The sequence below is a fragment of the Poecilia mexicana genome, unplaced genomic scaffold (assembly GCF_051168715.1).
Source record: "Poecilia mexicana isolate PSO_F unplaced genomic scaffold, ASM5116871v1 scaffold_17, whole genome shotgun sequence".
NCBI lineage: Eukaryota > Metazoa > Chordata > Actinopteri > Cyprinodontiformes > Poeciliidae > Poecilia > Poecilia mexicana.
The window spans coordinates 26,473,124-26,612,896 of record NW_028263386.1 but is presented as its reverse complement, the minus strand read 5'-3'; the positions used below and the strand labels follow the sequence as shown (position 1 = coordinate 26,612,896).

At 40.4% G+C, this 139,773-nt stretch overlaps 11 protein-coding genes and 1 long non-coding RNA gene across 17 annotated transcripts in view; 5 read left to right on the top strand and 7 right to left on the bottom strand.

Annotated features, from left to right (window-relative positions):
• cmpk1 (cytidine/uridine monophosphate kinase 1) overlaps positions 1 to 3,039 on the bottom strand; it is a 6,871-nt gene extending 3,832 nt beyond the window's left edge. Inside the window, exons 1-2 of the mRNA XM_015007020.2 lie at positions 2,796 to 3,039; positions 813 to 959 (exon numbers count right to left, since the gene is read on the bottom strand). Of these exons, the coding sequence (XP_014862506.1) occupies positions 813 to 959; positions 2,796 to 2,930 (282 nt within the window). The 5' untranslated portion in view covers positions 2,931 to 3,039. The remainder of the gene's footprint in view (positions 1 to 812; positions 960 to 2,795) is intronic.
• Positions 3,040 to 3,482: 443 nt separating this feature from the next.
• fam78ba (family with sequence similarity 78 member Ba) lies at positions 3,483 to 6,966 on the top strand. Its single transcript, XM_015007009.2, has 3 exons — positions 3,483 to 4,367; positions 4,456 to 4,735; positions 5,412 to 6,966. Exons 1-3 carry the CDS (start codon positions 4,033 to 4,035, stop codon positions 5,652 to 5,654), a joined length of 858 nt encoding a protein of 285 aa, XP_014862495.1. The 5' UTR covers positions 3,483 to 4,032; the 3' UTR covers positions 5,655 to 6,966.
• A 2,198-nt stretch (positions 6,967 to 9,164) lies between these two features.
• slc35a3b (solute carrier family 35 member A3b) lies at positions 9,165 to 17,196 on the bottom strand. 3 transcript variants are annotated; one of them, XM_088014679.1, is made up of 9 exons: positions 17,091 to 17,144; positions 15,907 to 17,012; positions 14,886 to 15,132; positions 14,168 to 14,322; positions 13,430 to 13,552; positions 12,191 to 12,359; positions 11,093 to 11,211; positions 10,037 to 10,170; positions 9,165 to 9,887 (listed from the first exon to the last, which is right to left on the bottom strand). In XM_088014679.1, the coding sequence occupies exons 2-9, from the start codon at positions 15,967 to 15,969 to the stop codon at positions 9,797 to 9,799; spliced, it is 1,101 nt and encodes a 366-aa protein (XP_087870805.1). In that variant the 5' UTR covers positions 15,970 to 17,012; positions 17,091 to 17,144; the 3' UTR covers positions 9,165 to 9,796. The 3 variants fall into 3 exon arrangements, with proteins under 3 accessions (XP_087870805.1, XP_014862442.1, XP_014862440.1); XM_015006956.2 differs by lacking the exon at positions 15,907 to 17,012 and having other exon boundaries at positions 17,091 to 17,196; XM_015006954.2 differs by lacking the exon at positions 17,091 to 17,144 and having other exon boundaries at positions 15,907 to 17,066.
• Positions 17,197 to 21,708: 4,512 nt separating this feature from the next.
• On the top strand, positions 21,709 to 27,915 carry imp3 (IMP U3 small nucleolar ribonucleoprotein 3). The gene is made up of 7 exons (XM_015006992.2): positions 21,709 to 21,941; positions 23,103 to 23,210; positions 24,885 to 24,959; positions 25,033 to 25,112; positions 25,224 to 25,275; positions 25,375 to 25,447; positions 27,094 to 27,915. Exons 1-7 carry the CDS (start codon positions 21,805 to 21,807, stop codon positions 27,118 to 27,120), a joined length of 552 nt encoding a protein of 183 aa, XP_014862478.1. The 5' UTR covers positions 21,709 to 21,804; the 3' UTR covers positions 27,121 to 27,915.
• Positions 27,916 to 28,350: 435 nt separating this feature from the next.
• sec22ba (SEC22 homolog B, vesicle trafficking protein a) lies at positions 28,351 to 31,517 on the bottom strand. Of its 4 annotated transcripts, none has more exons than XM_088014443.1 (6): positions 31,421 to 31,517; positions 30,626 to 30,735; positions 30,382 to 30,542; positions 28,921 to 29,067; positions 28,707 to 28,840; positions 28,351 to 28,497 (listed from the first exon to the last, which is right to left on the bottom strand). In XM_088014443.1, the coding sequence occupies exons 1-6, from the start codon at positions 31,433 to 31,435 to the stop codon at positions 28,462 to 28,464; spliced, it is 603 nt and encodes a 200-aa protein (XP_087870569.1). In that variant the 5' UTR covers positions 31,436 to 31,517; the 3' UTR covers positions 28,351 to 28,461. The 4 variants fall into 4 exon arrangements, with proteins under 4 accessions (XP_087870569.1, XP_087870567.1, XP_087870568.1 ...); XM_088014441.1 differs by having other exon boundaries at positions 31,361 to 31,502; XM_088014442.1 differs by having other exon boundaries at positions 28,719 to 28,840; positions 31,361 to 31,502.
• Positions 31,481 to 39,336, top strand: zgc:55943 (uncharacterized protein C1orf21). The gene is made up of 7 exons (XM_015006997.2): positions 31,481 to 31,603; positions 31,721 to 31,854; positions 33,416 to 33,554; positions 36,319 to 36,398; positions 37,147 to 37,211; positions 37,308 to 37,371; positions 38,620 to 39,336. Exons 3-7 carry the CDS (start codon positions 33,464 to 33,466, stop codon positions 38,656 to 38,658), a joined length of 339 nt encoding a protein of 112 aa, XP_014862483.1. The 5' UTR covers positions 31,481 to 31,603; positions 31,721 to 31,854; positions 33,416 to 33,463; the 3' UTR covers positions 38,659 to 39,336.
• A 944-nt stretch (positions 39,337 to 40,280) lies between these two features.
• On the bottom strand, positions 40,281 to 42,261 carry tsen15 (TSEN15 tRNA splicing endonuclease subunit). The gene is made up of 4 exons (XM_015006764.2): positions 41,951 to 42,261; positions 41,784 to 41,865; positions 40,917 to 41,052; positions 40,281 to 40,837 (listed from the first exon to the last, which is right to left on the bottom strand). The coding sequence occupies exons 1-4, from the start codon at positions 42,002 to 42,004 to the stop codon at positions 40,660 to 40,662; spliced, it is 450 nt and encodes a 149-aa protein (XP_014862250.2). The 5' UTR covers positions 42,005 to 42,261; the 3' UTR covers positions 40,281 to 40,659.
• A 3,100-nt stretch (positions 42,262 to 45,361) lies between these two features.
• LOC106929806 (Krueppel-like factor 13) lies at positions 45,362 to 54,336 on the bottom strand. The gene is made up of 2 exons (XM_015006949.2): positions 53,466 to 54,336; positions 45,362 to 50,175 (listed from the first exon to the last, which is right to left on the bottom strand). Exons 1-2 carry the CDS (start codon positions 53,980 to 53,982, stop codon positions 49,946 to 49,948), a joined length of 747 nt encoding a protein of 248 aa, XP_014862435.1. The 5' UTR covers positions 53,983 to 54,336; the 3' UTR covers positions 45,362 to 49,945.
• Positions 54,337 to 60,601: 6,265 nt separating this feature from the next.
• apoltp (apolipoprotein lipid transfer particle homolog) lies at positions 60,602 to 125,692 on the top strand. The gene is made up of 73 exons (XM_088014665.1): positions 60,602 to 60,755; positions 60,933 to 60,983; positions 61,774 to 61,940; positions 62,023 to 62,093; positions 62,326 to 62,491; positions 62,872 to 63,009; positions 63,582 to 63,759; positions 65,005 to 65,132; positions 65,445 to 65,548; positions 66,666 to 66,831; positions 66,911 to 67,096; positions 67,209 to 67,361; positions 68,749 to 68,902; positions 69,116 to 69,274; positions 70,515 to 70,633; positions 70,723 to 70,914; positions 73,043 to 73,201; positions 74,311 to 74,495; positions 74,575 to 74,757; positions 78,860 to 78,951; positions 79,539 to 79,708; positions 80,116 to 80,269; positions 80,356 to 80,432; positions 80,510 to 80,690; positions 80,774 to 80,935; positions 81,995 to 82,128; positions 82,804 to 82,962; positions 83,043 to 83,226; positions 83,316 to 83,527; positions 84,338 to 84,526; positions 84,650 to 84,792; positions 86,010 to 86,169; positions 86,256 to 86,339; positions 93,338 to 93,475; positions 94,495 to 94,611; positions 94,692 to 94,784; positions 94,867 to 95,084; positions 95,172 to 95,365; positions 96,345 to 96,593; positions 97,455 to 97,675; positions 97,797 to 97,961; positions 99,101 to 99,178; positions 101,110 to 101,484; positions 102,263 to 102,616; positions 103,525 to 103,851; positions 103,940 to 104,071; positions 104,158 to 104,310; positions 104,418 to 104,534; positions 104,624 to 104,797; positions 104,897 to 105,101; positions 105,872 to 106,026; positions 106,104 to 106,216; positions 107,694 to 107,775; positions 107,876 to 108,013; positions 108,174 to 108,342; positions 109,709 to 109,824; positions 110,103 to 110,249; positions 110,662 to 110,766; positions 110,853 to 110,969; positions 111,057 to 111,215; positions 111,331 to 111,492; positions 112,666 to 112,828; positions 112,915 to 113,102; positions 113,178 to 113,270; positions 114,461 to 114,665; positions 114,746 to 114,933; positions 115,809 to 115,906; positions 116,115 to 116,299; positions 118,298 to 118,497; positions 119,137 to 119,305; positions 120,426 to 120,535; positions 120,670 to 120,783; positions 124,800 to 125,692. Exons 1-73 carry the CDS (start codon positions 60,692 to 60,694, stop codon positions 124,989 to 124,991), a joined length of 11,502 nt encoding a protein of 3,833 aa, XP_087870791.1. The 5' UTR covers positions 60,602 to 60,691; the 3' UTR covers positions 124,992 to 125,692.
• LOC148154839 (uncharacterized) lies at positions 84,087 to 88,421 on the bottom strand. Its single transcript, XR_015765819.1, has 2 exons — positions 87,625 to 88,421; positions 84,087 to 84,742 (listed from the first exon to the last, which is right to left on the bottom strand). It is a non-coding gene; the product is annotated as an uncharacterized LOC148154839 (long non-coding RNA).
• Positions 88,790 to 91,477, top strand: LOC148154838 (uncharacterized). Its single transcript, XM_088014762.1, has one exon. The coding sequence runs from the start codon at positions 88,790 to 88,792 to the stop codon at positions 91,412 to 91,414; it is 2,625 nt and encodes an 874-aa protein (XP_087870888.1). The 3' UTR covers positions 91,415 to 91,477.
• Positions 125,693 to 132,946: 7,254 nt separating the features above from the next.
• Positions 132,947 to 139,300, bottom strand: asip2b (agouti signaling protein, nonagouti homolog (mouse) 2b). The gene is made up of 4 exons (XM_014991707.2): positions 139,027 to 139,300; positions 138,809 to 138,928; positions 134,668 to 134,738; positions 132,947 to 133,876 (listed from the first exon to the last, which is right to left on the bottom strand). The coding sequence occupies exons 2-4, from the start codon at positions 138,915 to 138,917 to the stop codon at positions 133,709 to 133,711; spliced, it is 348 nt and encodes a 115-aa protein (XP_014847193.2). The 5' UTR covers positions 138,918 to 138,928; positions 139,027 to 139,300; the 3' UTR covers positions 132,947 to 133,708.
• Between the last annotated feature and the right edge of the window lie 473 nt (positions 139,301 to 139,773).

The window sequence follows — 139,773 nt, the reverse complement described above, 5'->3', positions numbered from 1 at the left end:
CTAAGCATGAAATAATCATTTAGATTTTTGGAGTCTTTTTTTCACTGATGACTGAAAGCCATATGTAGTTATCTAGTTTTTGAAATGTAATTTTGTTTAAATTTGCTTTGTGTTTTTCTATAATTTGAAGCACTTTGGGATTTCTATCTTGAAAGGTGATACATCAATAAAGTTTTATGTCAATAAAGTTTTACTCCATTGACCAACCAGACACATTTGTCTGTGGTCTGATGTATAACTATACAGTACAAAAGAAAAATAATAATAAAAAAATGTGACTGAAAAAAGAAAATTAATTTTCATTTGAAAACCACTGAAAAAAAGAAATGGGTCTCTGTGTCACAACGGATTTGTACACCAGAGAAAAGGTTATGGATTACTAGTCCGAAGTTCTTAGGAACTCTAATCAGCTCAAAAAATTTAAAAATAAAATTTTAAAAAAGTCTTCAGTCATATTTATTAAAAAAAAAAAAACTCAAAGGGAGTCCCACTAATTTAGCCACCACATTTCGAGATTAATCTAAAAAAAAAAAATTACAGAAATGTTAAGCTTCAAAAGTTTAAAATTTTCAACTTTTGAAACTCAGGAGTTTTTTGGTGGGAATGTACCTCTTTTGTTTTGCTATCTGCAATGGCCCTAATATTCTGTCATAGTTCTATCAGTCACACTAAATTAAGAAAAAAAAAAAGAAAAGAAAAGTATTTGTTCCTGCATTAATAAAACTGATTGACTAAAGATAAGCCTGGCCCTGACGAAGCGTTTATAGCCAGCTAAGCTGAAGTTGAATGCAGAACCTGGACCTGATGCGTACCTGTCTGAGTAAGCTGATGGTGATCTCCACCGGGACGATTTTGCCTTCTTTGATATAGTTATCGATGAGCTGTCCAAACTCAGACCCTTCTCTACCTCGCTCTGCCCTCAGCAAATCTCCAGCTGACAAATGAGTATAGTTGAAGGCCTGAAACACACACAGACAAACACACACACATAGAGAAAACATTAGAATTTTCATATGATCAACTGATCTTCAGTGTTAAAACATGATGAATGCATCCATTTCTTCCTCTGTCTTTATCCAAACAAACGATGACTGCATTATCAGACTGTAAGCGTGCAGCTTGGAAAAAGTTGGCTGTTTGTGCCCTGAATGAAAGGAGCTTCTGTCATTCAGATCTGACTGCTGCTCTGGCAACGTGGCAGCCAACACCCAATCACGCTGGTTCAAAGTCTCCATCATAAACCCTCGCTACCAAACGTCTAGCATGTATGCCACTTGGGAATGCTTTTAGAAAGAAACCAGTTTTACAGTTAAACACAAACAGTCGGAGGACAGGAAGAAAGATACTATGCTAACAGATGGAAACTGGTTTTTCTTCAATAACCGGTTTGTAAACAAAGTCCTCTTGAAGGTGATATGCTCGCGTTATTGAAAATAGCATAAGATATGATTCTATTGAATATCTGGCTGCTTTTTAATTCATTTTACATTCCATTTTGGGGTTATTTTGGAGCAGAACAAAATTAGAATCTAATGAGTTAGGATCTAATAAATCCCAGCAATATAACACCTGATTGGAGTACTGAACTGAATGGTTGTAAAAAAAAAGAGTGTGAAGGGGCTTGTGAGCAAAAGCCAGAGCAAAGCAAAAAGTGACGGTGCTGTCCAGTAGACACTGCTATGGATGGAATACTGTCTCTGCTTCCCGGATACTGAGCCGTTAGCATGTCAGGACAGCCGTCATACAGCAACAGTCAGAGGACTCAACAGCTTTGTTGCTATACTGACTGCTACAGGAAATCCTTACACACCATCACCAGTACTTCCATGAAACGAGTTGCGACCTTTGGGACAGATAAAGTGTTTTTTTTAACTGAATTGGGATTTCTGAGACATAAATCGATTGGCATCAATAATCTGTGAAACACGGTGGAGGCCGTATCATGAAAGTTTGAATTCACTTTCTATTAACATCTAACAGGTGCCTGGTTAGCTTTTTTTTATTATTATTCCTTCTGGATAATAACCACACAGTAGCAGCAGAGTCTCCTCTCTGGATATCATGAAGCAAAAAACGTAAAAATAGCCACAGAGAAATATTTTAAAAAGGACTACCAAAGACAATTTTGACACTAAAGCTCGCTAGTAGCTAGCCAGCCAATAAGGTAACCCCTTTACCTAGTGTATTGATTTATTTTTGCATATTTCGACAACTTAATGGTCATGTTTCACATTTTCATGAGACAACTGAGAAGAGGCTAAAGCTTTAAGCTCGGTACAGTGAACTCCATCTTGTCAGTAAATCAATAGATGTTTGCTCAAACATGTATTCCTGTTTGATGAAGGGGGTCCCGGTGCCCTCCAGACTGGCTCTGGTTGTTACATAACTGCAGCTGTACCAACCAGGCAGTGGGAATGATCCAACATCCTGCCGGCTCTGTTTGCTCTACGTCATGTTCGCTTCGCTCATTCATTCAGTCGTTTGCTCTGGATAAAACTAGCTCTGTATAGAAAGCTCGTGTTGGTCTCATTGGCATCATTAAACTTGTCTTTCCTGCTTCCGGTGTGCCAGGTTCTGCTTGTTTATAAGCGCCATAGCATCAGAGCAAAAACGAAGCTAACTAGCTAGCTAACATTTATTTTTAGAGGACAAGCGGAAGTCGATAAAGAAGACATGGCTACTACATCGTTAATAAAAACGTAATAATGAGTCAAAGCACTCAAAGCTTCTTGTGTCACCTAGCTACACCTTCGCAACGGAAGACGCCAGATTTCATTGTCTTTCCTCCATCATACCTCCACTATTTTGGAGCACTGCGTCCCTTTGCCGGCGCCGGGCCCGCCCAGGACGAAGATAACCTGCGGCTTCATGATGTGCGAGACCCGCTTCAAAAAGCTCTGCGACGCGTTACCAAGCAAGCGGCCCAACATAAACCAGCACCGAGCGAGCAGGGAAGAGGCGCCGTGGTGACCGGTGAGTGCGTGTCAATTGTGTCGGTCGGTGGAAGAACAGGACGGCTTCCACTTCCGCTGTTGACTTCATCCACCAATGGGGTTTCCCCACACGGTGCGTGATGCAGAGCCGTGACCACGCCCTCCCAGTGCACTTGTTATTTTTTTCAATGCAGAGGTCGGGTGACGCCCCTCCCTCCCTCCATCCCTTTATCTCACTCTCGCCCTCTCTCTCTCTTCCTCCCTCCGCTGCCTCTACAGCATCAGCACCTCCAAACCGTACAAGGCGACCCGCCGCTGGGAAGAGGATGCTCTTCACTCCGTTATGATCCACAGCCTAGCGATGAGGCGGCTAACCAAGGGGCTGATGGTATGCTTTTATCACGTCCATTCCGCCTCACTGCCTCCATTCATGATACACCATTCATGGGTCTCCGCGGATGGAAGCACACTGCGAGGAAAGCATTAAAACATCCCCCGCTGGCTCCGCCTTTACGAGCTCGCCTTTTCGCATCTTCTGTTTCCATGTAGGTCAGAGCGATGAAGACACCGATTCTGGCTTCCGAGGGCGCCGCGTGAATTTCGGGCAAATCCGAGGAAAGCCGAGCGAACAAAAGGCATCCCAGCCCTCATCCTCCTCCTCCTCTGACGCACCTGGCTGCCCTGTCGCCACTTGACATGACAGCTCAGAGCCGGCAGCAGGGCAGCAGGATCAAGGGGCACCGACGTGCAGCCGGACGTGCGGACTCGACCAGGAGCGGGGGACGCTCGGCGGAGCGGAAGCAGCAGCCCAGGGGAGGCCGGATTGCAGTTTCTGGGGACGAGCGCCAAGGGCAGTGCGGCAGTCAGCAGACAGACCGGGGGGAGGAGGCTGCGGAGATCTGTGATATACTCTCCCCCGAAACCACTCTCCACACCATCCTGGAGATATGATGGTGGATGTTTGTGTGCTTGATCTGTGGTGACTGTGGCACTCCCCATTCATCCTCTCCACTCTTCCTTCCCAACCAATCACTGGTGATGTGCAATTAAAAGCTTAGGTCTGCTCTCCAGGCACGGGTGGAGCCCTGAGGGGGGACTGATGAGCATACTGGCCAGGCATCACTTGGTCCCTCCTTCTCTGTTTTTACTCCTTCTGCTTGTCGCCTGCACTATGGGCTGCCTTCAAAGCATCGCCTGCAAGCCCCGCATCAGACGGGAGAACATCGTGGTGTACGAGGTGTCTGCCTCTATTGACCAGTGTCCTACAATCATAGAGGAGAACTCACCGATTGTGCTCCGTTATAAGACACCCTACTTCAGGGCCTCAGCAGGAGTTGTGATGCCACCGGTGCCCCGCAATGAGACCTGGGTGGTGGGCTGGATCCAGGCCTGTACCCAGATGGAGTTCTACAACACCTATGGTGATATTGGCATGTGAGGAGAAGACGCCACCTGTCTTTTTATGTTGCCTCTTCACTCAGGCAAAGTAAGTTTCACCTTTCAGTTTCCTGTCCTGGCGCAGGTCTAGCTGGGAGCTACCAGAGCTGCGAGAGGGTCGGGTGAAGGCCATCAGCGACTCGGATGGCGTCAGCTACCCTTGGTATGGCAACACCACGGAGACGGTGACCCTGACCGGCCCCACGTCCAAACCATCTCGGCTGACGGTCAGCATGAATGACAACTTCTACCCCAGCGTGACCTGGGCAGTCCCCATCAGCAACAGCAACACCCCGATGCTGACCCACATCACCCGGGACCAGAGCTTCATCACCTGGCTGGTGGCCATGAACTCTGTCACCAAGGTAGGAGTAGAGCGCAGAGAGCATGCCGGCTGTCTGTTCTCACATAATTTTGCTTCGGTTTCACGTGTGTCCATCAACATTTTTATCCGAGCTGTTAATGCAGAACACTGGCTGTACATCCAGACTCTGTATTTCACACAGACAGGCTGTGATGGTATCAGCTCCTCTTGCATTTTTCTCTTTTTTTGTAAAGTTACAAATGACTGAATTATGGCCAATGGAAAGCCCCTGCAGTGGTCACTAAAACTCAGTCAGACTGCAGCCGAAGATTTTAGTCAGGCCTGTTTTCTGTTGAGTTACAAGCTTGTTCAGCTTCTCTCTGGACAGATTAGCATAGTTTAAGTCCAGTGGTGCTCAACTCCACTACTCAAGAGCCACCATCCTGCAACTTTTAGATGCACCCTGCTCCCAGCCTTTTAGTCAATGGCTGAATTCTTTCACCAGCTCAGCTCTGCAAAGACCTGGTAACGGTGAGTTCATTTGATCCAGCTGTGTTAGAGAAGGCATCCGTCTAGAAGTTGAAGGGTGGTAGCTCTCCAGGAGTGGACTTGGACACCCTTGTTCAAGACAAACAATGATGTATTAGATAACATAATGCAATTTCAAGACCATCATGATTCCCATTGTTGAAGGAGTATTCCTGCCATACTGAGTACATCCTTCTTGTCTTCTCTAGGAGCGCATTGTGTTGCAGACGGTGCGGTGGAGGATGCGGGTTGACATCGCTGTGGATCCGGACATGCCACTTGGCTCCCGAGCCTCGCTTGTCGGTCGACCGTACCAGGAGCAGCCGCACATCCTCAACTACCAGGAGCCCATCCCTCCCAACGCTCTGGGAAGGCCAAATGCCAACGATGCCCAAGTGCTGATGTGGAGGCCGCGTAGAGGGGCACCGCTTGTGGTCATACCGCCAAAATAGGAGGGGGTGAAATCTCTGCACAGACAAAAGCATAGGTGCTCCCTTTAAGGAAAAAGGGAGGACGAAGTGGTCACAGTGCCCGCTGGTGTCCTTGCAGCTCCTAATCTCTAAAGGACTGAAGTGGACTGTTACCTTAAGCCAAAGCGAAGGTTGAATCTTGAATCTGACACAGCAGTCAGAAGAAAACACCACAGTTTGTCCTCCAGGACCTTGAGCGACATCAAGGCTTGTCTAAACCCCACCGGCCCCCGATAATTTTTGAACTGCATATTTATCTCTGCCTGCATTTTTAGCAAAGTACAAACCCAGTTTTTAGACGTACCACAGAGGTATTAGTCAACAACAAGAACTGCATCCCGCATCCTTATGTAGACCTTATTGCATGAGAGTGAGGAGACTGAAAGAAAAAGAAGAAGAAAAAAACTGTTCTTATAGAAGTTTAAGAGCAGCAGTTTGTTTTGTATAACTTGATACCTGAAGACATTTTGATTGACAAGTCAGCCAAAATACGATGTGGGCTGGTTTGACCTCATCGGTGCCAACAAAGGCCTTCAGCACACCCAGTACTGCTATTAAAGGATGTACTCAGATCAGTTCATGGAATCTTAAGTATTGTATGAGTATTTTTAGGTTTAAGATTAAAACCCTTGCATCCATCAGATTGTATTGAGAGCAGCCACGTGGAAGGGGAACACTACTGCTACCGTTTTCACAGGAGTCCTCTATCTCTTCTGGCATATTTTCGCCTCTTTTGTGCAGCTGATATACTGTATTTCAATGGGTGTCGGATGGCTTTAAAGATGAGCTGGATCTCTTCATGCATTAAATAAGAAAAGAAAAAAAACAATAAAAACAATGCCAGACAAGTTTATAAGTACAGTGTAAATAATTTGGAATACTGCCATAAGGCACACTGACACTTACTGTAGCTGGAGGTGTCCACCAATCAAAGTGGCACTAATAAAGTTATGTCACAGATAAAGTTACTCCAGTAATGGATTGTATATGTATTCTTAACAGTTTTCTTGGTCTGGAATTAAACCAAGACTACTTCTAAGAAGTCACTCTTCTGCCCCCACCCTCCCTTGCAGTCCTGTACGCGTAATATTTTTATGAACATGAATTTAAGAAAAGAACATGCTTCAGAGACTTGCGACATTTATTTACTACACATAAATGCTTGTGTCATTATTTTTCTCTCCTCACTTCTCCACCTACAGAGGGCAAACTGTATCAGATTTTGAGAAACAAATAAATGATTAAATGATTATTTATATATGTGACAATTTAAATAAAACTGGAAATGAATACATCCATGCATTTTTACTCAAGTGGGTCAATAATTTAAATGTCAAAATTAAATTTGTATTAGTTTAATGTTTCAATCTTATGCAAACATATGCAAGTCATGCTTTCTTTAATTATGTCAGCAGCAGAGCAGCGTTAAATAATTAAAACTGTCACTGAATTGTTAAATAGACACTGGCCTTTGATTGGTTGACTGGAGAGCAGCATAAGCCCCGCCCACTGACTTTGATTGGCAATTCATGACGTGCTGCTGCATTAAACTGCATTTATCGAATATTAATTCAACTTTTGGCCTTCCATAATTTATCCTCCTGTAATCCACAGACTAAAATATGACATGATATTTTAGTTGGTAATCACAGTAAGATTATGCTTTACTGTTTTATGTCAGAGCCAGTTACATATTGCAAAAAAAAAAAGTTTAAATTGTACTTCCAGATAATTCCAGAATCATGCACCTGGGTAAAAATGTAGCTACAGTACTTTAAAGCTATGTGCACATATTATTAAATGGGCTACAAAAATCATATATTAATACTGAATATGGTGATTTAATACTTTCAAAAGATATCAACACAGATGCCATAATTTAAGAAATTCAAGTCAAAAAATTTTTCTAAGCGTTTAGTTCTCTTCATTTTTATGGATTACAGCTACTGAAACCCTTCCGTTTCTCATTTTACATGAGGTCAAAATGTTTTATTTTGAACATATTACAGCCTTCACGAATGAGAAAACCTGCTGACTAAAGGCAGCTGTCCAGCAAGAGGTCACTGAACAAGCTGACTGTTCACATGGTACTTTATACTGAGGCATGTGTAATGTTTTCTGAACACCTCAGCAGAACCACAGTCTGATCGCCTCCCCTCACTCTACTGATGTACTAGTTTGATAATTAGTAGAATCTATTGTTATATCTTGTCTTATGTAACAACTGATTTTTGTAGTTTTTGTTATAAGGCTGTAAGCCATCATCATCAAAATGAACTGAAGTTAAAGTTTAAAATTAACGGTGCACTGATAAATCAGCTGGACGATGAATCGGCCCGATTTCTTTAATTTTGAGAGATCGCAATATAATATTTACATAAGTAATGGATCTTATCTAAGTCCGCAAAAGTCTGAAAGTCAACTTCTGTCTTCTTTTGCCCTGACATGAGAGAGGACTGACTGACAGATGACCACTTGGTTACATTTCCGCATGTGTGGTTAATAATAATCATCCCACTGTTGCCAGCAACCTTTTTGCTACATTTAGCAACTTTTCAGACAAATCTGTATTGACAAAAATCGGAATGAGCAGGTCAGGCTTTTTAAGTATCTGTGATTGGCCACAGACCTGTAACTGGTGCACCCTAGATACTGAAATATAAGAAGAAAGTTTGTTTTTCTTGTGAACACTCTATAAGCAGGGAAACACATCAATATTTGGTTATCTTTTCAGGCAAAAGAAAATCGGTGATTGGCCAGAAAACTGCAATCAATTCACCCCCACTAGAAACATATCAATCTGAGAGGAATCTGTACAGAAATTGAACTTTTTTTTTCTGAATAAGTTACAGAACAGGAAGATTGAGTGTTTGTTTACTTGTTTTATTTTTTGTTATTAAAATGCTTTAAATTGGCGTTCCAACCCCAGATTACTAGCAGCCGCCCTTTACCCAACATTCTGTTGACGGCCCTGCCACCTTCACCTCCTCCTTGTTTTCCTGGTCGTGGTCCGTCCATCGGCTCGTTCTGACAGCTTTCCAAGGTCCTGCCTGCCACTCCACACACGTTGTCACATGACTCATCCTCCATCTGTGCTTCTCTCCAGGTTCACGCCTCACCTTCCTCTCCCACTGCACTTTTTCCACTCCTCCTCGCCTTTTCTTTCCATCACCAAACGCACAACGCAGAACACAATGAGTCCGGTGAAAACAGTCCGAGGTCAAACCGGGCACGGTAATTTGGTGTCTCTGCTTTTGTCACAGCACCTCGGCTTACTCAGCCATCTGTTGCTATAGAGACAGGTTTGGTTTTCCAGAGTGAGGCGCAACTGGAAGGGAAGGGGAAAGAGAAAAAAAAAATGTTCAAAATGTTCATTGGTGTGCCTTGCTCCTCTTCTCTTTTGTGAACATATCAGTGTGAGAGTGGACACAGGAACACACACACAGACCCCAACTCCCTCTGAAGTGAGTGAAAAATCAATTAGAAGCATACTTTAATTCATTCATCCATAAAGTCTTTATTTTGCATTTATAGAACGACAGAAAAAAATCTTTTTCAAATAGATACCGAGACGGTGACCAGCAATGTCAGGGCAGTCATGTTGCTTTCATTACATTTATCTCATCTTGTATGGAAAAAAAAAGAACATCCAGCATCTCTTGGCGGAGGTAAACCCCTCCTCTTTGCAGCAAGGTTCCTCCTCCTCATCCCGCCACTAGAGGGAGCCTGCGCGCTCCCCATCTGACTCGAATGCTGTCAGATCTGATGCTCTGGTTTAGGAAGACGCTGTTTCCCATCACCGAGTCACTAAAGTTAAAAAATTCATTAAACAAAAACAGCCCAAGTTCCCGTGACTGCAGACTGAACTGCTCTCCTCGTCTTCACAGTGTCACAGTGTGATTGACCTTATGTTTTCTGCAAAGAAATTGGACCCTCCATGATTTCAGCTGAAGTGGCTCCACGGTAACCAGATCCGCTGCTCCTACTCTTCCTGCATCTTAAGCACGGGAGCACCAGAGCGGTGGTTACAGTTCACAGTCCATCGATGCGGGAGGAGGAGGGAGGTGTGGAGGGTTGGAGGTCTGCCATCCCATCCCATCCATCAGCTCGCTGGAGCTCCCTGACTACACTTTGACGGTGCCGTTAGCGGGCTTGCCCTGGTAGCCGTAAAGAAATGTGGCAGCAATCACCAGCATCGCTCCCAGGAAAAACACCCTGCAGGAGCAGAGAGGCAGAGAGAGAGAGAGATAGAGAGAGAGAGAGAGAGAGAGATGGAGAGAGAGGGAGAGAGAGAGAGAGAGATTTATACCAATCCAATACACAAACGACGGGTTGCAAGGCTCTGTTAATGTCACCACGGTTACCCTGTGGGGTGGAAGTCGTTCAGGAGGAAATACGAGATGAGGGTGGACATGATGATGGACACGGAGGTAGCGAATCCTTTGAGGATGTTGTCGGCATACTTAATCACCACGGCGACGACCAGTCCGCCCACAGCCTGCAACGCAAAGTTTGAAAGTCTGAAAGTTTTTCATGTGATCCCAACAAACCAGTTAAACCACAACTACTTTCACTTTGTAAATAACCCCGAATAGTAATAGTAATAAAAAATTATTTTAAATGATTTGATGTCAAAACACTGGTCCTGTAGTAGTAAGAAGTGGAAACATAAATTATTTTTGCTTACTCTTACCTTTCATTTCACCAGACACTACTGACCATATATTCTGTTGTGTGATGTTTTCATGTTTTCTGAACAATTCATTGTTAAAAATGTGAACTTCTTATCAATGAACTTACCTAGTTAAATAAAGGTGAAATGAAATAAACAAAATAAAAATGCAGCATAAATATTCACACCCTGTTTGTCCAGTGACAACCATAATTTTTATTTTATTTTATAAGACAGATTCAAATGAAAGGTTGCCAAGTTTGAAGCTTAAAAAAGGCAATCTGAAAAGAGCAGCAGTATGTCCAGCCCTCCTTATTTTGATACTCTTAAATGATCTCAGTACAAATCCAAAAGTGAAGGCCTCAGAGGTTCAGTAGCGAACATTAGGAGAGGGGTTAAGTAAAAAATGGAAGCTCAGGCTTTTTATTTTTTAAAGAGCTTTATTATATTAGCTTTATTATTTATTATATTCATATTTCTACTTCCTTTGACCATGTGTTGGTCTGAGATAAAATCCAATTAAAATACAGTGGTCTGTGACCATAACGTGATAAAATGTGAAAAAAGTTTGAGGGGTGTGAATACTACCTGCATGGTGCAGTGTATATTTCCTACGAACTATTTAGAATGAAATAAAAGTCAAAGTCAAGTTAAGGACTGTATTCTTTTTCTTACAGTTTCAACCAGTTTTCTTCTGGAAATAAAATGGTAAACTCTGAGACACTGAAGGGATTCAAAGCGAGCCAACCTGCAGTACAACAACTGTCCAGGTGATGGCGTTGTAGCCCTGAAACATCCCGGACTGTCTCACGCTCTGGCCGTCATACACCATCATTCCCAAAAAGCCCAACAGGAAGCTAAACAAACCTGGAAAAATAAAATAGCTTGATGATTCTCCACAGCAGGAAATATACAAGTAAACGTCCACCTTTTGCTTTAACACATTCCGCCATTACCTTTGTTATTCACTGTAGACTTTGTTAGGTTCAGAATGTTTCACTAAAGAGAAAGAAAGAAATACTGCTCTTCTCACGTGTGAGGTTTTAAATATACCCATTATCAGCTGAAAAGGAGAACATTAGGAACATTAGGAAGGTGAAGGCGATGACAGCTGCTGGGCATGAAAAACCTGTTTCTGAGGCACACCTAACACTGGTACCGACTGCCGGGGGGCGAAAGAGGAGCAGCTGTACAAAGGCTTTCTCAGGAAACCTGAGCGCAAGCAGACAATCTAAAAATGCTACCAATGAAAAGCAACTGGAGGGAAACTGGGGCATGCAGAACAACAGCCTTTACAGGATCATCAAGAAATAGTGCCTTGGTGTCGTTAAAGGTGCAGTAAAATGTTTTTCAGCAACATGGTACCATTTTATAGTACAATTAAACAACTACATTACCTTCAGTTACTGTACATGACTTAAAAGACATTTGACTTTGTACTTCATTGTCATGCCACCATTAGCTTGTTTTTGGAACAAAATTCAGACTCTGGTCCCAGGTTTAGAAAGTTAATACAGAAATAAAAATAAATAAAGTAATTTATGTCATATATAGATATGTATATCAAAAGACTGTGTGCGTGTGTGCGTGTGTGCACGTGCGTGTGTGTGTTTCATCACAAAGGCGGAGTTAAGTCCAACCTGGCGTTTTGCACAGCTGAATGGTTCCCACAGGAGACTAAATGATTTCTCAAACATGAAGGAAAATGTCAATGCAACACTTCCGCTATGTTTTTGATGGTGAAATTCTATTATAACATGATGTAAAGCTTAAAAAAAAGTCGATTTTACATAATACTGTCCCTTTGTGGCCAGTCATAACCATGATGTTAGGTTCAGAATCGTACCCAGCTGTATGTTGCGGACCCACACACTCTGCTTGGTCTCCTTTAGGATCTTCTCGAAGTAAACTCCAGCAAAACCGCTGGACACGCAGGCCATCAGCACCGCCACCACTCCAACCACCTGGGAGCCCACAGTCAGAACCTTCTGCTCTCCTGTAGAGTTGGTGGGCCACTGGGGAGGACGAACATGGGTTAGATCAGATTATCAGGACACGTTGTGATCAGACTGATAGAAAACAGGACAGTTTAGTGAAAAGAGACAGTTGAGTGTGCATTGTTGGGATCAGCTGATGCCAGCTTATGGTTTTATTTTTCTATCCTATAGAAAGTACACCTGGCACAGTGCTTCTGTGTGTACCTATGTCTATTAAGGCACTGGTGAAGCTATTTCGTTTGCATACTCTGCTCTTTTCTTTCCCTCAGAACGTTCAGAAGACTCAGTACTTCATCTGTTTCTTGAACTTTGACATTGGTGGAGCTATTGCTGCCCATAACTTGTGTATTATCGCTTTTTCACTCCCAAAAGAGAGTACCTCTGTCACAGAATGTCTACAGCTCAATTGACCATAAAATTGGAAAATAAATATTATTAATAGAAGCATGCCAATTGCAAAAAAAAAAAAAAAAAAAGCAATAGAATGAGTTGGCTTTTCTCCCCTATTGAAATTGGTGTATTGTGCAAAAACGCAATGGAAAAACTTTTTATTTGTTTGTTGGCGTTGGCTTTCATCGACAAAGCTCAGCTGGCTCCACCAGAGCTCATCGAAATCATAAAACGTTGAGTTTATTATTCGAATGTGTTGAATCTATCATCTGTAAAATCATAGACTACAATTTCCCCAAAACGTTGCTTACAGAGCCACTCCCAAGAAGGCGGGGCTTGTCGCTCCAACTCTAAATAAGATACCGACGTCTCCCCTGATTGACTGATAGATGATGAGCACTGAATTGTAAATATATCTCATGTAACTGTTTACATCCATCGCTAACATGATTTGTAATGACTTATCGCATGAACAAACTTATTCACATGTGATTTTTATTTTATTTCTTGTGCAACGGAAACACCACAATTGTGAAATTGTGTTTTCTAGACCTCAGGTTGAGGGCGTCAGATGCCAAACTTTGACTGAACTAAATTCTGGACCCATTAGTCTCGCTCGCAGTGTACAGTGAGAGCATGCCGGTTGTGAACGTTCGCCATGGAAACCAACTTGGCAGAATTCAATGGACCTGACTCACCTGCACCAGCGTGACTCCAGCCATGAGGCTCAGTAAGGAGAGCCACTGGTACAGACCCAGCCTCTTCCCCAGCATGGAGATGGAGAACAGAGCCGTAGTGAGGATCTTCAGCTGGTAGGTGACCTGCGTCCATCACAGATAAACAATATAAATGTATGTTTGTTTTTCCCCCTTTTCAGAGCACTTGTTTTAGTCCTAACAGAATTATTTTTGATAAAGAAAAGAATGATAAGTGCATATTGTTTTTGGATGGATGTTAGTTTCATTTGTTAGAGTTAGCACAAATTGTAAAAAACAAATGCAATTAAAAGTTTGTGCAGCCTTTCAGCATGAAAATGTTCTGTGCAACTTAAAGTGCTTACTTACATTGATGTTTCATTACATCGACCTCTTACTTACATATTTGCAGACCTTCTAGCATAATAAAACCAGAGGACGCTTCACTAAACTACCTTATCACTGAGTTGCAGGACAGCAATGACCTAGTGACACAGTGCTGCTGATGGCTGTTGCTGCTTTGAACTACAAGTAATTATTGCTGGCAACATTTAAAAGTTCCACTAAAGACTAATATAAACTAAATACCACTCCCATCAGGCATCGTAATGAGGCCCTTTGAAACTGGAAGGTATTTGCAATTTTCCCGGAAGGAATGAGTCAGAGAGCCACGGAACTCCTTAACTTCTGAGAAAAACTGCTAACCCACAGTCAGCCTGACCAATCACATCCATGTGTAACCTGATAGGTGGCTGCATCCAGGTTGGACAGGGCGACATAGAGCAGATTGTTCTGTAGCGTGTAGATCCCTGCAGGCACGGCCAGCTTCATGGTCTCCACAGGCTTCTTCACAATCTCCTCTTTCAGCAGCAGGTTCATCGCCCGCAAACTGTATTCTGACAGAAACAGAGAGAGAGTTGTTGGGTCCGCCCATACAGTATAAGTATGATGGTGTATTAGGGCCACTGTAGATATATTAAAAAAAATGGAGGAGTAAATATTGGCCAAAAAACCTTTTGGAATTTTAATATTAATATTGATATTTTGTGTGAATATTTTGCTAATAAAAGCATACAAATTTCAAAAGTTGAAAATCTGCTAGAAAAAACAAAGACGTTTTGAGATTAGGCTCAGAATTGTTCTAGAAACATGGACATTTCAGAGTTTCAAAAGTTGAAAACTTTCTAGAAAAAAACTACCTTTTGAGATTAATCTCTGCAATGTTGAAAACAATAAAATTTTTGCAAACTTGATATCTGAATTGAAAACATCGAACATTTTCAACTTTTGAAACTCTGAAATCTCCAAGTTATTTTCTAAAAAAATTCTGACAATTTTTGGCGGAATTTTCTCCTCCTTTTGTTCTATCCCTTAATGGTCCTAGTACACCGTCATAGATAAGGGACAGGGGAGCATTTGTGTATTACTGCAGGAGCCATAGGAGAAAGAACCCACTCACTGTTTTCCATGAAGACGAGGAAGGTACATGTAAAGATTTTAAGGACCTCAGCAGTCACTACAGCAGAGGAGGCCAGGTAGCGGGGGCCGTCCTCCTTCAGGGTCCGGGAATAGCGCATGGTGAGAACCAGTGATGTGGTCTGCAGCACCAGGACCCCCAGGGACAGATACTTTAACCGTGAGGGGTGGGGTGTGGACGAAACCATCGTGGAGGACTCTTTGTCCGAGCTCTCAGCTGGTATTGGAGCCTTTAGGATGTTCAAAAACTAAAGTAAGATTATTTCAACAGAAACAAATGTCTAGGCTAAGCTAATATTGCCAACTGAAGAAATATGACATCTTTTTGTGTGCAAAAAGATGTGTTTTAAAGGGGCAGTATTACCTTCAGTTCTTATAGAAATTCTACATACATAGCAAATATAACTTAAAAGAGATTTGACTGTGTAATTTAATGGCTTAAAATTGGGTCTCTGTCTCTTTAAATACTCCAGCTCTTTCTGAAAGGCCACCTTCAAGAAGCCATCATAACATGGCTCCTCTGTTAACCCTTTAATAACGTTTTTACCAGCATTTTACTGAGACGTAGCTGACATAATGAGCTCAGCAGATGCTCAGTTCCACCAGGTGTTTGCTAATTGCTGCTGGCTAGTTTGAAGGAGCTTATGAGAAGCTTCATCTCCAAGGCAGAGCTAGGTCCACCCAGGCGTTTTGCACAGCTGAATGGTTGCCATGAGAAAGTAAAGGATTTCTCAAGTACACATGGAAAAATCAAAGCAACACTCCAGGTATGTTTCGATAAAGGAAGAATATTATAACATGAAATAAAGCTCAAAAAAGTCAATTTTACATCACACTGTCCCTTTGAATACAAGGCCCCAGATGTTCAATCGCAATCACTCATGCTATGTTAGCTAGCAACACGCGTACATTTGTTGGCAAACTTTGGACAACTGCACAAACAGTAATGTGTGTGTCTCACACTGGAGACACAATGGCAAAGTCACAGAGTAAAAATGTATTACCAGCTTCACATCTGCTATATCCCGGATGTCTGAGGACAAATATTCTTCACTCTTCGGCGTCATATTTCCTGAAGTTCCTCAATGGTTTTAGCTGAACTTCCTCCTTCCCTCGTCATGTCATTGTCGTGACCCCAGATGTAGAGCTTCCCATGCATAGAGGGGCAGAGGAAGGCGACAGAGGCAGACCATCCACACCAAACCTGAGCAAGAATCTCACTTCTAACCACAAGCAGTGTCCAACGCTACTCTGCTGGTGGTGGGAGGAGCAGCGGTATGCCTCCTCTCTGAGGTTACTACCTCACTCAAACTACTGTCACTGCTACTATACACCATCACTCCTACAGACTCCTCAAACAGAACTGACTTCCTGCTTTCCTCTAAAGCGTTTAAAAGACAAAAAGACAAAGTCCACTCATCTGTTTTCTGAAACTACGGGGTAATGTTTTACTGTTTCAGGTCTACGCTAAAATGAGGATGTAAAACAAGTCAAGCGGAGCAAAGCCGTTCTCCAAAAACAGGAGGTGGGGGGCGTGTTCAACACACCAGCACACTGACGCTCTTATGTGTCAGCCGTGCAAAGCAGAGGGGAGCGCGGCGGCACAGTCTTCCTCTGTATGTCTCTGCCAGAGCGTGTGTGAGTGTGTGTATCCTTCCTCAAACCTAACACACCGTATACAGTCTTTCTGAGAATGTTTCAGACACACCCTCGGCGTTCGCTGCCGTCTCGATTCATAGAACTGGAGTTTGTGGAAGAAGAACAAACTGGAACACTAAACCAGGGTGGAAGGTTAGGCTTTAACACAGAATGCTGCACTGAGATGCAATGGTAATAAAAATTATTTCCCTACAACTTAAATCGGTCTGTTTTTCAAGCTCACCCTATCCTTTTCTTGCACCACCACAAGGTGAAAGTTTCCTTTGTTCTCTTGAATTCATTACAGGTAAACTTGTAGCACATTGGAAGACGATCTAAATGTAACCCAAATCAATGAGTTTTATTCAATTTCAGCCACAGGAAAACTCTATCCGCCCATCTGGAGAAACATCCATCCACCCAGTCGTTTGTTGGTCAATGACAAGCGGCCGGCAGTTCTTCAAACAGATCCCTAACAAGATAATGCAGCAAGCAGCTACAAGAGTATTCTGGAAAACCTGACAAAAATGCAAAAATGTCCCGTACTAACCTGTGTGGACATATCCTGCGTCTGTGTTCACACACTCAGTACAAGGCTCAACTGACACCACCGGTTCCCTCGGAGCCCAAAGCTGACTGAGCAGGTTGGATGACGACAACCCATTAGCACAAAATACCTGACTGAAACGGCCTCTGAAACTGGTTTGGAAATGTCTATAGATAGTAAGAAAAACATACTTAGCACATTGCTAAAGTATGATACAATACACAGATCCAAATAAACAGATCCACAGATCTGTTTATTGGATCAGTAACGCAAAGCAGAGCTAAACGATAAAGAGGAAGGAAATGATACATGCTTTTTACACAAGCTTAGTCAGACTGGATGGAGATCAAGTATTTCCAAATCTTGAAACAGATCCTCAACTAAATTTAAGTCTGGACTTGGATTAGGCCTCTCTAACTAATGAATTAGCTTTGACATAAACCATGGCGTTGTAGCTGTGATCTTTTATTGCCTCTAACAGATATTCTTTCATAATTGCTACTTTTAGCTCCTTCCATCTGCCCTCCAAGTTTCTTTTTCCTGCTGAAGAAAAGCATCCACCTAGCCTAATGCAGCCACCATCGTGTTTCACAATGGTATTGGTGTATTCAGGGTGGCATTCAACGTTAGTTCTCCTATAAACAGTATTTTACATTAAGGAAAAAGTCAAATTTTGGTCTCATCTGACCAGGGTACATTTTTTTAACTTGTTTACTACATCTCCAGGGAATCTTAGCCCACTCTTCCTTACAGAATTCATTTCATTTAACCAGAGAGATTTTTAGCATAAAAGGCCTATTTAAAGTCATACCACAGAAATACATCCCTTTGAGTGGCTGTGTAATAATTTCTAGTGAACCCTTAACACTAACTTTAGTGTCATGGACTTCCAAAGTCTAAGAAAATAAGTATTTTCTAGAAACATGGTCTCTCCTCTGTTCTTAAATTTATTTAGATCAGAATACAAAGAGTTGCTCTTCAGATCTTTCGGCCTACTTCATGTTGTCAGACAGGTTCTGCTACAGTGATTTCTTGACTCTATAGTTCTGGCAGTAATCAGACCTCTGGGTGTGGCCTCTGAATTTGAACCCAAAAAGTTTGGTTATTCCACATTAACTCATGAATTGTCAAAATGGACAACTGAATGTTTATTACACCTGCATAGAGCCTGGTTGGTTTAGAAAGCTTTATTTCCTTTAATAAATGAAGCCATTACTTGAAAACTATTTTTTTTTTATTTACTCAAGAGTTATATAACTTTATTTGTTTGATGATCTGAAACAAATTGATTTGCAGTTATACTTCCCATGGAATATGTGTCCAACAAGCAAAAGCAGCAAAAACAACCAACAAATGATAAAAGAGTACATGGAAGTGGGAACTTATCGTAACATATATCGACTATCATGAGAACTTTCTTATCGCAATAAGAATTGTGATTTGTTATTGTCTCAATAAATTCCAATTAAAGATGCTAAAAAAAAATCAAATTGACAGTATGATCAGTAAGTTTAAAAACATGATTAAAGGCACTTACTGTGCGCATTTTAGTGAGTTAAAAGTTCAAACACCAAAGATATCCTGACGTATTAATACAGACAATGGAAACCACCTTATTACAACGGAACATCCACGGTCTTCCTTATCTCTTCCTTATCTTGGATACAGACAATCAGAACAAATAAATGTCGCTGCTTTGCAAATGGCGGCCAGAAGTGTGACGCACTGCAGGTACTGAACTTCATTTAAAAAGGGACAAGTACAACTCAAACATCCCCTGCCAGCATGCTTAGGTGGGCCCCATGTGGGGAAAAGGAGGGCAGGCCATATGGGTCCCATATGGGTTTGTCCCCGGGTTCCACGATGGCCCCACATGGGTTTGTCCATGTAGGGCCACAGCCTGCATGGGCCCTACATGGGCCCTATATGGTGGTGGCCCACATGGGTTTGTCCATTTAGGGCCCATGTAGGGCCCATGTAGGCTGTGGCCCTACATGGGCAAACCCATGTGGGGCTATCGTGGAACCCGCGGACAAACCCATATGGGACCCATATATCAGCCCTCCTTTCCCCCACAAATGGGCACACCTAGGCATGCTGGCTGGGATCATAGCAAAAGCTAATGCTAATGCTATTCTATAATATCTTGACAGATCTGCATTTTCTTTTGAGTATTTCAGATTTGCTCTAACGGGAAATCCACAGCAGGATTTCCCGCAAATAATTTGGAGTTAACGTTTTACAGAAAAATTAACCGTAAATAGTCGGTGGCCCGCCGCTACAGTTCACAAAAATCATTTTAAAAAATCTAGATTTGAAATTAATTTGCATGTCATGCATTTTGAAAGCATATGTAAAGTTAGATTCAGTCTTTGTAAACATAACACGCAGGGCTCTCGTAACATATTAGTTTGCTTTTGCCTTTGACGGCCAAACAGGTCTCTCTGTAAAGATGAATCAGAAAATTATCAAACTTTCCTTTGCTGTGTGATAAATAAATTTGAGCTCTTGTTTTGGGTCAACTGGTGCCATGGTGACGTGGATGTGTGTAGTGAAAGCAATGTCGTTAGTAGAAGCAGGGTAGCAACCGGAGATGACTTAACCAAACATTGTATTTCCTCATCGGGATGCGGATCTGCTACTGCGAGCCAAGACAGGGAGTTCCCTTCCGCTGGGACGCACGTGCGTTTAAGAGGCTGTTGTGTCGCATCAGAGTTGCGACACAAGTTTTGAATCTAGTTATTGATTCAAAACTAGATGGACACTAACAGTGAGATAGTAACGTACCAACATAAAAAGTGTAATAAAAAGTGTCGAGAGTCTCGGCAGACTCTGCAGGCATTTCTCCCTCCGTGCTGTGAAAGGAGTCCTTCAACCAGAAACTTACCCCGGGGGACAGCTGCTCATCCGCGGCCGTGGATGGATTGATTCATTCGTTGCTGCTGCTGCTTTTCCAACTTTAAACACTCCCAGTCAGGGAGAAGCTCCATATAGAAATCCGGAGAGCAATTCGCTCCTCCTCTGCAACTCAGTGACTTTAGGCATCAGATGAATTCAGCCTTTAGTCGTGCAGGTTTGATAGGTTGACCAAACTTCTGCCCATGCATGGAGTCCGGGGGGCACGACACCAGATAGATTAAAATTAGTTACATACGACCCCCACCTCCCTCCCCCCCCAAAAATGGTTTGATTGCCTTTTTCTTTCTGCTTAACAATCGCAAAATGTTACACTAAAATGGCAAGGCAAGTTTATTTGTATAACACATTTTCACCAACAAGGCAATTCAAAGTGCTTTAGTTAAATGAACAAAAAAGTTAGATTTTTTTTTACGGTAGAAACATATTTATAAGTCATTATTGTGCCAGAACAGAAATGCATACAATGTCCTCCTACAGTTATTTGGTCAAGTGTTTTCTGTTTTCCCCGTCTAGAAATTTTCTATACGAAAGACTATTACCACTGAAAAAAAGAAATCTGACGTGAATTTTGAGAAAAACGTTAGAAAAGAAGAAGAAGTTACAATTCAGACTTTTTTCCTCCCTCAAAATAAAATGAGTCTGAATTTGATGGAATAAATCCTTTTCTTGTCTTTTAGCTAAGTTTGTTAACAGCACACTTTTAGCCAAAGTGTGCTTCTAAGTGTCAAATGAAACTTTGTTTTGTGGCAAACATTTTATATTTTAAGAACATTCTAATTTGTGTATATAGTTTCTAAATGGTCTGACAAGAAAGAAAATTTGTAGTGGGGCCAAACTAAGTTATTCAGAGGGCCTTGTATGACCCACTGGTCACAGGTTGGAACCCCCTGTTTTAAACGTCTGGTTCGACACAGCTGATTTAATTGAATGGCTTGTTATCCACAAAGGACAAAAGATGTTTGATACATAAAAATATTGTTACATAAATATTTGAAGACATTAAAATGAAGTGATTACTACATAAAAATATATTTGTTTTGATGTCGCAGTCATTTCGTAAATATCTAAATCATTAAATGTCAAAACAATTGATCAAGAAATAACTATTTCAATTTAATGTTAAAAGGGTAATACATAAATTATAAGTTTGTCATCATTTTATTAAATAAATTGTTTAATAATAAAATGTGTAAATTATTTAAAATCACAGTTGTACAATTTATTCAGGTCATTATTGATTTATCTTCCTACTACAGTCGATCATGAAAAAGCATAAGTCATCATAGGGTGATCCTGGAAAAGAACACTAAATAAATGAATAATTAAGAAATTAATAATTTAATAAATGCTAAAAATACATATATACCGTAACTTTATAACAAATTCACAAGCTGATTAATGTTTTCATTAAATAATTTTATTAAAAAAAAATATTGAAACATTTAGATAAACAGACGTAAGCAATTATGTCCAACTTATGATTATCTAAATGCTTCAGTAATTTCTAAAATACATCACATATATAATAATCTATGTATTTATTAAAATTCTGACCTTTGGGTAAATGCGGTTTCTTTTACAAAGAAAGGCTCGCGCTTTAATTTAATATTTCTGGAGGGTGTGATCCGACGGAGCACATCATGATAAAACCAGTCACGTCTAATCCTCGCTAGGTGGTGCTGTAACGTGAGATTTGATCCTCAAATTTCTCCGAAGGTTCCGAAGAAGAAGAAGAAGAAGAGCACGTGTTTCCGGTTTTCCTCTGAGGGAAGTATTTGTGAGGTAACAGAGAAATAAAATGGTTCGTAAATTAAAATATCACGAGCAGAAGCTGTTGAAGAAGGTAGACTTCATCAACTGGGAGGTGGACAACAACCTGCACGAGGTGAAGGTGTTACGGAAGTATCACATCGAGAAGCGCGAGGACTATACAAAGTGAGTAAAATGTGTGATGAGATGTTTGGGGGTCTGACTGGACGCTGCGGCGTTCAGATTAGTCAGACAGGAAGGATAATGGAGAAGGTCGAAAAAGTTCAAATGTGGAAAAACGAGTTGTTCATGAAGATGGAAGCAAACGAAGATCAAAGTTGCTATTTATAAGTCTGCTCATTAGCCAAAAATAATAATAATAATAATAATCACAATGTGAGTTAAATTCACTACCAAGATAGAATACTACCGATAAATTCAGTAAAAGTAGTTTTCCGGGTTGAATACACTATATATAACCTTCCAATTAGATTCTAGTTTTACCACAGTGCAGTAAAATTCAGTTTATTATAGCAAATTAATCGTCTAGAATTTTCTTTATACTGAGAAGGCATGCGGCGACAGTAGAAAGAAATGTTTCCTTTTTAACAAGAAGAAACCAACTTGCTGGTTAAAAACACAGAACAGAGGCACAAAATTCACAGGAGTACTTTCAGGGTAACTAATGTTGACATAATTAATTGGAGCAGTAATTGTTATCATCTACTAAATAGACAAACTACAAATAAGTAATAAGTAGTTAGGGGCAGAAGTATCTTCTTCTTCAATTTAAACACCAAAAGACAGGGGCGAGTGTATCATCCTGGAAAATGTCACAAAGCAGAGAAAACATAAAGGTAATAGCATCCATAACTGATGATGACACATAACTGGAGAGTAGTAGGAGAAAGTAACAGAGTGAGAAGTGGTCAGAATGTCCAAGCTAAGTGCATAAATGTTCTACAGACACACAAACACAGTTTGTGATCTTTAAAGCATCAGGATGGCGGTTTCAGGGTTCTTCTCAGCCTTAGACTGGGTCAAGTGTCTTAATGTGAAACATTTGAGTTTTTGAAACTCAATGTGTTTTTTTCTTTGCCGTCTTAATTATAATACATGTTTACCAAGTGAGAGTATTTTATATGTTCAACTAGAGCTGATGGACGTTGTTCAGATTCCCAAAAAGCAGAATCAAATCAGACTCACTAAGTCTTTACCTCATCATGATATAGGACTTTAAAGTGTTAGTAAGGTGTAATGTGTATTCCACCTGAATTAGGTGTGTTAGAACAGCATATAGAAAGGAAATGGTTGGTTTTATTGTAGGTTGTCTTTTTTATCTTTCAGGTACAACAAGCTCAGTCGGAACATCAGAGAGCTGGCGCAGAAGATCAGAGACCTGAATGAGAAGGACGGCTTCAGAGCTCAGAGCACACACCGCTTCCTGGAAAAGCTGTGAGTCACCAGAGGCCATTGGGTCGGTTTGGGTCGGAACTGAAACAACCCAAACAGAACCAGTAAAAGACTGAAGAGTCACAAACGAATCCAAAAGAAAGGACATTTATCAGTAAATGTAACAAAAACACAAAGAACTAAAAAAATTTTCATTTATATTCACATTAGTGTAGATATATTTATACATGTACAGTTGAAATCAGATGTTTACATATACATTATAAAGAGAGAGATCTTTTTTCTTCACCATCCTGACAAGTAAGGCTAAATCTTTCCTGTTTCACGGCTGTTAGAATGACTAAAATTACCTCTGGTTGGTAAATATAATTTGTCATTTGGAAAACCCTTTTTGACCCATATTATGATCACTTTAATTTCAGATTAAAAGTTCCTGAGTGCTTTGGATAACCTTAATCAGTAATGGCTTCTTTGTTCCTGAACGCCATTGCAGCTCAGGTCTTGTTTCGTTGTTGACGATGAAACTTTCTTACAGAATTTTCACAAAGTCTTTTGCTTTTACTTTTGGGTTTAACACATTTCTCAACAGAATTGTGTCTGGGACACAGAACCCATTTACTTCCTGACAAGCTGGACGTTCACTGAGTTTATGTCTGGGTTTTAGGTTTCAGGTGTCTGGAAATTGTGAAAAACAGAAAAAACTTTAGTCTGAGTCAATTATGGTGAGCAAAACGTGTTTTATTTTTATGCAGTGCATGTAAATATCTGGTTTCAGATTTAATAGTTCCTCATTACAGGTAAAATAATGTCTTAGTGCTTCTGCTGTAAAATAGGTATTTCTTTTCGACGTCAAGGGAAGTCCATCGTTATTTTACTACACATGGTATGATGACTATAAACATTACTTTGATCTACAGGTGCAGCCATTGGAGTTTTCTACTCGATTCCCAATCTTTGCAAAGCCTAATCTGCTGATTAGGCATTTTGTCTGATACCTACTTTTTATGTTTTATCTAAAAGTTGCTAAATATAACATTAAAGTTGCTATGTTGGCAGCAGTGGAGCAAATATTGGCTGCGTTTCCATTACAAATGTGCGCAAAATTTTGTCGCTAATTTTAAAACCCCCACAATTTATCAAATACCGTATTTCCATGAAATGAAAATCGCAATTAAAATCACACTTTAATAAGCTTGTTCAATAAGTTATCAAAAAGAATCATCCTCCTACCACTTCCTGTCGTCTTCTTTGTCGTTTCTGCCAGTAGTAACATCTGGTCGTTGATCATGTGACTCGTGTGATGTGAAAGTGTTTCTATTGCAGTTTTGCAAAATAAACCACTTTCTATATGGATAATAAAAAAAACCCACCTCATCCTAGCATAACATTTTAATCAAAAAAATGTTTTGTTTTTTTCCCCGAAATTTCCATAAGCAATTATTCTTTAAATGTCAAATTGCGCACTTATATGGTCGGTGGAAATGTAGCTAATGTTAAGTAGAAGGAAACAATGTCTGTGTTTTAGACCATTGTGGAAGAAGACTGGTTTCACGTGTCAGCCAATCGCCCAAAATTAAGGAAATCGTGGCTGATTGATTGGTGCGGTCCTACTTTGATCACATCTGTTGTTGCCCTCTGACCTTTCCACATGAAGCCTCAGTGGATTGTCACTTGTGTTAACCTGATGCGACACTGTCTGCTCCTCTGGTTGATCAGGTACAGCATCGGCCTGATCCCCACCAGACAGAACCTGTCGCTAACAGAGAAGGTCACAGCCTCGTCCTTCTGCAGGTAAAATCTTCACAAACACAAACTGACGCATAGTTGCAGCTCTGTTTTATCCTGCCTGTTCGTTCACCTGCAGGAGGCGGCTGCCCAGCATCATGCTGAACCTCCGCATGGCTCAGAATCTGAAGACGGCCATTACCTTCATCCAACAAGGACGTATCCTTCAGCCCATGTGTCCATCTGGTGTTTGTTATCCCAGAGAGAATGTAGGTTTGTTTCCATCCAACAATAGAGGTTGATTGGTAGTTTTCCTAAACACGCTGACAGATGTTCGTGTCGGCCCGGACATCGTCACAGATCCAGCGTTTCTCGTCACAAGGTCGGTCTCCAGCTTGGTTTATAACGTCTGACATCCTCCACAAGATATTTTTGTGTATAAAAATCAGCAGCACTGTCTGAAATTATGTCTTTGTTTTAGAAATATGGAAGATTTTGTCACCTGGGTGGACTCATCGAAGATCAAGCAGCACGTCCTGAATTATAATGACGAGGTGAGACTTTCATTCATCCATGAATAAATGGAGGAGCTTCACTATAGCTGCGTTTCCACTAACCATATCTGACCATAACATTCGCTTAATGAAAACATGGTAATTCCGAAAAAACATGTTTTGCTATAAAAATATTTCTACGTTAAGATGAGGTGGTTTTTTGGCCATATTGAAATAGATTAATTTTTGGAAAATTGCGATGGAGACACTTTTTTTGTTTTTACATTTCAAGAGTCACATGATCAACAACCAGATGTTGCTACTGGTGGAAATGACAAAGATGATGACAGGAAGTAGTTGTAGGATGATGGCGAGGCCTGATTTCTTAATGACTTATCAAATGAACAAACTAGGGCTGAAACGATTCCTCGAATGATTCAAGTACCTCGATTACTAAAATTCCTCGAGGAAAATTTACCTGCCTCGAAGCTTCGTTAATTTATGTTTTATTAGTTAGCGCACCGTATTCCGGCCGGGACTTCATTTGCGTTGCGCGGAGCTCTCACTTCCGCCTCTGAGTTGTTGACAAAAGCCAAGTCTCGGCGGCATAAAGTCCAATCTTCAAGATTTTTTTATCGTTTTTGGGGAACCAATAAGCATCCTTAAAATGACTGGGGGAATGCCTGGAGTACGGCAGCATTTCTCCTCCGGGGCTGCTGGTTGAAAGCGAACGGCGGGAAGAGCGCTGAGGTGAGCGGATAGCCTGAACAGGGCGGGCGGCTGAGTAGCTGATGCTTACCGTGTAAATGTAGCTTTACCGACGAACCGCACAATAAATTTCATATCCCGGTCTGAAGAAACGGGTGGCGGAGCGCATCGTACATGGCTGGTAGATGAGTTTCTGAGTGTGACCAGTGAAGGTGTGTAAATATCCCGTATTGCTTCCCCCCGTGTTCGTCCCCCGGTCTAACGGTTCGTCAGTCCGCTGGTCTATTTCCTCCCTCCACCCCATCTTACGTTCGTTCATTCGCCCTCTCCTCCCACTCCAGGCGGCATTTCCCGTATTTTCAAACCCAAAGCGTGACAGGTTAGGTGGCAAGGTGAGTTTAATTAATCTATTAAACTCACTGAAGATGAATACATAAACTAAAAGCTGGATTGTAGACATTTTTTATAAGCATATTTGTGAGCCTGCCTCTTTGTTATTAAATTCAATATAATTTCAGATTTTTCTATAACTTTTCTTCTGGTTAACTTAGAAAGTGAGCTATTATTGTTACAGGTTAGTTTTCTAAACTACAATAAAGCAACTGTTAGGGATGCTCAAATATGAAAAATTGGACTGATATTGATATCTGATAGTAACACCGGTATTATGCCAGATTTACCAATATTTCATTTTATAATTTTTTTATCCGATTACTCGATTAATCGTAAGAATAATCGATAGATTACTCGATTACTAAAATATTCGTTTACAACAGCCCTAGAACAAACTTATTCATGTGATTTTAATTGAATTTCTGGTTCTATGGAAACATTAAAATTGTGAAATTGTGTTTTCTTGATATTAGCAGAATATCAACAAACATTTGCACACATTTGTTATGGAAATGCAGCTTTGAGGGCCTCTTTTCGAGTTATGAAGATCTCTGTCATGTTGTCTTAATGTGGGATCATGACTTGCATTAATGTTTCTGTTACAGAGGGACGACTTTGATCTGATAGGATGAGTGGGACTGAACTGTGCTGCAAAGACAACGGAGGAGGAGGAATGCTTTAAACTCCAACAGGATAGAGTTACGGACTTCTGGGAAAACGTTGGCCTTGTTTACTGTAGATTCCTTCTGGATATGAAGAATGAATGCTGCCACATTCAGCATGAAGCGGTCTTTAAATGTCAAACTCCTGGCTTTAACATTAGGACTGCACCAGTAAATGGGCCGATTTCCTTTAATTTGGGCGATTAGCTGATACTTACAGAGTACCTGAATAATTAAAAAAAAATTATATCAGTCAAAATCTGAATCAGCAGGTCAGGTTGTCCTCATGGACCCATTGACTCATCTGTAAGCATCTTTCCTTGTGATAGTTAAGGGGTTAAAGCTCGTTGAACAGCTTTGAAATCCTGTATCGGTGAAGCCCTGTTTAAAATACCTCAGGAAAATAATTTAGTTCCAGAACTTTTTTTTTGCAAAAAATCTGATCCTTTTAGCTAATTTTTTTGCTTCAAATCACACTATTAACCCTAACCTGTTTCTCACCTCATGGTAAAAATCCAGGTCCTTTATTTTGGTTGTGTTTTTATTGCTTGTTCATAACAATTCAAAAATACACAAAGCATTTTTTGGGATCAGTAAATAAATGTATTTTCTGAAAGATGCTGATTGAATAGTAATACACTTTCTGACAGTTGTGAACATGACCAACCAGGAACTGAACAGGGTCTGATTTTCAGAATAAAGCACAGTAATAAAAATATGTTTATGTATTGAAGTCAGTAACAAATAAATGGTTTCCAAATAAAAGTTACTGTACAGGTTGATTTAATGTAGTTTTCAAATGATTTAATTACATCTAATTTTTATCTTGATTTATTGGACTGGAAAAAAACAACTTGTAAGAAAAACTACAATTCCTGAACACTGTTAGGCCACATAAACTACCTTCATTAAAGTACTTTTAAACTTTATTAAAGTTTATTCTAATAATTCAGGTTAAAAGTGAAACCTAAATATGTTATGGATTCACTTCACTGTGAAATATTTCAAGTATTTATTTGGATTAATTTTGATGTTTATGACTGAAATGGAATTACAGCCCAAACATCATGAATCATGAACCTGGTTTTGTATTTTGTAGTTTTATGATTTGCATTGTATTTTTTTTACTGCTTTAGGATATACCTGCTTTTTACGATAAACAGTTAAACCCAGAGAGACTGCTCATGATGTCACCATACATAATTTGCTAAATCTTTTAATTTTTCAAAACAATATAAATAAACCAGAGTGTTTTCCTCACAGTGTCAACGTATTATCTGGAAGCTGCTTCTTCTTCTTCTGTCGTGTAACTCAGAGAAGCTCCACCTCCATTGTGCAAACATCTGCCTGTGTAAACAACCACAACGGCCCACTGTAGAACATTTGTCTCCGTACAAAAGAAAAGTCCAACTAAACACTGACAGCTCTGGTTTCACAGAATACAAAACCTAAAGCTACAGCAGAGAAGAAAGGTCTTCCTCCACCACAGAGAGAGGGGAAACTTTCCCCCCCTTTTCAGAGTCTTTGTTTAATCATCAAAGCCACCAAAAGCGCACATAGATGATCACCGTGACGAAGACCAAAACCACGGCAGCGACTTTAGCGTAGGTGGAGCGAGTGTTGAGGAATCTGGCGTCGCTGCGGTACTTCTCAGCCTGGCTGCGCAGGTTGCTGGCCTTAGTGTCCAAAGCTGATGAAGAAAGCAGATTCAGGGTTAGCTGGAGTCAGACAGCTGGCCAACCGGTTGGGGTTTTACTCCAAACTGGTTACCGGAAAGAGCTTCTCCTCTCTGCAGGACTTCCTCGATATTTGCCACCATGATTCTCTGGACGTCCTGCAGCTCCGTGCTGACGCTGCTCAGGTTCCTCCGAGCCCTGCTGTCAATGTATGACTTCTTTGTTTTCTGGATATACGTATCTAGAATATGAAAAAATTACTTTTCCTCTCTGCTCTTTACATGTGTGTCCTAAAGTGGATCTAAAAGGCGTTCCCTTCTTTTAATTATTCAATTTTAGAAAACACTCCGACGATAAAGATTAGATTTTAATCAGATATTGTGAATATTCCGCTCCTTCAGATGTTTAGCATAAATGCTAATCTATTGCTTGTTTGCATTACATTTTTTAAATTTAGTTACGATTTTTTGCACATAAAGACTAATGTAGACTTTATCACTTGCTAAATTTAGGAAATGTTCTTTGTGTTTCTAGCATCCTTAATATTGGGGATACACAATGTATCGGGATTAACATCGGTGACGATCCGATAAAACTGGGCCGATATTAACAACCAATGTTTATTTCCATCTAGTTTCCATTTGTATTTCAGGAAGGGGTTGGTTTTTGTTTGGTCATGTGACATTAACTGTGTTTCCGTTGACCAAATAACTGCACATTTTCATATTTTGACAATAAATTTGCGCAATAGAAACACTCCAATTTTGAAATCTTTTTTTAAAGTTTTGCCGCTAGGATGAGGTGGGTGTTTTGGTCAAATCAAAATTGGATTATCTTGCAAAACTGCAATGGAATTTTTTTTTTGTATCACACAAGTCACACAATAAACAACCAGATGTTACCACAGACGAAAACCATGAAGAAGATGACAGGAAGTAGTTGGGGGATGATGGTGTGGCGTGATATTTTTAATGACTCACTGTGTGAACAAACTTATTCACCTGTGATTTGAAATGAGTTCTTGATTTGATGGAAACACTGCAATTCGACATTGTATTTTTTCCACATTAAAACATTTTAATTAAAGTGATAGCGATGCAGTATAAGATTGTGTGGGATTTAACCGAAACAGAGAAGCAATGTCAGCAGTGTGGTCGATTTTTTCACTGTGTCAAAATGGTAGCAAAATCTATATTATATATGATATCAGCAAATTGATAATCAGTCCAAATTTTCATAATACTCAATCTGGCACAGATAAATTGCTACTATATTTGCTCTGAAGAAAGAACAGCTTTAGTCCAGAGTTGGAGCTCATGGAAACCAGCAACCAATCAAAATGTTGTGAGTCACAACAACTAAAACTCATTGTAGCTAAATTTTTTAAAAGTCCACATATACAAAATTAAATCAAACATCTACTGACTGAGATGACAAAGCTCCTCATTAGTGAACAAACCAAACTTTTTTTATTTTATTTATAGAACCAGTTAAGAACTTGCTGAAGCACCAGCACTGGAACCGTTCTAATGGGAAAACCCAAAGAGAACCTTACCAAACTCTATGAAGGAGTATGGCCTTGTCACCGTCGGGACTCTCTTTCCGTACTGCTCACAGAATTCATTGTGGAGGTCCTCTAGGTACCCAAAAGCCATCTTTTTAGGGAAAGAGGCATCACAGAGACACAGGCAGCAAACACCCTGGGATATGAAGTAACTGGGAGGGGGGGGAAAAAAGTCAAACCCATAAATAATCAAAAGGCCTTCGATTCCAGGTTGAATCTACAAATCTCAACTGACCAGAAGTTCACGTTCCCAGCCTCCAGCATGCAGCGGTCCGGGCTCTGAGCGTCGAGTTTTCGGAGTAGCTGCTTGGCCTGACTCTGGTAATGCTGGAGGTCTCTTCCTAACTGGCAGAAAACAGTCAAAGCACATCCATGTTTGTTAGCTGTAGAACCAGTCAGTGAAAACAGCCTCTAATGGCGCAGGTTGTTTAAAACCTGCAGCATTGGTCACATCTGGATGTGACCAAGTTCTCTAAGAGTTCTGTCACATTAAACTTGAACTCTGAGTCATCTGACTCTGTTTCTCATTGTTTACAGATTGAATAGTATCCTTTACTGTCAATGGGGAAATTCAGGTTCAACAGCGGCTAAGTGACAAGATGTAGACTCATGTAGGTTCACACAAAGATAAAAAAAAAAAGTAAAATATACTGTACCATAAGGGCAGGAGCATAGCTAAAAACAAACATAAAATATTTTGCCGTTATCAAAAATAGTAAAATATCAAATAACACAGCTAACCCTGTCCTCACTTCCATAACACATATAAGCTTAACAGGCTGAAACCATTAGGTGGCAGTGCTATGTTCTATACTAAGTTTAGATGTTAAATCTTTCAGCAAAACAAAAAATACACTACAGCCATGAGTTATTTCTATTTTCTTTTCTTCCCTTCATGCATTAATTTAACCAACTTTTGAAAGGAGCTCTGTGTGCAGCTATCGGAGCCCAATTTAGCCCTCATTCAAACCTGTTCATCTTCCTGGATGGACGCAGCCAGCGGTAGACCGTCCGCCAGCCGAGCGATTACCGTGAGGAAGATCATGCCGACAGATGTGGACGCTCAGCGGCTGCTCGATCAGCCAAGACACCGAACAAACTTCTCTCTGCAGTTTACTGCGATGGTGCATTTGTAACGCGCAGGGCGGAAATGGTTCGGTGCACCTTCGAATTAGGTCCGACTGACAACACACGGTGACGACGCAATACAGAGGTATGCTACGGTGGTTTACGTTTCTCGAAAGCTATATTTTTAAGGAATATACAGCTGTAATAATAATTGTGGCTTGTGTTTGACATATTCCCTCGCCCTATTTCGTCACTGTGACAGAGCGCGTGGCGGCGGGGGAGCAGACGGCGCTGAGTGAGCCGAGTCGAGCGGAGCTGCAGATGCTGTCTGAGCGGCAGCTCCGAGCGGACTGACAGCACAGGAAGGAGCCGCTGAGCCATGGATTCACCAGAAAGGTAAAGCTGCCTTTTCCATTTCGCCCCGCTCTCCGTTCCGCTCTTCAGAATAACGTCTCGGTATTTATACGCAGCCGCCGGAATGGCGCCTCTTTCCCCAACCTACGTTATTTATTAAATCAATCTAGCATCCTGTATACACCCCTCCTCAAACACTGCGGTCCACAACTCTCCCTTCCTCTTTAGAAATGCTGTGAAATCAGCCCCTCTGTTGGTTGGAATGTTTTACTTGAAGTTAGCTAGGCTCTTTTTGTCTTTTCTTTATTTTTTTTTTTTTTTTTAAATATATTTACAGTTATAAATGAAGCATTTATGCTAGTGGTTGTAATCGAAACGGGGCCCCGGAAGCAGCTGAGTCCGCAACTGGATTCTCCTTCACCGGCCGCTCAGGAACAACCAGCCCGCATCAGGATGGATCACTCTGGATCAATGGATCAGATGGATCCCACCCTCCATGTTGAGGTCTGCTCTGCAGCATTAGGACGTGGGAGATGGGAGCGCGCGTCCAGTGTAATCCCCTGTTCTTCATAGAAAAAAAAAGAAGAAAATAAACACCATTCACTAATAGAAATGACTCGGTGAGATCCCCCCCTGACCCTCACCCACTCTGAAAGGCCTGATTGTTGCGCAGCAGCGGGCTTGTCGCTGGTGCATTCCCAGTCCCGTGTGTGATGGTGAATCACAGCTAGTTTTATTGTTCATTCAGGAGTAGAGTGGGAAGATTGTATTTTTAATTATTATTTCAAGGGTGGGGCACTTCATGACTAATTGATTATAAAAACTGAGATTAGTTTCACGCAGTTAGTTCTTAATATTCTTTGGTGTTTTATTGGTGATGGCAGACAAATTTAAGAGCAACACCTTTAATTATTAAACTATCCATCATCTGATTATTGATTGTTGTTTTGAAGCTGCTGAGCCACACATTCACTGATGGGCCATGACAGTCTGGATTCCTGCCTGACATTGTTCCCTGTTCTACCCTTCGAACTATTAGGGCCATTGTAGATAGAAAAAAATCTCTGAAATTTTTTAGGAAAAAAAAGGAAATTTTTGATTTTGAAAAGTCAAAACATTGCCAGGGAAAAAACTCATAAAGTTTCTAGAAAAATTGTGGAAATTATTCACATTTGAAAATCAAAAATGTTCTTGTTTTTTCTAAAATAAATAAATAAATAAATAAATAAAAAATTCTGAAGTTAATCATAAAATCGAATATTTTTTTGTTGCAAATTTTTAATTTTTCAAACTCAGAAATTTCCTAGTTTTTCCAGGATATTTCTGAGATTGATCTCAAAATGTGTCAGTTTTTCTTAAATTGTTGTCTTTTCAAAGTCTGAAATTTCACCTTTTCTTTTCTAGAAAATTTCTGAGATTAATCTCAAAGTTTCTGAGTTTTTTTTTTTGTTTTGTTTTGTTTTTGGCAGAATTGTACTTCTTGGTGATCGGCCAGAAAACCTCAGCTGGTGCATTCCCTGGGTCCCGTCCTGTTTAACGTGTCCCTGTCATTAACCCTCCTGCTGTCACTGATGAGAGTTTGCCTTCCTGTTATCATCTACAGGTGTGCCTGTAAAGCTTTGGGCTGAGGAGGAGAGCCGTTCCGGAGGAGATGGGCTGCACCTCTGCCAAGCAGGTTTCTTCTGTTCCCAGCGATGAGGAGGGCCAGAGCAAATCCCACAGCAACGGGGACCTCGTCTCTGGTCAGTCTGACAATGAGGGACTTATTCTGCCTCCTAACTCTTCCTGTAGCTTTAAACAGAGGGTACTGTTGGATGGGGATGGAGGGATCTGGACATTCTTTCCAAAGGGACTGAATCTGCTTGGACAGTTGGAGGCGGTTGTGTCGGACGGTGGCAGAGTACCTTCAGGGGTGAACAAATAGCCCCGCCCCCCTCCGCAACATCCTGCCAAGGGACGAAGAGCGCCCCGCAACAGGAGGGCCGTCGTTATTGTTATGCAAGACTAAAAAGAGGGAAGTGCTGCCAAATTCAGCTGTTATTCAGGCGTCTCCTCCCCAGAGCGGGCGTCGTTAGAGCTGAAAGTAGGGCAGAAAAGAAGTGAGACTTTCTGATTCAGTTCAGTTCAAAAGCACTTTATTTATCCCAAAGGGAAATTAAAGCTTGTCATAATTCATATCGTCCGAGTATCTTCATGGGGATGCTCCACTAGCAATCAGTCTAGTAACGAATATAAAGAATCCTCTGACAGTTGCTGGGCGATGGTCTGATTGCTGTCATGACATGCCGACAGCTCAAAGTCGGGGCACCATAGTCGATATTCCATAACAACTGAATGATATCATCAGTTGTTAGCAGGCTCTGCTGATCCAGCTCCTCTGCTTTTGACGCTCCTGTTTAAATATCAACCTGAGAACGTATAAAATAACCAAAAACGGTAGAAAGAAAACTTGAAGTTACGACTTAATATTATTAAATATACTGATCATGAGAAAATTAAAACCCTCATTAAACCACTGGAGGGAGTGATGTCATTTGAGCGTCCAATGGAAACCAAAAGTCTGGGTCGTCCTGTCACCATAACACATTTTACTGAACGATAAATTGTCCCAGAAGTTATCGCCACAAACAAAAGTATTGTTGTTTTTGAAACCATTTTCATGCGATATAATGATAATTGCGCAATAAAGTAAGAACACATTACATCGTTCTTAGCGTGAACATTTAACAGTGGACCTGGGAGACGTTTTAAACATCCTGAATAAATGAACAAAACAACAAAAGCAGCAGACTGAAGACTATTATCATCCAGTTTTTGGCAGAAAGAGAAAAATGATAAATCATACAAATAGAAATGATTGGCTTTGTTCTAATTTATCGTGTGATTAATTGATTTATTGACAGTCCAAGCTACAAGTGTGTAGCTCAGAAAATTAGAGTAATAACATCAGCACAATATATATTTTTTTAAATACAGAAATGTGAACCTTTTGAAAGTGTTCTCATGTAATCTGCTGTCAGCTGCTCTGGGCTCCTGTTGCGTGAATTGCTGCATCATTTTGTGGTGGCATGGAGGAGCTGCCTTCAGGAGCCCTGGTAGATTATCAATGGGGTCAAAGGTCAGGGGAGTCTGGTGGCCGAGCACAGGAACATTGAGGCATCGGTTCCTTTGGCAGTGAAATTCTGCACACATTTGTAATGTGCACATCACTCATTGATGTGAATGAATATTAAAGAATCATATCTCTAATATTTAGCAACTTTTCAAACAAAGGGGTGGGGGGGGGAGGGAATCAGTATTTGGAATCAGCAGCTCAGGCTTTTAAAGATCGGTGATCGGCTAGAAAACTGCAATCGATGCGCTTCTTATTAATATCTATTCATCCATAAAGATCAGGTTTATGCTGCATAATTCTTCATTCCACCATCAGCAGTTTGGAGCCAGAGTCCAATCAGAGCGGCTCACCTTTCTGCTGCGGCTGCACTCTGACCGCCTCACGGCTTCATCTCCCCCATCTGACCTCTGAACAGCAGCTCCTCTCTGAGTTTATTGTTTGTTTGTTTGTTTGTTTTTTTCATTGAGCTCCAGAGGCGGCTGACGTGAAAATCCCTGGAAATCTGCAGACACCGACCAGCCCATCTGGCCCTCATAATCACATCACCGTCATAGTCGACCAAATCACTCCAACAGAACGAGCCGGAGACACCGAGCTGACCCCGCCAGAATATTAAAAAAACAGAAAAAAAAATAAGAAAAGCTATCGATATTCTGAATAAATACATTTGCAAATCTTTCAGCATCGCATCTAGACCTTTTTAGGCTCATGATTTGATTCAGAAGCCTTTTCTTTCTTGTTCATATTAGAGATTCTGCTTAAATGATGCGACTGGCAAGAGGAAACGACAAATAGAGAAATATTTAAAAATAATTTGCTATTTACATCAAATTCCATCAGTTTGCATTTAAACAAAAATAGTTTAGTGCATCAAATTGTGTAACTTAAATTACCAGCATTCATTTAGATTTAACCACCTGGCTTTTTCTTAAATAAATAACTATCCAAAATGTAATTTTACAAAAAAAAAAAACAGCAGACTAAAATAATTTTTTTGAGCATTTTGAATTGATTCAGAATTCCCAGGAATAGAAATTCTGATTCTCCATAGAATCAGAATTTTACTTTTTTTTTTCTGCGCTTTTACTTCCTGATCTCTCAGAGCTTGGGATCGGACAGATCCCACACTCTGTCCGAACCGGACCGGCAGCTCGTGTTCTGCTGCTTGCCAGCCATTGTCGGGTCGGGCCTTAGAGCCAGACGCCAGAACTCCAGCATGTAATTACTTTGAGGAGAACTGAACTGTGAGAACTGTTGACCTCAGAGGATTGTCCCGAATCAACCCGCCACCACTGCCACTCCTGCTGTGTTAATGATAATAATAATAATAATAATAATAATAATAATTAATAAAGGGGACGGGGCTTCTCTCTGTGTCTGCTTCTCCACAGACGAGCACAAGATGAGAGGCGTGGAGAAGGACAAGCTCATCAGTGGAGAGGAGGCGGGAGACGGCGGCCATGACGGCTCAGTGCGTGATCTGGGTTTAGGTTCACTGCCGTGGATGAAAATGTTTGAAGTGTTTTTGAGTTTGACTTTATTGAACGTCGTGTTATAAAAGAACACGACGTTCTTTATATACAAAGGAAATACGTTTAAACAGACACAGATGTTCTGAAATGTCAGAGCTTCTTTAATTATTATGACTTTATTCTGGAAATGTTTGATTATAATCTCGTTGAATTATGACTTTACTCTCAAAACTTATAAAAACGTTTAGATGTTAATGTTTTAAATTTATCCTGCAGAAAACCAGCAGAGATTTGACTTTCTAACTTGCAGCTAAAGAAAATTAAAGAGACATAAATGCACCATTTTTATGTTCCTTCTTGTATTCTTCTGATTTTAATTGAGCACAAAATCATTACAGAGGCTGTCAGGCTTCCCCTCAGTGTATTATAAGCATGGCGGGCCTCCAGGCTTTACTTGTGCCCCCAACAGGCTAAGCATTGCTTTTTTTTAAGTCTTTTAAAGATTTTTGCATTTTTTAAGACTTTATAGTTGGTGTTCAGGTATTAATCTTCCAAACTTTTGATAACACATGGTTATCAAGTGATATTTTCAAATTTCCTGTCCACTTTAAACATCTTTAACTCAAAAACAACGATGGGCTGCTGGATGAGTGACTGCCCTGGTGCCCAGCCACCGAGCTCAGCAAGCGTTCTGGGGGAAACCTTGGGCTGCAGTAGTGATGATGAGTGCTGTGCTTTGTCCTGCAGGAGAAGAGCGCTCTGCTTGGAGTAGGACAACATCCCAATGAATCGGGATCCAACGGGAAGATTCTGTGAGTCTGAGCGATGCTGAAGTTTGGTCGGTTTTCTCTCAGGTTGAGGTGCTAGAGGATATTTCTAACTGGGTGTCTGTTCCCTCATCCCTTAAGGAGCATCCACTCCTCGGAGAGCCAGCAGGAGTTCTTCCGGATGCTGGACGAAAAGATCGAGAAGGTAAGGGAGGTGAATAGATGGCTGCGGCGTTGCTGTTCCGCCCAATGACAGGCAGGAGATTAACGCTGCAGCTGTTGCGGATCTGTATTTAGCAAGGACATGACAGATGACACAATGATGCATAACAGACTCAATCTGTCACATCCAGTGTATGAGTAATATGGTTACAGGCGAGTCTGTCACATCTAACACAACACGGGGGGATGAGTGACCGCTGATATCCCAGACTCTGTGCCAGCATGCAGAACAGATGGCTGGGGAAGAGTAGGGGAATTGATAATGTAATAAAGTCCAATTCCATTTCTCCTTCTGAACCCAGCACTTAGCCACATCCCTCAGCTTATGTTTTTGCTTTTTATTATTATTATTTTAGAGCTGCAGTATGTAACATATATATATATATATATATATATATATCTATATATATATATATATATATATTTCTTAAACCTGTTACCATGTAATGACAGTGTAACATTAGATAGATAATCTGTGAAGAGATCAATCTCCTCCACCTCCTTCCTGAGATAATACCTTCTTAAGAAATGCTCTGACCAAAAACAACCAACCAATCAGAGCCAGTAGGAGGGTCCAAGCGCTGTCAATCATTCTCATGTACTCACTGCTAAATGTGCTACTGGCAGAGAGACAACTTACTGTTCCAGGAAAAACCGTTTATCTGCCGTCCCATCATCAGTGGCCATGGTAACTTAGCCTTAGAGAAAAAAAGTCATTGTTACTGTTCATTGGTCTCTAGTGTAAACAGTAGTTGCATTACCATTACAAGTGATAATAATGCATCAAATTTTTATATCCCTTTTTTGAACACTCGCAGACTCGAGAAAATAAATAAATAATAATGTATATTTACAAATGTTAAATATTTCCATGTGGGAAAAACTAAATTTTGCAATTATGGTTTTTCCATTAAATGAGAAAGGCAACTAAAATCTCATGTGAATAAGTTTGTTCCCAAGGTAACTCTTCCTTGTTTTCTTCAGTGGTTATTGATGCGACTCCTGTGACATGAAAAAGGGGTCTGCATTGGAGCTTTGCAAAAGAAACTAATTTCGATACTCAAAAAAAAAAACACTTTCCTCTTAGCTTAAAAACTTTTTTTTAATAGAGAAACAAGAATTTTTCGAAATTCACATGTATCCATCAAGCAAATTTGTTTTCGAAATGTCAAATTCCGCAAATATATAGAGAACGCGGCTAGCGAGTGCTAATTGTGTGTGTTGTGTCCAGGGTCGGGACTACTGCTCAGAGGAAGAGGACGTGACATAGCCTCACCGTCCTGGATCCGACAGGATGGAAGACGGGACGGACTCCGGGGCACATGGGGCTTGATCTTGTTTTAATAAACTCTGTTTGAGCATGGCGGAGAGGGATTGGATTGAAGCCGGGACGTTTTTTCCCTCCCCTACCCACAGCCTGAGCTTGGTCGATTCCAGCTGAGATCTGGAAGAGTCGGCCTCCGTCCGGAACGTAGCCGTCACACCGACCCAGAGTCAGAAACACGAACTGAAACGTATCAGTATTCATCCACTCATGTGGACCTGTGCTAAAGTTGCGTCATTTTCTCCCGTGACAAGTCTCTTCCCCCCCCTCCGCAGAGACGCAGTATGAACCTGTTCTCCCCACAGCGCCCCCGTCTGTCCAGAGGTATCTACGTCAAATAAGGCTCAGGGTTAAAGTGTTGAAGTGTAGCCGTCCTGGTCCTTCCCTCACCGAGACACTTTCGCACCACGAAACGTACACAACACACGCACTGGCGCACCAGAGTTAGTCACGTTTCCTGCTTCAGTTTCTGTTCCGTGTGACGACGAGGTGGACGCTGCCGCAGCACACGGACGTCTGTTCCTGTATGTCAGTCACCAGTGTTAAATCTCTCATTGTTATGTTTCTTTGTTTTGACTTTTTTTTTTTTTTTTTTTTTAGGAAAATAAAAAGTGTTTACAGGAATTCGACTGGTTCTGTTCTAGAGATTAGCAGAGGGACAGCAGACACACAAGATCAAATGTTTAGCTATATTAATATTAATATACTATTGGATATTAATATTAATTAATGGTGACATTTCTGGGGTATTTTTTGGTGGCTCTTGGTAGAGAATGTGTCCATGTAAAACAGCATATGGCCCACTGCAGTGTTTCATTTAAAAAAATATATATATATTGCATATTTGCTGAAACAGTAACCATGTCATGACAACACATTGAGAAAGTAAATCTGTTAAAAATGAAAACAAAATCAAGCTACTAGTAACAACCAAGGAGCCAGGAGGCGGGTCTTAGTGCTGTCAATCAGCATAGTGAACACAGCTCAGCCTGACTCCAGCTCCCCCCACGCTCTCTGATGCTCTAAAGCAGGGGTCCCCAAACTTTTTCCTGCGAGGGCCACATAGCTGTTCCTTTCTGTGGTCGGGGGCCGGTCTTAGTTTTTGCAGAAAGAAACCTTAGAAAATTCCGGTCAACGGGGGGGCTGTTCTGCATTTGAAACTGTCGAGCGGGGGGGGGGGCGACGACACATTCGCGCTTTTAGATAGATTTTTATCCAGAATGCAAATGGAAAAAACCGTGAGTGAAACGGTGACTGGGACTGACGAGTATATATTCCATTGAGGGAAAGTAAGTTTCACATTTGCTCAAAAGCCCCCTGGTGGTTGAAGAAAAATCCACATATAAACCGGAAAATACAATATATGAAAAAAAACATTGAATGCTCTCTGGTATGAGCAGGCGGGCCGGATCCGGCATTGTTCAGGAGGCCGGACCAAATGACGTGGCGGGCCGGATCCGGCCCGCGGGCCGTAGTTTGGGGACCCCTGCTCTAAAGCGTCCTCCCAATAACAGTCTGGCAGGAATGAACAAGTTCATATGGGGGGGAAAAAAAGCAAAAACAATAACTTTTCTACATTTCCTGGGAATTTATTCCAAAATTCAGTCACTTCAGGAAGTTATTTTTCATTACATTTATTCTACCTTTGATAAAATATGCAATATTTCAGTACAAAACTAATATTTGAAATAAAACTTGGAACGGATTTCCTCTCTTGTCCTGAGCCCTTGTGGACACATGAAGAAGGGAAACTTCCTCCAAGGAAGAGGAAGCTGACGACAAAGTGGGATAATTACGTCTGTCACGAAATGAAAAGTCACTATTGAACGTTTCACACCCCTCGTATCCATGCCGACACCGCAAGGATGCGAGGACCGCACTGCTCTGAAGTTTCAAACTGTAGAGCTGCACAAGCAGGAGAGGAGAAGCACATTCCACAGAGCGGGATCAACGCTGCTGCTGCTGCCGCCTCTTCCTGTGCTGCCGCCGCCCCACGTCCTCAAAGGGCCCAACAGGGGGCTCGGGGGTCACCAACCCATCGGTCATCCTCTGGTAGACCAGGGTGGAGTCGGACGCCACGGCACACAGCAGCAGAGGGAAGCCCCGGTCCAGCACCTGGCGGATGCTGTTCAGCAGAGAGGGAGAAGCTGAGTTAACAGAGCAACAGGAGAGGAGAGGCGGAGCAGCTCTGCTGCGGATCGGACCTCCTGTGGCTCAGAGATTGGTGAACTGGTAGCGGCAGGATGGTGTGGACTGGACCTCCATCCTTCTCCTGGGCCTCCAGCAGTACCGCCTGCAGGTCGGGAATTTTCACACAGGAGACCTCCTTCCACCGACGCACTGCAGAGCACAAACACACAGCCTGCTGCCATTTATGTGGCCGATACAGAGTCTCTGAAATTAAACACTAGGTTCAAATTCTGACAGATTTCAGGGGTTTTTTCAGCATGTCTAAAACTATGGGTGTACTGATAAATCGGTCCAGATTTCCTTAATTTTGGGAGATCGGCCAATATTTACATGTGAAGCCGATCTTATCTACCTCAGTAAAGGTAAAAAAAAAAAAAAAATCAACTACTGTCCTCTTCTGCTCTGCTGTGAGAGAGGTTTGAGTGACAGACCCACCAGGTCGTGTCTGTACATTAATAGTCCGGAGTCAGCAATGTTGTCAACTCAGTGACTGTCTTGCTATACTTAGCCACATTTCAGATTAAAAAAAAAAAGGAATCGGCCAACATCGGAATCGGAAGATCGCTAATCAGCGATCGGCCAGATCTGACATCGGTGCTGATGGCTGTTTACCTTGTTAATAAATGCGTTGTTTTGTTTTGTTTTGAATCCAACAAGAACTAGGTTCAAACTAGGTCTACAAAAGTTATGGATGGATGGATAAATAAGAGGATCTGTCAAAGGGTCGGATGGATAAACGAATATGTGGGTGGAAGGGTAGATTTATTGACATGGATGGTTGGATGAACATAAGGACGAACTTGAATTGGCTGAGGATGAATTGGCAACTTTTAGACTGTGGGACAGGTAACCTTAGTGATCAAACATGGCGTCCTACTCACCCTCAGTCAGATCCATGTAGACCAAAAAAGCTGCGTGGATCTGCTCACTGTCCCCCACCTGCAGCTCTTTCATCTGCTTGAGCTAAAACAGGAAAAACCCCGCTGGTCAATCTATCTGAGGCTTCCGACAGAGCTCCGCCCCCTCGGGCAGGGTTCCTGTCACTCACCGCGGGATGCCGCAGGATCCAGTTAGCCTCCGCTCCGTCTGATGCTCCGGACATCTTATACTAAAAGTATCTGCAGGTAAAACACAGCAGGTCCAAGAGCAGCTTAGCAAGGCATGGCTGGTGTTTTCAGATTTACCGGCGTTCTGCAGCAAAGTTGGTCCGGGTGGAAACACACTCGTCTTTTCTTTTCCGTACACCGGGTGAAAAAAAAAAAAAAAAAAAAAAAAAAAAAAAACTGAATGTGAACAGCAACTTCCTGACAGACTGAACTCAGATATCACACTGATTCAGCTCTGTCTGTATGGAGCTCCTGTGGTGCCATTGTTTATCAAAACAAATAAATAAATAAACGATTGGGTTGTGATAAGATAAATTACTAATCAGGAAATCAGTCGTATTTAGGGGCAATAGGGACTAAATTAACAGAATAAATACATCATTAAATAAAAAAAAAGAAATGTACCATGAAATAAACAAATGTTTAATTGAATGTTTAAAGAATTTATTTAACAGACAATTAATTTACTCAATATGTCACTTTGTGTTTTTATTTACTCAGGCTCTGTGGTGGTTGTAGAATAAATTTACCAGGGGGAGCATGGTGGGACCAGTGTTTTGTGTGTGTGTGTGTGTGTGTGTAGGGGGGCGGGGGGGCTGGGGATCTTTGGGGGCACAAAGCTACTTAAATGTTTAACTGCCAGAGTTTGTAAATTAATTCAGGAGCAAGATCTTGTTTAAAGCAAAACTCATTTAAAACAAGAAAATGTTCTTCTAACAAGAGTTTTAAGATTGATCTCTCATTAAAACCAAAATATCTTCTCTTTTAAATTAGAAAGGTTGGAAACAGCAAGATGTCATCTAGAAGAAACTGGGTCAGAAGAAGGAGAGTAACAGTGAGCCACTTTATGCCTTCTTAACAAGTCGTAATATGTCAGAGGAGCTTATTTTGATATCCCGTTAAAATTAGAAATGTTCTGACTGTAATGAGATATATTGCAAAAACACAACTGATAACAAGGCAAAACTGTTGGTATAAGTGAAATAATCTGCCAACGGAACAAGTACTTCTTTCCCAATTTAACAAATTATTTACTTAAAACAAGCTCCTGTGTCTCACTGACATGTTGTAAGTTAGGTTTGATTTATTTCAAGTGCATTAAGATATTTGCACTAGAAACTAGATAAAAAATACTTGATACAATTTTGTGTTTTTGCAGTGTATAGAATTGGCTGTAACAAGAAACTAAATTCAGGAGCAGCAACAAGGTGCTGCTCCTGAATTTATTTCCAAATTCTGACAGTTATATGCTTCTCTACAAACAAAAGTATAATGAAAACACACACGCGCGCACACTCACACACACACACACACACACATGCACGCACGTATGCACACGCACACACGCACGCATATACGCACGCACACACGCACACACACACACACACACACACACACACACAGAAACACAAAAGAACAAAATTTCATTCAAAATATTAACTAAGCCAAAGAGCCACTTGTAGCTCCAGAGCTTCTACTGATCTGACCACTTATCTAGCAAATTAAAACTTTGATCATGTCTCAATATGGCTGAAGCTGAAACTGCAACACCATAATTTCTAATCCATTGTTAAAGTAAAAGGTAAAAATTTTTATTGATTCAATTACTTACAGTTTACGTGCCAGCATGAATCATCATAAGTTGATTTATTATCATCTCCTTGGTAGAAATGATGAGATCCATAGCAGCACTGCCCCCTGCTGGCACTTAAACTGTGCTCGGATTATCTGTCTGGTATCAAAATTAGTTTGATGATCTTAAACATTTTAGTGTGAGAAAAAAAGCGAAAAACAAACAAAATTGTAAGTGTAATAATAACAACACAACAGTAAGTCATTGGTATGTACTGTTACAATGAGAAAAAAAACATAAAGATTTGAGTTATGCTCATTTCAGAACCGCATACTTTCACCAGCTGTAACAGTAAAACACAACTAAAACAGATGATGTACACAGAGCGCTGCTGGTACAGACTAACACCACGAACTGCTCTTTCAGCAGCTCGTATCCATTCAGGTGTTTTACTGGAAGCTGCTCATAATGCGCCTCTTGTGGAGGGCAGCAGGAATTGCAGCCTGTTTTTGTCATAGAGGCTGATGTCACATCACATGTCCCTGTGGTTTTTCTCCTCCTCCTTTCTAACTAAGCTCTCTCCATATCCACGTAGAGTCTCCATAGTTATGAAGTATTCATGATTATTTTCTGTTCTTGAATAGTGACAAGAAGCTACAAAGAAGGACTCACCAAGTCTAATATTCTGAACGGTGCTGAACTTTTTCTAATGTACGTGTGATATCGCCATGTTTTTCTTTCTGGAAGCATTTTTTGGTGGAACCTCTGCTGCCGTTGTTCGCACACCAACCAGTGAGCCCAGCTTCCTCTGCAACACAGACATGTTAACCATCATTATGTGGACATTAGAGGGCCTGCGCTGAGAGCTGTATGGAGGGCCAAAAGAGTCAAAAATAAATATATCTATCTCATGAAATAAATAAATTAAATGACTTATTTAAAAAAAATCTAATATGCATTTTAAATGGTGAAATTAAATAATTATATATAATTTTTTTTTAGAAAATAAATGTATTTAAAAAACATAACTATTTGAATCTCTATGTATTTTTAAATTAATAGATGAAAATAAGCTTGTAATTGCAGGAACATAATCCCATGGTGAGAGTGTCATGTTGTAGGGGTAATTTGATATAGGAAAGATAGGCGCGCTTCTCAGAATTGAAATGGACAGACTGTAATGTAACATGACATCCAAACTGCGGCGCCATACAGATGAAAGACCAGATCTCGAGCAGAAGAAGAAAAACAATACTTGTTTTTAAGGAACACAATGAGGAGAAATTTGTCATTTTTTCCAATGGGGATAATTCATCTCTCAGGGAAGGCAAGAAGGATACATACATCGACTCTGGCTTCTTTTGGTTCTTTTTATCTCTCTTCTGAGCTCAACGTCGCCCCCTATGAGGCTGTAGTGAAAACTGTACCTCTTAGTGAAACAGCTCTTCTGACAGAGAGAAAATAGAATGGAAAAAGGGGCAACTAGGAGTTTGTCAAAGCTTTGTAAATGTAAAAGCATCTCTCTTAATTTTTTTTACATAATTACTGCAAAACTTTGGTAATTTTAAGCATTTGTTTTAGCAAATTTTCAGTGAACTGGAGAGTTCACTGAAATTAGTCGAATTTTGAGATGTAGGCTTCTGAGATTGAAGAATTAGTCATTAGAAAATTATTTAAGAAATCTTTTTTTTCTTAATTTCATTCAACATAAAAAGGTTTTCTGTGTTTATTATACAGTGCATTAATGGTATTTATCAGCCTAAGCAAAAGGAAGCACAAGTTCTGAACGTCAGACTTTTTATTTAAAAAAAAAAAAAGAAATAGTAAAACAAACATTGAAACAGTGTACTATTAGTACAGTCCCATATGACAAAATGAGTTATGAAAACAAACCACATAAAGGATGCGTCTTTGATATGTAATAAATTAATCAGCAAAACAAAAGTAATAAAATGCTTATACATCGGTGCTGCACAGGAAAATTTTGAAACTCCAATGCTTACAATTTTAAGACACCTGAGAATATAAATATAAAAAAACAGCCGTTTGCAGCTATTATTTAATTCCACAGTTCTTCCAAATGATCTTAACTAAAGCTTTAATAGCTTTAATAAACATAAAAATACAGCACATCCACTTCCTGTACAGTGTGCATAACTGAATTAGTGTGGTTGAGATATCGTTGTCCCTCAAAGCAGAAAAGAAAATAACAATAATATAAAAAAAGAGATTCATCCAAACTGGATAATGTCTTCTAGAAAACTGAGACTTTGTGTTCTAATCAATTCCCCTTTTAGGTCAGTCCATTAACCAGCAGTTGGGTTAGAAACAAAGCAGTTAGAAACAAAAACAAAAACAAAAAAAAATCCTGCTATAGCCAAAGCCTAAAGGAAGTTGAATGATTTATCCATTTGAAAGGACTTCAGCAAACTTCGGAAAACTCGAGGCTAAATGACAAGCTGGGAATTCTGGAAAGAAAGGGTTGGAGGGAATCTGCACCGACGCTGCAAAACAAAGTAAAACTGTGAGGTATGTTCTTGTGATTTTATAGCTATAAGAGTCAGCTGACTCGTCCACCTGCCATGACAGACAGAAGGACATCTGAAAACAGAAGTAGATTGTGTTTGTTCCTTTTGTTTAAAACAGTCCGTGTGTTCGAAGGTTACTGCCAGCAGCAAACCTCCTTCAAAAAAAAAGTGTATAAAAATATCAGTGTTGCTTTGTTTGTTTTTTTACTTCAACGGGCTCCCACTGACAAGGAACCGACATTGAACTGCTGCCGTTTGTGAAAAATAGAGAGGAAGACATCTTGAACCGGAAAAGATTACGCCGGAGGATCAAGGAACAACAATCGTCTACAAAAGAAATTCCACAAGAACAAATGGCCTGGATAACTTAGACTAAAAAGAAAAAGAAAAACAACAAAAATAATAAAAGCAACGACTACCTGGTTTGTTTGTCTTGCTTTTTAAAGCAAATGGGGAAAAGGCAGTTTTATTCTCTTTTTATACAAACCATTTGTTACAAACATTAGCAAAGTTTCCACAGTGCTTGCTTGTAGAGACTCAGTCACAGTGCAAGCCATTCCACTCTTCAGCCATGTGCATCTTTCAGGGAAAAAAAAGTGCCATCTTGCATGTTTTTGATGGAATATCCACCTTTATGATGATGCAGCTGTAAACACGGTGAATAAGTAGTCATGACGATGCTTAAGGCTTTCAAACGTCTCCCAATAGAAGTGGTCGCTGAGACAAAAGGAATGTGGGATAAACAGTGTAGGGATCACTGACACCAGAGACAGACTGGATTCACCTCAAGCAAAAACTCCTGAACAGACGTGGCCCGGTTACTGGTACCAAAGTCCGGTTTTCAGAATGACTAAAATTTTCATTCGCGAACATTTTTCGGTTAAAAGCCCCTTACATGTGACGCAACAGGAAGTGGCGCAGTGAACTTGTTGGTCCAAACTGCGCACGCTGCCCGCTTCGACAGCAACAATAAAACACCCAACCAAAAGGTAGCGCCATTCACACAAAAAAGCCAACACTCGAGCAGAACAACAACAACAACAACGCAGTGAAGAGAGATTCATCATTTTCCCCGTGGGGATAATTCATCTAGCAGGGACAAGGATACATCGAGTCTAGCATCGTTCGCTTCTTTTTCTTACTCTTCCTAGCTCTACGTCGCCCTCTTCAGGCTTCAGTGAAAACTGTGTACCTTGGACTAAAACGCCTAAAACGATGGAGTATGAAAAAAGGGGCGCGTGCTCACCTGCTAAGGGTATGTGAAGGCATTTTAAATGTTACAAATAACATTGACGTAACTGTATTTTTCAATAATTACTACAATACTTTGGTCATTTTTATTCTTTACTTAAAAATGTTGGCCCAGTGTTCTGACTATCTGCCATCAGAACACATGCTCCTTCTTATTCCTGAATGATTTGCTTTCTAATGTTTTGGAGGGTTTTATGCAACAAGTTTTAAAGTTTTAAGCGTTTTATTTGGTACATGTCTTTGTTTGACAAAAATAGTTCTGGGTTACTTTTGCTGCTTCGCCATTTTGTTCCCCCAGCCATCCCTCTACTTATAGTTGCTATAGGTTTATGATAATTTGTGCTTTGAGTCGGAAAAAGTAATTTAATGTAACTCAAAATGGACCATAGTTTACTTTGTGCACAAAGTTTACTTTGTGCTCAGTGCGCAAAGTAAACTAGAAGCAACTTCATGCTGGTAAATAACATGTATTGTACCACAATACCTGTTTTTACCTACAAGTTATAACTGATATCTATGGAGGATTAGGACCTCTGGAAAATAATAATAATGAATGAAAATCTGACTTTTATCCCAGAATTCCAACTTTATTCCCAGACTTTATGAATCCTTTTTTTTTTTTGCCAGTAGCCATAATACAATTCCACATATCAGTGAATGTCTGGCTGTCTAACAATGTAGGAATATCCTGCATGTTCTTTCTTCTCCACTGAATTTTTGACTGAAGAGTGATGGAAACTGTAACTGTACATAATGACAAAGCAGCAAAGCAAGCAGCACCAAACTGAACTCATTTTAACACATCGGGTCTGACAATGTAGCAGTTAGAATTGTTGGCTGCTTTCATTTACTAAAGTCAGGACGGGTGACGGCAGCCATGTTTTGTTTGCATCTTATTACTGACACCAGCTCTTCTTCAGTGTTGATGACCCAAATACCTAGCAACCATGTTTGGATTTCCACAAAAAAAAAAAAACTGTTGCAATCAGATTATTCTTCCAGTGCAACCTGTACGACTTGTTTATCTGCATTGGAAGAAAAAGAAGACGAAGAAGAAGGAGAGGGGAAAAAAAAAATCCATCTGGCACACCTGATCCCACGCACTTCCACACATTCTACCATCTGGTCCCACAAAGCCAGAGGATCGAATGCTTTTAATCTGAAGGCAGCACCGAGTTAAACACACATCCATTCTCTTCTCTGCCGAGAAAAGTAAAAAAAATGTCCAACTTTTACACACAAACACACACACACACACACACACACACACACACACACTTACAATTTCAATCACTATCCTTTCAAAATATAAGGGAAAAAAAAAGAAAACAAAACACACACACCAACTCTCACTGGCAACGCCAACCTATCTAGCATAATATTACCCCTAATATAAGGACTACACGTATCATTTCTGCTGCTAGTAGCATTACCATTTATTCTACATTAAAAGCTTAAAGCTTATTTACAATTGCATCAATATTAGACATAACACTGCTGCGTATTATGTGAAGATAATGATTCTAGCCTTCAGAGTGGTGTGCAAACAGCTTGTCTAAAGAGAGGTGTGTTCAGCTTCCCAACCAAACAATGTGATCGGATGGAAATATCGACAAGATATTCCCCATATAGTCACTAAAAATGAATAAACGTGAATGGTTCATCACTAGGACTCAAAAAGAGCATAGCAACAGCAAAAAAAAAAAAAAAAGTTCTAGTCACCGCCCGGCTACCTAATATCACAAACTTAACGCTTAGCCCTAAGGATGAACCATGAGAAACCAGTGAAATTCTGAATGAGGAGAAGAATGAATATCATCTTTTTTTCTTTACTTTTTTTTTTTTTTTTACAGAAATGAAAGAAAATGTGAAAAATCCCTGCAACTTACAAAAAAGTGTTTGAATCTGAGACGTTAGGATTCGAAGTTCTGTATGGCTTAGGATGCACTCCACCGTTCTCATTGAAGCTAAAGAGAAAGCATCAGGACTGAAACTGATTGTGCTGCCGTGAACCTGCGTTAAACAATGAGGTATTCTGTGAGTTGTGGGTTGTTGTTGTTTTTTTTTTTTGGTTAGAAAAGGTGGAATCAGTATTAACGTTATGTTGGAGGCAAGCTTCAGGAATGTTTCTTGGTATGACTGAATTTTACAGGCGTTTTGTACCTTTAAATTTCAGGGTGGTGGTGAGGAACCAACTATGTTCTGGAGAAAATCCATCCATCTGCCGTTCTGTGGTGAATTTCTAAAAGCACTTCCTCTTTTGTTCTTGCATATGTTCAGTTTCACGCAGTGCTGCGTAATTTCTACCCACCTGCAGTAAAGCTCTAACACCTCAGAAGGCTCAGTCCAATCTGCCTGTTCTGTAAACTTCTATACACGCATGTGCAACCAGGTATCAAGAGCGCTAGGTCCGAAGAGTTCATTTTTTGAGGAAGTGAGGACTGAAATGGGGAGATTTCTTAGATGTTCACCTCTTCCTTGCGTGTGTGTGCATGCGTTTTTTGGAGTACGGCCCAGTGGATTTGATTGCAGCTGGCTGACTTTGAAACGGACATCACCTAAGCGCCCTCCTAGGTGTGGGCAGGTTAGCGTGAAGAGGCGGGTGTGGCCTTGCAGCGAGCCAGCAAGGAGGGCTGGAAGTCAGGGTGGCGGCGGGCGTGCTTAATCAGGTGGTCGCTGCGCATGAAGCGCTTGTCGCACAGCGGACACAGGAAGCGCTTCTCCCCCGTGTGGGTGCGGGTGTGGCGGGCAAGCTCGTCGGAGCGGGCGAACTTCTTCTCGCACTTAGGCCAGGTGCAGGGGAAGGGCCTCTCACCTGCAGTGGGGCGGAAAGAACTGTTAGACATTGCCGGTTTATCTCCAACGTTACAACACACATTAACATTCACTTAAATACATTCTTATTTAATCTTAAGTCATAAAACTATACATGACACATGCACCAAGAAATCAGTTTGAAGCCTTTTCTTCATGTGTCCTGCCTCAGCATTCCAGGCATGCAGTAAGCCACGGCCTCCGTGCAGTAAGCTCTTTTTGTAGGCCAGTTTGGCCTACAACACTGCACTCAAATCACTCTTCGTTGGATGAGTGATTTTATTAACCCAGATTTGGCCCTGGCATCAAAGTAGACAGGTTGCATAATGATATATGAACCTGTTTTTGTATGACGTTCAGTCTTCTGTGTTATGATAATGTGATCTTGTATTGCTGGGGTGTGATTGTGCTAATTTGTCATCTGGAATTGAGACTGAGCATTGTTTTAAACATGCCAAACCCATAGGGGGCAGAGTAGCTCAAAGCTAAAACTTATGTCAGCCAATCAGATTGCTTCAGAACAAATATGACTTCCTATTAGGAATTAAACATGGTCCCAGGATGTTCATTTGTGCAGACAGATAGAGAGGTTGAACTACTTTTAAATAGTAGGAGTATTAAAATATAAAGTTATTAAAACTCAAGACGATGTCGATTAGGAATTATGTCAAATCAAGTATGTAGACATACTGGCGTATTATTTGTCACAGACTGCAATGCGTGAAACTCTAAATCTCCTTTCTCGCCATGTGCACACGCAATCACAAATAAAGGATGAGTTGCATTAAATGAGATTCTAACATTGACTCACCAGTTGAAAAAAGTATTACCAAAGTTTAAGATGAAGAAAATCAGTGTTAGCTAACTCAAGTGTTTTAAATATTTGTCTGAAAATTTTAGCAACTATTAAGCTGGATTCTAAAATAAAACTTAAGAATTAAGAATTGTGCATGTGTGAATGGATGACTAATAATGTGCACAATCCCAACATTAACGGGACATTATTTTACAGTGTAAATACCACTGATACTAAGCATTGAATACATCTTATTTTAAGTAATCTGGCTTAGAGCGTAATATATTAATCTTCTCAGGGCAACAATACAGCTTTCTGTATGTCGTTTTTATGCACTGTACAATAAAGTATTGTATGAAGGAAAACTAGAGGAAAATCTCCCTGCACTCTGAAAGCAAGCTCAGATTTAACAAGACGACCCCCATGTGGGGTTTCTCTCCTCACAGCCAGCCTCTCCTATGCACGGTGCCATCTTTAATCTCCTGCAGAGTGAGTCAAAGTTACTGGGATCAGTCGTGACACTCTCTGCTACCATGTTCATAAAGCCTGACCGCGTTGTTGTTGGAGAACATCCAAGTGTGAGTTCTCTCCGTGAAGTGTCCTGCCCCTGATCCACATGTTCGGTTGCTGTTTTATAGCTTAGCTTGGATTTTTGCATAGAGATTATTTAAATTGGAAAGTAATAGGTGCAACCAGTGTGGCTCACTGTCCAGGGCGGCACAGACTAAGGGACAGCGCTCAGGAAAAAAAGGGAAAAGTTGCACAGAAACATGGCAGTACATCCCTGATGGACAGGAAGTTAGCGATTCATAGTTTGGTGTTAGTGGTAAAATAAAGCACTAACACTTTATTTTAGAAGTGTTAGAAAATGAAAAATCTGGTGAGATTATTCGTTTATTACAACTTTATTCTATTTCTGAAAACATGAAAAAAAGCTAATCTGTAAATTAGCTTCTAAATTTAAAAGCTAATTTCATGATTTTTTTTCTGTAAAATATACATATATCCACATCTATTAATATTAAATTTCATTTAAAAATGGACAATGTGCAGCTCAAACATAAATGTTTCCATTTGATCCGCTGTCCCAGATGATAGCATAAGCTAATTACTTGTTTATGTATATGTGTAGTGAAATCTTAACTTTCAAAAAATGTGTTTTATGCAGCAATTTTGTCATTTCCACTCTGGGAGGGGAGTATTTTCTTCTGTTTTTAACAATAAACAAGTCTGTAAAACACTATTTCTGTAAGCAATTAAAGAAAAATCCACTGATTTGACACAAGACTACATGCTTACATAGTCTGACAAAATCTGGTTTTACCACAGAAATAGAGTTTGCATTTCAGTTTCAAAATTGTACTTGTAAAAATAACTAATGTGTGGTTCTACAGCAACTAATGTGTCAGTTTTGATTGACTAAAAGGTCAAGTCAAAGGTCAAGTCAGTTAACCATCATTTATTCTAACCAATCCAAAGGTTAGAGTGGTTAACCCCCACCAGCCCTTTCTATTTTTTGTTCAATTAAGAACATTTTGTGGTTTTGTTGCATAACTTTTCACATGTTTCAAGGTAAAATGGAGACACACAATTGACCTCACTTTCAGAAAGCTGTAACTCACTTAATGTTGAACCTACATACATGATTTTGGCATTATTCCAACATTTTTTATTTTATTTTTGAGCTTGAAAATTTGCAAACACACTCATTAAAATATCTTTTGTCATTAAATTATGCCATAAGTTGTGTAATAAAGTTGTTGTTTTAGCAGGATGGGTTTGTCAGGAGGAGTGTGTTTGTCTTTGGTTATGTGTGAGGTGATGGGAGGTGTAGGGGGGCGACCAGAAGCAAGAAGAGGTTCGCCCATGGTCCTATTTCTACCACTTGAGCTCTATTTTAATGTCGAATTGCTAAACTTAATAGATTACAGGAAGAAATGACTTTCCATATCCAGACGGGACCTCCTGCGGCTGTTCTGACTAAACTTGTATGAATAATTCAGAATTATAGAGGAGTGATAGGGAGAAAAGAGAGAGAGAGAGAGAATAGTAAAAGGAAGAGTCGCCCCCATCCTGCACTTGCTGCCAGAAACGTGTCTGCTTCTGAACTCCGTGTCCCCGACGTTAAGGTTTCGTCTTACGTTCATTTCATATGCAAATCCAGCGGGGAGGAAAACTTTCGTCACAGTTTTTAACGTCCAGCCCTGTTCTTTTGTTAGTTTACTTCTTTGTCACCGAGGGGAGTTCGGTTTTTTTTCTCTCCCCTTCTTTGTGGGGCCACGTTTATCGAACAAACCCAACCCAACGAGGATAAAAAAACAAACAAACAAACAAAAAACAGCCATGCTAATAAAAGTTAGGCACACGAAGCATTTCCTACGGTGTAATTAAGGTGGGCGAGAACAAAAGCAGGGAGCCGGGGACACGGTGTAGCTGAATAAAGCTAGCTAACACGTCCTGTAAAGTGCTGATGTAATCAAGCGGCTGTCGTGTACCTGTGTGTGTCCGGATGTGAGCCTTCAGGTGCGATGATTTCCCGTAAACTCTGTCGCATCCGTCAAAAGTGCACTGATGTCGCTTGACGGGGGACCGCGGAGGCCCGACTCCCCCGGCCCCTCGGAGGTGCTGCTGCTGGAGATGATGCTGCTGCTGTCCGGGGACGGGTGTTGCGGAGGGGGTCATGGTCGGGGTGGTGGGGTCGGACAACGTGGTGTACCCGCTCTCCCCACCGCACGAGGAGTTGCTGCTCTCCGAGTAGGCCGACATCGGGCGGAACTTGCTGTGCAGGTCGGTGAGGATCCCGGCCACCGTCATCATGTTGGTTCCCTCCAGCCTCAGCGTCTCTCGAACTTCCCTGTCCTCGCTCGACCCGTCGGGCTCTCCGGGGTGAAGGCCCACCGGGGCAGGCTGGCTGGCGGGGGCCACCGGAGTGGGTCTGTGCAGGACGGGACCGCTGGAGATCGAGACGAGACACTCCGCGGCGAAATAATCAGATGAAGCAGGCAGCGACATTTTTATCTTGTTTGGTTTCGGTTTTTTTAGTGTGTTTGTCCGCGGGGTAAAAAAGAACGAAAAGTCTCGCTAGGAGGGGCAAACTGTGACGTTGGTCTGATCCCGACCTCGTTCTCCTCAAACTCGACGTCCAACCTGCTTCCAGTCGAGAGTTGATGCGGTCATACGGTGTGTCAGCAGTTTAAGAGGAAGTTTAAAAAACAATATCAAGGCACGGCTAAAAATATTAATGTTCTAAAATCATGCTAATGCCCCGGGCCCAACGCGCGTGCCCCTCTCCGTCTGACGGTTCATTGTGTCTGAGCCTCCGAGAAAGCCGGTCAACCCACGCCCACGCCCCCCCTTCCTCCTCCCTCTCTAGTCCGGACTAACGGCGCGTTCACGGGAAGTCGGTTAAAACTTTTTCATTTTCAATTAAATGTTAAAATGCTATTAATATATATACGTGTTTATTTTAACGTTTCCATAATCGTCGCATTCAAATTATTTATATATTTTTTTAAAAAGAACGTGGGCACTGTTTGTCATGCGGTTGTTTGTCATATCATCACTTCATTAAAACTAACGGCATAAGAACATTATGTTCAACAAAGAAATATTATATTTGACAGGATGTAAAATGCACCTCCTATACTTTAATATACGAAGGGGTGGAGGTAAGAATAGTATTTTGACCGTTCTCAGTTGTGAAAAAAAGGTTGTTTTTTTATCGCGCGAGAAGGCGGCGTGAACCAATACGCACATTACGGGCGTGGACCACGCTGCTGGCGGGTGGATCGTGTAAAGTAGGTGGCACTCTGGGAGCTTAATGATGGGGGATGGAGGCTGGGATGAAGCCTGTTGGGTAATTTAGTTCCCCACCACCACCACCACCTTCACATACAGTCTTAGAGGACGTGGCTGATTGGCCAGGAGTAGATAAATCCAAATCTCATCACTGCTTCTGACAAGATTTTTTTAATTAGGTTTTTGAAACACAACATATCCTTATTCCTCCCATATCACTTGTGGAGGCTTGAAGACAAACCTGTTACAATGTTGTAGAAATAAACTCCACAAGTTTATATCTACAACATTGTAACAGGTTTGTCTTCAAGCCTCCACAAGTGATGTTGCTTTTTATTAGGTGAGCATATATCCTCTTCACATCCAAACAAACATTACAGCTATGATTTTAAAAAACGAAAGTAACTGTTCAAATGGAGGAAGAGGAAACTTCAAATAAACAATAATATGTTTCACATTATGAAATGTCCTTGGAAAGCACAGCAGAAAATGCACCAACTGTTAAGCACAGTGGTGGGGGGCTGATGATTTGGCTTATTTTTTCATCACAGAAAGCTGAGTGTGCGATTTCAGTGTTAAATGTCACCCTGGGCTGGAATGAGAGACTAATGGTGTGAAAACTTTGAGTAAAATATCACGGTTTTATGAAATATTCATGAAAAATTAATGACTATTACTTGGTCCATACATGGTCCATGTTTGTTGCAGCCAGAAATGATTGAAAGCAGCTCATTTTGTGTCCCTTAAAAACAATGGAAAAACTTAACCTTGATTCAGCTCAAAATTATTCATACCCCTGGCAGAATTAGGTTCAAAGTGATCTTTTTATATTACCAATATGTTTCTTCTGGCTGGAAGTAATAATGCCATTTTGAAATCCTAAAACTGATAGAGAATATGTGGAGAAAGCTAAAGACTAGGGTGATGACAAGTACCTCTTTCAACTTCAGACTGATTCAGCCAGGGCCGTGCAGAGACCACTAAAGGTGGTGCTCAAAATAAAAGGGGCCCATCTAACCGCATTCTAGGCTAAGCCACACAGCTTTCAGAGTTTAATAAACAATGATAACAAAATTGTGAGATATACAATCAAAGCTAAGGAAAATCTCTAAAGCATACAACTATGCGTATGTAAGATATTTTATTAGGAATTTCTTTCTGCAGGTCTATTTTGTTATAAGAAAGTATTGCCATATTCAAACCCGCAATTTAGCAGCACATGTAAATCAGACCTAGACCACCAGACATATTTTGTCTTTACAGAATTACACTATTAAAAATTTAAACAAGGGCACAATGCAACCTTTTAGTGTACTGTAATCTATAAAAAAAGAGCTGCCTGTTTGCTACACTTGCAGTGGAGATGAAGATGGTCCATTCAGGAAAGCAGAGCTGCATCAAACTTCAACATGGAACTGCAGAAAAACGAAAAAAAAAAAAAAAAAAAAAAAAAAAAGCAAAAATCAAATTGTTAATGCATGTCACCATGAGAAAAGCCTACTGAGTTTTGCTTAAAAAACTTTTTTTCTCACGTCGAAGGGGGGGGATGGGGGGGGTTGCAGGTCAACAAAATATTTCTGATGTGTGCAAATAAATGTTTGTTTTTAAGTTCATGAGACAAAAATGAGTTATTTAATTTAGAAAAAAGTTATTTAAACAAAACATTTTGTTTTTAAAAAAAATCATTACAATTCCAAAAGTTTTGATTACAATTTTATTTTACTTAACTGAAGTTAATTTTTTTTTCCCATTGAATAATTGGGGGGGAAAAAAAACCCTTCATACTCTGCGAACCAGACCCTAAACTTACTTAAAGTCTGGTTGAGTTTTTTCCCCTTCATTAATGACACACTTTTATTACATACATTATATCTATCATGGTAGTTCAGAGTGAGTTATTTTTAATTCTAAATGAATATCCTTGTTGGACTTTTATTTAAGTGCTATTTTCCTTCCAGATACATTTACCTAACGCCAGAATAAATGCAATGTACATTATGCAGCAAAGGAAATTAGATCGGACATATATCCATTATGGAGATGATCGGTTTTAGACAGGCAATGTGCCCTTATTGCATAAGCCAGTGGTTCCCAAATTTTTTCTTCTGCGCCCCCCCCCCACCCCCCCAGTGGTTTCCAAACATTTCCTGCGCCGATCCCCCCCCCCCAATGGATTACAAATGGCTGTCTGGTTGAAACGACATGTGTGACAGGGGTGGGGGGGGGCATCGACTTTTTTTGGGGTAAAATGAATGTACATAGCTGAAAATAGACACCAACATCGGTAGCCTACAAGGTACTTGTTAAGCTTAAGATTCTGTATTGATATTAGCTAGTCATCTTTTAGCTAACATTACCTGCATCCAACAGCTTTACTCAAGCTGTTGGATGCAGGTCGGTTAGTTTGGAGGGAAAAACTGTGAAAAGTTCTTTTCTGGTTCTGGTTTGCTGCCATGATTCTAACACACCTGTAGCTCCACACAGCAGTAGCAGGTCTCCTTCACAGGTGTAAACCCAGCGCGAGCGTCGTAGCGCTCATGTTGCGTTTAAAGGCGGCTCGGAAAAACAGGTTACAACATGTTAACGGATTAAACAGTTTTAACTGCTGATAAAAGTGACAGAGGACACAGATATGGGAAGTGTGGAAGCCTCTACTGTATCAAATTGACATAGGAAAAACAGAGAGTTGGCCATTCTAAGGTAAAAACCCAGCGAATACAGTGTTCATGTTTTGTTTTTGTTTTTTTCATCCAGAGGGCTTCCCGCGCCCCCCCTGCAATGACATGGCGCCACCCCCTAGGGGGCGCGCCCCACAGTTTGGGAACCTCTGGCATAAGCGATGCTGAAGAATGACTGCTATCATTAACATACAGGGAAGAAGCTTTTCAGTTATCTTGCTTTGCTAGCAAAGTCGTTAGCTAGCAGCTAGCTAATAGCACAACAACAATAGCCTAATGTCTGTATTATAAAAATACTGAATCGATAGATAAGAACAGTTTTTCCTCACCTGGCTGTCTCCTCCCGCTCAGTAGTTCTTCAGAGAAAGGCAGACCTGTCAGTGTCTGTTGTATTTCATTACCTCTCTGCTTTCACCGATACTCCGTGCTGAAGCAGAAACGATACTTCAGCGCTTTCCGTCATCTGACAAGTAGCAAGTCTATTCCACTTTATTCACCAAAAACGTTTTTTTTTTTAATTCACCAAAAACTGTTCTGTAATCTGGAACGTTCGCGACGTTGAGCTCCAGTTAGCCGCCGTATCTCAATGTGCGAAAGGCAACTGCGCCAGTCATGGGCAAAAGGTCAAAGGTAACAAGGTGACCGGGGGTGGCTTATTATACTGTAAAAAAACAAAAAAAAAACAAATAATTTTAGTACATGTTATTATGTGTCAGAAGAGGGCTTAGAAAATAATACCAAAAAAAAAAAAAAAAAAAAAAATTGACCAAAAGGGCACTTGGGGGCAAGGAGCAAAAGGGGCAGGTGCTCAAGCACCCCCCTGCCTCCCTTTGCACGTGCCTGGATTTAGCCAAGATAAATCACCCATAAAAAGGAGTGTTTTGCTGCATTAATGATTAGTCCACTGGTTATTAAGAAGCAATTAAATAATTTTTGACATGCTGGGTTTTTTTTTTGACAAAATGTACATAAAAATCTAAAATAAACATTATTTTTCAAAAATGTATATTGTGTTGTGTTTCAAGCAATCTTTGTACTTGATTGAATCAAAATCTTAAAAAATGAATAAATTTTTAAATAATTTTTGACATTCAATTTTCTTTTAATAAAATGTAAATAAAAGTCTTTTTTCCCCAATACTTGGTTTTGTCTCATGTCAGAAACAACCTTCAGTCAGTTAAGCCCATCAGGTTTATTTGCATCGCACATTTCAGTAACAAGGCAGTTCAAAGTGCTTTGCATGATAAAAACACAAAAATAAAAAAATAAGCACATAATACGAATTTAGGAACCAGCAACAAACATTACATTTTGATGACTGCCATCATCAAAATCATCAATACACATAAAACATGTTGGTCAGTGAAAAGCAGTAGAAAGCAACTCTACACAGGTGGGTGTTTAGCCTTGATTTAAATGAAGCAGTGTTTCAGCTGTTTTGCAGTTTTCTGGAAGTTTGCTCTTGAGTTGTGGTGCTTGGAAGCTAAATATGTATAAGGTAAGGTGAGAAATGTACTTCTCACCTTATCAGTTGAAAATCTTTAAAAAAATTAACTGTAGCTGACTTGGAGTGTGCAGCAACCTGTGGGGGAGGGGCAGAGCTTAATTGCTTTATGCTCCAAACAGCAGGACATTTCCACACTTTGCCTTGCGTCTCAAAAGGAAGTCAGACCAAAGAAATGATAAGCTGGGAAAACTTGTAGGTTTTGAAATGATCACTTTAAGAGCTGGTTGCCTGGTAACCTGCCCTGGTCCAGTCAAATGTGAGACCATCTCCCCCACAGTGGAGGATTGGTACAAATCAGGTCATACAACATAATGACCCAACAATCTACAACAAAGTGTCTGAAGAAGAAAATGGCAGGGTTAGTGTCTTGTGAAATAAAATCTTTACTTAGCTTAATGCTAACAAACGATACTGTTGTGCATCTTTGTTAGTTAATTGCTAATGAACGATGCACAACCGCTAGCTTAGTCTTTTTTCCTATTCTTGTTGCATACAAACATGAAAAGATACATGTCAAATCTAAATGTACTATTTGTTTGCTAATTAAAGGATCAACAGCCTGCTGATCAAATATAATATCTAGTTGTTACAAAGTGTTCCTGTTACCTTATCCAACACTTCCTATGTAAGTACCTCTTCGTTAGATGTATAGCATCTAATGAAGCTTTTTGTGGCATGGGTCAAATTTATCAAGTCAAAAGTGATCGGAGGCCAAGAAACATGAGAAATGTGAAAACTAAAAAAGTAACAAAACAACTTTTGTTATGATTTTTTTTTTTCCAAAAACAGACTTAACATGCAATATATTGATTAAAATAATAAGGTAGTTATAGAGATTTGTAGGAAATGGATGTGCAAATTACTGTAGATCAAAACACAAGTAAGGTTTTGCCTTGTTAAAAAAATCTCAAATAAATAGATATTTTTGAGTTCGACTGTTTTCTATTTTATTGGCCAAGAAAATAATTTTTCATCTATTTTTATCAACAAAAAACAGGATTCGGGTCACTCTTTCGTCAAGTTTTCCATCAGGATTGATGTAACAGAGATTTATGGGATGTTATTTATTTCTGATTTAAACTTCTCTCCATCTTCCTCCGGTCTGCTGTGTTGTTTGGACTACATGCTGTTTGTTCTCCAATGTTCTCTAACAAAACCTGCGAGGCCAGAAACAGAAGAGATGGATTTACTGAGTGTAATTCCACACATTTAGAATCGATTTACTTGAAAACAATTGGTTAGACTGGAATTTATTTAGTATTTCTGTGTAAAGTGGAGTAAATGCTTGCTACAAATTTAGAAATGTCTCATTTTCCTTCCTCTTTCCAATTATCTACCATTTTCACATAAAATCCTAATAAAATACATTAAAGTTCTGTGGTTGAAACATGTCAAAATGTGGAAAAGTCACTGAATACAAGTACTTTTACAAGCAGATGTGTGTGTTCCATATAGTAAACCTTCATTTTCTCTACATATGTGCCTCATGTGTCCAATTTGGCCACACATCTTCATGTGTTTTGAGTCTCGAGGCCTCGCCAATGATTGGCCCGTTGAGTGTTTGTAGCTTTTAGCTCGGAATCTGCGTCCTGATTGGCCGCTGTGAGCAGGATGGGTCACAGTGGAAGTCCACATACAAGCCCGGTCATTGAGTTAAACGAACAGAGCTTGGCTTTCATCCCTCATGTACATGTTGGGGTTGCCGAGGCTGCCGGACCTGCGCTGACTCTGGGTTGCTATGGCCGTGTCCGTGTTGCTGCTTGCTTATCCACATGTTATTTTGGTTTTTCTACTTCTTCATGGTAAGAGTTGAGATTTTTTTTATTTCATATTAATGTTTGTGGAGAAATTTGAATATACAATTTAATCTCATCTTTTTAAAGGCATGAGATGATGAGAGAGCGTTTATCATCACAACTGTTTACCTTAAAGTTGAGTTGTTCTTTTGTTTTTGTTTTTCTTCTGGACCTTATGCTTAGTAGGTGAATGTCTTCTGGTGGAGCCAAACATCTGTGACACAAGTTGTCTTGGTGAGATATTTTGTTCTTGCACAGAACAAAGCTGTTTAAAATTGTTGCATGCAAATAGAGCTAAAAAATGGGAATAATTGATAATTGAAATAATCATCAACTAATTTAGTGATAAATTAATCGTTAAGTGGAGCCCAGAGACTGTAAAGAAGGGCATTTGCTGAAAGAGCAACACTGTAATTGAGCTAAAATGGAACAAAATACATATACATTTTGCAATGAAGATAAAAAAAACTTTTTGTATGTAAAAATATTTTACCCAAAACTCCTCAAGCGGCAAAAATTTTGCTATGCCTGGCTCAAAATTGTAAAAAAAAAAAAAAAAAAAAAAAAAAAAAAAAGAAATCTACAGTTTAGCACCTTTTGCTATCCAATTATTAATCAGTTAATCCAAAAGGTAGTTACCAGAGCAGCACCACACTGTACTGATGACATTATTGATGTTAAACTGTGCAGAGAGGCCTAAGCTTTTCACATGTTGATGTTAGAAGCATGTGAACAAAATGTTTACTTTCATGTTTGAAAAATGAATTGAACTATTTGTTTATTTGCACTCTCTTGTATTTCTCATATTGCATAAAATAAGTTTAAACGATGAAATGAAAAGTGCAGAATGTGTCAAATTTTTATGCGATTAATCGTCAGAAGAATTGATAAGTAAAATAATTGTTAGCTCCAGTCCTACATGCAAACACACCAGTAATGTTAAAAAAAGGTCTTTTTTTTCAAAAGCAGGAAATTAGCATTTAATTTTAAATTTAAATTTTGTTTTTTAATTCTACACCCGTAGGGTCTCAGAGCACTGACTTCTCTGCTCAGAAAGGGGTGAGATACACCTACAGGTACAGCACGGCCATCAGCACCACCCTCCATGGCTCGGGCGGAGGCCGGAGCGGGCTGGCCCTGGACTGCATGGTGGACATCGAGGCGGTCTCCGACTGCCACCTAACCATGCAGGTCGGCTCTCGTTCATAGCCGCTCTGAGCCGACTATCTAAAACATGTTGTGTTGTGGTTTCAAGTGTCTGCCTGTCCAACAGATAAGAAATTCCCAGATAAAGCGTCTGTCCTCTCAGAGGGAACACTCTGTCCTGCATCTAAAAACTTTGAGGTAACACCCTTTAAAGCTTTCTTTGAAAATTTTTATTATTTTAACTCATAGTTGTGTCTGCGCTCTGTTTGTTGCAACCTTATACCCCTTTGGAATGCTTCAGCTATGACTCCTATTATAGGGATACTCGGTTCAGATGTGCCTCTTCTATTTGTTCTCTTGTCTTGGGAGGAGGCTGAGGAGGAGGAGGAGGAGGAGGAAGATGGGCTCATCTGGTGTTTTTGTTTCCCAGGGAGTCACTGGAGAGAACGCGCCTCAAGTTCTCCCTCCAGGGGGGAAAGGTCACAGCCCTCTGCCTCCAGGAGGGGGAGCAGGTGTGGGCTCTCAACATTAAACGGGCTCTACTGAGCATGCTCCAGACCTCCCCCATGGTCGCCAAATTCAGAGAAGAGACAGAGGTGAGGGGACGGAGACGACATGAGTCTGAACTGATTCACGTTTTCACAAACTTCGCCACAGTTCACTGGAATTTGACAAATACCTTTTAAACGCAAACTACTAAAGTATTTTTTGTCTAGTTTCCAGTACAAATATCTTATTACACTTGAAAGTTACTTAGAAGAAGCTTTTTAGCAAGATATAGAAGCTTGTCTTAAGTCAATAACTTCTTAATATGAAAAGGTTCTAGTTCCATTGGCAGATAGTTTCAGTTATGAAATGGGAAGCATGTCTTTTGTGAACTTATCTGCCAGTGGAACTAATCCTTTTTCATCTATATAAAGGACTTACCTCTGTTGCACTGTTCATTTAAAGGACTTGCGCCGATGTTTTTCCTCAGACTGATGTTCATGGAACATGCACCAGCAGATACGAGAGGCGAGGACCATCACTGCTGAAGAGCAGAGATCTGAGGCAGTGCCAACAGTCCAGGCTGGACCGCCTGTGGCCTCATTCAGTCACTCTGACTGAAGACACGGTGAGTTCCTCTGTCCTAAAGCACGACAATGTGTTAGGGCCTTTGGAGACAGAAAAAAAAAGGGTTGAATATCTGCCAAAAAACTCAAAGTTTGAGATCAATCTAGAAACAATGTGGAAATTTCTGAGTTTGAAAAGTTGAAATATTGCTACAAAAACTCAGAGTTTAAGATTAATCTTAGAAGTTTTGTTGAAACAAAATGTGGAAATTCTTGAGTCTAAAAAGTTGAAAATTTGCTAGAAGATACTCAGAAATTTTGAGATAAGTCTTGGAAATCGATGAGAAAAAAATGTGGAAGCTTTTGATTTTCAAAAGTTTAAAATGTTAAATTTCTGAAGTTTTTTCCAAAAAATCTTTGAGATTCTTTTTATGGAAAATTACCCCTTTTTTTCCATCTATAACGACGTTAAAACATCGTCGTACTAAACTAATTTCAACAAGTAATTTTATTTTTGCCGTTTGGACTCAGGATGTAGAAAAACACTTAACTTTATGACAACTCCAAAGATGAAAGATTCATTATCACTTCAGATGTTTATAATGGAATATGTCATGTGACTTCCTTGGTCTAGATGGTGCGGATGGAGCTGCACTGTGTCCAGCGGCCTGGCCAGTTGATGGTGGAAGAAGTTAACTGTACTGAGGTTGTATCATTGGCAGCTTCCTTGACGCCGTTGGTTCCTGTAAAGACAAAGAGTGTTTCCACGTTGCTCCTGCTCAAAACCCAGCCGGGAGCGTCTACCGGAGCAGGTCAGCATGACGATTCTACTTCCACTCCTTAGTACAGGGCTGTCCAAACCTTTTGTCATCGGAGCCAAAGTCATTAAGTCACATTTGCTCATGGGCTAAAAGGAATAAAAACAAAATTAAAATCAGTCCAATATTTTTGTAGGAAATGGGTGTTAATCATTGTTGATCTAAAACTTGAAAAGTAAGTTTTGCATATTTGCTGTATTAAGAGACAAACATCTAATTTACAAATTCCTTTGGATTCAATTAACCAAATAAATTCTCAATTGCAAGAACAGAATTTGGGTCACTTTCTTTCAAAGTTTGCTGCAACCAACGTTCACATTTTATTAAAAGTCTTCTGGATAGACGTGATTCTACTTCTCATAGAGGTTGCAAAAAGACGAATACTTTGTGTTGTACATAAAGTGGCAGTGTTATGTCTAATCGACTTTACATAATGTTGTAATGTTATTTCCTCATCAAAAACATACCTGGAGTGTTGCTTTGATTCTTTCATGCATGTTTGAGAAATCCTTTCATCTCCATGGCAACCATTCAGCTGTGCAAAATGCCTGGGTGGACCTAGCTCTGCCTTCGAGGAAGAAGCTCCTTTTCTGAGCTGCGTTTGTGAGCTTCCAAGCTTTCACCTCATACAGCATCTCTCTTCACAGAGCTCCTTCAGACTAGCCTGCAGTAATTAGCAAACATCTGGTGGAACTGCACGTCTGTTGAGTTCATCATAGGAGCTACTTCTCAGTGAAATGCTGGTAAAAACAGGTTGACAGAGGAGAGATGTTGTAGTGGCTTCCTGAAGGTGGTATTTCAGAAAAAGCAGGTTTTCTTTTTAAAGAGACAGAGGTTCAACTTGTAGCCATTAAATGAAAAATGTCAAATTTCTTATAAGTCATGTTTGATTTATATACAGCCTTTTATAACAAGTGAATATTACTTGATTGTGCTATAAATTGGCAGTATGTGCCTGGAAAGCACATAACACTGCCCCTTTAACATTCTCCATTGTAAAAAAAAATCTGTCAGTAATAATTTGAACCCTGATTGAAAATGAAGAGCTTCTGTCTTCACTGCCCACCTCTACTGGACGGGGCCAAATTTGTATGGTTCTTTAACTGCAGCTGGGGGCATCCCAAATCAGTCCAAGTGTCACAAACAGCCCCCGAGCCGCACTTTGGACACAACCTGCCTTAGTAACGGCACTTCCTGACAGACATGCAGTCAGATCCACATATCCCTTTGCTCCATCAGAGTCCCTGAGTCCTGGTGTGTTCACTGACCTGCGGTTTGAGGATGAAGGCCCTTCGAGGCCGACAAGTCTCCAAGAAGTTGGTCGGACCATCGCGTTGCTATGCAGCGTTGCCTCAGATCCACAGCAGGTAACCTACAGTCTGTTTTCACCCACCTTCACTTCTTCTGCTCCACACTGTTTTTATTTAGCAGTGAAGATGAATAAAACAACATTGCTAACACTCTGCCAGATCACCGAGTGCATGTTTGTATTTGTGTGTCATGGTTCCCCCCTGGGATCCCAGAGTCTCCTGGGAAGGTAATCATACTCAGTCTGACAGTCTTTCTGACTGTATATTCGTAAGGGATGTTTTATGTTTTCGGAACAAATGCTTATAAAGTAACATCAATCATGTGATGGAAACAACATCAATTTAACAATGTGTCTAATCTTCTTCTAGATTTCCCAGGACTTCCTGGAGCTGGTGTTCCAGCTCAAAGACATGACTCTTCCTCAACTCAAAACACTTTGGCAAGAATCTTCTTTCAAGTGCAGAAATGACTGGTCAGTTGGTCCATAACGGCTATATTCGTGTATCTTGATCAGTGCTTTAGTTTACAGTGTCAAAAATGAGACATCTGCTGAAATCTACCAGTGATTAGGAAGCCATATTGTCAATGCAAATAAATATCAGCTAGTTCAGTCCATCTATGGCATATAAAATAGAGTGTCAAATTGTGATGTGTTTATTGTATCAACTCATATATCTTATAAACTGTGATCTCACATCCAGTAAAGCTGGTCATGGGAAACTCAGGTGAAACATAATCAAGTTGTTCTGCTGTTGTTACAAACACCAGAACAACTTGAGACTCTTTGGGCGAATGGAAAGCATCAGAACAATCTGCTCATACTTACTTCAGGTATCACATATGACAGATTTCATAACTTATTAATTTCTGTGTTTTTGTCCTTTAAAAATATAATTAACAGTATTAGCTGTGTGCATTACAAATGTGCACAAATCTTTGTCTATATTCTGCTAATGTCGAAAAAACACAACTTTGCAGTTGCGGCGTTTCCATTAAATAAGAAATGAAATAAAAATCACATGTGAATACGTTTGTTCCTGCAAAAAAATCATTAAGAATATTGGCAGCGACGGATGTAAACAATATTTATAATTCAGGATCACTTATGTTTGTATGTAGCCCCTTATATTTGGTAGTGGCTACATATCTGGCATTTTGGGGAAATTGTAGTCGACAATTTTACAGAAGAGTTATGGATTCAACACGTTCCAATGACACTTTTTTGTGATGCTGTGAGCTCTGGTGGAGCCAGAAAAAAACAAACTATCATCTTCCATCTACTTCCTGTTGTCTTCTTTGTCATTTCTGCCAATCCAGCTGTTGATCACGTGACTCCTGTGATGCGAAAAAAAGTTTTCCCATTGCAGTTCTGTGAAACACATCTACTTTGGCATAACCGAAAAACAACCTGTTTTATCCAAAAATGTGATTTTTATTTTTTTTAATTGGCATGTTTGAAATTTCAATTTGCACAATTTTCTGGTTAATGGAAACACAGCTGTTTGAAGCTCATTGGTTCAAAACAGATTTTCTTACCTCAGAGGTTAAAGGTCATACAGATGGATACTGATGTTAGCTATTGTTGACAGGCAACCACTACTGGAGGCATTGCCAGCATGTGGATCTGAAAACTGCATTCTGCTGCTGACTGAGCTGGTGCTGAATAATGAACTGGAGGAAGGGCAGGTTAACTCTTTCCTGACCACCTTAGCCCTCATCCCACACCCATCACCTCAGATCATTGGCTCCATCAACGTAAGACCTGTTCACAGCAACCGCTGAGTTCATCCATGCAATATATCACTTAAAAACTGAGATGTTGATTCTTTTTAAGGGTTTTTTGGTGCGTGAAGAGCTACGGGCCAAAGCGATGCTGGCTGGATCATCTCTCATCTATCAGATGTGCCAAAGGTTTCAAGCTTCCTGCGGTGAAACACCTCAGGTTCAGTTTTTCATGCAGACAATTCAGGAAACCCTGAATGCAGGGTGTGGGGAAAAGGAACCTCATCAAATCAGAGAGGTACGACGTCTTCAAGCTGAAGTCAGTGCCCTTTAATGCACAAACCATGTCTTTGAAATGGATTGTGAAATACTTGACTGCCCATTTGCAGATATAATTGTGTGTCTTCCAGCTTATTTATGCATTGAAATCCATTGGAAACAGTGGTGTGAATGCTGCATCCTTTATTCCTCTGTTGAGTCACTGCCTGCTGGGCCACCAAACTGAGCTGGAGCTCAAAGTCGCCGCAGTCCAAGCTTTCAGACGCTTTCCATGCTCAGCTGACGTGAGTTGATTCTTAAAACCAGTGGTGGACAGTAATGGAGTACATTTACTTTAGAATTTTTTGAGTATCTTTACTTTATTTGAGTATTTATTTTCTTGGGAAACTTATGACTTCAACACCACTATATTTCAAAAATACAACATATAAAGGCTACTAGAAAAAAAAAAGGAAAGGAAAAGTACATTTCTGACAAAAACTCAGAAATTTTTAAATTAATTTCTGAAATTTTCTAGAAAAACTAGAACATTTCTTACTTTCAAAATTTGAACAGTTTTGACTTTTGAAATACAGAAATTTCCTTCTATAAAATTCCTGAGATTAATCTCAAAATGTGATTCTTTTCTATAAAACTTTTGACTTTTCAAGCTCAGAAATTTCCAAATGTTTTTGAAATGTCAACGTTTCTTTTGTAGAAAATGTCTGAGTTTTAAAAAAAAAAAAATTTAATCCCCCTCCGGATATTTACTCCTTTTTAAAATAATACGCCGTCTTACTTCCTTTTGGCTCCGCATAGTTTTGTAGTATGCTGTTGCTTTTTTATTTACTGAAATTCAATTGGCCACACGCTATGCTCTTCACAAGATGGGGAACCAATCACAGTCGCGCTCACAGCTGATATTTGGAATTAGGTCATCCTCGCCAAGTGTCTCGTGCTGAGCTGCCGCTTTTAGCCTAACTAACTCAATGATGGAGAGAAACTCAAGTGGACTAGATGACCTCATTTTAGCTCGGTGTTTTATGTTTGTAAGCTTCTCTGTTTAGTATGGCATTATTTATAGTTACCAATGTTGCTGTCTGTTGGGAAAACATAGCTTCTCCAGTTTTTATCCTTTTGGAGAGACGTTTTAAATATTTATTTTTCCTGAAGTTTAAGTGGTGTAGACGTTTGTAACAGAGTGGTTCAACATGTCAATACATCATGAGGTGGTTTCAGCCAGTTAAAAGGTTCTGTAAAAACATTACGAAAACAATCCCCGCAATGTACTGCTATTGGAATATACGAATTATGCTTTTGAATACTTAGATATTTTCAAAAGTAAGTACTTTGAGTTGACTACGCTTTTACTTGTAGTTGAGTATCATTTAACCATGACTGTCAATACTTTTACTCATGTACTAGAGTTGAATACTTTGTCCACCACTGACTAAAACCATAGTCAAGTCAGAACCAAGATGTAAAAACTAGCAAACACTTTAAAATATAGTCTTTGCCCCAATTAGATTAATTATGTATTCACTGACTTAATAGTCTAAGTTAGAACATAACAAAATCAAATCCCCATTAAGGCATGTTTAAATGTAGTGATAATTGCTTTGCTATGTGCTCTGGGTTGAGGTGAAGTGGTCAGATCGTAATCAGTTACTGACAGCGGTTTCCTTCTCTCAGCGGTCGGTGCTGATGCAGCTGTACAGATGTTCCCGGGAGGACCTTGAGGTCAGGATCGCTGCATACCAGCAGCTCATGCTCTGCCCCGACCAGGAAGTGTTTGAAGTGGTGAAGACAACACTGAAGAACGAGACCTCCAGCCAAGATCCGATCTGTGCTTGGACAAGACACCCAGAATATGTAGCACAAGTCTAAATAACAATTAGGAGTTTAATATTGACTAAACATATCATAAATACTTGTTTTAAGTTGAGAATTTATTCAGATTAGTTTTTAGTAGGACTGTACAGGCAAGACTATCTCCTTGGACCTTTTTTGCGTTATATTTTTTTGGAAATAATTTCCCTTTCTTCTTTTGTCTTTCCAGTGGGGTCCTTTGTGTGGAGTCATCTCACTAATATCCTGCGGAGTGAGGACCCCGTGAAGCAGACACTAATTCAGCTTCTGCCTGATGACATTATAAGCAGAGATTTTGAGGCAGAGTTTTGGAAATATTCCTCATATTCAGATCATACTTTTGTTTCAGGTAAAAGGAGGGAGAGCATATTTATTGTGGATGCTAATCTTAGCATCATTGTTTTTACAACGGTCCCTTTTGGTTGCTTGTGTTTGGCTTGTAACTCTTTTCCAAGTGTGACGTTAAGAAAAACACAGAAGAGTTGCAAAAGAGAGACACCACGTACAAAAACTCCTCCTTTTCTCTAATTTTACATCAAAAATCTGAACTGGCAAATGTTGCAGTGAGGGTTAGGGTTAAGTTAACCCTACCATCAGTGACCTTCAGTATTTTGGGCAATGTCATAAGTGACAGCAGCCTCTGGTCCTATTAGCTAAATGCTATATTAGCATGTAAAATTCTGGCTAATAATACTTGGGGATATATTAGCCAACAATCATTGCGATGTAAATATTGCACACATGAACATGATGATGATATGTTCGTGATATATTATGCAGCCTAACTCTTATCCCATGGAGAAGTTTTATAAAACGTTGCTGTAGTGAATGGAAGTAGTTTAAAGTCTCACTTTCCACATATTGTGAGTTCATTATAAAACCTTGTTATAGAGAAAAATTCTTCATATACTTTCCATGAATGTCAGCAGATGATGCTGACATCTGAGGCACAAAAGTAAAAAGTTTGGTGAAATAACACATTTTCTAAATGGAGGAACTTTTTGCTACAACCAACGCTGATGCCACTACATGGCATGAAATGTTTCGTCCTTTTCCCTCATCCTTGGGTTGCTTCTTCCAGTGAAGTGGATATTCTCAATGAACCCCCAGGTCATGCAGAGATGCAGTTGTTTCAAATTAAAGGGGTGGAAAGTGTTTTAACAAGACTTTTGGTAACTAAAGAGAAAAATCTGCCCTCCTTAAGTTTCACAAACCAGCTCACTTTTCCTGTGTAGAAGAATTTTTGAGGAAGTAAGAGTGCTTACTCTATTCTTTTCTATACTTCTCAGGACCTCACATCCATATTGGAAGGTTTCCATTAACGTTTCTGTTTAAACCATTTAGCATTTGTCTGATTTCTCAGTGTATAGGATTGGACTTTTCCTTTTAACGAAAGGCTCTTAGTCAGAAAACAATGTTTAAAAATGACTTTCCTGCTTTAAATAAAGTATAAAGCTTTTCTGAATTCTTACTCTTAGCATGGTCATTGTATATTTTGTGATACTAAAAAATAGTTTAGAAAAAAGAAAAAGTCTTAAAAATTAGCATGTGTTATTAATGGTGTAATGCCTGTTTCTTCTCCATTTCAGGCTTTGGAATAAAGAATCTAGAAACAACCCTGATTTTTTCTCCGAAGTCCTTTCTGCCCAGATCGATCTCAGCCAACCTGACGATGTATCTGCATGGCAGAGCTCACAACCTTCTGGAGGCGAGTTTCACAAGCAGCATATTATTAATAATCCGTAGCGCTAAAGTAAACGCAATATTGAGTGGGCCACATTTTCTTTCTTCCTTCAGGTGGACTTACATATGGAGAACTTTGAGCCACTTCTGAAGAGCGCCTTTGGTCAGAAGACGGAGGGCGAGCCAACTGCTAAAAGTGGAAAACAAGAGACGAGGAGGAGAAGAAGAGCAGACAACAGAAACAGAAGAGAGAAAGAAACGTGTTTGTCCGACACCGAGGGTTATCTGCGCCAGGCCAGGGCTATGGTAGGAAACAGAGCTGATAAGTTCTGACATTTAGATAGCAGACTCTGCAGGGAGCCGAGGAAGCTTTTAAAGCTGCACCAAATCCCTACAGCAACAGATCCACCTGGTGTCCCAAACTATTCAGCTACTTATAACATCTGACAACAACAACCTGAGTTTTGTGATTATTTCATTTCTAAATGGAAAAAGCTATCAAAACCGACCTGACTCTATATGGAAAAAATTAAAAAGTAAATGTAATTAAAAAAAAAAAGTTTTTGGTCCAGTCTCAAAGGGTACACCCAGTCCTGACTAGTGCCAGACCTTTAGTGCAAAGAAATCACTCAAATAGAACCCATCTGACAACATGAAGTAGGCTAGGAGATCAGGGCCCAGTGTAAAGAAATTCTAAAACAGAAAAGAAACAAAGTCATCAACATCTGTCAGTCTGGAGAAGGTTAAAAAGCATTGATAAGACTTCGGGTCTCCAGCAAATGAAGTGCGATCTATTATCTATAAATGGAGAAAACATGGAACAGTGAAGAACCTCCCATGGAGAGGTCGATCTTCCAAAAGTAGGCATCATGGATTCAGCCAGAGAAAACAAGAGAACCCGGGACATCTAAAGCATTACAATCGTCCCTCGTCACAGTTAAGGTCAACGTTCATAACTCAACAATAATAAAAGAGACTGGAAGCACTGCTGACTAAAAATAAAATAAAGAAAATCATGAAGAAAATGTATGACAAAAACCTCATGAACTTAAAGTAAGAAAGTAAATAATGTCTTTTAGAGGCCTGCTAAAAGTTTGGATCCGATTTGGCTTGACCTTAAAAGGTCAGTATTACGTAAAATTGACTTTTTTTTTTAGCTTTACATTATGTTATAATGTTACTCCCTAATCAAAAACATATCTGAAATCCCACTTTGATTCTTTCATGCATGTTTGAGAAATCCTTGAATCTCCCCTGTCAACCAGCTGTGCAAAACGCCTTTAAATAGGCCGTTCATGAAAACCTCCAATGTGGCTGAAACAAAACAAAGAAAAACAACAAAACGTCTAACAGTCATACCCACCATCCTCAATCTGCCTTAAGAGTTCTATCACACATTCCCTCCACTCTTTGTAAAACAATAACAAGATTTGTGTGGATGACAGGTTGCATGAGATGCTGCTCTCTCAGATAAAAAGCTGCTTTGAGAACAGATGAAACCAACTGATGTATATTTTTGTTAAAATAACAAGGAGTTGTCCTTAAAAAAGAATAAAAATATCTCCATTCTCCTAATCACGTAGTGTAAATATTGTGGTGCCAGCATCACAGGCCTGTTTTGCTGCAGGATATTCATGGTTGTAAAGCAATGATACATTTTGCATCACGCCAGCGAATGGTAAAGAGAAACTGTCAGGACATCTGTCTGACGTTCATGTCGAGAGAAAATGGGTCAGACAGCAAAACAATGACCCAAAGCATTACAAGTCATTCAACCAAAAAATGGCCGGAGAAGAATAAAGTTAATGTTGTGGAATGGCCAAGTCAAAGACCAACATCCTGACCTCAATCCAGCAGAAACATGGTGGAAGGACCTGAAGGGAGCCGGTCATGGGAGACCCCCTGTTGGAGTCTGGAGTTAATTTATCCGCCAAGATGACGGGTTTGGCCGACCAGCGGTGCCCAGACAGCCAGAGGCAAAAATTCCTTTAGCAGTTTGTTTTAACAGACACATTCTGTATATGTTTTAATTCAGTATTCTATTTAGAAATTAAGAAGAGTTTAACAATGAGCTAAAGAAACATCCAGCCATCCATCGTCTATACCCAGTCATCCTCGTCGGGTCGGGTTGGGTCGGGGGTACTGGTTTTCATCTCCAGTGGTCACTGGGAGAGCGGTGTGGTTCATCCTGGACAGGTTGCCAGTTCATTGCAGAGCAACATGGACACACTCTGGACATTTGTGGGGTTGTAAATTTATGTCTGAGTCTTACAATGGCCACCAAGCAGATCATATTCACATTCCAAATTTAGTCAACTTCCAATAAAAGTATTGATCATTTCTAATTAAGAGATTTATAAAAATTTCTGCATGTTTTTGATGCATTTGTGTTTGTTTGTTTGTTTGTTTGTTTGTTTTTTAAATGTCTTTGCAGTTGTTTGGAAGAAGGAAAGCAGACGAGGAAAAGCCGAGGTGTCGGGTTTCTGTGAAGATCTTCGGGAACGAGCTCAGTGTGTTCACATGTGACGACGTCTCTGACCAAATCCATCAAGGTTCCCTCAGCCTGGCTGGGCTGGCTGTCAAACTGCTCAAGGTAACATCCAGCTAATAAGGATGAAAATTAACACTTTTTGTTATAGCTTTCATCAAAAATCTTATTTTTTTCCAGATGACATGGAGATAAAAAGTAAATAAAAACAAAAACCTAATACCAATACAAACGTAAGCTCTTCTACAAAGGCCGATCATTGTGTTAACGCTAATAACAATGGGATGGAAACAGCTGGAAGAAGATGCAACCCATTAAGATTTAACACATAGTAACTAGTGAGACATTATCTTTGCATAAATTGCATATCCTAATTATGATCTTTGACTGTTCAAACTTAATTGGTATATTTTCAAATAACAAAAGTCAATATTTGTCTGTTTATTGCAAATATATAAATTCATATTATTACTTGCCTCTACAGAGTAACTGGACCTTCTGTAATGGCTCCTAAAATATTTGGCTAAACATGATTAACAACAAACTATTGTTTATTTTAATTTATTATTATTATTATTTTTTTTATATGTATTACAAAAGGTGTTTTAGCAGCTTTTGCACAAAAAATGACATGGACAGTACCAGTAATATTTGTTTACATCTATTTTTCTTGCCATTATTTTAGCAAATCTGCTTTTTCTGCATCATTTCCAACTAATATTTGCATCCTATCAAAGAAAAACGCAGACATCCTCTTTTAGCAAAAGTTTTATGTTCTTCCTTAATTTAAAACTTATAAATAGAAATATTTTTGTGGTTCATTTGAAAATTCTTATACTCTATTTTTTTTTATTATACATTGCCTTTTTTCCATGTTATGTAATATTTATGGCTCTAATCGAGTTTTATTTAACTGGAATTGGAGGGAAAAAAACGGCTCTTTAGATTATAACTTATGGAGACCCTTGCCATAGAGGACAGGTTTGAAGTAAACAAAGATGCAAAGTGATTCTGAAAATTCTTTCCTCTTTTACTTCTGACTTTACTCAACTAAATTCTCTGTAAACTCAGTCGACCAATGGCTGCAGTGCCCACAAGCTGATTGAATTGTCAGTAAAACTATTTCAGTCGAAGAGGACTGATACTGATACTCCGAGGTCTGTTTGCAGCCCATCACCCCCACCGTTTTTCCTTCCTTCTGCTTTGTCCTGCAGGGTCATGAGGTTCATCTGAGCCACAGGGGTGTGCTGATGGCTGAGGAGCTGCGATTGCCCTCCCTGTCTGGCGTCCCCATCAACCTAGGCATCAATATGACCTCTCTCCTTTCACTGCACCTGAAAGGCAGAGTTAACTACAGGGACACTTCTCACTTCTCCCTGAATGGATACGTCCGTCCCAAGTAGTGCCGAGTTTACAGTCTTAACAGCGGCCACATGGTTAGTCTATCAGCAGAGTGTAACTGGTGTCTTTGTTCCCAGTGCTTATGTGGGCTTGTCAGCCAGGATGGGGGTGGACGGTGCTCCAGGTCAGGCCGCGGTTGAATGGCTCGCCGAGCTCAGGAGCTCCCCCAGCCTGGATGGGAGCTTCCAGCTGCAAGAGGGCCGGGAAGTCCGAGTCACCCTGAACACACCGCAGGACTTCATGGACGTTATCTCTGTCAGGTAAGCGTTGGCGTTTAATGCCGCTGTAGGCTAGCTTTTCTTATTTGAGCCAACTTTATTTGGGTTTGCTTTTGTCAATAAAGTTAAAAAAATAACTCTTAAGTCGTACATGTAAGTCTAAGTGTTTATTTATCCAACTTGTCTCATACCCCCCCCCCAAAAAAAAAAAACAACAACATCTGATTGGATGTTTTCTCTCCACTGCTGTCTGGTTTCTTCAAAACACATGGCAGAAATTCAGTTTTTGTCATGAGGTTTTATTTAGTGTTGATCTTGTTTTCATTCTGGAAAAAGAAGTAAATTGATTAAAACTATGACCAAAATGCTTCCTTGACAAAATGAACACTGTGCCACATTATTATTCATTTAATTTTGAGTTGGTCCCCCTTTTGACAGAAAAACAGCCCAAACACACTTAGACACTGAGCCCACGAGACATTTGAAGTCCTGCTGTGACATCTGACACCAAGCTGTCAGTGGCAGACACTTAGAAAATTTAGGTTTGGATGATTTAAATACAGTTAGACCCCCGGTGTATCGAACTACATTGATGAGATTCCTAACCATTTAAATGGAAAATTTCACATTTTGATGTGAATTTAACTGTTATAATAAAAGGAAAACAATAATCCTCTATACATCAATAAAAAGAGATTCTGAGTGTTTATAAAAATTCCCTGCTAGGATCTAAATAGACAAGTCTAGTTAATCATTCCCATTGCAACAGATGTGACATATTCATGAAGCAAACATTTTAGTCTAGCCAACTAAATAATAATAATTTTGCGAGGCTAGCTAGCTGAACAAAAAATGTAACAAAATAAGACGTTACTCCTCCACTTATCCAGCCCACATCACCAATAATCACCTTAATTCTTTGATCACTTTTCTTCCTCCGTTTACTTTTCCTTCTGTTTTTCCAAGCCACTAAATTTCTTTAGATGCCACGTGTCCGGTTTACTTTTCTTGCTAACCGCAGCTTGCTATGCCACCTCATGCATGACATTGTAGTCCAGTAATACGACCAAACACTAATGACCAAATATTGGCCTCATAATGGTAAAAGAACAAAAAACAGTCACAGGTAATCTTTGCAGTTTGTTTTATTTAAATCGTACCATTTGTTTTTCAAGCATGTGAAACATGTAACAAATATATGAGATGGCTTTAGATAAAGACAGGAGATTTGAACTTTCCTGAGATGAGGTGAACATGCAGATTTGGGGCCCCCTGCTGGCTAGGGGGCCCATCAGTGGAGATGTGTCAAGATGTCACAACTTGCGTCAAGCTTGTTTGTATTGTAAAAACGCACTTAATGAAATAACAGAAATAAAAAGATGGCGTTGTATGAAACACGCTGACCGTCTCTTTGTAATTAGATAATCTGGTCCTCTACTGCGGCATCAGCTTTCTTCTATTGAGTAATCTGTTGGGTAGCAGCATCACAAGCATCATTAAGAAAAGATTTGTAAGATGGATCTGGAATGCTAGCTTGGACACAGAGATGTGGGCAGTACTACCAGTGTGACTTGCAGCATACACTCTTCATAAGATATTGCTTGATGACCCGACGTGTCTCATGTAAGCTCTAGCTCCTTGTAGAATTTTTTTTTGTTTTATGATCTATGAATGTCCGTTATTCCCTTTGATCAGCTGGAAAGTCCCAACAACACAAAATAGGAAATTGAAATGGATCTAAAAATATAGTGTTCCCTATCTTCCTTGGGAATAGAAATAAAACTAACAACAAACTGCATTAAAAGGCCTATAATGTCCTTTTAATGCATTGTAAAGGCCATTATGGGATCATGGAACCGGTTGTGTCAGTTGTACGCTGAGGATGGCAGATGACAAGTTTACCTCTGTATAGACCCATTGCATGTTTTTGTTTACATCCGGAATTTCATGCATGCACACAACACTCTGGAGAGCAAAGAGACGATTCTTTTACTTGCCATCCAGAGCTACGCTGCTGTGGTAGAATGATTCCATTACGAAAAAGAAACCTGGAGATGTAGCTACTATTAATTTAGTGCAGTGCGAAACAGCAAAAGGAAAAATAAAGCAGAAAAAACACTACAGAACTCAAAACCTTTTGTATTCTTTTTTTTTTCTCACTGTCTGTGTTAAACACAGACCTGTTGCCATAGCAACTGACTGTCACCAGCTCCACTAGTGCATCAGGATTCAAAATGTTAAGATTGTCAAAGTCAAGCCAGCATAACTAACCCACTCCCCTCTCCGTCACCATTTTTTGTTTTAATAAAACTTTTTCGTGACCTTGATGTCTAGTGCTCATAGTGTTGACAATTAATAGCAAAGCACTGCGATGCTTTTTCCTTCATGTATCACACGTACATTTAATATTTAGCGAGTGACGCTGACAGCTAAAACCAATGGTAGTCATTGTTGGCCAGCCATTTTTTGCCCTCCACTTGCACACATGACGTCTGTAGAAAACACTAAATGTATTTGAACAGCGTATTTGAGGATGGTGACACAGAGCTTAGCCAAGAGAAAATTCCCAGCAGGCTCTGAGTTTTAAGCCACACCCCTTTGATTCCACAATCCCAACTGCATTATCTGAATGCTCACAGATGTGATTATGGCCGACCATTTTGTATGACGTGAGAGGACAAAGTGATCCTTAATGGTGGGTTTGTGGTTGTGTGGTTATTGTCTAACTGTGATGCCAAAGAGGCTACTAGTTCCAACAGTGGGCCACTAAACTATTTGTGCGTGCCGTATACTGGACAGTTAAAGGGAAGGGCCACTAGACCTCAGAGAAATCTAAAATGAGAGCCCTATCATTTTAAACTCTAGAGTAGAACAGTCTTTATTTTCAATGCTTACACAAATATATTGGTAAATAATTTAAAATTTAAAGGTGGCACTGTTGTAGCTCTGATAAAGTTAGCGTCACAGCTACATTCCCATTGTTTCTGAAAATTGACATTAGGGCTGTTGTAAACGAATATTTTAGTAATCGAGTAATCTATCGATTATTCTTACGATTAATCGAGTAATCGGATAAAAAAATTATAAAATGAAATATTGGTAAATCTGGCATAATACCGGTGTTACTATCAGATATCAATATCAGTCCAATTTTTCATATATGAGCTTCCCTAACAGTTGCTTTTTTGTAGTTTAGAAAACTAACCTGTAACAATAATAGCTCACTTTCTAAGTTAACCAGAAGAAAAGTTATAGAAAAATCTGAAATTATATTGAATTTAATAACAAAGAGGCAGGCTCATAAATATGCTTATAAAAATGTCTACAATCCAGCTTTTAGTTTATGTATTCATCTTCAGTGAGTTTAATAGATTAATTAAACTCACCTTGCCACCTAACCTGTCACGCTTTGGGTTTGAAAATACGGGAAATGCCGCCTGGAGTGGGAGGAGAGGGCGAATGAACGAACGTAAGATGGGGTGGAGGGAGGAAATAGACCAGCGGACTGACGAACCGTTAGACCGGGGGACGAACACGGGGGAAGCAATACGGGATATTTACGACACCTTCACTGGTCACACTCAGAAACTCATCTACCAGCCATGTACGATGCGCTCCGCCACCCGTTTCTTCAGACCGGGATATGAAATTTATTGTGCGGTTCGTCGGTAAAGCTACATTTACACGGTAAGCATCAGCTACTCAGCCACCCGCCCTGCTCAGGCTATCCGCTCACCTCAGCGCTCTTCCCGTCGTTCGCTTTCAACGAGCAGCCCCGGAGGAGAAATGCTGCCGTACTCCAGGCATTCCCCCAGTCATTTTAAGGATGCTTATTGGTTCCCCAAAAACGATAAAAAAGTCGGGCATTATCATCAATCAATAAAATCCCCACGGGCCAATCTTGAAGACTGGACTTTATGCCGCTGAGACTTAGCTTTTGTCAACAACTCAGAGGCGGAAGTGAGAGCTCCGCGCAACGCAAATGAAGTCCTGGCCGGAACACGGTGCGCTAACTAATAAAACATAAATTAACGAAGCTTCGAGGAAGGTAAATTTTCCTCGAGGAATTTTAGTAATCGAGGTACTCGAATCATTCGAGGAATCGTTTCAGCCCTAATTGACATGCAACCTCTGTGCTGTCCAGCTCCAGAGTGTTTCAGCTCAGCGGAGACCACAGGGAGGAGATGAAGGCACCAAAGAGTCGGATCCAGAAGACCACCTGCACGCCGAAAAGCTGTGAGTTTGTAGTCATGGCTTTACCTTCTCTGCTTTCTCTGCTATTTTGCTAAAATGACCCTAAATGAACCATCAGTGTTACCTTCTCTACTAAAGAGACACTGGGTTAGTTCTGACTCGATACACACATTTTCTTTCAATGGGGGGAAAAAAACATAGAGAGAAGGCAGCAGAGAAGTCCAAAACTTGTATTTTCAAATCAAAGTTTGAAAATACAAATTGAAAAAGTTTTTCGCTGAATCCATACTAATATCTATAAGTCTATCAATCTATTAATGAACCCATCATATCACTCTATTGTCATTTCATTATATAAGTTATACCATGCAAGGAGAATTAAATTGATTAAAAAAAAAGAAATGAATAAAAAAAATGGAAGCAGCTGAATCAAAATAGACTTCATAAACGGTTTGAATCAGAAAGTTGCTGTTTCTCTCACTATTCCACAGCTAACTAAACCTAAACAATATCTTTACTTCACACTGTCCACACTCATATAAAAGTTGCATTTTTTAAAACATATTTTCCAATATTCTCCCATTGTTTTCTAACGTTGTGTTTTGTAAGTGAACTATGGTGTCCTGCAGGGTCTAAACTGATTGGCTGGCAGCTGTGCTCCAATGTGTCATACCCTTCACTTCCCTCTGGTGTCGCTCTGCCCCCCACTGGACCGGCCCATCTGTCGCTCCGACTGCTGAAGCTGGACAGAGGCCTCCACTACTACCTGCTGGAGGCTGCTTACTCATTACATTACAAGGTATGCATACACTGTTACTACTCACCCATTCAATAAGTTAGGATATTATTGAAAAGCTCATTTATTTTAGGAACTTTGTCACTGACTGAAACAGTTTGAAAGCCTTTGTTTCTGTCAATTATTATGATTTTCCACATATAGCTCACAAAAACATGACGTTTGAAATTGAAATATTACGTTAGACCAAAAATAAAACATTATTGAAAACAGAAATGTATGCCAAATTAAAAGTATGTTTAATATCTGCATTTAGCAAGTTACACTGTTGTTTACTTTGTGGTTGCATTGTGTCAAACTGTGAAACAGAGTTGTAATGTTGATGGATCATCTTCCTGCGCTGTAATGGACACCCTTAGTTATGCCGTAAAAGAGCTACTCTATTCATTGTCTGTCCTGTTTTAACCTAGAGGGGGACCTGGCTACCCAGAGAGGCCTCCATCCACCTCCTCCTTGCCACGCCCCAGTCCTCCATTCCCAGGGACATGTCTCTGGACCTGGCCTTCAGCTCCCACAGAGTGCTGCTGAGAATAAAACACCCACAGAAAACCATTGTCTTACAGGGTCAGATCCAGAGGAAGCATGAAACGGATTTGGGGGTTTATCAGATATCGAGCCTCTTAAGACTTGTTCTTTCTATCTTTCTTTAGGTCAGTTTGATCAAGAGATGAATATAAAATCTGGGAAGCTTGAGCTTATAATTGACAATGTCCATTTTTATATCATGGTAAGTATTATATAAAAAGTTTGGAGGTATATTTGTTGAGAATCGATTAAACGTAGCCTTTTTTCTTGTCTCTGCAGGGTTTGGTGGACAGCACTAGCCTTCAGTCAGAGGAGAGAACGCGCTACCACCTGGAAGCTAAGATGGCCGCCAATCAACGCCCCGTGATTTTGTCTGCTAATATTACCCGTGGATTGGGCAGGAAGAGCGGCCTCTCTGCTACTCTAAAGAACGTGTTCAGAGAGACGGCTTCGCTCTCAGGTGACACTCTGCTGCTTTCAGGACCTGAAAACGTCCATCTGCTTTTACAGATGCCACAGAACTAGCAGCTGTGTGTTGTTTAGTGGCTCTGGAGCGGCGGCAGGACCTAAGCAGCAGCAGCAGCCAGTACTCTGTGGAGGCGGAGCTTTTCTTACCTGGACTGGTGGGCAGCAGGATGCTGGGACTGATGGAACAGAAGGGGGCGCTGTGGAGCTCCATCCTTAGGGTCAAATATGGGCTGAGAGGTGAGAACAGATTATGACCACCGCAGTGTTAGCAGCAAGCTGCCATCTTGAAATGAGGGTTTCAGTTTACATGTAGAGTATGTTGTGAAAATTAATTTTGATTTGCATTAGAAACTACTTAAAATGTAAAATCTATGAAAAATAAATAAGTGGTGGTGGGCACTGCCAGCTAAAGGGTTAGTTCAGGTAGTTATAAGCGCTAATCATAAACATTAGCTGTGCTAATGCTACAACAGTAGCTTAAAACAACATTTAGCCAAACTAATATTAACATGCTAAATTCAACCTGATACATGGGATAAATTTGTTATTGAGAACATATAGTTGTGATACTTTTTGGACCTTTCACACATAATTTTACTTTCATATTCGTTGAGTATTTTTGGCTAATTGTTATTTGGTCAGAAAATACGTAGGGCAGTTTAATCATGTAACTTTTTGGTTGCTACCTGTTGGCCAGAACTAATGTGAAAGTAAAATAAACGAAACATTCAGTGGATTTTAAACTGTTTATGATAAAACTACTGACTGTGTTCTACAGTGATGCTTATGGGTACAGAATAAATGTCTTTTGATGCACTGCATCACGGGTGGAGAATGTGAAGAGAGAAAACAGGACTGCAAAATAGATTTTGCGCACGTCAAAATAAGAGCATGAGCAGAAACGTCTAGCTAACGGAAGAAGTCCTGAGAGTCGGTAAAAACAAAAACAAAACTTCAACACAGATGTCAACTGAAGGTTTAGAAAACAGCCAAGTAAATTAGCGTTTCAGAATATATCTGGAAAAATGAATTCAGGGGAAGCTAGGTGCGCCAAATGTTCTTATCGTTAGGAAAAACACAAAAGTGCTAAATGAAAAACTAACTTCGCTTTTGGCACATTAGTGGATTAGCGAAAGTGTGCCAACCACTGTATAACAAGTTGAGGATTAAAAAAAAAAGAAAACTAACAAAAATAATAAATTTATGGTCCAGACCTGCTCCACAATTATGGCACAATATGTAATGCTTGTAATTATGGTTAGTTTTCTATAATATGTGTTTTCTACGTCCTCACAGGGGACTCCAGGAACCTGCATCAGGAGTGCTACACATCCCAGAGACTGAGGAGAGGGAGGGACTCCAACCTCACGTACATCATGAGAGCTGATCATGAATTCTACTGCACTAACACGGAACCCATCAACCACAAGGTGACACTGAACACACAGCGGCACATCTGGTGAAAGACGTGCAAGAAGCTTAAAACGAATGTAACTTTTATGGCAACAGCATCATGTAACACTGAAAATGAGAAAATACAAACTAATTGTTTAAAAAGAACTGTTGGCACAATTATTGGCACCTTGAGCAAGTGTTAATGTAACTAAATCTTTTTTAACATATATATGTACTTTGCTTTTTAAAGGGGCAGAATTGGGTAAAAACTACTTTTTTGAGCTTCAGATCCTGTTATAATGTCTCTCCTCAAAAACATACCTGAAGTGTTGGTTTGATTCTTTCATGCATGTTTGCAAAATCCTTTAATCTCTTGTGGCAACCAACCTTTCAGCTGAGTAAAACACCTGGGTGAACCTGGCTCCGCCTTCGAGTCACAGTTTCCAAGCTTCTGCCTCACTGAGCAGCCCTCCCCCACAACGCCCCAATCAGCTCCTTCAGACTAACCATCAGCAATTAGCAAACACCTGGTGGAACTATGAATCAACTGAACTCACTGAGCTACTTCTCAATGCAACGCTGGTAAAAACGTTGTTACAAGGTTAATAGAGGAGCCATGTTGACAACCAAGCGAGCTAAACCTTATAATTCTTGAGTCATTCTGATAGAAATGTGTTACAATGAGAAGTGATCTAGATGTCTGTGAACAGATCCACATGAAGCATGAAGAAAGCCCCAGCCACATCAAATCCGTCCTGGACCTGAGCTACGGCAAACACTGGGACGAGATCAACAACAAACACACGCTGCTCCTCAGTCAGTCCTTCAAAAACCAGTCCACACAAAACCACACCAGTTACACATTGGAGGTAAATACTCCTTATTTTATTCACAGTTTTTTTTTTTTATAAATTGTGTTCCAAAAGGTGACATGTTCTTTCCCTTCCAGTTTAACCTCCAGGTGCCTGAGAAGAACTTGAACTACAGGACTCAGCTGATGCACTCTCGCCTGCTGCAGCACGGCTCTGAGAGCAGCACTCACCTAAAAATCAACTACAACAGCCTGATGCCTCTGGTGGCGGGGTTACACTGGAAGAGCCCCCCCGAAAACTCCCTTCATAAGAAATGGGAAGGTGTGACACCGTCGTGTGTATTTGGATGTGGGGAACAACTAAGCACCTGCATCCGACCCGCTGACCATTACCTCTGTGTTTCCGTCCAGGCACGTTCAGCATGGACACACCTGGACAGTACATCTACGCCGCCTACAGGCTGAGCCGGCCAAACCGCCATGCCCTGCAGCTCACCTCGGAGCTGACGGCCAGCAAGTGGCTGAGCATCCGCAACCTGGTTCTGGATGGGTTCTACAGGGACCGGGGCAGAGAGAAGGCAGCGCGCCTGGAGGTCCACACACCAGCTGCTACCTACGTCCAGGTAAAACACACATCAGCTGAACAGTAACAGCCGAGTGACTTATGGTGCCTTGAAGAGATGTGCATCTTTCACATTTTCCTGCCTTTAACATTGGGGTCGTAACACAGGATGGCAAGATGTGTTATAAGTATATGAAAAGTTTGGCATGCATTTGAATTCAAGCTCCCGGCACTAGTAAAATCCTACCAAGTATTTTGGGTCAGTGTTTTTAGTGCAAATACCTTAGTGCACTTCAGATAAGAGAAAACTATCTTACAAGTAAGTTTTCAACATGAAGCTGCAGTTTCCAAACTTCCCACCTCCTGCCTCAAAGAGCAGCCCTCCGCCACAGCTCTCCCACTCAGCTCCTTCAGACTAGCCAGCAGCAATTACCTGGTGGAACTGTGCACCTACTGAGCTCATTATCGGAGCTTATTCTCAGTATAACAACACTGGTAAAAACGTTATTAAAAGGTCAATAGAGAAGTCACATTGTGATGACTTCATGATGGTGCAGTTTCATAGAGCAGTTTTTAAAGAGACAGATGCCCATTTTCAAGTCATTGAATTAAAAAGTAAATTTTCTTTTGTCATATTTGACATGTATAGCATTTTTATTAGCCACTGGAGGTAACACAGTTACTTGATTGTGCTATAAAATGTGCCTGGAAAATACATGATATTGCCCCTTCTAATGAATAAAAGTTAGGAGGCAAAATAAATAGATTAAAATCAGGAATCAAATATTGGATTAAAAAAAGGGGGAGGTTTATTTTGAAGCCATACCGTCCGGCCCTACTTTGATGTCTCATAATCTGTGTCTCTCTCCAGGCGGGGGTTTGGGGCGCGGTGGAGAAGCAGGCGGTGAAAGCCCACGGCTCCTTAGCTTCACTCTGGACTCCTCCTCTGAAGGCGAACGTCTCTCTGGAGAGCTCTAAATCCAGCCACGCCCTGCTGATGAGCGCCACATGTGGCAGGCAAAATGTCAGCTTCACTGCTGCTGTAAGCGGTGCTGATAAGGTGGGTGGAGACAGTGGGCTGGGAGAGTTGGAAGCCTCATTTATTTACAGTATAATTGTGTCAATCTTTTTGCTGCTTGTGTAACGTCCTCATAAGCCGTGTTTGTTTACGGACGTGTTGAAGAATTTGAAGAAGAGGCAGGCGATATTAAAGATGGGCTTCACCAAGCCGAAGAGTCCGACCATGGAAGTGGAGTTAGAGGGATGGGTGGAGGAGCTGAGGAGAGACAGGAAGATGTATCAGAAAGCAGCCCAACTCCAATTTAGGTGTGTGTTTCAGTCTGGAGGACGAATCCCCCTCTGAACGTTGAAGCTGAAGTTAGAATCTGATTGACAGCTTCTGATTCAGCACTTGAATGTTTTATCTTAAACAGAATTATTTCGTTTAACTTGTAAAATCTGAAATAATTGAAATTTCTGATTCTGTTTTACCACTTTAGATCAGGTCCAGGTTGAAAACGACGCGTAAGCAGAATTTCTTTACACAAATGACAGATTGTACAAAACATAATAACTGTGTTTCCATTGACCATACAATTGAACAATTTGAAAATTAATTTGCTTAATGGAAACACCAATTTAAAAAAAAAAAACTTATTTTTTTGATAAAGTTTTGCTGCTAGGATGACATAAATCTTTTGGGCCAGATTGAAATTTGTTTATTTCACGAAGCTGTAAACGAAACACGTTTTTTTTCACATCACGAGTCACATGATCAACAACCGGATGCTGCCACTTGCACAAATCTCGAAGAAGACAACAGGAAGTTGGAGGATTTTGAAGAATGATTTTTAATGATATACCATGTGAACAAACTCATTTATGTGTAATTTTAATTGTGCTTTTTATTTAATGGAAACACAGCAGTTACAAAATTGTGTTATTTCGACATTAGCGGAATATTAAAGTTTTGTAATAGAAATGCAGCTACTGTTATTTCCCAAACATTGCAAACCAGTATTTATTTTCTAGAGTCAATTGTACAGAATAATTATGCACAGGTTTCACAGCTGAATCTCATGTAAGTCATAAAGTTGATCAAAGTTTCTCAAATGCAAACGTGTTTTATCGAATTTCTCATGAGCGTGGAATAACTCTGTTTGTTTGTAATGCAACATAAACAGTGTTGTATTCTATATGTGGCTCTTGTACTTTTCAAGATGAACCCCATTTAAAGTGGTGGCAAGCCAAAAGAAAATACCCTAAAAATCAGGCCTACAGTCATCAAAAAGGTTTCACAAACCCCAAAGTATGATTTCTATAATCTGTCATCTGTACAGATTATTCTGTACATCCAGACACCAACTATGAACGTACAGATAAATTGGCCCCAATATCCTTAACTTTACGACATTGGTGATCAGCTGGTATTGGCCAGAATTGGAACCTGAAGCTGTGAATCATATGCCAACTTCAGCATCATCGTCACCAAATTAGCTGCAGTTTACCTGCAAGCAGGAAGTAACAGCTGCCATCTCACACAGACAGCCCTTCCAGAACTTTCCTCAGACCCTTCTTCTGCGGGAAACCTTCACTGTGGACCTTGTTAAAGGCCTCTACGTTTTGGAGTCTAAAGCCGGTTTCCACGACAACAAAGAGGTCATCCACACGTTGACTCTCGGCTACAAACCACCAAGCCCATCTGTAAGTGATTTGCTTGGTATTTCATTCCCTAAGAGAAAGTAACTGAGCTGCATTCAGTGACCTTTGTGCTTAAATATGACCTGCAGGTTTGTTCTGCACTCATCCACACGTTTAGCTCTGACACTTTTCCTTCAGACTCTGAGGTCTGTGTGACTGCCACCAGTAACCAGGTAAGCTCCGCCTCTTCAGAACACTAAAGGTTTTTGTTGTTTTTGTTTTTTATCTGAAGAGACTGAAACCAGAAGTGACAGGAAGTGAAATTTATTCCACCGCTAACAACTCCAAAACTATTTCAACATCTTAGCTTTTATATTCTTTTACATGTCATGCAGGGCGGCACTGCCGCCGTAGAGTAATTCCGTTATCTCAATCAAGCTACTGTTATCTGCATAGACATAATATAAGCATCCTTATATTACATCCATCCTTATATTATGTCTATGGTTATCTGTATCGCTAGCTCGCTGTTACTGTCTCTTACTCTGCAATTGTCGAGTTACAATATCTGGGATCATGAGCGCCCCCTGCCATGATCCTCACCTCGGATCTGTCCTCTGCCGTTTATGATCGCTCCTCCGCACGCGAAGCGAAACACGATACACAGTTGGTGGCAATAAAAAAAACCCTGTACATTATAAGCAAAATTATGAAAAATCAGTTCATATTTTAAATGTTTTTTTAGCCATTTTATTGGCGACGTACAGACAGGAGGAGCATGCTCTCACAAAATGGCAGCCAGCGCAGTAAGCGAGAGGTTGATCAATCCCAGGTGAGGCTCAGCTCACTGCTGCCTCACCGGCTGGGCTTCTGAGCATTTGAATGGAAAAATGCGAAAATTCAGCAATTTTGAAGAAAAAGTAATCAAAATTGGTTAAGCTAAATGAAAAATAGGTACTTTATAGTACAAACCACAGAGTGTAAATAGCAATATAAATTATTTTATTATATTATTTTTCCATGATGACAGCCAGGTCAGACCGCACGTCACTGTTATGAATATTTCTAAACGTCATCACTTGACTGCATCCAACATATTGTAGTACATGGAAAAGTATTACATATTGTCATTTGATGTTTTTTTTCCGTTGACTAGCATCAGTTAAGCCAGTCAGTAAAAAGCTTATTTTCAGTTACATATTTAATTATAATTGTTGTGCTCCCTTTATAGATAGTGTTAGTTCTATAAGGTACAGCCACCACGAGCATCCGGTAAAGGATGAGAGGAGAGATTTCAGGTCCAGACTTTCTTTAATAGTCAGAAGAAGTACAGAAGACAAATTTTAAAAAGCTAATATTTTTACTCGCTCTAAACAGTTATTTCTAATTTGTCCAGCAGATGGCAGCAAGAGACCACAAATAAACCACATATCATAATCTTAAGTCTTTAAATTGTCATATATATGTATTTAAGTTGCACAGATATACAAATCCTGTTTAAATACTAACAAAACTTACATTTATTCATTTGCACGCTCCCAGTATCTTGAACGAAGAGCTCTGAACGGTCTCCAACGATTACTTCGTCAACTTTCTGTTCATCTAACACTGAACATGTGCTCTTACAGCAACGACGGCTATTGGCAGCTTGAAATTAGATTGAACCAATCACAGCAAACATTACTCAGACGACTTCCTGAGCTCTTAAAGTGATACACGGTTATATTAGTCCATTTTCAATAATAATAAAACAAAAGATTTTTGTTGAAACATTAACAAAACAATTTCCTTGATAGATGAATCCTGCACCTAAACTACAGCAAGAGAACTGAAGTAAAAAAACAAAAAAGCCAGGGTAAAGACAGAAAAGGTACAAAAAAACATAGTGAAATAAAATTACGCATTTTCTTATAAACTGTTGATAGTTTTCTTTTTGACAACAGTGAACTCAGCTTTGAAAAAGAAACAAAAACCCAAAAGTTATTTTAGTGCACTTCTCTCTAAGTTATGCATAAACGTTCTTCAAATTAAAACGTTTTTTTTCTCTCAGAAAAAAAACAAAACAACTAGACCCAAGGAACTGCAGCATGTCACAATGCACACATATAACAATATACCATTCTTCAAAATAAGAGCATAAAATTCTAACCACCATACAATTCTTAGCCATTTATAGTATCCCGTTCATTAATGTCAATTTGGTAGTGGTCTTATTTTATCACTCAATTTTAAACAGTCATAGTAGCCCAGGCTAGCTACGCTGACAACATGCTAGCCAACGTCAAAACAATAAGGTAATGGTTTGTAACTATGGAAACCAGTGACAGTTTAAAAGCTCGCTGGCCCTTGCTACAGTCAGGTTGCGCGCGCATCCGTTGTGTTAGTAAAACATCCATAAGACATGCCCGCTCTGAATTTCAAATGAAACTGTGACATCACAATATAACTTCAAAGGCAGAATTCTGACATCACCAGCGATTATAAAAGCTCCGCACAGTGATCTACTTTCATCACAACCTGTTAGCAGCTGTTGTTGATAGTTTCTATTGAGAATTTGCTTAGCAGTTTAAAGTTAGATTTTCAACTTGTTTGGTGCACATTTCTTTTGAAACTTAACGTGAAATCTTTACCGAGTTTCTAGACAAGTGATTTATTGTAGAACCGGAAACAAGCAAAGGCCATTATGCAGTCTGATCAGCCTGGAGTAGAAGAGGTTACATTTGAGGACATTGAAAGGGAATTACAGATACCCCAGCGACCCAAGCACAAGAAGAAGATCCCATTTGCAGTCTGGTTGGAGTTGCAAGCTCCTAAGGACCTAAAGATACCTGATGAAAATATCAAACAGCAGGACTCTTCACTGACCACCACTAGAGTGCAGGAGACAAGCAATACAGTAGAGAAGGAACAGCTCTCTAAGTCTGAGGAACAGCCACCAAAGACAAGGCGCAACAAAAAGAAAAAGATACCGTTTCAAGTCTGGATGGAGAAACATGCCCCTGCTGATCTGAGGACTTCAGCTGAAGGAGGTACTGGAACGGAAGACGATTCACCAGTTACCGAAAAAGTATCGATCTCCGGACTGCAGGAAACTATTGATATAACACAGAAGTCCTTTAAGTCTTGTGCTGAAAACGTTAATCAGCAAGACATTTCTCTGCCTGAAGAAGAAGGTAATCTGGAAGATTCCTTAAAGGAGATTTGCAAAGAGGAACTTGTAATTTCCACAAAACAGCTGGTCACTGAAAAGAAATCCATCTCCAAACCACAACAGAGAGAGGATCAAAAAGTGGAGAAACAGATTTCAAAAACTAAGCGCATCAAGAAGAAGCCATTGCTTTGGAAATCTTTCCCAGAGTCAGACGCTTCCATAGATCTTACATTTTTCACTGAAAATAGTTATCAGGCAGCTTTGCCCAGCCGCGGAAAAAAGTCATTTTGGAAAGTGCTCCCCAAATCTGAACCTCACATGGATATAAGTTTTATTGCTGAGAATATTGAAACTCAAAAAGTGTCAAAACCAGCACAAGAACAAAATCAAACATCAGAAAATGTTAAAGGAGAGTGTTTCAGAGAAATTCAAAATTTGCCCCACTCCTCTGAAAAGACAAGTCAAGGAAAATGTACGTGTGAAGCCAAATTTAAAGCCTCTGAATTGGAATATATAAAAGTACAGAAATATTTAATGAAACAACTTGATGAGCTGTTCGATATAAATCGTAAACTGAGTGCTAAACTCAGACAGCAGAAAGAGCTGACGAGGAAAGGACTCTCAGAGAGAAGCCAAAGCAAGACTTCTGTTCAAATTCAGAAAGATTCCCAAGACCGCTCATGGCAGAAAACCGTCCATTATGGATCTGGTTCAGTACAAATAGCGAGGGATATACGGGAAACCAGCTACCAGTTAAAACCAGTCAGTCGGACGACTTCAACTCAAACAGAAATGGATGTGCTGGAAACCAAATGTCAAGTGAAACCAGTCAGTCGGACGACTTCAACTCAAACAGTGAAACCAATCAGTCGGATGACTTCCACTCAAACAGAAATGGATGTGCTGGAAACCAAATGTCAAGTGAAACCAGTCAGTCGGACGACTTCAACTCAAACAGAAATGGATGTGCTGGAAACCAAATGTCAAGTGAAACCAATCAGTCGGACGACTTCAACTCAAACAGAAATGGATGTGCTGGAAACCGGCTATCGGTTTCCAGTCCATCGAATTATTGAATTGGAAACCATCAGTAAAGAAAGGCTTTCTGAATCAAACGGTGAAGAACAAAACATTTCAGAAGCAGAAACGGTTGGGGATCAGACAGGCACCATCGAAAATGAGATTCATGCAAAAGAAACGGTGATCGTTAAAGAACAGCAGATCACTGAGGAAAAAACCATCTCTGAAAACCAACCAAATGGGGACGAGCAAGATAACAAAAAGCCATCAAGGAAAGCTAAATGGAGGATCAAGAGAAAGGCTGCAATGAAAGCTCCATCTGATTTGGAAAACCCCGACAAGGACAAAGTTTCTGGAAAAAACTGTGAAAAAGAAGCTTCTGTACTAGAAACAGGTGGGGATCAGACAGCCACAGTCAAAAACACTCATATGATTGAAACAACAATCTACAGTCCCCAGCAAATCTCGGAAGAGGAAATGATCTCTGAAAGACAACAAAATGGAGTTAATGAAATGAAGAAACGATCAAAAAAATATAAGAATAAGAAGAAGAGAAAGGCAGCATTGAAAGCTGCCTCTGAACAGGAAACAACCAATAATGATCAAGTTTTTGGAGAAAACATGGAAGAAGAAGTTTCAATACCGGAAATAGTCAAGGATCAGAGAGCCACCATCATAATCGAGATTTGTGAAAACAAAACAGTAATTGACAAACCACAGCAGCCGACTGAAGACGAAATGGGAATACAACAAAATGGGGACCAGCAGGATGAGACAAACATTGAGACACCAAAAACTGATTTTGAGATCCCTCAGACAGTTTGTGAAAAAATAGTCACAAACCTTTGCACAACTTCAGAAGATGTAACAAGTAAAGTTCATGCAGTGTCCACAGAAGGGGAGAATGGCCTAACGGAGGAACAAAGAACATCTCCTCCGCAGATGAAGGTCACATTAAAGGAAGACATAATCCAAACAACACCTGAGGAATCAGAACTTCAAGCAGCTGAAGAATCAGCTGAACAGAAGAATGTGTCTGAACAAGAAGAGCGCCCCAGGAAGAATATCTCGCTGTGGAGGAGAATCAAAAAGGCTTTGACTCCAACATGTCTGCGCCAATTCAAAGACAGACGTTAAGTCAAAGCACAGATCAACTTACGTCTCAGTACATTAGATTTAAAAGGGGGCTGGGGCCACGTGTGTTTTGGGTAATTGGCGGGAATTGAAAAACGAGCTGCTGTTGTTGTAAATTGGACATTTTAATATTAAAAAGACAGGACTGCACAGTGGGAATGTCTCCCCGTGTAGGTGTGGGTTCACTCCGGGTGCTCCGGCTTCCCCCACGTTCAACAGCATCAGAACTCAAGTTCTTCCACTGTAAAATTTTTCAATGGATGAATAATCCATTGAAAAACCTGAAGATGTAACAGGTCAGCAACTCTTTTTCCAGTTCCTGTAGTTTCCAATTCTGTAGAAACTACAGGAATTGAAAAAAGAGCTGCTGTTGTTGTAAATTGGACATTTTAATATTAAAAAGACAGGACTGCACGGTGGGAATGTCTCCCCGTGTAGGTGTGGGTTCACTCCGGGTGCTCCAGCTTCCCCCACGTTCAACAACATGTTCATCCACTGTAAGATTTGTATTTTTAATTCTAAACAGAAAATAAGCCAACCACATTTATTCATTAAAGGCAGATTTAGGGAAAAAATATAAACAACGTGGAACAAAAAGAGCATTTTAGAAGTCTAACCAATACAAATTGGAAAAAAAATGTGGAAAACTATCTTTCTTGGCAAGATATTTATATCCCTATCTAAATTGTTCCATATATCTATAAACATATCTCTATAGATATAGATATCTATATCTAAATCTATCTATGTCTCTCTTTATAAATATATATAAATCTATATATATATCTACATATCGATATCAATCTATCTATACATCTACCTCTCTATGTATATATACATATATAGAGAGAAGTAGATATATAGATATATAGATGTAGATATGTACACATGTATATAGATAATATATATATATATATATATATATATATATATATATATATATATAAAATAAATAAATAAATAAATTCCCTTCTCACCCTCCGCGGGTGGTCTCTTTCATCCTCTGAGCTCGGGTCCTCTACCAGAGGCCTGGGAGTCCATTTCTGGACTGAGATGTCTGATGTTGTTCCTGGGATCTGTTTGAGCCACTGCTCCAGTTTGGGGGTGACTGCCCCGAGGGCCCCGATGACCACAGGCACCACTGTGGTCTTCACCTTCCAGGCCTTCTCCAGTTCCTCTCTGAGGCCCTGGTATTTCTCCAGTTTCTCATGCTCCTTTTTCCTGATGTTGTGGTCACTTAGTATTGCTACATCCACCACAACGGCTTTCCTCTGTTCTGTATCCACCACCACAATGTCCGGTTGGTTTGCCATTACCATCTTGTCTGTCTGGATCTGGAAGTCCCACAGGATCTTAGCTCGGTCATTCTCCACCACCTTTGGGGGTGTTCCCCACTTCGATCTCAGGGCTTCCAGTCCATATTCTGCACAGATGTTCCTGTACACTATGCCCGCCACTTGGTTATGTCGTTCCATGTATGCTTTCCCTGCCAGCATCTTGCACCCTGCTGTTATGTGCTGGACTGTCTCAGAGGCCTCCTTGCACAACCTACACCTTGGGTCTTGTCTGGTGTGGTAGATCTGAGCCTCTATTGCTCTGGTGTTTGCAGCAACTGACTTGAGAGAATCATGGCCCGAATGAACACCAGCCAACCCCGACGCCAATTACAACGGCTGAGTGAAGTACCATCAGAAAGTCTCATTGAAGATGTGAATGCGGCATTGAGAACGATCCCTACCAACACCATAACTGAAACCAATGAACTGATATATATATATATATATATATATATATATAGTATGGCTGACAATGCAGTATGTTTAAAGATGTTGAAGTATATAATTAACCAATCAAATCTGAGTTAAATGGATAATATAAAACAGATTATTCTAGAGCATAATGTCTCATTCTGATGCTCTTCCTCAGACACACAGAGATCTACGAGGGACGCTGCAGGTTAACCGGGAGAACAAACTCAGCCTCTGTGGGCAGATTCAGCAGAGCCCCTCCAATTCAAATCAACAGACAATAACAATTAAAGCAAACTTCACCCATGAGCTACAGGTCAGTCCCTCCACCCTCAGCCTCCACCCTCTTTCTGTTCTACGATGTTACATTGAATACTGAAGAACATTTTGGTTTTTTTAGGTTTGTTATTGAAATTATTTTATTGAAAAAATGTTTAAACGTTCAAAAGCAATAAACTCCCCAATTTCAGATCAACTATTTGAGGGTCTTCTGCTGATATATATATTTTCCAGATTATCAAATACTGACACAACATATTGACAGCTTCAACAGATATGTGAAAAATAAAGTTTTTTTTTTAATAAAAGTTGTATACTGCAGTTCTAAAGAAAAATCCTTCATTACATTGTAATTATTTATTACAAGTAAAACTCAGGACTGAAAAAGAGGCTTTTTTCTATGTCAATGTTTTGTAGTCAAAATATAATATAATATTAACCATTTATCAGATTCTACTAGTTGTTATTAAACTAACTAAAGATAATAAAAGTTATATCTGAAATTGGGGATGCACCGATATAAAATTTTGTGCCGTTATCGATATCCGATATTAATATTGTAGTTATACTCGATAGCCACCAATTAACAATATCATACAAGAGGAACAAATGCTGCAAGTCAATGACTTGATGCAATCTGCTGGGTTTCCTTAGAAACTTTTTATCTAAGGAAAAACATTTCTAATAATTAATTGAGCATACAGCACTGTTGGACAACTAGGATCAATTGGAATATATGTGTGATTGAATCCGAATAATTTTTTGTAGAGTGCCTTTGCTGTGATTTGCTGCTATATAAAAAAAATTAAATCAAAAACGTGACCACACCACTGACGTTGCTTCTCTACTTCACAATCCTGCACTGCATCACCGTCACATGACCAAGCAAAAACCAAACCCCTGAAACACAAATGGCAACGAGATGGACATGAACATTGGTTGTTATCGGACCAATAATGACATGTTAAAAAAATATTTACCAACATTTTAATGTTGATACCAATGTTAATGCACATATGAGTGGATCAGACCTTCATTCGGGCATTTCTGTTCCAGCTGCAGCTGCCCTCCTCTGCTCTGATGGAGGGACACTTACACTGGATCCCTAAACACAGCACTGACTTTGACTACCAGGCCAGAGGAAAGCTGAGACTAGAGAGACAGGAGTGCACAGTGAGTGTTAAAGACATAGCATGCATTCAGATCAATGCTTGTTAAACATCCAGCACCAGGCGGCCATGTTGGTTTTGCAGCTCTCAGTGCAGCTAAACGGAACAGCTGGAAGAGTCGGCCTCCGTTCCTCTCTCGCTCATCCCTTCAAGTCGAAAATTCCCAAAGTGCTAGAGGTGTGCACTGTGAAAACATCAAAATATTTGCTGTTGTCGTTACATTTTCTAATTTTCCAGTCAAACTGCGTGCATTATCCAGGTGAAAGCTGCTGTAGACGCCTCAGAGTTTGGCAAAGGGAGCAGTTCATTGTGTGTGAGAGCGAATGGGAAGAACAGGGTGACTGTGACCGGTCAGATGTTTCACCGGCTCCGGAATCCAGAAAGAGCGGTGAGACTGGACCTGGATCTCTCCCAGAACCTCCTTCCGTCGGTCAGCGCCCTGCAGCTGAACATGGCAGCCAACGTGTCAGCAGACAGGTTGGTTTGCCATTGTCTGTGTGTCTGAGGAAATGTTTCGTAGATCTGTAGTAGTTTTTATTTCCTCGCCTATTTGTCCTCCTCCAGCGTGTCTCTGCATGGCTCCGTGACACAGGGACAGGAAGCGCTGCTGGTCCAGGTCAAAGGGTCACGGATAAACTCCCAGGTTCTCCGGCTGGCTTTGTTGGGGAATGTTCACCATTCCATGTCCGTATTGGAGGCTCTGCCCTCAGTCCTGGGTCTGGATGGAGTGTTAGAGCGCTCTGATACTTTAACAGAAGGTACAGCTTTTCATTTCATTTTCATCATTGGAAAAGTATTCACGCCCTGTTAGCACTTCCATATATTGTCACCATAAAACAGAAACCATAAGATGATGTTATCCAGCAGAGCAACACAAAGCAGTGTAAAGAGGAAGCAAAACAATTTCAGGAATTGGCTCCTTTGATTTAATTAAAGTATTATGTAAAATCAACTCTTTTGAGTTTTACATGATGTTTTAATGTTATTCCCTCATCAAAAACATAAGTGCAATGTTGCCTTTATTCTTTTATGCATGTTTGAAAAATCCTTGAGTCTCCCATGTCCACCATGTGGAGTTTCTAAACTCTTGCTCCAACAAAGTCCGCCCATTTCCTCAAAGCTCCTCCCCTCACTCCTCCCCTCGCTCCTCAGACTAGCCAACAGCAATTAGCAAACATTTGGTAGTAGTGCAATTGCTGAGCACATTATTGGAGCTACTTCTCGGGCCAAAGCTCCTAAGAACAGTTATAAGCATCATAATGAGAAATACTGTTGTGATGGTGTAGTGTTTGTCTTAAAGAGAAAGAGGCCTAATTTCAAGGTGTCAAATTGGAAAGTTTAATTGTCTTTCAAGTCATGTTTGACATATGCAGCATTTTTATAACAAGTAAAGGCAACATGGTAACTTGATTTTGCTATAAAATGGAAAATTGGTTATGTCGACCCTTTAAGGGGTATCAGTTAAATTTTCAAATAAACTACGTAGAAGTTTGTGGTTGGAGTGTAAAATGAGACAGAAAGTTCAAAGGGCACGAACAATTCTGAACAGAACTGTATACAGTAGAATGAAACTGATTTTTGTCATGGTATGCTACCTGATTGATGCCAGTTTTACTAGGATGTCCTGTGTACAAAGTACACAGGACGGCTGTGTACTTTGTCTTCGAGATTATTTTAACCCTCCGCTCCCCTACCACAAATCCCGGTAGTTTTAGCTCTGTGTGCATGTTGCTGCAGGCCACCTGAGGGTTAACGTGATGGAAGCGTTACACAGCATAGAGCTGAGACATCAGCTGGATGCTGCAGAAGGTCTGGTCAAAGGAGAAGGAATGATGGGAGGTGATTACGAGCGGACACAGGCCCGGCTCTGTGTTCGGTCCGGACTCCAGAACCTGTGTGCTAACGTCAGCCGCCACCTGGAGAACCGGGGAAACGGACAGCTCTCTCTTCAGCTTTCTCACTCTTTCCATCGACTCAACACCACAGGTGAGCTCTATAGATTTTCTTTAAGAACTGTAATATAAGAATGTCCAGAATAGAAGAGAAGTTTTTAAAATATTGTTTATTATAAAGAGATCATACTGTGTCTGTAAGAGCTGTTTCTGTAAATCAGGGGTTTTATTTTAAAATTCCCTGGAGAACGCAGAGCCTCTGAGACTCCCAAAATATACAATAAAACAGATCAACCTGGCTGCAAAGTCTAAACATTTAGCCTTCCTGTTGTCTCCTGATAGCCTTCCACTCTCTCAGAGCCTGAATAAACTGCAAACACATCTGCATGTTGCAGAAAAAGCAGTTTTCTTTTGAAAAGTTTCTTTCAGCTCCAGTAATTGGTTCCAATAATTGTTCAAGTTATCATTCAGGGAGTTTGAAATCTTCCCATTACGATCATTAGCCAGTTCCTCCAGTTTTTTGCAATTCCTTGATTGCAAAAATTCATGCAAAATCCACAGAAAAATTCCTGGATTTTCTTACACTGCTGTGCTGCATAATCGTGAGTTTGTTGAAAATTTTCCACAAAAAAAGTTAAACACCTTGGGGTTAAGTGACTTCTAACTCCTACCTGCAGGTGGCAGTATTTCCTACTTATTCTACACTGCTGCCTCAGTCTTACTTGATGTCAAGTTATAGCCTTATCCATGTAGCAGATAACAAAAATTTAGTTATTTTAGTTCTTTAAAGAAAATATTTTTAAAGTAGCAACACAAAATCAATTATTTTGATTGCAAATAAACACAACAGCAAAATCCTGGAGGAACTGATTAGCTCATTGCATCTCTAATCATAACTCAGTACATAAACACATGCATTTATGTATCTGTTAACTAACTGAGGTTGTGGTTGCAGGCGTTCCTGGTGACAGCAGTGCTAAGGTGAAGTGGACCCAGGACGAGATTGGACTGTCTGTCCTAGTAGAGCTGCAGGCTGGAGCTGAGCATGTCAGAGCTGAGTTCCTCAGAGACAGGACAGACCAGCAGTGGAGCTACTTCTCCAGGTTCCAGCATCAAGTCGAAGCCCTGCAAACAAGAGGCCTGCCAGACTCATTCCAAGCCAGAGCACAGCACCAGGTGCAGGACGGCTGTGTACTTTGTCTTTGAGATTATTTTAACCAGAATGCATTAAGAAATCATCTCTCTCAGGATGTTTATACCCATGGTAACATGTCTGTTATGTTTTTTTTCTCCTCAGTTAGAAACGGGAGGATTTGACATAAGTCTGGCTCTTAGCGTGGAAGATGAGAGAACGGCAGAGATGTTTTTTAGTGTGGGGTCAAAAAATAAGACGTCTGCTTTGGTCGTGATGCTGTGGCAACACATGAAGCTACTCCAGGGTCACATCCCCAATTCTTTACAGGTGCATTTACATTATTTAGATATATATTAATGATTCCTTTAAAAAATGTTTTCTTTAGCCTGTTTTTTTTTGTTATAATGACAGAGCCTTCCTTCACACAGCACTTAGACAACACCATGAAATTAAGAGGCATGCCAGAAAGTAGATGGAATGCAATCTCCAAAGGATCCTGTCACAGCCCTGCCTGCAACAAAAATGATTCATATGCAAAATTCTCCCCTTCAGTAAAAGAAATGTCGTACTCAGATGCTTTGTATACAAATACATTGATATGCACTGTCTTCCCCCTTGAATAGAACTTCAAGATTGTAAAACGCATGCACACCTCCAAATTGTGCATATATTCACCTTAATAATACACATAGGGGAAACTGTCTTAGCACTAACAGAAGCTAATAGCTAGTGGCTACAGTCTTCCGTATCGTCTCTCTTCAGAGTACAGTCAATCAGCAGCAGGTGAAGTAAATAGTGCTGCGGGATTGGCTGCTTTGCAAATGGCAGCCTGGTCAATCCTTTGCGCCTGGTCACACATGCGCTGACCACATTGTGGACACACATGTGCTGATGTGTTTCCACATGTGAACCCATGTGGTTCTCATGTGGTCACATGTGAATTTCATGGAATTTTTTTTGTAATAATGACGTGAGGTACCTTGACAAATGCCAGAAGAAGGGATGGGGGTATTGAATTGAGCAACTGCGATTGTTTTTCCAAGTTGAAGAAACCATAATAATTAATGAGAATGACACTTTAATTGCCGAAGATAAAGAAGAAGAAAACAAAAAAACTGAGGTTAAAGAAGACATGGAAGTAGTTGAACATCCGGGAGACGAGGAAAACAATAATAATAGCCTTGGCTTCTTCCTGTTTAAGTCAAGTTAAAGGAAGGTATGGGTGGGTATGAGCCGACCCATACCTTCATTTTGATTTGATTCCAACAAACACAAATCGGTTTTGACCAAAGTTGGATTTACCATGTCAGGTTTCTTAAAGATGTGTATTCGGCGATCGGCCAGAAAACTGCAAACAGTGCAAACCTTCCAGAAAGGTGATCTCTGGCTGCCTCAGTGCTGAGCATGTAAACTCGACCATCTCTCTCAGGTGCAAATTTTACCAAAAGGATTTTTTGTTTTCGCAGATGAACTGCACAGGGGTCTCCACTGAAGACCGACTCTCAGCCCACTGCTTTGGAAACGTGGCAAACCGGCCCGTGGAGGTACGAGCTGTTCGCTCTGACAGACCGCACCGCGGCCTCTGCTATGGCCTGTTGCTTATTCATGTTAGCCTATGGCTCCAAGTCAAAGGTTGCTACCATTCCAGTGGTCAGAAGGAACTTAAAGCCAACCTGAATCATTCTTCTGTGAGCTTCCTGACATATTTAGGGCTGCCCAGCAAATCTGGCGTTAGGCTCCTCCTTCGGCCTGGCTCCCAGAGGTGGTTTCTGGGGACTGGGATGGTGGCTGGCCCTTGGAGAGCAGATCTAAGAGCGGGACTCAGGGTGGAGTCTCTCAGGCTGTATGCTTGGCATGGACTGCTTCAATATGGAACTCATAGTGATACACAAAAAGCTGCAGTGACGGGCCATGTGAAGATGAAACGATTGTGTGACGCTAGAGCAGAAGTGAGTGTTTCCTGGAACTTTGCTACTTCCTACCTGTTAGCTGCTGTACGATGCACAGAGGTGGGGAGAGCGGTCTGGGTGCAGGTTGGGAATATTCTGGGTCCCTTACAAAACAAAACGTCTTTAGTCTTTCATGGAGAAACAGGGAGCAATGGTCTTAAGGGATTCCTGAGCTATGAGGACCAGCAAGGTTTTCTTAAATTGTTTCTGTCTATGCTAGCGAAGGAGCACAAAGTTGAGGTAGGATGGAACCTCAGTGCCACTCTCATCCCAAACAAAGTGGATTTCCAAGGATCGGGTAAGCTCCACCATTCTTCCCTCTCTGGAAGAGCAAAATTGCTCATCAGCAACGGATCTGCACAGATTAACTCCACCGCCGTTTGGAAGCTCTTCACGTCTTTCTCAGCTAGCTTTCTGCAGAAGATAAAGCCACAATGGCTCCTCACCATGACCGCGTCCGCCACACCGAGTCGAGCCCAGGTCAAGATGGAGAGTGATGCGTGCCAACTGCTTCTCTTGGCAAACAGACGAAAGGAAGAAGAAAAGGGGAGCAAGTGGACGCTTTTTGCCCATCAGAGATGTTTCCTTCTGAAGGTTAGCGAGGAAACAAGGGACCAGAGAACTTGTTTCCCTTCAGAGAAAGAGCAAAGAAACCATCTTCCCTGAAAGATGATTCCAGCCTTTCTGACCTTTACGTTATGTTATGGATAATGGAAACGATGCTGCGTTGCCTGTTTCCTGTTCAATAACGTGGACCTTAAAGTAGCTCACAGTCGTGGTCATAGCAGCTTACAGCAGGTCAGAGGTTTACATCCACTTATCAGCCTCCTGAGCTGCTGAGCTCCTAAGAACATCATGGAGAAACATTGGCGTGATGACGTGCTGAAAGGGAGGAGTGTTAGAAAGGGTTGGAGATTCTTAAAGGGACAGAGGGCAATTTTAAGATGTCAAATAGGGCTATGAGGTGAAGTAAAAAATTTTAAAATATAAATACATATACTCCGAGACATTAACATCACTTCCAGTCAAAATAAATTTGTTGGTAAAATGAACTTTAACCTTGAATCTGCCATGGACAGTTTCAGACTTAGCTGTGTTTAAGTAGAGCTGTATTTAAAAATCTGCTCTTGTGTGGATTAAAGAAAATCCACAGTAAATTCCAACTTCTTCACCTCATTCTTACTGTAAAGTTTTTGTTGTATCATTCTTCAACCTTGAAGAAAGAAACACATGATTAAAAAGCTTAAAATTTATACGGCATTCATGCTGACGAGGAGTGAGTATAAAACTCTGATAGGCACTTTCAGCATTTAAGCAGACATGGACGATGGTTACTCCAGCAGTTTAAATTTGTACAGGGAATTGAATTTAAGAAACTCACAGGAAAAACTTTTTCTATTAGTCTGCTAATGTAGTGTCTGCGCATGTTCTTTATTTGTCCTTTTCCCTCAAAATAGTAACTCGTTGTGTCTAAATTCTTATACTACTGATGCCTATTATTAAGTCATTTCCTTTTCCTCCTGCAGACTCTCATTGGTCCACAGGCCTCAGCCAACATCTCCGTCTCCCATTCAGGATGTGATACAAAGCTCAGAGCCGTTCTCCAGGCTGGAGGGGAGCAGAAAGGTTCCGTCAGTCTGTCTGTAACCTGCAGTCCTCATCGCAGTCTGCGTGCGTCTGTTCTGCACTTCATCAGTGTGGTGAAAACGCTCAGATTTCCCACCAGCGGAGCGCTACCTCTGAATGTGTCAGGTGGACGTCTGCCTCAGGTGGATGCCAGCCTGGAGATGGGACAGTGCTACCTCAGGGGGAGCGTGGGTGACTCCACCGCTCCGCAGGCAGCAGCAGACGGCGTCCAGTCGCTCACTGTGAACGTGAGCAGCCACTGTCCTCTGCTTCAGGTAACAGCATGGACGAAACAAATCGCTGTTAATACATTACAGTTATCGATTAAATATTTTCTCTTAAAATAAGGAAGACAAGCTACAAATTAAATGACAAATGTTTTAATTTAACTGTTGATATGTATTTATATGTATTAGAGCCGTTGGAGATGAAGGAAAAAAAGTAAATTTCTGCCAAAAAAGTTCATCTCTGACACATTCTAGAAAAAAAACAAGGACGTTTCTGAGTTTTATAAGCTTAAAATTTGCTAGAAAAACTGAAAATTTGAGATTAATCTCAGAAATTTTCTGGAATTTTTTTGGACATTTCTGAATTTCAAAAGTCAAACTTTTGAGTTTTAGAAATGTTCAGTGTCAAAGGTTGAAAAGTTTCGTCAGTAAAATTTGTATTATGTACTTAAAAATATCTAATTTGTTGGTGCATACATGAAAAAAATGAAAGTCAATTAAGTTCTAAAACACAAGGTAAAGTTATCATTTCTAAAAATAATTTGACATATTTTAAGTGTTTAAGCATTACCTTTATTTATTGAGCCATTTATATATCTTTGCTTGTATTTTTAACTATGCAAGTTTTGATCCTTCATGACAGTCACTCATCATCATATTTCCTCTCAATTAAACTATTCCTTCTGATTGCTAAACTTTTGTTCAGCAGCTTTTAACAAATAACTAATCCCCCCCCTCCTAATCTTACAAGTGTACAAAGCTATCAGCAGACAGACGGCCTCTAGCAGCCCACAGCATGATGCTTCTCTCACTGTTTGTATCGTAGGGGTGGGTCCTCCCTCAGACTCTGGCCCTTTGGGGCCTCCTGTCGGTGGCTCCCTGCCAGCTGACCGTGTCGTCCTCTCTAAGGCTGGACAATGAGGATGCGTCTTTAGAGCTGAGTCGGTCTTGTGTGACTCCATATTTCTTCGGGAGCATCAATCAGTCGTTCTCTGGGCTAAAGAGCCGAGGTCTGCCTCAGACGATCAGCGTGGAGGCTTTGGCTCCGGAGGGTTCGGACCAGGCTGGGGCCGTGGCTGTTGATGTTGGAACATGTAAGATTAGAGCCAGGAGAATCGCTCAGGACAGAGGAACGGGACGCCGGCTTTGGGCCTGGGAGACAGACTGCCCCGGGTTACAGGTACAGCTTTGTTCCACATTTCATCCAGCTGGACATTTCATTTTTACTCTGTCATGTTTATATGAACAGCTAAAGGCAAAGACCGAAGAAGAGAGGAATCTATAAGGCAGGGGTGTCCCAAGGGTGGGCCACGGGCCACTTGCAGCCCCTGGAATGGTTTAGTTATTTTTCTGAATCATTACTCTCCCCCCATTGCAGGTGATTGAAGCAGATGGAGATTTTTTTTTTGAATTAGAACAAACTTATGACCCACAAATTAAAATCTTGTCGCAAAATGTTAGATGAAACAAAAAGTGTTCATCTTTTAAAGGAGCAGTGTTATGTGAAATTGACTTTTTTGAGCTTTATGTCATCTTATAATGTTATTCCCTCATCAAAAACATACATGGAGTGTTGCTTTGATTCTTTCATGCATGTTTGAGAAATTCTTGAATCTCCCATGGTAACCATTCAGCTGTGCAAATAGCCTGGTTGGACTTAGCTCCACCTTTCAGACAAAGCTCCTCCTCAGAGCTGTAGCCAACAAACTTCTGCCTCACAGAGCCCTCCTCTGTGACTTCCCCACTCAGCTCCTTCAGACTAGTCAGAAGCAATTAGCAAACACCTGATGGATCTGGGCAACTGCTGAGCTCATTGTATGAGCTCTTTCTAAGTGAAATGCTGGTAAAAACTTTGTTAAAGGGTTAAAAGAGGAGCGGCACAATGACTTCTTGAGGGCAGAATTTCAATTTTAGTTTTTTATAAGATGTTTTCTTTTTTGGCATGTTAGTTCTCTTGAATTGACAAGAAACCCATGAAACAAACAGTTTGGACACCCCTGCTGTAAGAAATCCATATATCCTGAGTTTAACATGTGTAGTTCAGCACCAGTTTGGGTCACAGTGACAGCTGAATGTGTGACCCAACAGGTTCATGTGAATGGCTCAGTGAGGGAACAGCCTGGGGGTGTGTGGACGGCTGTGATAGAGGCTGATCTGAAAGGCAGGGGAGTGTTCCTCAGGCTGGAGGCTGAACCCGGGCCAGAGCTGAGAGTGGAGGGCGTGTTGGACCATGACAGTCCCCCCCTCACCGTCCTGCCTAACAGCAGTACACTGAGATTCAGCATCTCTGGATTACATGCTGCAGAAGTTCTTGTTCAGACGGAGGAATGCCGCCTCAGAACTCAAGGAGATGTAATGTCACACCCTGGCCTGCAGGTGTCACTGCTATACCACAATAACTGCTCTATAATTCAAGTACGGGTAACATACAATAGGTTCTTTACACAGAACGCATCACTTCAGCATGATCACTTCATTAACTGATGTTTTCCTGCTTCTAAAGGAGTGGTTCAGTCCAAACAACATGCAGGCTTCAGGCTCTCTGCTGATCTCACCAGCTTCTGTTTCCTCCCACATCTTCTTGGTGGTAGACGGCAAAGAGTTACACACCGAGCTGTCTGCAGAACAAGCAGAGGTTTGAAAACAGAACCGAACTGACGTTTCAAATCGACTCGTTTGACACAAAGATGTACGTCTTATTGTGCGTTTCTTCTCCTGCAGGTTCACAGGGAAGTATTTCTACATCTGAACCATTCCGTCCCCCTGCTGAAGAAACTGGGCCTGCCTGTGAATTTTTCTCTGGCAGTAAACTTTGAGAGACACAACAATGGTTCACGCTCTTTTACAGCCAACGGCAGAGCAGAAAATCAGCGGGTAAGAACAGCAATCAGATAAACTCTGAGCAGTTAACCAAACCCAGACTTGAAATGGGTGTAATTTCTTTTTTGCCTTGAGTCTACATGTAGTTTTTTTTCCCCCAGTTTTCTCAAGAGCTTAAAATGGAAAAGACATCTGAGATCATGAGGGTGAAGAGTGAGCTAAAACATGCGGTGAATTATTTGGACAAGCTGGGAGTCCCTGGAAGCAACAGCGTACAGGTTGGCTTGGTTTTCACACCTTAAAAAAAACAAAAAACAATGGGTTGGGTCTGGAAGCAGGGTCGCTGAGCTCGGGTTGTGTGTTTCAGGTAGAACTTGGTTCTGCTGAAGGTCGGATCCTAAGCCTGGAGTCTCAGTGTGGAGCTCATCAGTCAGGACTCAGACTGCAGCTGAAGACGATTCCTGAACTCAAAGAAGTGAGAGGAACCCTGTGGCACGGTTCGTCATGGCTTCACCGCCGAGGCCTGCCCCTGAGAATATCGGTACGCTTTGTGTTGACATGCTTTTATTGCCAATTATTATTAATAGTGATAAGCAGCAGACGTGTTGGTCTGAAAATGTATTTGTGTTTACTCTCCCAGGGCCTTTGCTCCATGAAGGGAGCGTTGTCTGAGCTCCAGTCCAGGGCTGAGCTCAGTGTGGACGGATGCAAGCTGCTCACGTCCGGGCTGAATGTCAGCGGAGCTGCCGGTCGCCTGGCTGGGCTCCTCTCATTCTCTCCTGCTGCTCTCAATCAAACACGGACACAACACAAGCTGGACGCTGTCCTAACTGTACAGTTCAAAGGTCAAGACATCGTGTCATTTCACTTCTTCAAATTTGACTAGGTTTAAAAATTAGTTTCATTTCTGTTTTCTCTGAGGGAAAAGGATGCAGGCAACCAAAAGTATTATTAACCAGAACTGGAGCCAGTTCTCACAGGATCATAGGTCACCTCAGGAAATTTGCTCACTCCCTTTGTCCTGTACCCCCGGCCTGCATCTCAGGAAATGTTTGGCATGTTGACTGATTGGGTCACAGCGTAGTAATATATATATTTGCACCACAGAAAAACATTTTCTGTGCTCAGAAGTTTTGCACGACAGCATATTAGAGCCATCATAGATTTATAAAAGGAGTACATTTCAGCCAAAAATCTCTGAAATTTTTAGATTAATCTCAGGAATTTTCTAGAAAAAAAAACATGGAAATTTCTGAGTTTTAAAAATCTAAATTTTCAGCTTTTGGACATTTTCTGAGTTTCATCTTGGTGTGATCTGAAATGAAAATGATTTTGACCCTCTTTGTTTTAAGGTATTAATTTATCCTTTTCTTTTATACACTAATAATTGAAACTTCTGCAAATTTCTTGCTTTATTGTCTCTACCTGCAAAATGCAATAATACAGTTTGACCAGCAGATGTCACTGTTGTATCGCTAATTTTGACTACTCTTTCCAAGCAAAAAAACACAAAGACCATTAATAATCTGTATTTTCATTTTCATTAATTCAGTGCCAGAAAAAAATCCCTAGATGCATTGCACTAACTAACGTTGTGTTTTGCAACCGTCTTCAGGTCCTTTAAGAAGCGCATCATTAGACTTTCACCGCCAGAACTGGAGGTTCCGGCTGGCAGGGGAGGCCGGGGGCTGGGGAACGCGTGGCGGTACCAAGGAGGCCCGGTTCACACTGAGGCACACTGAGCGAGGAGAAGCTAGCCCTGCCTTCCAGGTGTAATGAGGTCAGCATGTAGAAGGAAGTTCCCACAGCGCTGCTCCTCTCTACTAACGTCCTCTGACTGGTTTCAGGTGGAGGGCTGGGGGAGACTGACGGAGTCCCTGCTGAGGGGCTCCATGGCCGTCAACCCTGAGCTCAGCTCTTCATTCGCACTCATTGTCCAAGGACACACCTCCACTCCCAGGTGCTGATACTGCTCAAAGATTTTATAGCTGATTTTCAATCACCAGCTGATTTCTCTTTAAAAACTGTAAATAAAAAACAAAATATTTTTTTTCCTTAGGCCATTTTTTATTTTTCAAAAAATGGCCTAAAATTAGAGTTTAGATTAGGCTTAAAAAAATCCACCCTGACCCGGCAAAGCCCATAGGCACTGTGATGGATCTGACTTTAATTATATAGGATGAGATAATATTTTATTGATCCCTGAAGTGTGGGGGCGGGGGTCTTGTTTTTCCCAGCATAGCACACAACAAAAATTAAAAATAAGTAAATAATAGTAATAAACATTCAACAATAAATAGCAGTGACAGTCCTAAAGGCACACACATATCACTCAGTATATTTCTAAAGATATATTTTGTATATTGAAAACGCACAACTCCAGAGAGTGCCCCATAGTAAGACACGCCCAAACCCGAAGTAAACCAGGCTTATTATCTTAATGAAGATTATACTGGTTTTAATTTTAGAGTATAATTTGGATAAGCAGTGTAACTTCTGCAGTTTTTAGCTTTTATTTAACATCTTCAAGCTCTGTTTTGTTGCTTGTTGTAATCGCAGGTGCAAATCATCTGGGACGTGCGATTGTGCTTCTTCTGACTTAAATAAACCACAAAGCAGCTCACCGATACTGAAGACGGCTAACCGAGTCTTCTCCACTCACTAAAAACCTCCACACTGAAGATTGTTTTCAGCATGACCTGGCAGCTCTGTTTTATGGTGCAGTTACCGATCAGATTTTTCACAGATCACAGCCTACGAACATAAAATCGTCTGATTCTGATCACAGCTGATATTTTGGTTGATACACAACAAACCTGCATCAGGTTTCCTTTAGAAATTAACCTCCCGACAGGCATTTCATGTACCATTCCCCATAAATCCTCCTATTTTCAGGTTTTGCAACAAAGTTTAAAACACGAGTTTTGAATTGTTTTTGCAGCATGTTTCTTCTTCTGCCATTTTAAGTCCCTTTTTCTCTGAGGATATGTTTTAAATTACACAACTACAGGAAGGTGTTGCTGTTTTTTGTGTGTTCATTTCATTCTCCATTGCGTTCAGATTAGAGCCGCCAGTCTGCTCCAAAATCAGTTTCCTGCTTGGAGGGAGTGATGTCCAAACATCTTCCAACTGCTGTAGACAAAAGGAGGATCTTTGCTCCCTTCCACTCACTTTTTCAAGGACACAGCTTTCTGCCAAATCTTGATCACAACCACCTGTTGATGTCATCTGTTTAGAATAAAGTCAACACTTGTTTGACTAAATTACTTGTGTACCACAACATCCCAAATTAAAGGAAACACATTTCTATGAGCTGGAGGCCAAAGCATTCAAATTTAACAAACAAAAAAAAAAACTAGAAAAAATGTCAGGTGATCTAAATGTAATGTGAAATACTAATAAGAATACCCATAGCTGACCTTTGTTGTGATGTCTAGCAAGGAGCTGATGGTGAATGTGGTCCACAGCGCCCCCCAGCTGCTGCCATACCTGCCCCCCCAGCTCCACCTCCGTTCTCAGGTGGGTTAACTCCTTTTCAGCCAGGCGGAGGGTCCCACTTCCATATTTTTACATTTGAAGTAGAGTTGCCTGCCTCTTAAGATTCTCATTCCCGTCCCAGTTGAACCAGTCCCGGTCCAACGTGGCAGCGCTGGTGGAGGTGTTGTCAGGCAGGAGGAAGCTGTGGGCTCTGGGGGAGCTGGCGGCCATGGAGGATGGCTACAGGCAGACTGCGGAGGTCAGACACTCCTTCCCTCAGGTACCACTCAGATAAAGTGTCAGTTCATTCGGTGGAAATCTTTCCATCTTCAGATTGCATTGTCCTATAAGTTTATAAGTTTGCCCATCATCAAGAAAAATTATTTGAATTATATTGATTAGCTTCTCCTACAGAACATGTATGTGTGTTTGTGTGTTAGCTGCAGACTGTTCCCAGGACAGTCGCAGTTAGAACTCTGTATGAGGCCAGAAGGTGGCGCCACCAGATCCAGCAGGCCACCGTGTGGGGCAGCCACCAGTTCAGCCTGTCTGCTCTGCACTCGTCTGCTCCGGGTCCAGACGCGGAGCCGGGCAACCACACTCTGAAGGGTAAACACCAACACACACACTTTATATAACCTCACACGGTGCACCGTAAACATAGACTTTATTTTTGCTTTTCTGAAGATACAACTGCAAATGTCACAAAATATTGGAATTTTTAATGATCAACAAACAAAATGTACTAAATGATTGTTAGTGATGCATGGATTTTCAATACAATCTGTATACAGCCCTCCTGAGTCAATACCTTTGATGGTATTTGTTTTGGAGTATGAAATGTTTGCTCCTCGATTTTTTTTTCTTTTCTTTTCTTAGCTTATTTTCAGTGTATGGAGAGAGTACAGGTGCAGACATTTTAATAAAAAAAATAAATAAATTGTCACTCATTTCAGAAACTGAAATTCACATCAAATAGACAACACACAAATTATTTAAACCTTTATTTCTTGTAATTTTGATAGTTATGGTTTGCAGATAGCAAAAAAGCCCCGAAAATTCAGTGTCACAGGAAATTACACTTTTTTCTTCCACTCAACTTTCTATATATATTCTTGGAGATACAATTCTGTAAACAGCCAGCTTCTTCAAGAATTGACAGTTTTTTTGTGAAATGTGTCTGACTGTCTTGTGGACGTCTGTCCTGCTGGTCCATAGTGAGAGACTGTTTGGAGGCTCAGGAGTAAATTAGCTGCTCATATAACATTAATTTGCGATTTTTTATTTATTTTTTTACTTTTGTATTTTCTGAGATGCTGAATTTTGGTTTTCTATTATCTGTAACCCATAATCACCAAGAAAGAAATGAAGGCTTCAGATATTTTCCATCTATATAATATGTGAGTTTCCCTTTCTGAAGACTATTGAAGATTTTGTTTTGGTTTCTTTCAACAATATTCTGACACTCTTCTATAAAGTGTTGGTTTTTTATTGTTTTTTTTCTAAGTTAGTCATTAATACTGCTATTCAGATGCTTTTCCTTGTTGTCTGGTCACACTCCACTGGCAGCTCAGACTTCTGTGAGCCTTTCTGGAAACAATCGTCTTGTTTTTGGCTCACCCTCCTCCGTTCTCCGGTTTGGGTGTGGAGAGTCGGCGCACGCGTCCATGTCTCTGCGGAGTTTCTCCGAGGTTCTCTCATCTCCAGTCTGGCTGAAGCTGGATGCTGTCTAAATGTTTGCTCTTGTGCTTTCTTGGCAGTAATGCGTCAAATTGTTCTCTAGAAGAACAATTGTCGTGTACTCCCAAAGGACTGCTCTGTATTTTTCTCGATCAGTCTTTGTCTCTGTTCTGTTTAGTGTCCTGTTCCTAATCCTTGTCCTAACCGTACCTGCCTACAGATAGTATTTGCACGCTTCACTCGTGGGACGCAGCTGGATACAGATTGTTAGTGTCTTTGTTGTCCTTTCCATCAGTCCAGGTCAGCGGCCTTCCCCGTTTGAGCAGTCTGGAGTTGGTGCATGAGAGCTCCTTCCACAGCCGACTGGACAGCGTCTCACTGGGCTGGAAGAGGCAGGGACAGCTGGAGCAGGTGAGAAAGAGCAAAGTGTCCCAACCCAGTGGAAAAAAACCCACACCTTTAGACAGAAGCTTATTTATCTGGAATGCACCTGTAGGGAAAATAATAAACAAAAAGCATATATTTTTAGGCAATAATGTGTCTATATGGAAAGCCTATATTTTTCTCCCAGTTTCTGTCCGGATGCAGAGGTGGAGAATTGTTTCAACTTCATTTTCTTTTTCTTTTCTTTCTTACAGAATGTCATAAAGAGTTTAAATGTCTTTTTTTTATTATGTTTTTTTGTGCAGGTGCGCGTTCTCAGGTCGTGGAGTCACTCTGAGGAGACAAACGAGACGAAGCTGGAGCTGAAACATCCCTTCTGCTCGGCGCTGAGCCAGCTGTCTCTGCACACTCTGTCACTCCGCTCACCCAGGAAGGGCAGCAGCAGACTGCAGGTACACTACCAGCTCCACATTAGACTCCATCCATTTGGATGTGATACTCTAAACCAGGGGTATCCAAAGTGTGGCCCTCGGGGCCATTTTCTGGCCCTTGAAATCATTCTGTGTCTAAAATGTAATAATAACATTATTTTCACCAGACTGTTAATGACGATATGCTTAAAATGAATTAAAGTCAAATTTTCTCTGATCTAAAAAATGCTGCAAATTAAAATAGGTTCTATTGAGACCAAAATTGCAACGTTTGTTGTATTTCCACCTGCGGTGGTTTTCTTTCACACGGTACTGAATCAAACCAGTCAATCCCTTTGAAAAACCTGTTCCTGTCTGTGTGTGTGTGTGTGTGTGTGTGTGTGTGTGTGTGTGTGTGTGTGTGTGTGTGTGTGTGTGTGTGTGTGTTCTGCAGACCCATTTGTCCTGGGACGGTTCCGTTCCAGTCAACATTTCTCTCACCCTGAACAAACTCAGCTCCAGCGTGGGCCGGGCGTGCGTTCTGCTTTCAGCCAAGCGGGTCTGTGGATCTCTGCGGGGTCAAAGGTCAGGGCAGGGGGGGGATGTAGCTTTTTAGGAGCATGAAGTGCATGTCTGTTGTTGCAGATGGCCGTGTCTTCTGGAAAGGGCTGCGTATCGATGGGTTACCGCGGAAACCTGTATTCACAGACTGCAGATGTGACATGGCACAACAAGAGTTTCAGACAGGGCATGACGTACCAGGTACTAATCTGCTTCTCCGTTACCGGGGAAACCGTTAAAGTTTAGGATGCTTTTAAATGGAAGCCGTTCCTCTTTTGTTTCTTCTAGAAAAGTGCTGAGGGTTTGCACGGCCTCCAGCTGTACGTGGATCTGGACCGAGTGTCCCCCCCACCCTGTCACTCACACATGCTTCTGGCCAAAGTCCAGACCAACCTCAGGGACCGCTTGGAGCACAGAGTGGAGCTGGGGGTTTGTCCTGAACAGCCGGTGAGACCTCATACTGGTAACCATGCAAACTAGACGAGGAAGAGGAAGTGATCCTCTTGCTAAAATTATTCGGCAATATCTAAAGATGTCCACATACCCGGTGTGTGTGTGTCAGACTCTCTGGTGGTCCGGGTTCCACAGAGTGAACTCAGGAGAGGAGCTGATCTACAGTCAGTCTAACGTTTCGGTGACCGGTCAGCCGCTCCGGTCCCATTTCACGCTCGCCCTCACCAACTCCTCCACCGCCCAGGGGACCAACATCTCTCTCTACACTGAGGTAAAGATGCTGCTGAATATTTACTTGGTAAATGATTTATGGGTTCCAAAAAAATCTAAAATGGATCGTGTCCATTGGATTCAGCTCCCTTTACTCTGACAGCCCTAAATAAAATCCTGTGCAGCCAAATGCTTTCAGAGTATGGAGTGTGGTTTCTAAAGTTACTGTCAAAAATCAGCAACAATAAGAGATAAAAATGGTTGTCCATTTTTATGTCAAGCTAAATGTTTTGCTCCAAATTAAACATTTATTTTGTAAACTAAATATTTAACTTGCTAGGTAAATGACTCGCTATATAAATATTTAGTTTGGACATATAGCTAAATATTTAGCACGTGAACAAAATATTTACCTTGCTAATTAAATCTTTAACATATTTAGCTTGCTTGCTAAACATTTAGTTTGAAACGGTGACGTGTTGTGGTGAAAATATGACTTTGAGAAATGAGGCTTTGAAAAATGAAGTACTGGAGCTGCTGTCCAGGCTGTGCCAAGCTTCCCAGTATTAGGAGTTCTGCTAATACTCAGCAGAACTCAGCAGAGTTCTGCTAATACTCAGCAGAACTCCTCCCAGCGGTTCTGGAGAGTGTTTGTGTCACCTTGTAAATCTGTGAGATTCGCCATCTCTTTGGAACCAGAACGCAGGAATTCCCCCAATAAAACCGAACGTCTAAGGAAACATTGACTGATGAAAAAATAAAAGGTTATTCACACAGATGGAGTGGAGGAAAACAAAATGAAACTGTTGTACAGAATTCAGACCCGGTTTCTTACGGTCGCAGTTCTCAGATCCGATCAGCCTCCCGTCTGAACAATTAAACACATTTTACCTAAACAATATAAAGTACTTCTACACATTGGCTGTTTTGTGCATCTTTTTCCACACCTAAATTGTTCAGATCATTAAGCAAAATGTAAAAATCTGCATGTTTTTTACATGCAGATGTAAAAAACATCTGCATGTAAACTTTAGTTACATGCAGATGTAACAAAAGTTTAGTTAACTTTAGTTAACTTTAGTTAACTAAAGTTTTTAGTTTAGTTAAACTAAAAACTTCACAAAGTTTTTAGTTTAACTTTGTGAAGTTGAACTAAAAACTCAATTCTGATATTTTTATTCTTTGTTCTTTGCTTATAATGGTGTTTTTTGGGGGTTTTTTTTTCACTTTCCAGTCAGTGGTGGGCAACTGGAGCTTGTTGCTAGGCAGCAGCGGCATGTCAGGGCCCCATGGGGCCGGCCTCCAGGTTCACGCCACACTGGACCGCAGACATCAGGTCTGGGTCAACGGGACGCTGGGGGGCCGCTGCCTCCGGACCGCCGCAGGCTACATGAACGGTAAACAGAGGCTCACCACTAACCGAGTCCAGAAAACTAAAAAGAGTAAATATGAACGTGTGTGTGTGTATGTGTGTGTTTTGCAGGTCCAGGCCTCTGTGAGGACATCAGTGCAGCAGTGTGTGCAGGACTGAACCACAGCTTCAAGGCCGAAGTACAGAGAAGAGAACGCTGCAGAGAGACTGAGACTCTGGGAAGCTGGTCGCTGAAGACAGCCAATCAGAGGCTGATGATGTCAGCTAGTGGCTGCTGGGAGAGATTAACTGCAATAGAGGTAACCCTAACGTCTTCAGATATGACTCGGTATGGAGCTGCTTCACTGTGTTTGCTCCTCTTCATCGTTTCATAGGAGCGGTTTCACTTCCTGAACTCTGAGATCCAGAAGGAACTCCTGGAGAGGACGAAGGCGTTACAGCGTCTCCTAACAGAAACCACTGAACAGGTCTGCTGCCTTAAAGCTGCACTATGTCACTTAAAAAAAAAAAAAAAGTATTATTTTTTACATATTAGTTAAAAGTGTCCCCAGGTCATGACAGAGAAATATGAGACAGACAATCTGTGAAAGAATCAAGCTCCTCTGGCTTCTTCCTCTGGTCCTACCACCAGCAGGAATGCACCGCTCAAAAACAACCAATCAGAGCCAAGAGGAGGGCCTTAGCACTGCTAAATGCGCTAATGGTGGAGAAACAACTTGCTGTTCCAGGAAAACTGTTTATCCTCCGTCATCGGTGACCATGGTAACTAGCCTTAGCAGTCACGGCAGGTTTTGCTGTGGTGAATCAGTTGTGGTGCAGCAGAGAGCAAGAGGGAGGCTGTGAGCAGCACGTACACAAGCTTGATTGACAGCACTAAGACCCTCCTCCTGACTCTGATTGATTGTCTCTGACCAGGAAGTGATGTATTTTTGAAGCTGGCCGTATGACTACTGGGAGAATCCAGAGGAGCTTGATGTTGTTGTTTTTTTTCCACAGATTATTTTGAGACATAGTGATTATACTAAAGGGACAGAATTATGTAAAATCAACCTTTTTTATCTTTACATTATATTGTAATGTTATTCCCTCAACAAAAACATACCTAGAGTGTTGCTTTGATTCTTACATTTGTGTTTGAGAAATCCTTGAATCTCCATGGCAACCATTCATAAGTTCAAAATCCCTGGGTGGACCTAACTCCGCCTTTGAGACGCAGCTCCTCCTTGGAGCTCTAGCTTTAAAGCTATCTAGAGCCTCATGTAGCACACATCCCCCGCGACTCCCCATACCGCTCCTTCAGACTAGCTAGTAACAAATAGCAAATACCTGGAGGAACTGCACATCTACTGAACTCTTTATAGGGGCTACTTCTCAACGCAACGCTGGTAAAAACCTTGTTAAAGATAAAAATAAATAAAGTAAAAAGAAATAGAGCTTTTAAAGAGAGAGAGGCTCAATTTCTCAAAGGTAGCATAGTTACTTAATTGTGCTATAAAATTGTACAATGTGCCTTGAAATCATACTGCTTCTTTAACAAATATGTATGAAACACATTATTTTTTCTAAAAGTTACATAGTGCAACTTTAATGTTTCCCCGGTAACGTCATGCTGGACCTGCAGGTGTTGGCGATTAACTCTGTGCTTCCTGTCCCCCAGCCTGCAGACATGCAGCTGCTGCAGGACTGGAGCTCCGTCCCTCTGCTCGCCTCCCAGCATGGCGAGGGCCTGCTGGGCCAGGACTCCAGAGGGCTGCTGTTCCTGTGGCTCAGCAGCTCCCTGCGCCGTGCGCTGACCAGCAGCCTGCCTGACCTGCTGGGTCGGCTCCAGCAAGCCTCGCTGCAGGGACAGCAGGAGCTGCGGAGTGAGTGTCTCCAGTGTCGGAGTTCTTCCTCTTACTGCCAGGAAGACGTCATCAGCGCAGTGTCTGAACTTACTGTCCAGGGCCTCTGGCGACTCTGGCTGGTGTGTACCAGGACGTGAAGGGCCAGAGGCTGGAGGCAGCATGGAGGGAGGCTGTTGGGATGTGGACCGGCAGGCTGCTGGACGTCCTGCCTGCTGAGCTGGAGAACCCTCACCTCAGAGCCCTGGCAGCAGCAGGAGCCTCGGCCCTCACAGCTGCTCTGGACGTGGTGAGGAAACGGCAACCTCTGTTTTTTTTCCACTGTCAGTTTTGTCTGTTTGAAAGCAGAAACATTTTTGCCTCCTAAAGTTTGGAGTTTAAAGGTTTCCTCATTGCCAGGCCATGTCTTTGTGTTTTTGGGTTGTTGCAGGAAGCAATCAATTAATCTGAATTAAAATGAGCTTGATAGTTTGCATTCTCATATTTCAGGAGGATAATTTTGTTTCCAGGCGTCATGATCCATTTTATTTATGGTTTTGGCTGTGTGTGTGTTTTTTTATTATTATTATTTTTATTTTAGTTATTGTTTTTGGTTGCTGGGTTTAATTTGGATATTTAAATTTTCTTCCAGTTCCACCCTGCAAAAACACAAAATCTTACCAAGTCATTTTGGTCTAAGAAAATATCTTAATGCACTTGAAATAAGACAATCTAACTTAAAAGTAACTTTGTAGCAAAATATTGACACTTATTGTAACTAAATATCTCTTTAATATTGATGAGAAAATTCTAGTTCCATTGGTAGATAAATTGACTTACAAAAATGGAAAATGTTTTATCAGTTGAATAATCAGCCAATGGAGAACTTTCTCATGAGTATTAAGGAATTATTTACTTAAAACAAGAGCAACCAAGTTACTTTTAAATTAGTTTTGTCTCATTTCAAGTGTGCTAAGATATTTGGACTAGAAACTAGACCAAAGGTGCTTGGTAAGATTTTGTGTTTTTGCAGTTCAGTGGTGTGTTCTGTACAAAATTAAAATTTATTAGTGTTGGTGTTCTTATTTGTGCTATAAAATGGCACTACTTTAATGTTTGTCCTAAAAGTCAATGAAAACATGTAAACACCGTGAGTACTGTGTAGTAACTGAGTGTTTGGTCCAGGCGGGCCAGCAGAGCTCCCACTGGGCCGAGGCCAGACTGGCCACGGCTCTGTCTGGACTCAGGAAACGACTGGCTTCTCTCTACACATTCAGCCGCAGGTACTGCATAACTCAGGCTCACCTTAAACCTTCGTTGGCTCCTGATTTTATGAAGCTGTGTGACCGTGTGAGAGGTGGAATGTATCCCTCCTTTTTCTCTCAGAATAAGTCCTGGCTGACCTCAGTCGGTTGAAATGATGGGCCAAATAAAGACAACAAGTTGGCCACTTTAATCCAGGGGACGGTTCACGAGGTCATTTCTTTGCAGAGACTGTGTGGTCGCTGTGTCGGTGCCGCTGCTGAATCTCAACCTGTCGAGGGCCGCTGAGGGCGGGCTGCTGGAAACCGTGCTGGAGGAGTGGCTCCTGGGGCCCCTGAGGGCCCTCGCCTCCGTCAGACCTGCAGCTGAGCTTTATCGCCTCAAGAGGAGAATCATGGACAGCCCGTTCAGACGTAAGCTGCTCGAGGGTTGAGATTCAACGTGTTCATATCAAACCTGTTGTAAAGTTATGTTTACATGAAACATGAGAGGAGTTTTTGATTTGATTTATTTAATTCAAACAGGCCTTCAAAAACAAGGGGGAAAAAACACACACATAAACACCTTATATGTGCATAACAAAGTGTTCTTATTTAATCCTACACCTTATCTGAATTTACTTAGATATGTTACTTACTGACTCAGTAATTATCAGAAATTTGTAATTATTTAAACCATGTTTTAATATCCATGTACCTGTTGAGCTGCTGCAGTAACAGACAATGTTTTAAGACTTTTAGTTTCACTGGAACCATTTCAGTAAACACTCTGTCATTGTTGTGGTTGAAGAGTCACATAATGGAGAAACTTTGTTAAAAATCAGACCCAGCTTAAGAAGCCGGCTTGGCTCTGAATACTTTTACAGGTAATTTGTGTCCTCTCAATTTAAAAGGCAAGCATTTCCGGTTCCTCCGCTATGTTTGCGCATCAAAGTTTTTATCTGACAAAACAGATTTCTGAGTTCCTTGTATCGTTCTTGTTCACGCTGAAGCCATTACAGGAACATGTGTTTTGGACTTTCAGAATGTTCGGACCGTGGCTCAGTGGAGTTCAGCATTGGCAAACCTGTCCGGTCAGAAAGAGAGGAGCGGCTGTAAATCACACGCCGACTCCTTTCTCTGTTGACAAAACACATCTGCTGATGGAAACGCTTCACATCCAATAAAACACATCTCTGCAGGCTCAGGGGCCTGCTTTCTACAAAGCTGGAATCCATAACAGTTATCAAATTAGTTTTTTTTTTTGTTTGTTTTGTTTTGTTTTGTTTTTCTTCAAACATAGCCAAGTGAAGGGGAGGGAACACTGTTCTTACTGGAAACACTAATTTCAGGGTGGTGTCACTGATTCATACTGCAGTTCCTGCCAGAACACCTGTTGACGGCGTCCAGAGTGTGTGTGGAACAAAGAACTGTCAGGCTGATCTGCTTCAGTACCTTATTGTACTAAAATAAATGTTCTTTACTAAAAGGAACAATAATAGACACACACACAAAAAAAAGAATAAATCAACTTCTACGAATGAACTTAAACTACCACCAGTTGTTTCTTAACTAAAGTAAGCAAGGTTGGTAATCAGATTACAATTCTATGATTTAAATCTCAAGTTACCAGCAATATAAACTGCATGCTTCCAGTAATGAGCTCTTGTTTTGAAAATCTAAATGAGACACTTCCGCTGGAGAAATAGCGACAAATATTGGATTAAAAATGTAAAATAAGCAACTGTCACTGCTTCACTGTGCAGCGGTTTCTGTGGTTACATTCTTCATAATTCTCCCGAAGAAAGCAGCAAACAAAGAACCATAAAACAATTGGAATACACCGGCTTAAAGTAAAGAGCAGGAGCCAAAACACCAGCTGATTTTGGGCAGTAATGTTTTTAGGTGTCTGGAAAATGAGCCATTTCAAAAACCTCCAGAATGTAACATCATAAATCAGTGCGTTACTTAGCAGCCTCAGCAGAGCTCCTCCACATTTGGTCAGCCTGTTTTACCACTGTATGCGCTCCATAATGGCTACTGGAAAAGACAAGTGTTTTGTTGTTGACTGTCCATCTAGCAAACCACTTCCTGCATTCTTGTTGGATGTGCAGGAGGCTCCACTTCTGCTTTTCATAGATGTACGGTTGTATAACTGCAGCCATTTTAAAGTGTGTGTGTAAACGTTGAGTTCGGGGGCGTGGCCAGCAGCAGTTTATTTGGATTTAAAGTGACAGAGCCCTAAAACATGTCATTCTGAAAGGAGATGAAAATAGACAGAACTGAGCAGACTAAAATCTCATTATCTAAGAATGAATTTGTGCAAAAAAATGTAATGAACACGTTTTGTTATAGAACTATCTTAACCTGCTGAATGAAACATCACAGGTCGCCTGTAATGTGTTTGCCTCTCCTCTCCCTGTGTTCCTAAAGACCAAGCGCTGCTGGTGGCTGATCAGTTTGTGGTGACGTTTGACGGGCTTCTGTATCAACTTCCTGTTTCCTGTCCGCTGCTCCTCGCCCAGGACGTCCGCACCGAGCCGTCCTTCACGCTGCTGCTGGACGCCAACGCTCAGAGCTCCCTGCTGATACACATGGACAACAGCAGCGTCCACATTCAGCACACCGGCCAGGTTGGTGTACTGCCAGTGAAAAGTACTCGTCCTCTCAAATGTCTTGCCAGTTCAACATGAAATAAGTGATTGTATAAATATTCACCCCCTATCAGTCAGTATTTAGTAAAACACACCTTTGGATGCAATCATAGATTTGACTAGGCCACTCCATGGTTGTTGACTTGCTGGAAAATCAAAGCTGTAGTTCATTTTGCGTCCCCACAGCATGATGCTGCCACCACCATGCTCCACAGTAGGGATGGTGTGTTTGTGTTCCAAACAAAATCTTGTCTGACGGCCTTAAAGCTCCATTTCGGTCTCATCAGATCCACTTCACGGAGTCTCAGTCATTATGAGACTATTAGCACTGATTGACCAGACCTCTGTTAAATTAGGTCATTCATTTTAAAATGGGGTGAATATTTATGCAGTCACTTATTTTATGCTAAATATTTTTTAAATTGTTTTATATAAACTATTCTTCATTTCGACATTAAAGATTGTTTTTCTGTTTTGTCAAAAAAAGCGAAATTTTGTTGATGTTGATTGATTTGCAAAAGCAAAAACAGTATAAAACACCCAAAGGGGGTGAATCTTTTTATAGGCACTGTAAGTGAATGATGATGCAGACGGTTACAGTCTCTCTCTGTGTCTCAGGTGAAAGCTGACTGTAAGAACGCCGTCCCACATGGACCCCTCAGTAGCCGTGGGCTGACTGTGAAAAAAGGCTCAAACAATGTACAGGTGTCCAATCAGAAGGGACAGTCGGTGTCATGTGACCTGCAGCTGGAGCTGTGCAGCTTCACCCTGGATGGATGGTTACATGGTAGGAGCCGAAACCTGATTTTTACATTTATTGTTTTAAAAAAGTCAAGTTTTTACTCACAGTGTGACATTAAAACAAATTAAATTTTCTCTTTACATCAGTTATTATTACTGACATTATTTAACACCAGGACAAGGAGAGAATCTCATGACCAAAGAGTCAAATTTGGGGACACAGAACCGGTTTCCTTTCTGGACGGTGTGACCTCATGCTCATGAGCATCAGGAAATCAAAACCCAGAAATGAAGGAGACTAAAAGAGGTTATCGTTTTTCTTCATGACCTCATGACCTCTTTGCTGATTTCTTTAGATTTTCTTCCCATGATGTCACATGAATGTGTTTTAGGTGTTAAAATCCACCTGAGCCTCCGCTTGGGTGGATTTGTCAGTTAACCTATCAGAAGCCTATAAATCCATGACATCATTATCCTGGTTTTCATAAATTGTATAAAAAAAATAAAAACATGTAATCTTAGTGTATGAAAACTTCTACATAAAGAAACAGAAAAACATGTCCTCTATTCTGACATTTAGCAAATAGATATAAATAATTATAAGACTTAAAGATGGAAATTTGTCTGATTTAATGTCAGACAGTAAGATGTTTTTTTGACAGGGTATCATTGTGCTCACTGGTGGAATTTCAGATTTTTCTTTTTTTTTATTCAGTTTTTCATAAAATATGGCTGAGAACACAAAAAAATATTTTCACTCATGGTCTGTGGTTAGCTGAAGCCATTTATTGTCCAACAAAAATCATAATAACCTTGATTAAAGGCAAAAATCACCAGCGTACGTAAACTTTTGATCAGGGTGATTTTGAGAGTTTTTGTCAAAATGTTTTTAGCTTATTAATTTTTATGATTTATTTTATTTTATTTATTTTTGTTTTTTTGTGATTTACAAAGAGTAAGCCCATTTGTTTGACAAAAAATGACTCAATTAAAACCCTGAGCATGAGTGGAAATAGTTTTTGCGTTATCAGTCACATTCTCTGAAAAACGTCCAAAACTTCAGAAATTCCGCCGGCGTACATAAACTTATGAGCCGTACATAAACATGTGATTTCCACGGTAAACGTAAAGGAACGTTTTCTGCTTCGACTCGTTTCCCTACTCAGGCACATCCACTGGTCTGCTGGGGACCAACGATAACGACGCAGGCAACGATTTCTCTTTGCGTGACGGATCTCAGGCGAAGACTCTGGAGGAGTTTTTCCACAGTTGGGAGGTCGGATCAGCAGTGCCATTTAAACTTTTTTTCCCCTCCATAAATGTCTGAATGTCATAAATGTTTGCTTTGGTGGAGTGGAGCTTATCTGAGCGTGTTTGTCTTTCACTGGTCCCATCTGTCTGCATCTGCAGCTGGAGCCAAAGTGCAGTAAATCCACAGAAGTTTCCACAGCAGTGGTGAGCCCGGCGAGCTGCGCTTCCTTCTTCTCTTCCGCAGATTCGCCTCTCAGTTCCTGTTTCAGGGTGGTAAGTTAAGAGGAAAATACTTCTAGTATTCCTCAGCTACTTTTTAGCTTGTTGGAGATAAAGAAATTCAAGCTGATTTAAAAAAAAATAAAAAAAAGCACTATGTGAGGAGATTTGTCTGGCAGAACATCTCAAGTAGATTTTTCTAAAATTGGATTGAATTCCATGGCAAGAAACAGCAGATAAATTATCCAAAAAAAATCTGTTTTTCTCCTTTTCAGGTGAGATTTTGTTGAGATATTCTTTACGTGACCATAAGATCCGAACAGGAGCAGAATTTTTATAATTTAACTAAAAACCCAATGTAACTAAAAACTTGTTGCCCCCCATCTCGGCGCCTGCACGTTGGGGTTTACCCCGGTGAACGAGAGGGTAGCCTCCCTCCGCCTACGGGTGGGGGGATGGGTTCTGACTGTTGTCTGTGCTTATGGGCCGAACAGCAGTTCAGATTACCCACCCTTCTTGGAGTCCTTAGAGGGGGTACTGGAGAGTGCCCCTCCTGGGGACTCCCTTGTTCTACTGGGGGACTTCAACGCTCACGTGGGCAATGACAGTGAGACCTGGAGGGGCGTGGTTGGGAGGAACGGCCTCCCTGATCTGAACTCAAGTGGTGTTCTGTTGTTGGACTTCTGTGCTCGTCACGGATTGTCTATCACAAATACCATGTTCAGGCATAAGGGTGTCTATATGTGCTCTTGGCACCAGGACACCCTAGGCCGATGATCGATTTTGTCATCGTTTCATCGGATCTGCGGCCGTATGTGTTGGACACTCGGGTGAAGAGAGGTGCGGAGCTGTCCACTGACCACTACCTGGTGGTGAGTTGGTTCCGGTGGTGGGGGAGGAAGCCGGTCAGACCTGGCAGGCCCAAATGTGTAGTGAGGGTCTGCTGGGAACATCTGGCGGACTCCCCTTGACTCCGCCAGATGATCAGCTGCTTCTGAGAAACAGAAGCAGCTGATGGGTACCAGTGGGCGAAGCGGCATGTGGCTCGGGTGGTCGCTGAGGCAAAAACTCAGGCGTGGGAGGAGTTTGGAGAGGCCATGGAGAAAGACTTCCGCACGGCTTCGAGGTGATTCTGGTCCACCATCCGGCGTCTCAGGAGGGGGAAGCAGTACAGCACCGACACTGTTTATAGTGTCGGTGCAGTACAGCACCGACACTGTTTATAGTGGGGATGGTGTGCTGCTGACCTCAACTCGGGACGTTTTGGGCCGGTGGGCAGAATACTTCGAAGACCTCCTCAATCCCACCAACATGCCTTCTGTTGAGGAAACTGAACCTGGGGACTCTGGGTTGGATTCTCCAATCTCTGGGGATGAGGTGGTCAAAAAGCTCCTCGGTGGCAGGCCCCCTGGGGTGGATGAGATCCGCCCGGAGTTTCTTAAGGCTCTGGATGTTGTAGGGTTGTGTTAGCTCACGTGACTCTGCAATATTGCATGGGCATCGGGGGCAGTTCCCCTGGATTGGCAGACTGGGGTAGTGGTCCCCCTGTTCAAAAAAGGGGACATGAGGGTGTACTCCAATTACAGAGGGGTCACACTCTTAAGCCTCCCTGGTAAGCTCTATTCAGGGGTCCTGGAGAGGAGGGTCCGTCGGATAGTCAAACCTCGGATTCAGGAAGAGCAGTGTGGTTTTCGTCTTGGTCGTGGAGCACTGGACCAGCTCTACACCCTCAGCAGGGTCCTGGAGGTTGCATGGGAGTTCACCCAACCAGTCTACATGTGTTTTGTGGACTTGGAGAAGGCGTTCAAACGTGTCCCTAAGGGGACTTTGTGGGGGGTTCTCTGGGAGTATGGGGTACCGGGCCCTTTGATACGGGCTATCAGGTCCCTGTATGACCGGTGTCGGAGTCTGGTCCGCATTGCCGGCAGTAAGTCGGGTCCGTTTCCGGTGAGAGTTGGACTCCCCCAAGGCTGCCCTTTATCACCGATTCTGTTCATTACTTTCATGGACAGAATTTCTAGGTGCAGCCGAGGTGTTGAGGAGATCCGTTTTGGTGGCCTTAGGATCGCATCTCTGCTTTTTGCAGATGATGTGGTCCTGTTGGCTTCATCAGATCGTGATCTACAGCTCTTGCTGGAGCAGTTCGCGGCCGAGTGTGAAGCGGCTGAGATGAGGATCAGTGCCTCCAAATCTGAGGCCATGGTCTTGAGCCGGAAAAGGGTAGAGTGCCTTCTCCGGGTCAGGGGGGTCGTCTTGCCTCAAGTGGAGGAGTTTAAGTATCTGGGAATCTTGTTCATGAATGAGGGAAGAACGGAGCGGGAGATCGACAGGCGGATTGGGGCAGCATCTGCTGTGAAGCGGGCATTGTACCGGTCCGTCGTGGTGAAGAGAGAGCTGAGTCAAAAAGCGAAGCTCTTGATTTACCGGTCGATCTACGTTCCCACCCTCATCTATGGTCATGAGCTTTGGTCATGACCGAAAGAACGAGATCATGGATACAAGCGGCCGAAATGGGTTTCCTCTGCAGGGTGGCTGGGCTCTCCCTTAGAGATAGGGTGAGAAGCTCAGAGTAGACCCGGTCTACCGTAACACACCATACACTACAGGATGATCGGTTACGAAATCACCAGCGACAATCTTAGATTGGCCAACGTTCTAAGAAAATAGGAGCAAAAAAACCCAGTGTAGTATGAACTATTGCATCAAGTAGTTGGATGTGCCCATCTTCTCTATTTAAATCTAGTGATTACTGAAGGGCATTATAGTATACAGACTTCATAATCTGTACTCTTTTGGTTGAATGCCGTATTTATTTTCACTTTGGCTTTATGTTGTTTAGTTTTTATTCAAGTACGTTTTTTGTTAATGGAGACTGAGAATCCATTTTATTTTTGTTTTTGGTTTTGTTTATTTAGATTATCAGTTCCAGTGTTGTGTTCTTTTGAAAATAAAATAGGTAACACTTTATTTGAAGGGGGTTGAATAAGACTGACATGACACTGTCATAAACATGACATAACACCTGTCATGAACATGAATAAGCCTTCATGAATATTTATGACTGTTGTCATAAAGTGTCATTCGGTAAATTATGACACTTTTAATACAATGTTGACATTATTCAAAATGTCTTTGTTATGACAACTTGACATTAACCAAAAAATAATTACTGATATATATTTGTTCTAAAAGTATTACTGATTGCACTTTAAAAATTAGGTAACTTTATGTTATTACAGGTAAAGTTTAAACAGTAATGATTTCTTGGTTAATGTCAAGTTGTCATAACAAAGACATTTTGAATAATGTCAACTTTGTATTAAAAGTGTCATAATTTACCGAATGACGCTTTATGACAGTCATACACATTCATGAAGGCTTATTCATGTTCATGACAGATGTTACGTCATGTTTATGAAAGTGTCATGATAGTCTTATTCACCCCACTTCAAATAAAGTGTTACCATAAAATGTATCTATCTATGGCAGGAAATAGCATGCATTATTACGTCATTTCCATTAAATCAGTGTCAAAAGGTCTTGAAACAATATTATCGTTTATCGCACTAATTTTTTAGACAATTAATCGCTCAGCAAAATTTGTTATCGTGACAGGCCTAGTTAGGATTAAAAAAAGTCTTTGCATGACTGCATGAGAAGCTCTGTTAAAGTAAATGTAAATCCCTGGAAAAGTTTTCATTTTTAGTTGGATTGCTTACAAATAAAAATGTGAAACCTTTAGCTTGAATTTGTATATAACAATTTGAATAATATTCATTCAGACGTGCAAAACTGGTCGAGAAGACTTGCAGCTGGGATTGCAGTAAAAAGTGTCAAGATCTAAAAAGTGTCAAGATCTAAAAAGTGCGGTGTGCATTTATATTTAAAGAACTTTTTTTAAATTGTCATTTATCAATTCACGCTTTATGTGAGTATATTGCAAAAAAACAAACTGAAGTTTTGTGATCAAATGTAAAAAACAAAAAGAAGTGCTGCTAACCTGATGCCAGCTAAATTCTGAGTGTTTAGGAACCAGAATAGCAGCTAGCTGCCGGGATGTGTGTGTTCAGGTGGATCCAGCCCAGTTCCTGTCTGTGTGTGGGCGGAGCTCCTCCAAAGCGCCCTGCAGGTTGGCAGCGGCATTTGTTCACCTCTGCCAGCAGAATTACATTCCAGTGGAGATCCCCGGCCAGTGTAGTAAGAACAGCGGCATGGAAGTAACCCAGAAGTCCATTTCAGCTTTTAAAATACATTTAAAATGAATTAAGCTCTTCTTTTTTCTCTTTTGTTTCAGTGAAGGTCTGAAGGACGATCAGCAGTTAACCTCTGCAAACTTCTGTTCAGAATGAATATATTTACATACCACTGTCTTCACTCTCTATTCATTTAAATAACATATTTTAATGTGTTGTTGTATTTGCTAATGTACTTTAAGAAAGATTCTAGAATATTTTCAACAACTTGAAATAAAATCCTCCTGTCTTGTGAATCAGTTCATCGTGATGCAGTAAATAAGTTGCATAAAGAAAACTTGAAGGCGGGCTAATGTGTGGAATATTTTTTTGCTTGTTTTCTTTTTTTTTTACTTCTTCAATTTGCATTTTTGCCTGGAGCCATTGGAATTGTTCTGCTTTGGGTAAATTGGTTAACAAAAAAGTGGCTTTAGCATTTAACTTGTGGGATAACTGGCCAGGTTCTTCTTGTCATGTTGAAGTTTCTACTGAAATGCATAAAAGCACTGAGCCAACAGGTGCGATTAGGGAATTAATAATTTACTGCGATGTCTGAATTATTGTGAAGTCTGAGGAAAGTCAATCTTCTGATTTAGAAGAGTTTCATAATCCTCATCTGTGTTTCATAAATGCAGCTGCAAGATTGGCTGAATTTGATGCTAAAGTTTGTCCTAAATCATCCCAGAAAACCTGTTGCTAAGAGTTTTGTAAAATAAATTCTTGTGAGAATCTTTTTCTTTCCATTAGTGACATTTTGACCCTTTCACCACATCATACTTTTGGACATTTCATTAAATATTCAGATTCAAAACTGAGTTATCCGTCACAGGACATTCCAGACTGTTTATATGTAAATTAATACTAGCAAAGGTGAAGATTCATACCTGCTCTGAGAAAAGATTCTACACTTCATATAGACAAATGTTCCCTGATTTCAAAACTTTAGCAGAAGTGTTGCAGCAGAGTTCAGATTTAGCCTCCAGAACATTGAAAACCCCATGAGAAGTCAGCTGTCCAACACAAAAGAAAAGGCACAATTCAGGTCCAAGTGGAAGTTCAGAGAGGTATATTGTGTTTAATTTCATCTCATTACGCTATAATGATTTTCCAGAGAAAACCCACACACTCCTTTCCTTCAACACAGTCTCTTGTGGATCACGTCCTGTTTCTCCTGGTCCTCACACACAGACACTGTTCAGAGGAAGACCAATCCGGCTACTTCCTGAAGTTCAGCCTCCTGTGTTGGTCCATCACTGTGTGGTTTGGCTCATCCACAAAACACAACAGGTAGTTCTACAGAAAAGGTCATCAGGACTGACCTTCCCTCCATCCAGGACCTGTACAAGTATGTGGTCTGGAACAGAGCAGCTAATGGGCACAAGCTGTTTGCCTTCATGTCATTACTACGGAGTCATTTTCAGTACCAGTTGGTCCATTGGGGGTGTGGAGAGGGAAAAAAAATCTAAAGTTTATATATATTAAAAAAAATTATCAATGTCATTTTCCTTAATGGTGTGTGGCTAAAGGTAATCTTAATTATTTATGCAACATTTCCACCAACTGACTGTCATTCAACTGTGAATTTTCCCCAACAGACTCAATTTCACATCAGGGAAGCTTTGGAGCAAAATGGCAAATTGTATGTGGTTGCTAGGGAAGAATAAAAAATATCTGGCCAATCACCATTGTTGAATTTAATGCCTTTGGGGCACTGGAAGTATCAGGCCTGCTACTGAAAATGCCAGAAGTTTTGGATTGCTGTCGTGACGTTCATGATGGCGACGACGAGACCTGAAGGGGATCTTAGACAGAATTCTCCATCTTGAATGACACACAGGATTTTCCCAAATGGCTGGTGAGCTACAGCTTCTGTTGCTCAGCATGTTTATTAGCTTTAGCAAACATATTGCTCTGCTCTTTTCCTGTTCATCAGCTGCTACCATTTTTTTCTAGCTGATAATCAGTAATGATTATCAGCTAGGAATCGATACTGTGGTTTATGTTGCTCTGGTTAGCATAATGCTAAATCTGCTCCGGGTAAATGTTGCTAAGGTTTGTTTTTATTTTTTAGTGATGAAGCTCCTGTTGCCTTTTTACGTCTGTTAAAGTGTTAATGTTTGAAGAATGTTATATTATTGTGGAATTGTCGTCATTTTACGAACATTCATTTGAATGTTTCCCAGAATTTGTCTCACCAGGCAGTCGCCGCTATTTGCACGGAACACAGAGACGGTTTGTTCCCCCAGGCGGTCTCTCTGAACACAATGAACATCTTAAAGCCAGAGCAGTCAGCTACTCTGCTGTGAAACATCCATCCATCCAATAAGTTTCACAGCTTATTTTGCTGTGAAACAAAATAAGCATATTTGCACTATTTTAACTAGAAAAATTGAGTGTACATGTTAATATATTGTTTTAATTTTTCAAAATATTTTTTGGGCTTTTTTTTTTTTTCTTACCCTGGCGACCTCATGCCGCATAAGAGGAAGACAATGGCTGACTGGATGGGTAACATTATGCTGGTAAAGCCATGTACAGAACGATGAGGGAGTGTTAATGCTGCTAAAGAGAGATTTGAGTCCAAGTTATTCATGATCTGTATCTTGTGACTTACAGTGAGCCAGTGATGGAAACTTTTTAAATGCATAACTCAAATGAGATATGTGGGAGTCGCAAACCGATCAGATAACAGCCTGAATGGAGTTCATCCGAGGCTGAGCGGCGCCCACAGCTGCCTTTTCAAAAAGCAGAAAGCAGATGGTTATTTATTATTATTTAATTTTGGGTTTATCTCTTAGCAAAGTGTGAATAAATTAAAGGGGAAACATGTTCGCAACACACCGTCACAAAGCAGAGGGCCGTGCTATGAAAGAGTTCTTCTTTCACTTCAATTCAGTTCAAAAATACTTTACTTATAGGAAAATTAAATCTAAGCCATATCGTCCAAGGTTCTTCCAAGTGTTGTTGTAGATGCTGATGCTGTGATCAGGTAGGTTCTCTTGTGGTCTATATTGCAGCGCATCTGAAGTAGCCTCTGACTGAAGATTCTCTTATGAGACAAGTTTGCTACATTTTAGCAAGGGAGTAAATCCCATCTCATTACTGGGGGGTGGGGGTGGGGTGGGGTGGGGGGGGCAATAAACAGAAAAAATTTTAGGAGCAATTTTTTTGGAGGGTTTGGTGTGGGAGGGGTTGGCAAAGTTACATTGATATGTATCGTAAAATGTGGTTTAAAAAGTTTTTAAATCACCTTCAAGCTGCAGGATCAAAAATGACTAGTAATGCACATCAAACGTGTTTTTCTCAGTAAACAAAATGTTGAGAAGTAAAACTAAAAGTCTGTATGAGTTTTGTTCAGACTCACTGAGCTAATCTCTGCTTCACCTTTCCAAAAATTTAAGGTTCTAAATAAAAACAAATTTTAATGAGTAACTCATAAACATTGATTTATTGTAATGGCTCCCAATACAAGTTATGGGCTATTTAAATTATAACTTAAGCTGCTACCTTTTTTAGTTTTATCATGTCCTGGATGGCTGAGAGCCAACAAGTAGATAGAAACAAATATCGGGGGAGAATCAAAATATAAACATAACACTTAAAGCGCCAGGGTTTATATAGAAAAATATTCTGATTTTATTTAATGGTTTTAATGGCTCTATGTTGAAGATGGTGAGAAATAAAGGCACAACTTTCTTGTTCGGCAATTCTAGACTTTTCCAAGATTGGGGGTTCCGGGCCCCATAACTCCCTTGGGATTTCCGCCCCTGCGTTTTAGTGCATATAGATCACATGCTTGCATTAAGTCTATGCAAAATGAATTTCAGAAATTTACTTTAAATCTAATAAGTTACTCACCTTCGAATTCTACATGGTTGCAGTCACTGATCGCAAATCGTGTTTTTTACAAGAAAGTTTGGTGGAAGTTTTCTGTACGGTCCAAGGTGTAGCTTGCTAAAGCCAGGTAATTTCAGACACCTGAAGCATCTTTCAGATCATAGTTTGGCAATAAACACAACCACTTCTGATCATTATGGATTACTTCGTCATTTTACATCATAAAGGTCAATAAGTAGAGATCGCAGGTTGTGTGTTTTCACACCATGCTTTTGGGAATTCAGAAACAAAGGCTTACAACTCACAAATGTACGAGCTGTATTTGACAGTTCCTAATTTTTTGTTCCTAACAAGTTTATTTAGAGGGGTATAAGATTCCTCTATTTCAAGCTGGAACTTTGGGCTTCATTGCATATTAAAATAGAATTGATTGACAATCACTTTTTAAAAAATATATAATAAATAGAACATTGTTGGAGAAGCTAACCCTGCTAAGTCTCACTAGTTTCTCCCTGGCATGTCTGCTGTGTTCCTCTCCATGAGGCTTCATGACGTTATGTAACTTCACAGGACAGCTGGACGTCCACTGAGAGTAAATTAGACACAGGTGATGTTCAGATCACACTTTTCATGTAGTCATTTGTCAAAGAAAAAACTTTCAGAACCACAAATAGTTTTCTTTCATCATCACAATTCTACACTACGTTGTGTCTTTTCAAAAATAGAAGTGAATGTACTCTTCTTGTTCATGTTGAAGATAACATTAACAAAAGAAAAACACCCACAGGGTCACATTCAGAAGTTTTAATGTGGTCTTATTTTTGGAGCTGCTCTTGTTTTCTCACCCACAGAAGGAATTTCTGCGAAACACATTTCAGCTCTTCTCCTTGATAAATGAGTTCCAGGTGAGGAAACTGGATAAATAAAGTGATTCCTGTCAGCAGCCTTCTGCTGCTACTTCTGAAACGCAGACACCGGTTCTTACTCAAGAGCCTCAAAAAGCCAATAACAGCATATATAATACATTGTAAAAATAAAATGAAATAGAATTCTGATGCTGCAGCGTGTCATATTAAACCAGTGTAAATGAGTTGGCTGTGGTTGGAATACCAGCCTTTATCCTTCAAATCAGATCCTCCAGGAAGCTTCAGTCTGTGGTTCCACTCACACTGTAATGATGCCAAAAGCTGTTTCAACATAACTGACAGATTTTTAACTTTATTTTTGTTCCTTTTGCATTGCTTAATATTACAACCACAAAATTTAATGCATTTTTTGGGGTGGAATTTTATATGAAAGGGTAATATAGTAGTACACAGGGTTTTGAATATTTGCATAAATATAAAACTTGAAAACTATTATCCATAGATTTCAAGTTGGATTAAATTCAACCATTTGCAATAAAATCAAATGGAACTGAATGCCTGTAGAAGTTAGTACAGAAACAATGAACAGTTTTTAATTTAACTGTATATTGACAACATTAGCAGCATTTGCAAATCAAAAACTATTTTTGTTACTAAATTATGAAATAAATATGAGCTCAACAACGAAGATATTTTTTTGGTTTTAATCTGTTATTCAATCATCAGATTGGTGCAAAGTGATGTTACTCAGTTCTCAAGTGTTTCAGAAACCCCTGATCATTCATATTAAAAAACAAAACCTTTTAGAAATATGGGCTGTGAACGCCAGCATTAACATTAGTGTCTGTGCTGCTAATGTTTAGCATTGAGATGATATTTTAGGCTTGAATAGCTTTACTGATAGCCTAACTCCTTTTAGCACAACTTGAGGACAACAGTAGTTTTTTCCAGCGTTCCGTTGCATTTTTTTAAAGCAAATATTAACCCTCAGTGGACCAAGAGAAACGTCTTCATTACCCATCGCTTGTCCGTCAGATTATCGGGTGCACCAGAAACGGTTGAATATACTGTAAATGTTCCTTTTAAAATTTGTGTAATTATTTAACTAAATTAATGTGTTAAAGTCCCAGCCCTAATTTTTTTATAAACAAAAATGCAAATTTATTTTACTGTGAAGTCTTCTATTTCACCTGCTCTGCAATAAATACAATTTCCAATATTTAGATGAAAAGTAAAAATGTGTGCAATTGCCTAACATTTTAGGATGAATGTTTTCTGTTTTGTTAGTCTGTTTCCACCAACAAAAATGAAAATGGCCTTAAAAATAACAAACAAAAAAAGTGAATCAGTGGAAATAACCAACAAATGTTATTGTCTTTTACTACACAATTTGAAAATGAAAGAAAAAACATTTGTTCTTCCTAACATTTGATAATTGAAGATCTCATCCTAAAAGTTGCTCAAAAATTCTCCCAAGAAACCCCAAACGTGTCGTTGTAAAATTGTTCAGGTTAACCTCAGTGAGAGCTTTGGAGTTGCTCCGTCATAAAAGAAATTTCTAAACTTTCCTGATACTTGTCCACACAGCGAGAGTCCAACTGAGTCCAGCAGCAGCACAAAGGAAATGTGTTTCCTGCTGGAGAAGACGGACGATGCGTCTGTCATTTCATGGCTCCCCTGCTGACAGATTTAAGTCAGACTTTATTGCCAATCTTTCTTCTCATGCTCTGCCCTGAAACATGAGCACGTCTTGTGTAGGGAGCTGGACTGCTTCTCTGTGACCTTCAAACCTTTTCATGTTTGTGAGTGAGAAAGGAACTTGGGAAACACACTAGATTGTGTTCCATTAAATGATCTCACTGGTGTAGTCAGCCATCCTTCCTTCACTTTGCTTTCAGTCAGATTCAGAGTCAGTATTTTCCTTCTTTAAAACATCCTGTATTCATTTTAGATAATCAAACTAAATATCAGACAAAGGTAACCTGACTAAATGCAAAAAGCTGTTTTCTCAGCAGTCTCTTAAATTCTTCCAGAAAACATTTGATTGAGCCACAATGGAGGGTTTTTGAGCATTAAAGACATGCTTAAGCTAGCACTACACCATTTCAGTTGGAAGTAATTTGAACTTTGACTAGCTCTCTCCAAACCCTTGAGTCTTTTTTTAATAAGGATAAACTTGCTGATGAGCTTCCTGTTGTGGTCTTGTTGCGTAATCCACATGTGCTTTATCTTAAGGTCACAAACAGATCGTTGAATGTTCTCCTTCAGGATTTTCTGCTATAGAGCAGCAGGTTGTGAAGCAGCAAAGCAATGAAAAACACAAAGTTAACATGTTTTAAGGCTATGATACTATTTACATACAGAGCCTGTTTTATGGGATGCACATATTTTGAAAGGTTTGGAGATCATGGAGGTGCTATTTGCCAAATGTAAGACAGGCGTCTGTTGGGTTTTGTTGAGGCCTCCAGAGCTTTACATGTTCTGGAGTTAGTTTGTTTTTTGGTTTATGACTGTTTTAACAATTAATTGACTTATGATTAATTTATGAATGGTTTCTTAAATTCAAATTAGATCATCTCTAACAAAAAGTATTAAATGTTCATTAGAATTAAAAGTTTATTGATCTTTGAGAATGTGCTCTTGCATTATTATGCCATTATCATTGTTTTACTTGAAAATGGTCTCAAACAATATTATAGTTTATCGCAGTAACTTCTGGGACAAGTTATTGTCAAACAAGATGTATTAGTGACAGGCTTACTCCTTACATTTCACATTATCAGAACTCATTCAGCTAAGCTGCATGGTAAAGCAACTACTACTGATGCGCTACGAAGGTAAGGAGGTGCTAAAAAAATCAATAAAGTTTTATGCTTTTCGTCTTTTATTGTACTATTAAAGTTCCTGTTTTGTTATATTTTAATAATATGTCTAAGTTTAATGTGAGAAAACAATAATTTCCATGTTTTTTGTCAGTATTTAATACGGTTGACATTAAATGATGTTAAAATTGTTTAATTTCAGCATATAATGAAAACTTTAGCCTGTTATGTTATGGAAAAACGGTCGACCCTGCCTGCTAGAATACTACCTGTGGTATATTGCAATGTTATCTTTCACATAAAAATATATTGGGTGATCTGAAACATTTGAGTGTGACAAAAAAAGGAAATCTGAAAGCTTATTTTCCCAACAGTGTAAATTGTGGGTTTTTTTTTTCTTTTAGGTGTTTTTTAGTTAATTTTTTTTTACATTTCAGCTCAAAACAAACCCCATAACATCATCAGTTTACTGCATATTTATTAGATAGCAAAAATATAAAGTCATTTGAACTCATAAAACCACACACAAATAATCAAGTGCAAGCAATAAAGGAATAATAATGTACATAAAATTTGTTTTTCCACACCACATCTGCTGTGAATCTTAAAGAAAAGATACTGAAGTCGTACAGTAAATATCGGGATCTCCACGAGTGACAGTAGAGAATATGCAAATATTCAAAAGCAGCAATGCCTAAAAATCAGTCACAGTTAACATGTTATTGTCTAGAAACATGAAAAATGACACAAGTCAAGCTTTCCATTGGCTACACCCTCTGATAGGAACACCATCCCTGCTTTTAAGGTGATCTTAGTGCAGCAGTGATGCATTAAAGTGTCTTGTCCCTGTAAGGCGACAGACACTGATGTAAGCTAACAGACGGCTTTATTGTTGTGTAATGAGGCAGAATCGTTTCATAAACTTATTCTATTCTGATTTTTACAGAGAAATGGCAAGAATCAGTGTTTAAACAGGCAACGTTGTACACTTTTAGCGAGATATAGCAGGCTCATGTGTTGCGTCTTTATCTGCCTATTAATGCTGTGTGTGATGACAACTTAGCTTTTCTTTTATGCTATATCTCCTTAGAAGCATTCCCTTATTTTCACTATCTTATTCACAGCTACTGCGCTCTGCCATTGGATGATATTTCAGGTCACATTGAAGCAGAATTAGAGAAAACTCCCCAAGTGTGTGCTGAGGCGTACCGGCGGGTCGCCACTAGGTCCTCTTCAGGCAGAGCGGATTCATCCTCCAGCAGTGACAGATGGTGTTGAAGAGCCGGCAGCGGCAGGAGGCGCACGGGTCGCAGCAAGGCAAGTGCGAGGAGCAGTTCTCCATCAGGCGGCCGCAGCGCCGCGCCGGGGTCAGGATGTGGGACTTGTGTCTCTGAAACGGCAGTGACAACATGGCACGTTGGAATAGAGACAGGACCTCAGATCTGTGCAAAAATAATAGACCAGGGAGAAAGTCTGGTGTTGACTCAGCTGTATGTTGGGACGGGTGTGTGAAGGGTAAGCATGTCGCAATAAGAAATTAATCAATCACGTCATCAGTTAAAATGAGCTCAATAATCTCCATTTTGATTATTAATGTTTTTGAAGGGCAGTTTTGTTTACAGAGATAATCCTTGTAGTTATGTTTCCAGTTGTAAGAGGTTTTTCTTTTTTGGCTGTGTTTTATTTTGGAACTGTCTTCCAGTTCAAGGGTGAAGTGTTCTTCGGAAAAATTAAAGTTTATTGATGTTCTAGAGGGCGAACTGGCATTATTACACCATTCTCAATATTATCACCTTCATAAAATTTATCACTTTTGGAAAAAATATTTTTTTTGGCAAAAGTGATTATTTTGTAATGTTTTTGAAAAGAGAAAATATAACTTATGCCATTATTTTAGAAATGTGACAATATATTATAATATTATCACCTATCGTAATAATTAGGGGGATGATTTATCGTCCAACATAATTTTTTACCGTGACAGGATTAGTGGAAGGATTTACAGGGAAAAAGGTAATTGATAGGGGTTGATCAATAAGGGAACTTTATTTCTTGTTCAGTGAGAGAAAGCAAAACTATCGTTACCTAACAGTATTTACTGTACTATGTTAACAATAGATACTCTCAGCATACTATATGCCCCAAGAAAATTGCTTCAATAAAAAAAGATTAAAAACTTACAATGTGAGTCTGCTCTGCTGGAGAAATCTTATGCCTCGCAAATAGTTGTCTTGTTTTAGTTTGTCCCCACACTAGGAAGAGAGATAACAGATGAAAAATGGTTCATTGACAAGAAACATTTTTTCTTTACTTTTAAACATTATTTCAATGCTAGAAAAAAAAAACACTAGAATGGAGTTCCTGTGGATGTGTAACGGTACACATATTCAGACCCTAAACATCAAGTACCGCTCTGTCGCTTCCGTAAGCACATGTACCAAACGAATAAAGAATTATGTCATACCAGAACATGCAGAGTGTTTATGTGCAGGAAAAGGTGTGCAATGCAACTTTGTGTAGCACATTCAAAAGTGACTCCAAAGCATAACAGATGAATTATCACTTAGCTAAGCTAGCTGGGAATATTAGTGTCTCATGGAGTTATGGTGGAGAAAAAAAGGTTGACCAAAAAGTCGCTTGTTTTATTTATTTATTTGTTTTTAAATCATCAATAAAACTACATTCAATAGCTCACTCTACTCTGAACTTAATAATTCCCTAAAACAGCTAAAACTGAATGTAAAAAATCAGATACTGGAGAGACTTTAGCTGACATCCAATCAGCCCAAACTCCGTACATCCAGAGGAATCTACGTTGACGAGAAGAGATTTTCCCGACAGCGATGCTGTAATAATATGGTTATATTGTTTTATAGTTAATCCAGCTTTTACTGCTTTATTCACAGAATCCAACCAGATCTCAAGTCAGTTCTAAACTTTCCACTTTTGTAAGTCTAAGAACATAAATAAAATCATTTTAATTTCAGAAACTGACAAATGTATTTTGTCCTTTTTTTAATGTCTGGATAGCAGTAAACAAAGTACTCTAACATACATTGTTCTTGATTTAACCGTGCCAAAACTCAACTTTAAAACCAGGACACTGTCATGATCCCGGGAACTTTGGGCTTTGGTTTTCCAAAGTCTATCTCCTCATTTATCTTGTAGTTTATTTATGTCCAGTAGGTTTTACCCTATTCTGAATATTTCCCAGTGTTCTTTGTTGTTAGGATAGTGTTACCTTTCTAAAAGGTTTATCCCTTTGTGCTCAGTTTCCTAGTTTATTCTTCTGTTTTGTTTGTCATTTCCACCTCAGCCTCAGTAGAAACTCTTTGGTTCTTGATATCCTTTGCTGGAGAATGTCAGGAGGTGTGGTTTTTTGGTGGAGAGGATTGGACGCTGAGACCCAGGTAAGATGAAGACGAAGGTGATTTAATGATGAAATTGCTCATAAACAGTCCAGGAACAGGCGGCACGGCAGACAGACAAGCACACAGCTAATTGCCGGTAGCACTGAAAACGAAGACTGAAGAACTGGAGCCGACGCCGACACAGGACTTAACCAGTAATACTGGGATGACGGACAGACAGACGCAGACAGCATACGCTTGACAATAGACAAGAGACAGACAACAGGTGGACATAAATACACATGAGGTAATCAAGGGAACGAGACACACCTGGGAACAATCAACGGGGAAGACGCAGAGACAGACTCACAGGACAGAAACTGAACACAGAAAACCCTAAAAATAAATACACAGAAACACGATCATGACAGAGAAGGGTTTTCTTTTATGGCTTCATAATTATAGACCTCCACTTCACCTCCAGTTCTCCCTACATTCGTGTCCGACTTGAAACCAACCATGACAGATGCATACCGAACTGTAATTTTTAAAAAATATTTTTTTATTTACTGTTACGCCCGTGATATTAGCCTTTCATAACAGAAGGAGAATAATGACAGAGAACAAAAACATCCCCCCAGCCCAAGTTGTACCTAATCATTGAGAAGAACAGGGTTTCATTTAAACTGGCCAATCACCAACTAGCAGGGCATCGAGGGGTCAGAGAATTGCCAGATAATTGGTGGTTAAAAGCAACAGAGAACTTGGCATGTTACATCTGCTTTGAGCGATGGAATTTATAGTTAAAGTAGATGAACATTTATCTCCGAGACAGCCAAAAAACAGTCAGCATTAATGAGTTGAAGATGTGAAAATCGGTGCAAGTGGAGTCCTCTAGGGAGAACAACTACTCCGTCATTAGGCAGGACTTCTTTACCCCCTCTGTTGAAGAATATGCTCCTTTGATCTCTAGAGGAAAATACGTTAGCAGATGTTTTGGTTATTATCTCCTAAAGAGAGTTGTCAAGGCTTAATTTAATTATACTTTGAGCATGAGAAGTTGGACCGGTATCCACAGACTAATGGTGTAGTATCGTTTAAATATGAGCAGACACACTGTGCTGCTTAGGCGCAAATCAATGTAGTCACCCTCACAATGTTTTGATCATAACTGAAGGGACCTTCAACATCGAAAGTATTTAAATTCCTTGAGCTTTCTCACATTGTCATGTTAGGACTGCAAAAATCAGAATATCCAGTTGGGATTTTATTGGGCAGGCAAACACAAAGCAGTGCATAATAGTGAAATGGAAGGGAATATGTGGATTTCAGAATTCATTAGCATGTGAAACTGTGCAGCGTGTTGTGCATTGACATTCAACTATCTTAACTCTGATACCCTTAACTTCCTTCCAAAGTCACTGAATTAGTAAATAGGCTTCACCTGCATGAAATTCAGTCTCAGTGAGTCTGCGTGGTATTGGTCTAGAATGTAGAACATTAATAACACAGTGAGAGCCGTGATCAGATAAAGTTATGAAAAAGCTTTGTTAATAGCATCGCGTGCGTGGGTGAAGTGGATGATTTAACACCCACACTTTTCAGACTGAGTTAATATCTTTGTTAGTCGAGGCTAAATTTGGACAAAACAAAAGTTCAAAACAAAATTCAGTTTTTAAGGAACATTTCTGGGACGATGACTGAAGCAAATGCTTAGAGTGCTGTATTTAGTGCTGAATAAGTTATTATTCACAATTTTATTTACTGACAGTGTAAGTTTAGCAGTTTGCTATGAAAAACATTATTCTGTTTTACTCACTTTTATAGCAAAAAAACAACAATACCTTCTTAAACATTCATAAATGTCTTATTTTTATTAGGACAAAAATTAGACCATAAATTATGTACAGAGTGAATAAATAGAAAAAAAATAAACAGATTTTTTTTTTATCAAAGTGGTTGAAATTATCAACAGTTTTAAATAGTTAGTTTTGCTCCAAAACAAAATTATATATATATATATATATATATATATATATATATATATATATATATATATATATATATATATATAAAACTTAATATATAAATATAAATATGTATAACAAAATATATATATATATATATATATATATATATATATATATATATATATATATATATATATATATATATTTCACAACATGCATTTGAGTCCAAACATAAAAAGTTACATTATGTGGGTGTGATGTGTTTTTTAAGTAAATGAAAATAAACAAGAGGAGTCTTCAGAATAATTTCTTGAGTGTCAGGAACCATGGTTTTTATGACCAAAGTCATAGAGTTCAAAGGCAGTGCAACCAAAGAATAATGTATATAAACTTTTGATTTTAAAGACTTAAACCTGACATGTTTCTCTCATTACTGCAGCAAATAGAAATAGTTTTCAGTAATTCTGATTGACCTGAAACAAGACAAGTTTGGTCTGATTTAACTATAGACATTAAAGTGAACATGTCTTTTAATTTCCTGCAAACTTTTTGTTTCAATTTTCTTAACAAAGTCTTTTTGAACCAATAAAAATGTCTTGATATTTGATTAATAAACGAATATTGCTCTATCAAATGCATTATTTAGCTAAAAGTAAAATAACATTTTCAAAAAGTGTTAATGAAGTACATCTACAGTTTGATTGATAAAACCCAAAATACCGCATGCATAAACAGGTGAGCTTTAAAATGCTCGTCATTAAGCAGTTGTAGACAATTAAATCTAAGCCACATAAAGAGAGAAATGAGCTAATTTCTCAGACTTTTCTAAGTTTGCCAGATGTGAGATGGAAGCATTGTAAGACGCACTAAAGAAATACTTAGCTTTATGTAGGATCTATCCATAATTTCCGCACACCATGTATCCCACAGGCACACAATTATTATGAATAATAAACAGCAGAAAACAAAGCCAGCTGCAATGTGTTTGCTAAACGTCCATACCTGTAACATTCTCGGTCTTCCTCGCGTCTTTTTTCGTGTCCTCTGCCCACGAGAGCGGAAAGAAAAGCAGCAGCAAGCACAACAAGTGTCTGCCGGCGGTCCTTCTCATGGTGCTGGAACCTGTTGAAGATAGTAAAATCACCCTCACACTCAGAAAATGTGTGTCAGCGGCTGTTGAAAAAAGTGAAGGGTGAAAATGGAAACGTCGGTTCGCTTACTTTGTTGCTCTCCCTTATCTTCGGTTTTGAAGGCTCGGCTCTGTGTGCGACTCTGACGAGGTCTTAAGCTTCTACTTAGGCCGAGCGCGAGCGACGAAAAGGCGGAGCGGAGCGCGCCGCCCCCGCGTCACCGTCTCGAGACGCGGCGGGAGGTGATGCTGTGGGTGCTGCTCTCCATGTTTAACACGAACATCCTATTAACATTATATTACGGAGGCAGCTTGTAAAACGGAGGTAAAAACAGAGGTGAATTTTGGGTTTCATTTAACCAATTCGTTATTTAGGTACTACTACATCTAAAATATGAATGCAGCGTAAATATGCAGCATTTCTTTGCAGTTATCTCAAAAAGTGAAACTCGTATGTCGTAAAGAATCATAACGCATAGTGACATATTCTAAGCCTCTATTTCTTGTAATATTTGACGATTGTGGGTTTTCAGACAACAGAAACCCAAATTTCAGCATCTCTGAAATTTTGAATACTACGAAAATGTCATTAACAGCTCATAATCCTAATCAGATACTTAACTCAAAACACCTGCAAAGGTTTCCTGAGACAATGGGAGAAAGAAAGAAAGAAAGAAAGAAAGAAAGAAAGAAAGAAAGAAAGAAAGAAAGAAAGAAAGAAAGAAAGAAAGAAAGAAAGAAAGAAAGAAAGAAAGAAAGAAAGAAAAGGACATTGGCTTTTATAAAATCTAAAAGAAGACTGGAGAAATGAGAAGTACAGGGGGGTGAGGAGAGAAGA

Bases quoted from the DNA above. Each gene is read 5' to 3' on its own strand.
- zgc:55943 (XM_015006997.2), top strand. From the start codon at position 33,464: ATGGGCTGCACCTCTGCCAAGCAGGTTTCTTCTGTTCCCAGCGATGAG. The intron at 33,555-36,318 runs GTCAGTCTGACA...GCTTCTCCACAG, and splicing joins CAACGGGGACCTCGTCTCTG to ACGAGCACAAGATGAGAGGC. The intron at 37,372-38,619 runs GTAAGGGAGGTG...TGTTGTGTCCAG, and splicing joins TGGACGAAAAGATCGAGAAG to GGTCGGGACTACTGCTCAGA.
- LOC106929806 (XM_015006949.2), bottom strand. From the start codon at position 53,982: ATGTCGCTGCCTGCTTCATCTGATTATTTCGCCGCGGAGTGTCTCGTC. The intron at 50,176-53,465 runs GTACACGACAGC...GCCCCACTGCAG, and splicing joins TCACATCCGGACACACACAG to GTGAGAGGCCCTTCCCCTGC.
- imp3 (XM_015006992.2), top strand. From the start codon at position 21,805: ATGGTTCGTAAATTAAAATATCACGAGCAGAAGCTGTTGAAGAAGGTA. The intron at 23,211-24,884 runs GTGAGTCACCAG...CTGGTTGATCAG, and splicing joins CACCGCTTCCTGGAAAAGCT to GTACAGCATCGGCCTGATCC. The intron at 25,276-25,374 runs GTCGGTCTCCAG...TCTTTGTTTTAG, and splicing joins CCAGCGTTTCTCGTCACAAG to AAATATGGAAGATTTTGTCA.
- LOC148154838 (XM_088014762.1), top strand. From the start codon at position 88,790: ATGCAGTCTGATCAGCCTGGAGTAGAAGAGGTTACATTTGAGGACATT.
- apoltp (XM_088014665.1), top strand. From the start codon at position 60,692: ATGGCCGTGTCCGTGTTGCTGCTTGCTTATCCACATGTTATTTTGGTT. The intron at 86,340-93,337 runs GTAAGCTCCGCC...GCTCTTCCTCAG, and splicing joins TGACTGCCACCAGTAACCAG to ACACACAGAGATCTACGAGG. The intron at 107,776-107,875 runs GTGGGTTAACTC...TTCCCGTCCCAG, and splicing joins AGCTCCACCTCCGTTCTCAG to TTGAACCAGTCCCGGTCCAA.
- sec22ba (XM_088014441.1), bottom strand. From the start codon at position 31,435: ATGATCTTCCTCACGGTAATCGCTCGGCTGGCGGACGGTCTACCGCTG. The intron at 28,841-28,920 runs GTAACCAGTTTG...TTTCTTCATCAG, and splicing joins GAGAGGAGAAGCTCTTTCCG to CTTTGGACACTAAGGCCAGC. The intron at 28,498-28,706 runs GTGCGCTTTTGG...TTGTTTACACAG, and splicing joins TCGTCACGGTGATCATCTAT to GCAGATGTTTGCACAATGGA.
- fam78ba (XM_015007009.2), top strand. From the start codon at position 4,033: ATGAGCATACTGGCCAGGCATCACTTGGTCCCTCCTTCTCTGTTTTTA. The intron at 4,368-4,455 runs GTGAGGAGAAGA...GTCCTGGCGCAG, and splicing joins ACCTATGGTGATATTGGCAT to GTCTAGCTGGGAGCTACCAG. The intron at 4,736-5,411 runs GTAGGAGTAGAG...TGTCTTCTCTAG, and splicing joins CCATGAACTCTGTCACCAAG to GAGCGCATTGTGTTGCAGAC.
- tsen15 (XM_015006764.2), bottom strand. From the start codon at position 42,004: ATGTCCGGAGCATCAGACGGAGCGGAGGCTAACTGGATCCTGCGGCAT. The intron at 41,866-41,950 runs GTGAGTGACAGG...TTCCTGTTTTAG, and splicing joins GGATCCTGCGGCATCCCGCG to CTCAAGCAGATGAAAGAGCT. The intron at 41,053-41,783 runs GTGAGTAGGACG...TGTGCTCTGCAG, and splicing joins CTACATGGATCTGACTGAGG to TGCGTCGGTGGAAGGAGGTC.
- asip2b (XM_014991707.2), bottom strand. From the start codon at position 138,917: ATGAGAAGGACCGCCGGCAGACACTTGTTGTGCTTGCTGCTGCTTTTC. The intron at 134,739-138,808 runs GTATGGACGTTT...CTCTCTTCCTAG, and splicing joins GAAGACCGAGAATGTTACAG to TGTGGGGACAAACTAAAACA. The intron at 133,877-134,667 runs GTAAGTTTTTAA...CTGCCGTTTCAG, and splicing joins CAGCAGAGCAGACTCACATT to AGACACAAGTCCCACATCCT.
- slc35a3b (XM_088014679.1), bottom strand. From the start codon at position 15,969: ATGACGCCGAAGAGTGAAGAATATTTGTCCTCAGACATCCGGGATATA. The intron at 15,133-15,906 runs GTAATACATTTT...AACATCCTAAAG, and splicing joins ATATAGCAGATGTGAAGCTG to GCTCCAATACCAGCTGAGAG. The intron at 11,212-12,190 runs GTACGATTCTGA...TTATTTTTCCAG, and splicing joins GGTCCGCAACATACAGCTGG to GTTTGTTTAGCTTCCTGTTG.